Source organism: Dama dama, chromosome 19 (genome assembly GCF_033118175.1).
Source record: "Dama dama isolate Ldn47 chromosome 19, ASM3311817v1, whole genome shotgun sequence".
NCBI lineage: Eukaryota > Metazoa > Chordata > Mammalia > Artiodactyla > Cervidae > Dama > Dama dama.
In genome coordinates, this window is record NC_083699.1 from 89,697,677 (window position 1) to 89,841,280 (window position 143,604).

The following is a 143,604-nucleotide window of genomic DNA, read 5'->3' on the forward strand; positions in this document are numbered from 1 at the left end:
AATATGTCCTACGAGATCTGTTCTATGGATCACAATAAACTGTGGAAAATTCTGAAAGAGATGGGAATACCAGACCACTTGACCTGCCTCTTGAGAAACCTGTATGCAGGTCAGGAAGCAACAGTTAGAACTGGGCATGGAACAACAGACTGGTTCCAAATAGGAAAAGGAGTATGTCAAAGCCGTATATTGTCACCCTGCTTATTTAACTTATATGCAGAGTACATCATGAGAAATGCGGGGCTGGAAGAAGCACAAGCTGGAATCAAGATTGCCGGGAGAAATATCAATAACCTCAGATATGCAGATGACACCACCCTTATGACAGAAAGTGAAGAGGAACTAAACCTCTTGAAGAAAGTGAAAGAGGAGAGTGAAAAAGTTGGCTTAAAGCTCAACATTCAGAAAACTAAGATCATGGCATCTGGTCCCATCACTTCATGGGCAATAGATGGGGAAATGGTGGAAATAGTGTCAGACATTATTAATTTGGGCTCCAAAATCACTGCAGATGGTGATTGCAGCCATGAAATTAAAAGACGTTTACTCCTTAGAAGGAAAGTTATGACCAATCTAGATAGCATATTAAAAAGCAGAGACATTACTTTGCCTACAAAGGTCCATCTAGTCAAGGCTACAGTTTCTCCAGTGGTCGTGTATGGATGTGAGATTTGGACTGTGAAGAAAGCTGAGTGCCGAAGAATTGATGCTTTTGAACTGTGGTGTTGGAGAAGACTCTTGAGAGTCCCTTGGACTGCAAGGAGATCCAACCAGTGCATTCTAAAGGTGATCAGTCCTGGGTATTCATTGGAAGGACGGATGCTGTAGCTGAAACTCCAATACTTTGGCCACCTCATGCGAAGAGTTGACTCATTGGAAAAGACCCTGATGCTGGGAGGATTGGGGGCAGGAGGAGAAGGGGATGACAGAGGATGAGATGGTTGGATGGCATTACCGACTCGATGGACATGAGTTTGAGTAAACTCTGAGGGTTGGTGATGGACAGGGAGGCCTGGCGTGCTGTGATTCATGAGGTTGCAAAGAGTTGGACACGACTGAGTGACTGAACTGAACTGAACTGAACTGAACGAGATCTGTGGTTGGTTGAACCCCTGAATGTAGAACCTCAGACACAGAGGGCCAACCCTGAAATTATATAAAGATTTTAAACTGTGAGGAGATTGGCACCCCTAACCCCTGGATTTGTTCAAGGGTTAACTGTATAGATATTTGAAAAAAATAATCTAAGAAAATGATAAGTCTTAACAATCAGAAGAGTAGTTTTATGTGACAAGGAGGCAGAAAGATGGGCTAGGATAGTAGCACATGGGAAATGTAGGTGCCTTCGGTTGGGTACCACGTGCTTACATATTTAATATTATGAACACATGTGTAAATACATAAGGGCCATGCGTGGGTTAATGATGAAAGTGTGTCATGAACCAAGGACTATGATTAATCCAATTCTCAGCACTGATCTCAGAAAGAAAGAGAGAGAGGGAGGGAGAGGAAGGAAGGGGGTAATGGAGGTAGGTTTCTTCCTCCCAGCCTCTGTCTTTCCTTCTTTCTGCCCTGCCTTCAGTCATTTCTTCCATGAACATCTATCGGCTGTCTGCTGCATACCTGGCATCAGGCTGGGTGCCAGCAGCACTGAGGTGAAACAGACACAGTTGTGCCCTTAGCAGAGCTACTGTCTGCTGCGGGAGTCTGACAGTTCCCAAAGGGTTTGCAAAGAGCAGTGACAGAAGGAAGACAACAAGCTGCTGTGGGGCTCCAGGAAAGGGGCCCTAACCCACAGGGGGAGGGGTACTGGGGAGGACCGTGTTGCTCTGAGAAATTAGTGAGATGGAAATGGAAGAGAAATTAGTGAGATGGAAATGGAGATGGGAGGTGGGAGTGCAAAAGCTATAAAGAAGAAAAAGACAGCTCTGCCCTGGAAGTGCTCACATCTTGGGGGAGGAGAGGACGGCAAGAAAAGAGGCAGCAGCAACAGTGGAACGGGGACCCCGAGGTGGGGGGAACAGGTGGGAGGGCACACACAGGACAGTGGACCCTGAGCCCCAGGGTGTCGGGAAGGCTTCCTGGAGCAGCAGACAGGCAGAGAATCGGAGTTATCTAGGCAAAATCTGTGCCAGGGAGCAAGGTCAGTGTGTTCGAAGGCTGGTGTCAGGGATGAAGCGTGGCTCAGCGGGTCTTGGTGTGGCTTGGCCCAGAACAAAGGTGCGGGAAACTGAGGCTAGCACCAGATTCAGCTAAGTGGGAAAACCATCCTGTGGGCCATTCTCTGAAAGGGGTGGCAGGGGTGACTTTGAGAAGACAGCTTTGGCTGCAGAGCAGAAGTGAGGAAGCAGAGCTGTTAGGGAAGGAGACAGTGGTGCATAAGCTGCAGAGGGGCTTCCCAGATGGCGCTAGTGGTAAAGAACCTGCCTGCCAATGCAGGAGACTTAAAAGACCTGGGTTCGATCCCTGGGTTGGGAAGATCCCCTGAAGGAGGGCATGGCAACTCACTGCACTACTCTTGTCTGGAGAATCCTATGGACAGAGGAGCCTGACGGGCTACAGTCCATGGGGTCGCGAAGAGTCAGACAATACTGAAGTGACTTAACACACAGGTAGGCACAAGCACTAGAGGGGACCAATCTCAGACAGGCCGTCCCACGCCATAGGCTAGGCTCAAACGAGGTTTCCTCTGAGGGAGGGCGGAAGACATGCCACCTGCACCCCACATAGTCCTCCTCCCTGCCATACACCTCCTCGGAGCAAGTTTTTTCCTCAACTTCTACTAAATTACAGTTAATACTGAGAAGGAGATCATGTTTGCCGAAACCTAGATTCCAAGTCAGCTGGGAGAAAGAGGCAGGCAAATGGTGGGGTTCCCAGCTTTGTATTAAATGTATTTAATACATTTAGTTTCTTTTTTGGTTGCTCTGGCTCTTGGTTGCTGCATGAGGGCTTTCTCTAGTTGCAGCAAGTGGGGGCTACTCTTCAATGTGGTGCACAGGCTTCTTATTGAGGTGGCTTCTCTAGTTGCAGAGCTTGGGCTCCAGGTGCATGGGCTTCAGTAGTTGTGGCCCACAGGCTTAGTTGCTCTGCAGCATGCGGGATCTTCCCAGACCAGGGATCGAACCTGTGTTCCCTGCACTGGCAGGTGGATTCTTAAGTATTGGCAAAGTCCACAGCTTTGCATTATAAACAGCGATTCTGGACCCCTGACAGTAGCAGCCCCTCCATGGACTTTCTGCTCCAGGCCTGACTTTGCCTTAGCCCAAGAATTCCAAGAATGCTGCAGATCTTTGTCTACTGCTGAGAAGTAGAAGAAAAAGATTTATTGAGTACCTACTCTGTATGTAAATGCTACAACACATAACCATACTCAGGAAATCCTTCTGTCCCCATTTTATAGTGAAAAAGCTAAGACTCAAAGGGCCTGAATTAAAATTAAACCCAAAGGCTGCCTGGCCATACCCGTGAAATACGTGTTTTCTTTGGAGTGAGACTGGCTAGTTCTTCAAGGGTTTGTGTTTTGAATCGCCCTTGGGTAGTTAAGAACATCTTGCATGAGTTATCTATTGGTGCACAAAGATTACCCCTGAAAATGAACAGCTTAATACAATGAACATTTATTATTTTACAGTTTCTGTGGTCAGGAATCTGGGCACAGTGTAGTTGAGTTTCTCTGATTCAAAGTCTCCCATGAAATTGCAGTCAAGGTGTCAGACAGGGCTGCCTTCTCATATGAAGGCCCAGCTAGGACTGGAGGGTGGGATGAGCTTCTATGTTCACTCGTACGGTTGTTAGCAGCCTCTGTCCCCACCACATGGGCCTCTCCACAAGGCTGCTTCAGCACATAGCAGGTGACTTCTTCCAGAGAGCTAATTCAAAAGAAAGAGCGAGCGAGCTGAACATGCAAGAGACAGAGCGTGCATGCTCAAAGCCGAAGCCACCATCTTTTATAACCTAATCTTGGCTGGGCCATCCATTACTTCCACATTATTCTCTTGGTGAGAAGCAAGTCCATGAGGCCGGCCACACCTAAACAGAGTGGTTACACAGGGGTATGAAACCAAGGGGCAGAGATTGCTGGAGACATCTTAGAGGCTGCTTACCTCAATGTGAAGAGTTTTATTAAATAACAGGCAGGCTATTCTGACTTCTCCCAAAACGACAAGTCATTTTGCTTGGTATACAGGGGCTGGAGTATTTTAGGGGCACTTGGAGTGGTGTTGTGGCTACATCTTCGGGCCTAAGGCACATCTGGAGAGGTCAGCAGGTTGAACCTATCTGGAGCCCCCAGGGAAAAATTAGTTTCTCAAACTGCGACCATTGTTCATTCCCTATCTTGCTTGAGGCTATTGTGATATTTCCCAGCAAAGAGGGCAAGTGATAGGCATATCCCTCCCTCCCCCACCCTGTCAGCCAGACTAGGTTCAGGTGGAGAAACCACTGAAAATCTTCTTTCAATTCCCTTTGGCTTCTGTATCTTTTCCCCAAAAATTTTCTTTTCTCGCCCCTCATCTGTGTCCATAGCCTCCTTAGTAACTTGCAGAGTAGGTGCTCCAGGAGTTTCCTGATGGGGGATAGAAAGGACTGCTGTGGAGACACCCCCCACCCCCCACCCCCAAATACAGTAAATGTGAGTGCAGGTCAGAATGCCACTCAGATCAATTCAAAGTACATTTATTCAACATCTGTTCTGGGCTGGGTATAGAGAATTCAGACATGTATAAAAAGCATTCTTGCCCTTTGAAGGGGTTCGCAACTTTAGGAGGGAGACACATACAAACAGGCAATGACAGAACAGCAGGATAAGTGCGATAAATACTTGATCAATGCCCCCTTTGGCTGTCCCACTAATGGCTAACCTGGTTTGTGAAGCGTCGTCTTTTGCTTGGACTGTATCAGGAGTTCCAAGCTTGCTTTCCTCTATCCATTCACTCTGCTGAGAGATCTTTGGAGAATGTAAATCTGATAAAGCATTACTTTGATTAAGTAAAGTAGTAAAGTCGCTCAGTCCTGTCCGACTCTTTGCGACCCCATGGACTGTAGCCTACCAGGCTCCTCTGTCCATGGGATTTTCCAGGCAAGAGTACTGGAGTGGGTTGCCATTTCCTTCTCCAGAGGATCTTCCCGACCCAGGGATCCAACCCGGGTCTCCAGCACTGCAGACAGACGCTTTACTGTCTGAACCACTAAAGGCCTCAACTAATCTTGAGGAAAGATCAAACTCTAGTTGACTTCCAAGACCCTAGCCATTGTCCATCCCTCCAGCCACATCTTAACTTATCGTTTACACTCCCGTACAAACCATAGGCTCCGTGCTGTGATAGGTACCTAGACAGATGACCACCCTGTCCCTCTGTCTCCAGGGCTAATTCATGTAGCCACCGCTACTAGGAAGCATTTCCAGATTGCCCTTCCCAGTCTGAAAAAGGAGCCCCAGAGCTGCCATCTGTTTCCCTAGGCTGAGTTACCTCTTGCTTGTCTCTGTCCCAGATGAGCCGGCACTCTGCACCTAGGCCGTTTGGTATCCGGCATAGAGAGGGCTGAGGTCAGACCAGATGATTGGAGAGTGAACTCAGCTCACCTCTGGGAGCACAAAAGGCACCCAGACCAGTAACTGTCAGTTTTCCAGACAGAGCGCAGATGCAACAGGCACCCTCCTGGCCTCCGCTCTGGCCACGCCCTCTTCCTCTGCTCCAGGCGGGCAATGGGGCGGCCCACCTTCAGTCCTGGCAGCAGGCAGAGTTGAAACACCTCTTTGCGCCGCGAGTGGTCGGGGGAAGCCTCCGAGAAGCAGGCTTCTCCGAGAAGCAGAAGTATGAAACTGGACTTTAGAAGATGAGCTGGAATCTGATCTTAAAAAAATAAAGTGTAGACACGCTCCTGAGGAAGAGGTCATTAAACCATGCTCTTTCCCCGGCTGCTATTTCCCACACAAGTTGGGTAAAGACAGCAAAGCTGCCGAATGATTGTGTGTGTCTCCTCCGGCTCAGGGGCACCCACCCTGGCGCTCCCGGCGCGCTTGAATGAATGGGGGTGGCGGAGGGGCGCGCATGAATGAGTGCGTGAGTGAGGGAGTTCGCGGGCTAGCGGGCGGGTGAATGGCGACCGCGCCGACTCGGCACGCGGGCGCGGGCTCCACTTCCCTCTCCCGCCAGCTGGTGGCCTCGGAAAGGTGGCGGCGCCGGCAGCGGCCCGAGCTGGGACGGGCCGGGGCGCGGGATGGTGGGGGAAGGGGCGTTCCCGGCGGCCGCGCCTTCCGCGGCTATTGGATTAGTGGCCTTCAGGGATGAGCTCAGCCGGATCGGCTTTCAGCTGCAGCCTCTGGGCCGGCCGGGAAGGCAGGCAGCGGGCGGCGGCGGCGGCGGAGGGGGAGGCGGCGGCGGCGGCTGCAGCATCCAGAGCTGGCCGCGGCGGCCGGCGCGCCCGGCGCACAAAGACGCCCAGCGCCTTGGGGAGCGCGATGAGCGCACCGTAGCCCGGACCCGGGCCCCGGCTTCGAACACCAATGCGCGCGCCCAGGGCGAGGGGGCAGACGCCGGGCGCGCCAGGGGCTGGCGGCAGAGGCGCGGCCCGTGCGCCGTGAGCTCGGGACTCGCCGCCCTCCGGGTCCAGCGCGGGGCTTAGGGACCGCTGGAGCGCGGGCCTTGGCGCGCCCCCGGGATCCGCGCAGAAAGACGCGGCCCCACTCCCACCCGACCCCCTGCGCCCTCCCGCCGCGCTGGAGCGCCAACTTCCCCAAGAACGCTCCAACTCCGGGCCACCCTGCCGGGCAGAGGGGGCGCTGCTGCGGGGCTCGAGCCGTGAGGACGCGCCCCTGGCCCCTGGGAACAAGCCGGCATCTTCGGGGTCGCTCGGGCGCCCCTGAGCGGGTGGCAGCGGCCGCAGACGTCTCTCCTCGGAGTCCAGGACCTGCCAGCGCTGGCGATTCCTCCAGGGCAGGCGCTTGCCCTCTCTTTTATGGTGAGTATTCTCCATCTTCTGGTAAGGGGCGCGCGGGAGCCGAGGTCTGGCCGCGCGGACCTGGTGCGGGCCGGCACCGGCCACAGTCCGCGCTCCTGGCGTGGGTCCGGTCCAGATCCCCGGGAATTCCTCTCTGCGGGCTGTGGCAAGCCGAGCTGGTTGGTTTGCCTTTGGGCGTTTGGGGCCGGCCCCTGGTGGCATAGGTTCGAAGCCCGCTGCTTTTCTGCGTAATGGAGACAGCACAAAAAAACTACCCCCCCCCCGCCCCCGCCCCAGTCACCCTTCTTGGGTTTAGGTCCATGATCTGTCATTCACTGAATGAGTGACCTTGGGCAAGGCGCCAAACCTCTGTTTCCTCATCCGTAGGATGGGGATGATAATGGTACCCTTTTAATAGGGCTCTTAGTAGCATCTATGGGGTGGTCCTCGTAATGTACGTAGACCTGTTCCTGACACATAAGAACCACTCGATCAAACGTTAGCCAGCTTATTATTAGCTGTATGAACCCAAGCGTGTCGTCCAACTTTTCGGAGCTGCAGCCGTTCTTTCGTCGATGTATTGGGGACAGTAATTTCCAGGAGTCTGTTCGTCCGGGTTGGGGGGCGGGGGGAGTTCAGAGCGATGGAAGTTAAGCGCCTGGCACGCAGTGGGCACTGGTGAAATGGGGGCTGTTGTTACTGTTTACTCTTGACGCTGGTTAGTGAGGCTGGTCGCCCGGTCCGAGCACTGCTTGGGGCCAGCTCCTGGCCTTGCTTGGAGACAGACTTGGCGATGTTTTGGAAGGGAGGGGGTCGCGTGCAGTGTGAGTCACGAGCAGGGGAGGGGGGTGGGGTCTGGGAAGAAGGGAGGAGGCCAGAGCCTGGAGCGCGGCAAATGTGTCCGCCTTGGTAGCGCAAGACGCGCCACGGGCTTGGAGCCAGGAGGGGACGCCGAGCCCAGGACCTCTCCCTGAAGGGAGAAGAGTGGTTGGGGGGGGAGGTGGGGGAGTGGCCGCTCCCGCCTCCGGGATGGAGGAGCCTGGGCTGTTGCGGACTGGCAGAGAGAGGAGGGCACTTATGGGCCGCTAGCGCTAGGAGATGGAGAGCTCTCGGCTCTGGAGTAAGGCTTGAGTTCGAATTCCGCGTCCACCACCAGCCCGCAGTGTGACCTTGGACAAGTACTCTAATCTTTCCCAGCTCAGTTTCCTAGTCTGCCCCAGCCTCCTCCTGGGGGAGCTTTAGGGGTTGAAGGTAGGAGTTCTCTCCTCTCTAGGAATCAGAGCCACCATCCTCCATGCACCTTCGGTTCCCCTGCAATCGATGAGCATAAATCAGGAAGACGTGCCTGAGCTTGGGGGAAACGCTATTAAAAGGAGAATACGGGAGCTGCCCACCCCTCCCCCCTCCAGGCGGTCGTTGCACCTAAGGAAGAAGCGCCCGTGCAACACATCTCTCCGGCCTCTCCCTCTCTTTCCCCCTTGATGCCCCTCTCCTCCAACTCAATTCTGCAGTCTCTGTCACTGAGACTGATGGGGGATCCCTGTTCATCCTCCACAACTCCATTTTTCACGAAGTGCTGCTGATTAATGGAGTTTGTAGAAAGACACGGTGTTGGTAGCTTGACACAAAGATGTTTGCCACAAGACACCATCCTCCTGAGATACATAACCCTCTGATAGATTCCATTTTACAAACTTCCTTTAAAAGTACCAATAAAAGGAATTTAAGCCACCTTGGGCCAACAACAAACAAAATTCTGCTTGCTGACCATTCTACTCAAATATCTCTCCAGTCTGTATTTCTGTTTTGCTTAAAAGACTGGTAAACTCAGTTATATGAGAAGAAAATCTACAGGGACATCACCAGAAACAATGAAAAGATCTATAACAAACTGGGAGAATGGTCACTCCTGTCACAAAGGGCTCATCTCTTTAATGTGTAAAAATGTTCTCAAGTCAACAAGAAAAAGACCATTCACTGTTCACATGCACAAAGTAGAACTGAAATAACAAGCATATGACAAGTTGCTCTACTTCACTCAATAAGAAAAATTCAAGTTCAAACTACAAGACAATTTTCACATATCACATTAGCAAATAATCATTTATCAGAAACATCTTTTAAAAATATAAGATAGATCAAATCCCTCCTAGTCTTAGAATCTCCTCGAGGCTGCCCAGGAGTAAGATTAAAGTGCCTCCAAAGGCCTACAGGTCTGGTTCCTGCCCCCTTTCACCCCTTTCTCACTGTTTTCCTCTCTTATTAACTTCCACCCCCTGACCTTTTGGGCTTTGCTCCAACACTTCAAAGACTTTTTCCTTGGCTTTTATCAAACCTGGCTCCTCCTCACTTAGACAGGCCTGTCCTTGGGGAGCTTCACTTCTACTCCAGAAAGTAGCCAAGACCTGGGCCAGTACTGAATTCCCCTCCTCTTTGGGAAAAGACCTAGTTCCATTCACCCTACAGGGGCTACTTGATTCTCCCCAAGAGAATGATGCCTGACGTGGTTAGATAGCCAGGTTCTTCAAGGGTCCCTTCTTTGTTGGTACAGGAAAGAAGGGTCTCAGGCAACCTTGCAGCTAGAACAGGCCACTGGGTGCAGAAAATCAGGGGGTGTGGAGGTACCTGAAGCAAAGTTACCAGACGTCTCTGCCTCAGAGTCATTTAAAAAACTAAATACATAAGTGCATACACACAACTTATGTGAACATAACCATACATACTTGGCAAGAAAGATCAACAATAAGAAATAAAATAGCAACACATTTGATTTATTTTTTTAAATTACTTATTTATTTATTTTTGGCTGCCCTGTCTTTGTTGCTTTGCGCGGGCTTTCTCTAGCTGCAGTGAGTGGGGGCCACTCTTGGTATGGAACATGGGCTTCTCATTGCAATGGCTTCTCTTGTTGCAAAGCACAGGTTCTAGATGTGCCAGCTTCAGTAGTTGTGGTGCACAGGCTTAGTGGCTCCCTGGCATTTCTTCCCCAACCAGAGCTCGAACCTGCGTCCCCCACATTGGCAGGTGGATTCCTATCCACTGCACCACCAGGGAAGTCCTTTGTTTTTTTAATATTTGTTTATTTATTTGACACCGGTTCTTAGTTGCAGCATGTGGAATCTTAGTTCCCTGACCAGGGACTGAACCCCAGTACCCTGCATTAGGAGCTCAAAATCTTAACCATTGGACCACCAGGAAAGTCGCCAGCAACACATTTTAAATAAAATATTTTGAATAAAATATGGTCCGTAAATAAAGCTCACAGGGGGTATCTGTTCTGAAGCTGTAGGAAAAAGTCATCTCTGCGGAGTCCTTTGGGAGAGAGGATCGAAGACCCAAATCAGGTGTCGTGAACCTTCCTCAGAAGAACTTTCCTGGGTGGTGTGGACTGCGTGTGATTTTTTTGCTAAACATATTGAGTTAATCCCCACTTAAAATGTGTACTTTAATCATGAGAGAACAATGTTTGTTGTTAAAAAGGCAAACTGTACAAGAGGTGTGGAGTGGAAGTTTCTTCTTCAGTCCGATGCAGCCAGAGGTAGCAGGTGCTGGTAGGAGACAGAGGCTGGGTGGGCGAGCGCTGACCTCGCCAGGAAGAAACAGAGCCCACGGTAGAGAAGACAGCTGGGGACGCAGGATGAGGCCACAGGGCAATGGAGGAATGCCACAGAGGGTGCCCAGCCCCACTTGGAAGTATGAGGAGAATGAATACCAGTCAGGCCAGGGGAGGTCAGAAGGCTCCCAGGTGAAAGGATGGGCAGGATAGGGTTTATGAGAGGAGTCTACTGTGACTGCTCTGACGGGGGGCCGTGCTGGGAGACTGGCATGGGAGAAATAAGCAAGGACAGGTCTTGGGGATTCTTATGTACCCAGGAAAGGGGTACAGCTTCTCCCTGGTGAAGCCACCTGGAGAGCTGAACAAAAGGTGAGTGGGTGCCTCGGTCAGATTTACCCTGTGGCCGCATGAGTGGTGGCTTGGGGGACCACCGGGAGACCCATGTAGTAATCCAGGCAAGATCTGAACTGAGGGAGAGCCAAAGGCACGGAGGGAGCCCGAGGGACAGGGAGATCCCCGGCAGAAAAGAGGCCGTGCAGAGAGGAACCTGGTTTGCCAGAGAAGGAAGAGGCTGCTTTCAGTCCTGGGCGTGTAGATTCTGAGGTGCCTGCAGACCCTAAGCCACCATGTCGGCTATCTAGAATGGGTGGGCGTGTCCACGGGGGAAGAGACCCCCTGGCTTTACAGCGTCGTTTGAAGGAGCAGCTAGTCTGGGGTGATCTGGGGTGGCCAGAGGCTTCCGAGTAGGTGGGTCTGGTGCTGAGGAGAGAGAGCAGGGCTGGAGACCCAGTTTGAGAGAATCCGCAGAGGGCTGGGAATGCCAATCACGAGAGAAGAGGCACGCAGAGAGGGAGCAGCAGAACTGAAGAGGCAGCAGTGGGGGAGCCCCATTTATGAGGCAGGCCAGGTGCACCCTGGAGCAGAAAGGCTGGAGGAAACTGCCTGGAGCTCTGCACCTCCATGCGCTGGTGTGCGCAGAAGGAGGGCCCAGAGCCGCTCCCAAGTCCTCCACCTGGCTTTCAGGGATGTGAAAAGTCACTGATGGGGGAGCCTGGAGCTCTGCCTTCTCCAGAGACCAGTCTGTGGCTTTGTCCACAGAAACGTCTCGCCCGTCAGCCACATTTTGTGAGATGCCACATCACATGGCTTCCTGGGGCCATAGTGGCTCCCTGCTCCCTAGGGCTCCCTGTCTCTTCTCTCTCTCTCTGAGTCTCCCTGTCTCCCCACTTCCTTCCATCCCCTCTGCCTCTCTAGTCGCTTCCCCCCCACCCTCAGTATCTCAAAAATGCTCCCAGAAAAAAGAAAAAAAAAATTAAAACAAAAAAAAAATGCTCCCAGAGACACCTGAAGCTTAACAGAAGGACCTTCAGAAATTCCAGCAGGTACCTATTATGACCTCCTAGATCAAGCCTGAGGCATACAGTTTCCATTTTCATTCAGACACTGAGATTTCAGACAATCAAGCGAGCAAAGTTCGGTTAGGGAGATAAATGACAGGCTAGACTTGAAGGTCACTGTGTTTTCTTCCTTGAAGTTTTTCCTTGAGGGTCCGGTTATGCCTCACCCACCCCCAGCCGCTTTCTCCTAGGTAGGTCTGCTGCAGCCTCACAGAGGCCAGCTGTCCCACAGAGCCACCCACACATGCTTGGGGCTCAGGGGCAGACCCTGCCAGGAAGGCACCTGGATGTAGGGCCTCTGGCCTCGCTGCCCTAGAGGTGTGTCTCTTTCAAATGACCTTGCAGAGCAAGCTGGCTTGGTCCCTGCCTAGCAAACCTTCTTCATCCCATCCCCTGCACTCCTTGCTGATTGACAGCCCGAGCTTCCGCCTTGGGGGCTCCTGGCTCTGTCAGGCGTGGGAGGATTCCCATGGAAACCCCACAAGAAGGAGAGGCGCAGGGAAACCTCATTGATTCATGCTCCCGGAGGACAGGCGTGAGACGGTTCCACCTGGAGCTGGACAGATGGCTCTCTGTGAGCTCCTGGTAAGAAAGGGCCTGCCCCAGTGGAGTGTCGCATGAGCTCCACGCATGTCTACAGAGAGAAAAGCTAATGGACGCCAGTGAATAAAAGCTTGGGGCTTCTTTAGCTCATTCACTTTTGGCAGGTTCACTCTCAGTGAACATCTTTGCTTAATGTTTATACCAAGAAAATCTTAGGAACATCCCCATCGACCCAGGTCCAAGTAGGTACCATTGGCACCATTAGGCAGAGGTGAAAATTGAGGGCTGAAGATGTAAGTAATTGACTCGCCCAAGCTCACGGTGTTCTGCTCTCTCAGTCATGCCTCAGCGGAGGCTCTTTCCGAGGCAGCAGGTTGCTTTTACTTCTTTGTTCATGCTTTCGAGCCTACCACTTTCCCTCTGAGCCAGAGCCCTGCAGAGCCCTGAGGACTCTGGTGGGGGACCCAGCCCCTGCTCTTGAGTTGCCCCCCGTCTAGAGGGAGGGAGGCAGCTGAGGAAACATCAGTGATAAGTCTGTGATGGAGACAGGTGCAGGGGCTCTCGGGGCACAGGATGACGAGCTCCCCAGAGGCACTGAGACCCGAGTTGAATGAATTACCCAGGTGAGTATATATGGGAGGGGTGTGCAAGGGAGAGTGAACGGGTGAAGGCAGCAGATGTCAATCAGGACAGAAGCGTGTGGGCCCCTGTGGTGCCTGTGGGGAAATTCACACAGCTTAGTGGGGATGCTCTGAGGGGCTTCACAGAGGGAGATGGGCCAAGAAAATATTGTGAGGTTTTTGTGGGGAGAAGGGTTAGGAGGGGCTTCCCTGGTGGCTCAGTGGTAAAGAATCTGTCAATGCAGGAGAAAGCAAGTTTGATCCCTGGATCAGGAGGATCCCCTTGAGAAGGAAACTGCAACCCACTCCAGTATTCTTGCCTGGGAAACCCCATGGACAGAGGAGCCTGGCGGGCTACAGTCTATGAAAGAGTCGGACATGACTTAGCCGGACTAGACAACAACAAAAACAAGGGTTAGGAGTTTGTACTTTCTCCTGAAAGCCCTGGAGAGCCTGTGGGGGACTTTAAGCAGGGAATATGATTAGATCAGCTTTGCATTTCACAAGGGCTGTCGTATACGTTTGAGAGCAATAGTCAGTCTATTATAGGGATTCAAGTGGTATCAAACTGCACTGCTTTTTACAGTCCTTGTCATTATTCAGACTTGTCACTGAGTCTGACCCCTCTGAGCTCTCCTGGACAGGAAGTGATTGGGTCTTACACTTTCCTGAAGCCTCAGATCTCCAGAGAGGCATGGTTACTGCTGGTTAAATGAAGGAATGAAATCTACCCCCAACCCCTTCCCTAGCAAGTCCAAAGCCAGAGGCCACATTGAGGGGAGGGCGTTTCACCCAGTCATCATCAATTCTGCGGCAGTCCTGTCTCCTGGCAGACCCCATGCCTGACTAAGTCCAGCAGACAAGACTCTGAGAATGGGATTTGGGGTTCTGGGCCTCTGAAGACTTGAGTATCACATTTTGCAAACAGCCAAGGCTCCTTACAAAGTGCAACATCCACGCTTTGTTGTCTCCTCATTTCCCTCTCGGGCTGCAACACCCGCCAGGGTCCTGGGAAGGGCAACTGACAATTTGAGTTTTTGTTTTCTTGCTCAGCCATCACTGAGGCCCCGGGGAGGATCCTTCCGGATAATGTCATTAAGCATCCCCATTCAAGCATGGTCTAAGAAATTAAGTTTGGTTTGAGGAAATGTGATGGAGGCACTGTTCAGTATGCCCTCCGCTTGCTGGGTTGAGAGCTGATGTTACTCCTACCAGGAAGTTAGGCCCTGTTGTATCTCGTCTATGCCTAGGCCGGTGCCAGGTGTTGTGGTGAAGATGAGAGGGGAAATGTGACAAGCCCTCACTCCCTCGGGCTGGAGAGAGGGGGCAGGGGCTGAGCCTGACTAGGCCACTACTACATGCCCCTGGCTCTCAGCAGTAAAGAACCTGGCACATGGCAGCCATCCACCAAGTCTTTGTCTAATGAATAGATGAGGGCTGGAAGCAGGAAGGGAGCACAGCAGTATCTAACAAGGGGCAGACTGGATATGACCCAGGATCAGAGACTCAGAGATGGTGACTGTGTTAGTGGAGAACGAGGCCCCATGTTCCCATCTCCTGACTCCAGCCCTGGACCTTTTCCTGCTGAATCCTCTAGAGAGAACAGAAAGCGAGACTTTGCTGAAGGCCAGAATCTCCTCTTCACACGATACATGTACTCTGCCCTGTCTTCAAAGCACCGTGCTTGTATATGTGCTTGGAGGGTGGAGGAGGGTTGTGAAGAAGCCCAGGGGAAGCTTCCTGTCCCTGGAACAATGTCCCTTGAGGTAGAAAAAAAACCAGGATATTGGACCAGAAAGTCCTGGCTGACTTAGGAGGGACAGAGAGGTGGGATAGGCACCCAGAGGCCCAGAGGATCAGGGCAGGCTTTCTGGAGGAGGTGGGGCTCTCAGGCAGGATTGAGGGGGTGAGGAAGGAAGGTCTGGGGCCCCAACTGTGCATGGACAAAGACATGAAGATTGATATGTCACCCTGGTTTAGAGGTTGGGACTTTGCATTAATAACTTTCTGTCTCCCAGCTCTGGCCTTGGCCCTTTAGCTGGTCATGCTGATCCTGACCTCTGCCTCTGACAGCTTCCATGGGAATAAGCCCAAGTAACTCAGCCCCTCTTTTATTCATTTGTTAGTTCGGTCACAATTGTAGGAGACTGCAGGAGCTGGAACTTCTCAGGGGTGAGAACTGCAGAGGCAATGTCCCACTTGGGTGCTGGACAGGTATGGGCAGAGTGGATCTGGCTGGGAGCTGGGCACCCAAGAAAAAGTCAAACCTCCTATTGTGAGCATTTACACTGATCTCTGTCCCTTGTTGCTATGAACCACTTTGCCCTTTGCTTCTGTAGCTAAATCCTAGTGCATGCCCTTTTTCCTTTTTTTTTTTTTTTTTAAAGTTTTTATTTTTGTCTGTGCAGGGTCTTCAAGGGGAAACACCAGCTTTTTCAAGTTGCAGCACTCAAATTTAGTCGTGTCTGACTCTTTTGAGACCGCGTGGACTGTAGTCCACCAGGCTCCTCTGTCTATGTGACTCTCCAGGCAAGAATACTGGTGTGGATTATTATTTCCTTCTCCAGGGGCTTTTCCCAACCCAGGGATCAAACCCACATCTCCTGCATTGCAGGTGGATTCTTTACTTCTGAGCCACCAGGGAAGCCCTTGGGATGCATTCAGGTGGTTAAATGTCTAGGGCAGAGGACACGCACAATTTAAAAGAGCATGTAACATTCACCAGGTGCCTCCCAGGTGCCTGTGCCATTCCAGACAGATGTCTCCCCTGATCCTTGCAAAGACAGGCAAGGTTAGCACACAGAGTGCTTTTCAGATGCATCTCAGAGAGGTTAAGCCCTTACGCAGGGCCCAGTGGACAGGAAGGGACTGAACCCTGCCCTTTGTTATATTGTGCTGTCACTAGCTTTCCCTAGTGAATGACCATTAGTGGACATGAGCACTCTGCTTTGATCCTGTCTTCTGGGGAGCAGCAAAGGGGTTGCTGTGTGTCCACCTCACTATTGCCAGTGAGAGCAACTTTTGAGGTCCCCACCTGCCACTAATGGGGCAGAGGCTTCAAGGCCAGAAAGGAAAGCAGCCAGACCTCCATGACCTGAAAGTAGCTGCTTTCAAACCCAGTAAAGGTGTCTTTTCAGCATTCCAAAGTTGGCATAGTGTGCATAAGGATAAAGCCATTCTCCTTAGAAATGTCTTGTGTGGGCCACAGAGCTGCTTATAGTCCTGTACCACCAGAGGCTCTGTTCTTCCAATTTGTTGTGTTTTAGTTGCTAAATTGTGTCCAACTCTGCAACCCTGTGGACTATAGCCCACCAGGGACCTCACCCATGGGATTTCCCAGGCAAGAAGACTGGAGTGGGCTGCCATTTCCGTCTGCAAGGGATCTTTCCGACCCAGGGATTGAACCCATGTCTCCTGCATTGGCTGGCAGATTCTTTAACACTGAGCCACCAGGGAAACCCTGGTTTTTTATTAGATCTTTTTCTTTTTCTATTTTATTATGCTTAATTTGTATACTTTCACTCTTCTTCATACACTAATAAGAGTACACCAGCCATGATTTCCTCTGAGCTCTACTTTAACAGGATCCCTCAGATTCTAATATATGGAATGTTTTCTATATTTTATTTTCTAGATACTCTTCACTTTCTATATAGGTCTCCTTTTGATCCAAGTTGTTTAAAATAGAGTTTTTAAAAATGTCCAAAGATAGAATTTTGTCAGCCATAATTTTGTGATTAATTTCTAGCTTTTTTTTCTGTATTATTAGATTCTATATTATTTCTGCTTTTTGGGTGAGGTTTTATTTGTGGCCTAATATATGGGAACTCTTTTAGAAATACATATACATTAATTGGCTTCCCTGGTGGCTCAGAGATAAAGAATCCACCTGCAATGCAAGAGACTGCACGCAATGAAGGAAACATGGGATCAGTTCATGGGTTGGGAAGATCCCCTGGAGGAAGGCATGGCAACCCACTCCATCCAGTATTCTTGCCTGGAGAATCCCATGAACAGAGGAGCCTGGTGGGCTCCATGGGGTCAGAAGGGTCGCACACGACTTAACAACTAAACTTCTTCCATTAACTACTACTATACATAAATTAAGTCTGTCTTATTAAGTATGCAGTTTTGGTTTTTCTATGTTTTTACTTAATTTGGTCGGTTGATCTGTCATGAGCTAAAAGAGGTGAATTAAAATCATCTGCCTCTACTGGGTATCTGATCTTCCTTGTATTTTCTGTAGCTTTGAATTTTAGTGTTGTTATTTAATGTAGTTAGTCTTCAATTGTGGATTATATTCTTCATTGTTATAAAGTGTTCTTTGTCTCATTTACAATCATTTACCCTTAATTAACTTTAGTTGGAGAAGGAAATGGCAACCCACTCCAGTGTCCTTGCCTGGAGAATCACAGGGACAGACGAGCCTGGTGGGCTGCCGTCTATGGGGCCACACAGAGTCGGACACGACTGAAGCGACTCAGCAGCAGCAGCCTAATATTAAGGTTACAGTACCTGCTTAGTTTGAGGTTGCACTTATTTGGTATATATTTGCTTTTCCTGTTATTTTCAACATTGTTGAATTACTTTGCTTTGGGAGTATCTCTTAAACACGGCGTATGGTTGAAGGTTTTGTCTTGTTCCCCAACCTTAAAATCTTTTCTTTTTAGGAGTTTCCTATGGCCATTCATTGATATATATATATATATATAGGATTTTGGTCTTAGTTTTATGTCTTTGTGTTTTTGCTTCTATTGCTTTTTAAAGCAAAATCTTTCAGTGTATGGTCTGTTTTATTTTGTGCTGTGTTTTTTATGACGATTGGGAAGGTTTGTGTTTTATTTTGAGTTCTTCTGGAGGTTGCCTTTGAACTGTGTAAAATGTATTTAATCTTTTTTTTTCTGAAGGCTGTACTAGTTGTCTCCCCTATGAAATAAGTGATGGTAAAATTAGTTTACAAATTTGGTCACAGTTTTCGTCTGTTTTGTGACAGCTTTTTTCTGGTGAGCTTTCTTGGTTTGCCATCTTTTTTCCTGTTCTTTTCCTCATCTCTTTCTTTTCCAGTATCTTTGACTATGTCATGTGCTGCTTCTCTTTGGAAGAGGTGGACCTTCCTGATCAGCATTTTGCAGGTGGTGTGTGTAAAGGAAATGCCATGAGGTATTTGGGGAGAGCAGGGTTGCTTCTGGGTTCATGGTAACTTCGTTCATAGGCCTGTGGCAACGATTTGTTCTAGCTTCTACCCAGTCAGCAGGGATCTGTAGCCATGGGCTTCCCACAGTCCAGGCCCGTCTACTATTCTGCCTCACCAGCAGACTGCTTCCTGTGAAGATGGCGGATGGTAGTATTCTCTGTTAGTCCCATCCTCCTCTTTCCCTATAGTGTCAGAGGCAGATCCCATCACTGGACCACAGACCTTGTACCCATTGGTCTTGATTAGGAATCTTCGTTTTTCTTCTTCAGGGAGTGCCAGCTACTGGCTGACTCTGCCATCTTCCTCAGCGATCTGCAGCCACAGGTGTCTTCTGTAGGTGTTTACTCACACCTCGTTTGATCTTCACTGCTTTTGGCAGCTCTTGACCAGTTTTTTGGCAGCCTTTCCTTATAAGCTGTGGTTTGGATTACAAATGTGTTCTAGTTTTGCTGAAGATAGAGTCTGCCTTCCCGTTTCTCTTTCTCCTTTATTTTGGGTGATTTTGGATATGAAGAGGAGTAACTATTTTGCTATCTTAGAAATGTCTAGTTGCATATTTTTACGTATGCTGGTATCCCCTTAGATTAAACATTAGCCAGAGCTCTCTGGATAAGGTTGGCATGAGCTGAAGTTGGGGTCTGACAATAGAAAGAAAATAGGAGCTGAGAATAAAATCGGAAGGTTCAAAAAAGCAAGGCACACTATTGCAGCTAGTGCCGCATGGCACTTTGGCTGGGACTGTACCACTATTTGGGTGCGAGGGTGTGGCCAGGCAGAGCAGGGCGTGGAAAATGCCTCCTGGTCTGTCTCAGGGGAAAGTGTTCTGAACCTAGCAACTCTCAGACCAGGGAGGGGAAGACACATGCCTTTGCTCTAGATGGGCTGCAGGGCTCAGCTCTCCATCTCTCCCCACACCCAGGGTCCATCCAAACACCCCAAGAACCCTGGACTCTGGCTGGTCTCTTAGTGATGGTGGCCAAGTTCTCCTCCCTAAAAACCAGGGTCCTGTCTCAGAGGAGGCTGTCCAGGGTCAATGCTGTTAATGGGGTTTATACGCTCAAAGACAGAGCTTGCCCATCCAAGGGGGAGGAGTCCATGCAAGATGTCCAGAAGATAGAGCCAGAAAGGAAAATCTGCCGGCAGAGTCTCAGGTTTGGCTTCTGATATTGTCTCTTAGCTTCCCATACCACTTGGAGGGAATATTTTATCCCCATTTTATAGACTGGAGTCTTAGAGAGGCTAAGAGAACCTTCCTGTGGACACACAACTAAGAGATGGAGAGAGGGATTTACATATAGTTCTCTCTGGCTCCAGAGCCTGAACACCAACTCTCTCATCACCCTGCTTCCAATTCACCTTACCATGAGACCTCACCCTATCCTCAGATGCTTGCCTTATGTCCTTGTCCTTGTCCCTGGGTGACCTTGGTGGATCTTTGCTGAGTGTCTAGCTTCTCAAGACTGATTGCACTTTAGATGCTATTTAAGCTCCCCAGGGCAGCCAAGGATAGGAACCAGTGGACCACTCCCTAAACAACTCCAACGCCCCTGTCTTGAGCACCCTGTTCCCCCTACCTAGGTCCTAGGGCTTGTTTCTTGGGACCAAGTGCGCTGGGGTTCTCTATGATCTTCAGCAAATCACAACTTCTCTGGGCTCAGTTCTTATTTCTAAAATAAAATAGCCTGTGATTTCTCCAAGAGCAGAACACAAACTCTGAAGCCAGATGGCCTCAGTGTGGATCTTGGCTCAGCCCCTCTTAACTGTGGGACGTTGGTTAATTACTTATCTCCTCTATGACCTATGCGTTTCTCATCTATAAAATGGGAATAATAATGAATGTCTTATTGGGAGGGCTTAAGGATTAAATGAACTAATAAATGTGAATCATTTAGAGCAGTGTCTGGCACATGGTGAGTTCTAGATAAGTGTCATATATCATTCTATTCATTAGTTATTATTATGAATGCATGCCCAGGGCCCAGCCAAGGCATGGGCATAGATGGCTGTTGAGGCTGCTGTTATAACCCGTGTCCTTTGCTTCCTTCCAGGAGCTTGGTTCTCTGCCCCAGCCCCGTGGAGGCTGTGGGCGTGTCCAGTCCAGACCCCTGGTTTCCAGCCCCGTGGCCCATCCCTGGCTGCGGGGAGTGGAAGCTCCCAGGAGGTAGCGGTGGCCTGCAGCGGCCCCGTCCCGGCAGCGAGCCATGGGCCAGAAGCTCTCGGGGAGCCTCAAGTCGGTGGAGGTGCGGGAGCCGGCTTTGCGGCCGGCCAAGCGCGAGCTGCGGGGAGAGGAGCCGGGGCGGCCGGCGCGACTGGATCAGCTGCTGGACATGCCGGCGGTGGGGCTGGCGGTGCAGCTGAGGCACGCGTGGAACCCTGAGGACCGCTCGCTCAACGTCTTCGTCAAGGATGACGACCGGCTCACCTTCCACCGGCACCCGGTGGCGCAGAGCACGGATGGCATCCGCGGGAAAGTGGGCCACGCGCGTGGCCTGCACGCCTGGCAGATCCACTGGCCTGCGCGGCAGCGGGGCACGCACGCGGTGGTGGGCGTGGCCACGGCGCGGGCCCCCCTGCACTCGGTGGGCTATACCGCGCTGGTGGGCAGCGACGCCGAGTCCTGGGGCTGGGACCTGGGCCGCAGCCGCCTCTACCACGACGGCAAGAACCGGCCCGGCGTGGCCTACCCCGCGTTCCTGGGGCCTGAGGAGGCCTTTGCGCTGCCCGACTCACTGCTCGTGGTGCTGGACATGGACGAGGGCACACTCAGCTTCGTCGTGGACGGCCAGTACCTGGGCGTGGCCTTCCGTGGCCTCAAGGGCAAGAAGCTCTACCCGGTGGTGAGTGCCGTGTGGGGCCATTGCGAAGTCACCATGCGCTACATCAATGGCCTTGACCGTAAGTGCAGCCTGCTGTGGGGGATTGTGGGGTTGGGGGGCTGGCGGGGATGGGTCCAGAGGCTGCCTGTCCCTAATGGAGCTGGATAGGGAGGAGAGATGGGGGGGAGGGGAAGCAGGTGAGGCCCCATCTGCCGTCAGCACTTGGGATCATCCTGCGGCATGGACTGGTGGTGAGGATGTGGACCCCGAGGCCAGGCTCCTGGGTTTGGATCTTGACTTTTTTCTGCTCACTGGGTGATCTTGGGCTGTGCCTCAGTTTCTCTCTCTGCAGAAGTGACTCAATGATAGTAATCTAGCTCAGGGTTGTTATGAGAAATCAAATAAGATAATAATAATGTGAAGTGACCTTGATGCTGGGAAAGATTGAAGGCAGGAGAAGGGGGCAACAGAGCCTGAGATGGTTGGATGGCATCACTGATGACATCAATGAACATGAGTTTGAGCAAGCTCCCTGAGCGGATGAAGGACAGGAATCCTAGCACATTGTAGCCCATGGGATCACAAAGAATCGGACATGACTGAGCAGCGGAACAGCAAGAACAAACATGCAGTGCTTAGGGCAGTGCTGAGAACTGTCAGTGACAGTCACAAACCTTTCAGTCTCTGTAAAGTGAAAGTGAAGTTGCTCAGTCATGTCTGACTCTTTGCACCCCCATGGACTGTAGCCTGCCAGGCTGCTCTGTCCGTGGGATTTTCCAGGCAAGAGTCCTGGAGTGGGTTGCCACTTCCTTCTCCAGGGGATCTTTCCAACCTAGGGATTGAACCCGAGTCTCCTGCATTGCAGACAGATGCTTTACCGTCTGAGCCACTAGAGAAGCCAGTCTCTGTAAGGATTGTGCCAAATGATGTCTCCTGTGTACCTGGCTTCAAGTTCACAGCAGGAGAAGAGAGACAAGTAGAAGACAGAGTCTCTGCACTTGAATCTCTTGCACTCAAGTTACTGATAAATAATAAGTAATGATAGTAACTATCATTTATTGAATACCTGCTGTATGTAGGGGCTGAACACTCAAATCTAGGTCTTCCTGCTGAACTATCTCTTAGGCATCTCTCTGATTATTGCCTCATGAGAATGAGAGCCAAAAGTTGTGGAATCTTCTGACTTCTTTCCAGAGGACTCAGCAATCTAGATTTTGTGTGAACTATTCCCATTTTTCAAGTTGGCAGCTGCTAAACACACCATGTGGACAAACAGAACTCCCTTGCAGGTTGCAGATAAGCCCACAGGCTGTTGGGTTTGACTCCTGACACCTCTAAGGCTTTCTCTCATTTAATATACACAGTCATCCTGTGAAGCTAGCTGAAAACCCTGGTAACAAAAACGGTTGTCGATTTCAGGAGGGAGTCACTCAAGGAGGCAGGGTGGCCCCTGGACAGAGGTGCACGTGACTGTCTGCCCCCCTGTGGAATCCCGGCTGAGTAGAGCCTGGAGTCGGGCACTTGTGGGCTTGCACATACCTTGTCCACTTGACTTATGAAGCCACACCCCTGATGAAGCTCCTGAGGTGGGCATTTAAAGCCAGAATTCCAGCTTATTAACTTTAAACCAGAGATATAACTGCCCCCTTTCAGAGAAGAGGAAACTGAAGAGCAGAGCTTCCCAAGAACAAGAACCCAGGCCTACCCAGTTCGCTCAGCTCTGAAGCCCACTCTTTTCCCGTGCTCCCACTTGAGCTGAGGGACTGACAGTAACAGTCCAGAAAAGAGGTCAAGGACAAGATTATACTCAAGTGAAATTGACGTGGACTCGAGCTAAGGGGGGCTGACCGTTTTCAAGGGTGACAGGCCATCGGGAAGTGGCTGCTGTGCTCTGCTCTGTGGTTTAATTGGCGACACTTTTGCTCACATTTCATTTCTGTGGTTGTTGGACTCACTGACATTGAATGGCAAAGTGTTGTTCTGTTTTTTCTCTGATTGACTGGTTAGATAAAGAAAGGATGAACGTTTATCCTGAGATGGGCTAGCTTAGTCACCACAGTGCCTAGTGGAGAATGCTGGGTGACGTGGTAACCAGGCAAACCCCAGTGCTGAGAAAACCATCAGTAACAGCAAATTTTATTTTTGTTAACAAATACTCTTGTGAAATGGAACTGGGAAATCTACTTGCCAGAATTGCTCACTGGACTAGAAGGATGGCCTTGATGTACCAAGGCCCTGGGTTCTGACAGGCCTCATTTCCCACTGCATCCTCAGTGCTCAGTGGTTTTGGGTCTTTGGTGAGCCACTCTAATGCCTCAGGCCTCATTTTTTACTCATCTGTAAAAGGGAACAGTAGCAAGTCCCTTTCATAGCTTCCATGAAATCTCATGCAGTGGCACCAATAATATGATATCTGGGATGAAAGGATAGCATTGATACCCAGCAGAACTACCTGAGCCAACAATTGGGCCCCCAAGGTGGGCCTTCCCTTGGTTATTGATTCCACTTGGGTATTACCTGCTGCTTCATTTTTAGCTACAAGCTAAGGTGCGACTTCACTTTCACTTTTCACTTTCCTGCGTTGGAGAAGGAAATGGCAACCCACTCCAGTGTTCTTGCCTGGAAAATCCCAGGGATGGGGGAGCCTGGTGGGCTGCCGTCTATGGGGTTGCACAGAGTCGGACACGACTGAAGTGACTTGGCAGCTTGGCAATAAGGTGCTAACAGTGTTGCAGGTAGTGGGTCCCCCAGGCAGGATAGGATCAAGAGCAGTCAGGCCTTGATGTTCTGCTGAGGGCAGAGTCTGGATGGGAAAGGACATTCGTGTCCCAAGCATCTGGGGCTTGTGGATCCTTCAGGTGCCTAGAGATGCTTGGTGAGGCTGAAATTTGGAACGTTCCATCCTTCCCTTTGGCAGTGATTTTTTTCGGGTTGGCAGAGGCTAGAATGCCCATCCAGGAGGCAAGGGAAGGCTGGGATGTCATGTTATATGAGCCGTGGGCATTTCCCACTGGGTAACAGGACTGACTTGAGTACTGTGGTGTTGGCCTCTTCTCAGATAGGAGTGATGTTTTCTATCTTGGGCAGGGTGTGATTGCCAAAGGGGGAGCTCAGTTTTTCTGGGCTTTGAAAGACCCATGGTCAGTGGGACGAGACCTGACTATAGGGTAGACCAACAAAGGACAGGCCGAGGAGAGTCTGACAGGGACTGGTGGGGAGGGGACTGTGCAATGCGCATAGCTAGTAACCTGGGCTGAAGTCCAGTGGATTCCTGGACACTGAGAGGGGTTTGGCCCTAGGGAGTCCCTGGGCAGGTAGGGTGACCCAAGATGGATTTCTGAGTATGAGGAGAAGTCTGAGCAACACTGGTTGTGGACATGAAGGCAGGTCCCCAAATTCAGCCCTGACCAGGGGATTAGAGGACTGCAGTCACAGAGAGGTTATAGAGCAGAGAGGCAGACGGAGTTCCTCTCTGGGATGGATTGATTTCCCACAGGATCACAGTGGGGAGAAAAGATGGGCTTAGAGTCTGGCCCCAGCACTTACCAGGAGGCCGTGGACAAGGATTACCTCTTCCCTGTGGACCGCAGTGTTCTCCTTTGTGAAACAGCTGTGGTAAAGCTCGCCAGCACAGAGCAAGCCCACAGCGACTGCTGCTCACTGCTTTGATTAACTAGGTGAGCTGGGCCAGGTCCGGGGGTTCACCTAAGGATAAAAATCAAAGTGGCCTCAATAGAGCCTTCTCCTCCAATATGTAGGAAGGAAGTTAATGGACATCATTTTCTCTGTTTTTTAATTTTTACGACTATAAAAGCAAGACTTAGAAAGAGCTAACTGCTTGTGACTCTGAAGTATGTGTTTGTGGAGGCCAAGAGCTCCTGGAAGCACATTTTCCTATTACAAATGTGTTCTTCAGCTACACCCTGAAGCAAAACAGCTCAGCATCTGGGGTGGGGGGTTTATAGTAAAGAACTACAGGATGCCCAGGGACTCTGCCATCTGAATGAATTGAGAAGCACAGAACCAAGGCCGGGCAAACTGGCAAGCTGGCTCAAGGTACCTGTGTCTGGGGCCAAATAACAGCAGTGACACCATCACCCATAACCGACACTTCTCTGGTACCTAGTGTGGGCTGGGCTAGATTCTAAGTGCATTTTAATTCATTTAATCCTTGTAACAACTCTTTATAGCTCACAACCTGTATGATCATCTTCATTTTCCCATGAAGAAGTTGAAGCCCAGAGAGCTTGAGTAAGTTGCTCAAGGTCACATAGCTAATAACAGGATCAAACTGAGGCTGGCTGATCCAGTGGGTACCTTGTACAGATATTTACCAATAAAAGGGAAGGAACAGGAGAGGCTGCTCCATCGGGCTGGGTGGCTACTCAGCAAAGGATGGAACCCTTTCCTTTGGCAGTGAGTTTGGAGGAGGCCCCGAGAATCTGTCCCTCCCATTGGTTTCACCTCCAGCCCTCAAAGCTCTTGGCTTAGCACAGAGCTCTGCAGGATGCTCTGAAAAGTTTTGCATAAAGACAGCCCCAGCAGTGTCTGTGAATCAGGCGTGCTTTGGTCGCTCACAGGAGAATGTCACTGAAAGCATCCCAACCTCTGTGAGGGTCGTCCCTGGGGTGGGCCCGGCCTTTGGAATCTGTTCCAGGATGGTTTCCGGAATTGCTCCCTGGCCCCCGGCTCCTCCTTCCACATGCTGGCGGCCAGGAGGCCTGACAGAACGGCTTTGTCTCCTGTCTTGGAATTCTTGGGTGGTAAGTAGTATGTGAGGGCTTTCCAGATGGCTCAGTGGTAAAGAACCTGCCTGCCAGAGTGTGAGACATAAGAGATGTAGGTTCGATCCCTGGGTCGGGAAGATCCCCTGGAGGGAGAGCATGGCAACCCTCTCCAGTATTCTTGCTCGGAGATTCCCATGGACAGAGGAGCCTGGCGGGTTATAGTCCATGGGGTCCCAAAGAGTTGGACACAACTGAAGTGACTTAACATGCACACACAAGTAGTACATGAGTGACCCAGGAAGAGGAGCAGGGCCCTAGACACAGAAGCTTTGATTTGGGAGTTGTGTAATTCTGTGTTTGGAGGGGTACCACCTAGGTTCTATGCCCTGGGCCAAGTGTCTTACTCACTTTTTTTTTTTCAGTCCACACAGTGAACCTCGAGGCAATGTTATTGTTATTATCCCCACCTTATAAATGGGGAAACTGAACCTCGGAGAGTTGAAGAGTTGGCTCAGGGCCCCACAACTAGCTACTGGCAGGCTTTACTGAAACCCGGGGCACTCCTGCACCCTGCCTCCTGCAACCTGAGCCAGCGCTGCTTCCACTCTGCCTACCAGTTCCAAAGAACAGGTTTCGGAGCCCAGGACTGACTTTCTGGGGGATGGGGAATGGGAACCCCTAGCATCTCAGTCCTGATGAGCAGGGAGGGCATGTCCACCTTCCTTGAGCCAGGGACACTGTCGTTCCAGATGTCATTCCTAGATGGTTTAATTGATCTGCCAACAAGTATTTATTGGTGCAACAGCTCAGCAAAGAAGCCCTGGCGGCCAGCCAAGGCTTCTGGTATTGATGAAGGCCAGAGAGAGTTTTCTTCCAGGATGACTGCAAGGACACTGTCCCCTTGCCAGAGCTGTCTGCTCTGTACTCATAACCTTCCTGCCCGACTCCCATGTGTCTCCCGGTGGTGTGGTCCTCCTAGCCTCCCTGACATCTGGACTTTGCTTCTCCTCCCTCCTGACTCAGGTCCAGGCCTGGTCGCCCCTTTGACCAGTGCCCTATCACTCTGCCCTGACTCTATCTCACCCCAGCCCTCAGCCCATGGCTTTGTCCCCTGAGCCCCCAGTTCAATACTGAGTCCTCCTCTTGCCTCACTCCACTCACTACTTTCCCACATGTGTGTGCCTTCTTTCTCCAGGTGGGTGTGAATTCCCCAGGGCAAAAATGGTCACCCAGGAGGCATGTGTGGGGAAATGGGCAGACTGGGGACTTTATTTACTTATCTTTAAGATAATTTTATTTATTTTTGGTTGTGCTGGGTCTTCATTGCTGCGAGGACTTTTCTCCGGGTTCGGTGAGTGGGGGCTACTCTCTAGTTGCGGTGCTCTGGCTTCTCATTGTGGTGGCTTCTCTTGTTGTGGAGCACAGGCTCTCGGGCACACGGGCTTCAGTAGTTGTGGCACGTGGCCTCAGTAGTTGTGGCTCCTGGTCTCTAGAACACAGGCTCGATAGTTGTGGGGAGTGGGCTTAGTTGCTCTTTGGCATGTGGGATCTTCCCAGATCAGGGATCAAACCCGTGTCTCTTGCATTGGCAGGCAGATTCTTTACCACTGAACCATCAGGGAAGCCCCAGAGGGATTTAAAAATATGTGTGCATTTACTTTTGAAAGGTAAACGGTGCATGTGACAACAAATTTAAAAGTTACAAAAGACTGTCTGGTGAAATACCCCATCCCAAAGCTCCCCAGCCTCTTCCTGCTGGCAACCAGTATTGTCACTCTTTCCCATGTCCTTGCAGAAGTTTCACACCAGCAGGATCATACGGTGAATGTTGCTCTGCATCTCATTTCCCCTCTTAGTAGATCTTGGTGATTTTTTAAATATGATTAAAGTAGAGCTGCCTCATGCCTTATTAACAGCTGCATGGGTTTCTGTGTAATGGTTGTATCATAATTTGATTATCTAGACCCTTACTTTTGGACATCTAGGTAATTTCCAGTCTTTGAGGGTAAACTTTTGATCCTGATTTGAAGTTTATTTCTTACCCCTGCTGGCTAATTAGCATCCTTGAGCCTTAGTTTTTCCCCTCTGTGAGGTGGGAATAATTAGATATACCTTGCAAAGTTGCTGTGAATATTAAGGTTGATGCAGAAATGCAGCGTGTGCCAGCATGCGACTCACATTAGGTGTGGGGTGGAGGGGAGCCTTTGATATTGCAGTATTTCCTGTGTTACCCATTGAGCTGTGCCAGTGCTGAGCTCGTCTTTGGCACCTGATGAATGCTTATGAATGATTTGGTTTCTGATTTAAAATATAGCACAGTTGCTTTAATTTTGTGTTAAGATGGCTTCAAACTCATGGTTGGACTTTGATCATTTGATTCAGTCAGTTCAGTAAGTCTTTACATGGGCTGTCTGTCAGTACAGTGAGACCACTGGGCCCTTCCTTGCACAGAGCAGATCGGTGTGCTCTGCCGTGCTTCATCACTCAGTCATGTCCGACTCTTTGCAACCCCATGAACTATAGCCAGCCAGGCTCCTTTGTCCATGGGGATTCTCCAGCCAAGAGCAGGTCCATAAGAAGTGTGTTTTGCTGATTTTTTTTTTTTTTAACCTTTCATTATTTTATTATTATAGTTAGAAAATGGAAACTCAGAAAAACAACAGTAGTTTCTCTCCAGTCAGTGAATAGCAGAATAAAACTCTTAAAACATGTCTTTCTGGGCTTCCCTGGTTAGGGATCCATCTGCCAGTGCAGGGGACACAGGCTCCATCCCTGGTCCAGGAAGATCCCAGGACACCCAAGCTCGAGCACAACAACTACTAAGCCCGCACTCTGGAGCCCATGAGCCACAGCTACGAAGCCTGTGTGCTGCAACTGCTGAAGCCCGTGCACCTGAAAACGGTGCTCCTCAACAAGCGAAGTCACCAAAATGTGAAACCCACACATCACAACTAGAGAGTAACCCCTGCTCACTGCAGCTAGAGAAAAAGCCTGCAGGTAGCAATGAAGACCCAGTGCAGGCAAAAATAAGTAAAGAAATGAAACACGTCTTTCTTACCACAACATACTTTCTGTTTTATTTTACTTATTTATTTTTTTTAACTTTCTTGTTCTGCTGTTTTGCTGTTTTGTTATTGCTGCTGCTGCTCCTGCTAAAAGCTGCAGTTCTCTGAGGCCAGAAGTGCATCCTAGTCTCCTCAGCCACCCCTGTAGCAGAGTACATAGTAGGTGCTCAAGCAGCGTGTGTTACTGTACTGAGCTCCCACCACCTGCTTAGCTTTTCTCTTCTCCACTGCAGTGCAACTGGAGTCATAGTTGGTTGGAAGGGAGTGAGCAGGGCTCAGAGCTGCCGCCCCCTTGAAGCCTGACCCCGGAGCGACCCATTTCCACCCCTCATTGTGCGTCATGCACCGCACATCTGTCCCCGTACCCAAGCCAAGCAGAGGCTGCATGATGGCCCAGAAACTCAATTCAGGGTCTCAGCATTCAGAAACTGGCCCCTGCCCTTTGTTTTCCACAAAAAGGAACAGACTTTCAGCTGAACAAAAGGGTTTCGCTCAGACAATGTGGCCCTGCTTTGAGAGTTCTTTTCACACTTAACATAGTCATGAGTAGGTTCATGACTAGTAAGTCCTGCCTGCAGAAGGGAACTTTTTGTTGTTGTTGTTAATGTTTATTTCTTTATTTATCTGGCTGCATCGGGTTTTAATTGTGGCATGAGTGATCTTTCGCTGCAGCACACTCACTCTCTAGGTTTGGCATGCAGGCTCAGCTCCTCAACACGTGGGATCTTAGTTCCCCAACCAGGGATTGAACCGACGTCTTCTGCATTGCAGAATGGACTTTTAACCACTGGAACGCCTGGGAAATCCCAGAAGGGAGCTTTGAAGTGCAGGCCCATTTGGGACAAGTGTCACCGTGGGCCACCGTGGAGCTGCTGTCGTCTTTCTTGGTGGGGGATGCAAAGCCTGGGGTCGTGGGAAGAACTGCGGCTCAGAGATCTCCCAGCTTTGGATTCAGTCAGGACTTGGCTGCTACTTAGCTCTGACCCAAGTCACCACCCCTGAGCCATAGTGTCCTGACTGTAATAGTAGCAGAAATTTACTTTGCCACAAGGTGTCAGGTTCACAGGTCACATGCAGAAAGTGACTGGACTGGTGCCTGGCACATCGTAAGTACTAAAAAAGGTGGGTTTAAAAATTACCAGTTTCAACTACTACAGCTCCCATAGGTTGGTAAAATTCTTTAGTGTTATTAGATGTGGAAGTAATTATTGTTGTTAAATGTGGGTCCACGTTGTGAACACTGATGGATTCCACACAAGGGAGGTTTGAGGAAGTTTGTCTCTTTTCTCTTTGAGAGACATGATGGAAATGCCACCAGAGGTTCAGAGGCCACTGTGAGTTTGTCGCAAATGAGCTGGGAGTGCTCAGCCTTCCCTATGAGCAGTTTTAAAGGTTTCCAGCCAAAGTGTCTGCTTCACGCACTCTGTAGCTTCCAGTGGTGAATTGCCTGGTAAGCATGTTTTCAACACAGATGTCCAACCACGCAGTGGCCTCACCAGTTATGCCCACGTGTATATTCAGCAGAGATGAGCTGTGAGATCGTGGGCCTGAGGGGCAGCGTGTGCCTCCGAACAGATGATTGCTTGGCCTGGCTGTGGACTGGCTGCTACTGGTCCTTGAAGGAAAGGGAAAGGGATGGGGCGGCCAGTCTTCACCTCTTAGGGACTGGCAGGGGGTGAAAGCAGCCCCCCTCCCACCCCGGGCATTAGGGCTTGAATGTGCCATTGGACAGCCCGTGCAAGACCCACATTTTACAGATGGGAGCTGAATGGACCAGAGATCCGGGAGGAGTTACCCAAGGTCACCTGATAATTTTAGTGGCAGAACCAGAGCTAAAACCCAGACCTCCAATGCCCGCTTGGCAATGCACCTCACCAGAAACATGAGGGTGAGATTCAATGAGGTTTATGAATCTGTATTGAAAAACCCAACATGGATGAAGGAGGACACAGGAGTTTAGGAGAAGCAGGATGGATGGGGGTTAAGGGCCTTTGGAGCTTGGGTAGAGTTTAGAATAAGTGCTACCCAACCCCCACCCCCAGCCATAGCAAGACCCTCCTTGGCCTTTCAGTGCCTCCTACATGTCAGACACTCTACCCCTGCTCAGACCCAGAACCACTCCTGCTCAGATCACTGAACCAGGGGGTTCAGCGCCGTCAGGACCACACGTAAGTGACCTCTCCACTGACGACCTGGATGGCCTGGGCGTAGGTTTCCTGACTTCTCAGACCTGTACAGTGGGTGTGATGCCGGGACTTTCCCATAGACTTGCTGTCAGCGGAGCATCTCAGACCTTTGTGTGCACTCAAGTCAGCTGGAGATCTTGTTAAAAGCAGCTTCTGACATAGCAGGTCTGGGCAGGGCTCCAGGCTGTGCCTTTCTGACGAGCTCCTGGTGATGCTCATGACGAGGCATCGGGCAGTCTGTTTAGCAGAAGGATTTCCTGAAGCGGGTGTCAGCAGCTGCCGCTGTATTTGAACACCCTCAACTACAGCACAGCCAGCCTGTTTGTTCTCACCCCTGCCGATGGGCATCGGTGCGACTGGTGTGGGTGCCATTGGGAGGGGCAGTGAACTGGGGGTGTGGGCAAGGCCTCCACATGTAAGGCCCCCGCTCCCCTTCCTCCCCAGCCCCTCCCGCTGCCTAACCCCACTCTGATCCTGCAGCCCGGCTAATCCCCTTGGCCTATGTTGACCTCTTTTCTTTGTTGGAAATGGCCCACTTCCCTGGCCCCAGCAAGACCCAGGGTTGCCTAGTCTGGCTCTCTGCCTGCCGCCCTCCCTCCTGGCTGATGCAAGGACCAGTCCTGTGCACCACCCCCCACACCCCTGCTCCCAGCAGCCCAGCTGTGCCTGCTGCGTAAGCCCCTTCCCCATCCCACCCCACTTCCCTCATGTCCTTGTCTTCCCCAACCACTGCGGGACTCAATTTATGTGTCCTGAGACCCAAATTCTCACAGTTGCCAGGAAGATGTACCCAAGTGAATCCTCACTATCATCCATGAATTTCCCGTGAGGGCGACTTCTTTTGGGAAGGGATTACTGCAAATAGAAACAGCTCTGCGTTAAACAGCCCTCGAGTGAGCACTTACAAGAGACGAGATGCTGCTTAGCACAGCGGGTGCATCATCCGACTTAAACCTCCACAGGCCCCTGCCAACGCTAGTGAGCATCCCATGCACGTTATCCAGTTTCATCCATGGTTGAGAAGGTGTCGCTATCCCACTTCCCACGTGAGGAGATTGAGGCCAGGGGAGATGAAGAGCCTGCTCAGGGCAGGAGCTTGGGAGACAGCCAGCCTGCAGATTTGAACCCACACCTCTCACCTCCATGACGCACAGGGTCATGTGAGTCTTCCGTGGCTCTGTGGGTGGTCCCAGACCTTGGCACTTGGGTGCTCATCAGAAGGGTTTCCCCACGCTGGTGTCGTCAGCTCCCACGGCCCCAGCCTGTGAACACCCTTACACCAGCAGCCAGGCCATCCATCATCACCCCTGCCCGTGGGAGTGGGTGCAGCTGGGGTGGCAGTGGATGGAGTAAGCACGTTTGCAGGAGGGTATTTAAAACATGGGGAGAGCAGACAGCCTGCTGGGCTGTGCCTGTGGCTGGGGAGCCGGCTGACCCTCCCTGTCTCATCACTTGGTTAAGGCAAGGGGGCGGTTAGCATGAGTTACGGCTTAGCCCAGACACTAATAAGGCTGCTTGTCTGAGGCCTTCCATAATTCAAGTTAAGGCTGTGCCGTTTAATGGTCCTTCTTCATCAGATCTTCCAGGACTCGGTGCCTCCTTAATGATTTATTTGCTTGGGATGAAATTAAGCCGAGACAGCGTGAGCTTGGAAAATACCGCTGAGCCGGTTCTCCCCAGTTCTTCATCCTTCGCAGCAGCCACTTTCTATAAATAGAGCTGTGCGCCCTGTGTCTTGACCCGCCTGCCGGGAGCCCCATCCCCCTCCTCCCCCGACTGGGTACAGGCTGCCCCATCCTGGGCCCCCGGGACCACACCTGATGAGGCAGCCCACCCCAGCAGAGATGTGGTCCTCCCGGCGGTGGAGTCATTAGAATAGAAGCATGAACCCATCCGAGTCAATCCATTAGAAGCCACAGCCGCCTTCCAGATCTTGTCCTATTGGTTGATGTTTCTCTCTCAAAATGCACCCACAGGGTGTCCTGGGATTAGAGCAGTTTTGCCCTGGTGTTCAGTAAGGTGGACGATAGCTTTCTGTCTGTGTTCAGTCCCTGCTGGGAGGCCCACATGGGATCTTCTCTGAGGGTGGCTTCCACTGGGACAGGGGCCAGAGTCACAGCCTACGGCCACTCAGAGTTCACCTGGGGGCCAAGCCCTGAGAATGTGGGGGGTGGGGGGACATTTAGTTGAGGCTCCCTTGGACCTCCAGTCCTCAGGAGGGATCCAGGTTGCCTCGGGTAAGGAGGCAAGTGTGTGATGGTGCGAGTGGTGGGTGGACCCAGAAATGGGATGCTCTCCGGCAGCCCACCACTGCCTTCGCTGCACATTTGCCCCCAGACCCCTTCCCGTCCCACTGTGCCCCGCCTCTCCTGTGTCTTCTCTGTTCCCTCATAATTTGGGCATCCCTTGGGGTTAGCTCACCATGGCCCTGACACCACCTCCTGGTCTCTGACCACTTCCGGCTCACTATTAGCCAACACGCTATCTTCCCAGGTCTTGGTTTAAAGTCCTGAGAGTCTCCGATGGGCTCAGCGCTTCTCAGGTGCAGATAGAGGTTCCCCCCAGCCCTCTGATTGGTACTTCTGGCCCAGGTCCAACCTGCTGGTTCCCTTGGTTGTGGGGAGTCCTGGAGCTGGTCACTTAGCACACTTGCCTGACCTCAGTGTCCCTCAGGGAGAGTGTGAAAACATGGATTTTGGCTGTCTCTCCTCTGCTGAATCCATGGGCCCTGGAAGGATTATGTGTGTGTGTGTTACAAGCTTCCCAGTTGCAGTCGATCTTGCCATCAACCCAGCACTGGCTGGAAGTCAGCTGCTCAGGATTCCTGCCTGAAGGAGGCTTCTTGGATGAGTGGGGTGCAGTCAAGTAGTGAGGGGGTATGGATGGCTAAGCAGTAATGCCCCAGGTGTACAGGTACTGGTTGTTGGGAGGTGTTTGGAAAAGAGGGAGTGGGGACTGGGAGCCAGAAAACCTAGCTTAGCTGCTCCAGCTTGACAACCAGCTGTGTGACCTTGGGCAAGTCACCTCCCCTCTCTGAGCCTCTGTTTCTCCATCACAAAAAGGAAGGGTTAGACAAGATGATCTGGAAGGGTCTCCATTATCCTTTGCTAGCTAATATCCAGAGAGTGCACATTTGATTTTTTTTGGATGACAGACTTTACACACCCTCTGGTCCAATACAGAAGCCACCAGCCAGGTGTGGCTATTTACATTTAAGTTTAAATTAATTAGAAACAAATTAAAAATCCAGTTTTTCAGTTGCACTTGCCACACTCAATGACTTCAAAGCCACAGGTGGCTGGTGACTACCACGTCAGACAAGGTAGATTAGACCATTTCCATCATCATGCCAAACTCTAGTGGGCAGTGCTTCTTGAGTGCCACTGGGAGGACTGGGGAGCCCCATGGAGAGGGCATAGGCCACTGTTTCCTTCCAGGGCTGCGAGGAGATTCAGTTCTCCCGTGAGCTATATTCCAGGACCCAACTCAAGGATGGGGGTCAGGAAGGACCCCAGACAACTAGGCAGCAGCAGCAGGAGGACCAGGAAGCCATAAAGAATGTTGTAAGTCCTGGGTGGGGAAAGCCAGGAGGGGGCCACTGACAGGAGGTATGCCAGGAATGCAAGGAGGAGGGCCAGGGGACTGCAGGGGTCAGGAGCTCTCTTGGGGGGAGGGACAGCTGCAACAGAGAGGCAAGAACCCAGGACCCCCAGGCACGGGTTGGGGGCGCAGCAGAGCCCCTTACTAGATCTGTGTCTTTGGAGCATCCCTGAGCCAGCTGAGCCGCCTCCTCCTAGTGGGTGAAAGGGGAGGAATGAGAAAGAGGGTTGTTAATGGAGATGAAATAAAACAAACTCTGGAGAGCCCTTTGTAAATGGTGGCCTGGATCAAGGTAGAGACTGCTTCACAAGATGCTGTTGATGTTTCGCTTTGACTTGTAATCGTAGCTGTCTCAGTGGTGGTTTTAAGGTGTCTGTCTGAGGTGTCTGTCCTGTCTCTCCGTTCAGGCAGCAGGCTCTTTGGAGAAAGGGTGGTGTTTTTCCCTCGTCCCTGCAGGCAGGCGGCTTCTGTCGGCGCCATCCCACTGCAGTTGGGCAGAGCAGCATCGGTGGCTGCCGCGCAGGGGCCGCGGCTCTTGCTTCTTCCTCCTGACCTGGTGATCTTTTACTGGCCTGTAGTCATGCCCTGGGAGTCCTCCAACAGTTTTCCTTGTCCCTAACACACGTGTGTGTCTGCCTGGATCTGGTTGTTGTTTTCTCAACCCATGGGCTCCTCTCAGCTCTGACCCCAGCCCTGCAGTATATAAACAAACTAAGGGCAGAGGTCAGAGGCCAGAGGCCAGAGGCCACAGCAGGGGTGTACTTGGGGTGCTCTTGGCAGGAAGTAGCCTGGTGTCTAGTTTCATGATGAAATGGACTTTCATCTGCATTCCTTGCTGGGAGGTGACATGTCTGGCTGACTGTGGATAATGGATTGCCTACTGCACCCCAGCCCTGGATGGATTCATGGCTCAGGTCTGGCTCTGGCGTTTCATGAAGTCCCCACCAGCACACACAGAACATAGAGAGGGGAGTTGAACCCCCCGAGCCACTTGTCCTGACACACATTGGTGGGCTTCCTGACGGAAGTGTTCGTGAAGATAAGTCAAAGTAAACATTTGCTGAACACCTCCTTGCCCCAGAAATGCTTTAGATATGTATATGCAATCCCATTAACTCCTTTTTGGTAGGTCATGTTAACACCCCCATTTCATGGATAGGGAAACTCAGAACTGGAATGGGCCCTAATCTGTCTGATTCTCAGGTTCAAATGTCCTGAAGGTCCCCTTCTCACCCCTGGTGTCTCCCATCTGATCCCAGTGAGGTTTTTCAATGCCTGAAACGCTCCTTGCGCTCTTTGCTTAGCCTCAGTGTGAAGATCTGAACTTCTCTGGGTGAAGGCTCAGGGCCGGGCTTTGCAGAGCTCTGTGATCTGGACCAGACACAGAGTCTTTCTGAGCCCAGCTGCCCTCACTAGACAGTGGGGGCACCTTACATATCCAAGGAGCTGGAGGGGTGGCATGCCAGGCACACAGCTGCCCCCAGGTTGTTTGGAGGGGTCCCGGGGAACTGTGCTCTGTGGTGTCTGAGGAGACAGTCCCCATGCTACCCATCCTCACCACCCCCAGTAGAACCCTGGGCAGTATCTCTCTTGACCCAGGACATGTCCAGCAGAGGACATGGGAGAAGCATCAGCCCCTCTGGGGCCCATGTTCTCAGCCTTCTGAGAGTACAGATGGCTCTGCCCTGGGGAGTGGGGGCTCTTTGCCGCACCCCTTTCTCAGGGCAGACTCCAGGAGATGTACCTACTATGTGCCCTCTCTCACCAGGGCTGGCTTCTTACCACTCTGTTACAAGAGTTGGCCCCTGGTCCTCAGGGCAGCATCCGCATCTCACCAGGCAGATTTGACCTCCACACTTTCGCCTATGGCTCCTTGCCTGGATGCCATCTTCTCCATCTGCCTAGTGCGATCCTTTCTCCAGGCTCAGAGAGATGCCCGATTGTTTGTAAAGTGCTCCTGGTGACCTCAGTTGGTACCGACAACTCTGCTCTGCATGACCGGAGTGCACTTGGGTGGATGAGGGCCTGCAGGGCTTTCTAGCTCAAAAGTTGAAGGCACGACCACATTGTTAAAGGCCAACGCTCCAGGGTCTTCCTCTGGGGCTCCCCCTCATTAGACTCTGGTCCCTGCTTACCTCTCCACCTCTGGAACATTCTGGGGACCCCGCAGAACAGAGGGAAAAGCTCTGAAGTCGGGTAGAAAGCCGGAGTTTGAATCCTAGCTCTGCCATTCCTGGCTGGGGCCTCTCTGTCCTTCCCGTTGGTGTCATCGTCTGGAAAGTGCGGCTGATGATGGCCATGGAGGGTGGCAGAGAGAGGGCAGGGGACCTGCCGGCTTGGCAAGCCCAGCTCAGCGCTATGGGTGGGGCTGCCCGGGGGTTCATTCCTTTGCTGTCCCAGATAACCGCAGCCCCACGTACAGCCCGGACAGTGAGCTCACAGTAAAGACTTCTTTGCTTTTCCAGTGCTTTCTTCTTTTAAAAAAGATTTACTTATTTATGTAATTTTCGCCTGTGATGAGTCTTCCTTGCTGCACACAGGCCTTCTCTAGTTGTGGCGAGCAGGGGCTACTTTCTAGTTGCGGTGCTCGGGCTTGTCATTGTGGTGGCTTCTCTGGTTGCAGAACATGGGCTCTAGGCACGCAGGCTTCAGTAGTAGTGGACCATGGCTTAGTTGCCCCATGGCACGTGGGATCTTCCAGGACCAGGGATCAAACCAGTGTCCCTTGTGTTGCAAGGCCGATTCTTAACCACAGGACCACCAGGCAAGCCCTCCAGTACTTTTTTTGCGATGTTTCTCTATTAAAAGCAACCCGAGACCCTCGAGGCTGAGAGCAGAGGCCCAGTGTTGGCTCAGCCTCTGAGGGGCCCCTCCTGGCCCTTTCCTCCTCCTCTCCCACTCCCATGCCTTGGCCTCCCTGTGCCCTCCCTCCATGCCGCCCGGGTGGCTGCACCGGCCTATAAATCAAACCTGTCCCTAGAGACCTCTGACCCAAACCAGATGGCTGTACAGTGCCGGCACAGAGGAGGCTCAGCTTCCAACAATGCCTGACCCCTCCCCTGCCGGACCTGGGGCCTCGGAGATTCTTCAGGCAGCTGCTCTGTCAATCACTACCAACTGGGGATCCAGGCCTGGCAGCAGCTGGGGGCTGTGACCTCTCAGAGACACTTAGAGTCTATCTTGGAGACATTCCATTAAGCCATATAAAGAGCTCTTGACAGTTTGTGGTGTCTACTTTCTGTGCTACAGGTAGTGGCCTGGTCCAGTAGCCTGAGCTAGTATACTCTATGCTATGGTCTGACTCCTCCTCCAGGAAGTCTTCCCTGGCTACTGCCGCTGCTGGAGCTTCTATAGCATAGAATGTCTGACCCTCCAGGCACTCATTCATACAGTGAATACTCTTTGTCTATAAGCATTCACTGTGCTTCCTCTGCCTGGGCTCTGGGGAAGCTTGAACATTGCCTTGCAACCAGGAGCTCCCTGAGACAGCTAAAGCTGATTATGGGACAGGGTGAGCAAGGGACCCAGAGCACCATTAGAATTGAGAAGGTGGATGCACTATAACCTTGGAATCCAGGACAACTTCTCAGGGAGGAATGCTTGAGCTGTCTTGAAGGATGAGTTGGTGTTCGCCAGGTGGAGGAATGGGCAAGTGTGTTTCAGAGAAACGCTCGCCACAGGTACCAGCTCAGGGTATGAAGCAGCTTGATAGATCCAGTGGCCTGCAAATTGGAGAGCAGGCAGAAAGTATACCTGGAGGATGATGGGGGCTTAGAGCTATATCAATATGAATTAGGTTGGATTGTGTACAACCCTAAATTCCAAATGTAATCGGCTTAAACATAAGTAGGGGTTCATTTCTCTCTCACTTAAGACAAGTCTGGAAATAGGGAATCCAAGGATATTGTGGGACTCCATAAGGTAATCAGTGCCTCAGGCTCCACCTGCTTGCTGCTGTACCTTCCCAAGCTTGTGATTTCTTGTCTCAAAGGTACCTCATGGTTCAGAACAACTGCCAGACCTCCAACCTTGGCACCTGCATTCCAGGAAGTATGATGGAAAAAGAGCTGGAGGGCACACTGTCTCTCTTTAAAAAGTTGTCTCAGAAATGCCCTACTATGCTTCTGCTTATAGCTCAGTGTTTAAAACATTATCACATTCCGCTCTTAGCTGCAAGGAAGCTGAGAAATGTAGTTGTGATCAATAGGTGCTGACTAGAACATTGCTCTGCAAAGGCTCTGGAGGCTCTACCTTGGCTTTGTGGGAAGAACACTGCTCAGTTAATGATGTCTCCCTTCCTCGTGGGCATGGAGCCAACAGCATGCTTCCCAGTGTTTGTCTTGCTGGTCTGCTGCCAGAAGGTCCTCTCCCCAGGGATTCCCAAGGTGTTTGGTGCAGTTCTTGCAAACAGAGCCAGGCACATGGCCAGCCACTTTCCAAAGCCCCAGAGCTGAACAGAATTCTAGGTGAAGGGTTTCTTGGTACTTTACAGTCTGATCTTGTATCTGATCTATAGCATCCTCCAGACGTCCATTGCCCTTCAGCAAGCCTAGAGTCTGCAGGATGGGCTGTGCCATGAGAACATGGACTAGGAGGGTGAGAAAGGAATACAGGGTCACTGAGGTCACTGCAGCCTCATCCCCCAGTGAGAGCTTTTCCAGAAGGTAATAATACAGAAAGAATTTGAGGAAAGTTCTGAGCCATTTTATTTTCACAGCTGGAAATGCATTGTCTCCTGGTTTAATTTTACACTCGCTGAGTGTCAGAGCCCTGGTTTCCTTAGCTGTGAACTGGAGTTAATACTCCCTGTCTTGAGGGGTTGTTGGAAGGATCATAGGAAATACAAGACGGCAGAGGAGGGAAGAGACCCAGAGGGCAGAGCAGGCTCTGGCCTCAAACTGCCTGGGTTCCAATTCTGGCTCTGATGCTGGTTCCTGCTTGACCTTGTGTGTGTTACTTAACCTCTCAGTTCCTTTGTCCCTGTATCGGTGAAATGGGGATGATGATGATAATAGTGCCTGCCTTGAAGGGCTGTTGTAAGGCTCATACATATCATAATATGCAATAAAGGGCTTACACATCTGGCATATCGTCTGTGCATATAGGAGATAACAGGTCTGAAGGGCATAGTGTTTGGGGTCAGGCAGGCCTGGGTTTCCTCATGGCTTAGCTGGTAAAGAATCTGCCTGCAATGCAGGAGACCCGGGTTCAGTCCCTGGGTTGAGAAGATCCCCTGGAGGTGGAAATGACAACCCACTCCAGTATTCTTGCCTGGAGAATCCCATCGGCTATAGTCCATGAAGTCGCAAAGAGTCAGACACGACTGAGTGATTGAGTGACTAAGTGCCACCACCAGGCCTGGGTTAGGCTTCTGGGTATCGGACTCCTTTGGGCTCTGTTTCCTCATTTATAAAGCAAATATAACAGGACCTGCCTTGCAGGGTGACGGTTAGTGATGGGATCGCTGTAAAGTGACACGCAGGACGCGGTCAGTATGTCAGCACTATGGTGACGGTTATAATAGTGATACCATATCCCAGGCTCCGTTGCAGCTCCTCTTCTGCCTAAGAACACTAGACAGCTAGGTTGCTCGGGACATTATTCCTGGAGAAAGGGAGACCTAGGGACTCGCCCAGGGTCACACAGCTGTGAAAATGAAGCTGAGATTTGACCTCCTGGGTTCGCTGACCCCCAGCCCGAGTGGTCCTGCATGGGGACGTTGGTCCTGAAGAGGAGGAGGCCCTGGGTTTAAGGGGGGAAGTGCTGGGGGTGGGGGCTGCCCAGAGCTTCAGGGACAGCTGTGCCAGAGGTTCCAAGCGACACAGAGGACCAGGGCTTCTGAGCCCTTGTAGTCAGATTCGCAACCAGGACCCTGACCCTGACCCTCGCCCACAAGCTCTCTGGGCCCGTCTTGGAGGAGGCTGTCCTTGTGGGGCTCCCATGGCAGGAGTGTGACTGTGGAAGGGCGACAGTGTGGGGCTTGCTCCCTCGAGCTTTAGGTCTGCAGGGAGGCAGTGGGAAGCGTGGGAGGGGCCGAAGGAGCATGGTGAAAGCCAGGTTTCTGGAGGAGTCCCTGTTAGGTAGCAGAGGGTGGGGTGGGAGGATCGTGGGCAGACAAGACTAGAGCAGACGGTGGAGGAAGGCAGGCCACGTAGGGAGGTGGGCCCAGAAGGAGGGACCCAGCAGGAGTGGGAAGTCCAGGGTGTGCTGGTGGGGCCCCCAGTTTTGGGGTCCCAACAGTGTCAGGCACTGTGCCAGCTGCTTCACATCGATGATCTTGGTTGATCCTCAAATTGTCCTGGGAAGCAGGTGTGACATACCCATTTTCCAGGTGGCAAAGCAGAGGCTCCAGAGATGCAGGGGCTTGCCTGAGGTGACCTAGCCTGGAGCAGCAGAGCTGGACCGGGGTCCAGAGCCGAGTACTAAGCTGGCCCCGAGTACTAAGCTGGCCCCGCCAGGCTGAGGGGGCAGGTGGCATGTGGGTCGGGTACGGGGAGGGATGGTGAGCGTCTCCAGCTGCCTCCTTGAGGAATCCCCTTCCTTGTCTGTGGCGGGGGTGGCGGTGGTGGGACTTTTCTGTGCTTCCAACCTTCAAGGATAGACTTTTCTTTAGGAAGCAAAAGTTTGGTCGTGCTCAGTGAGCAGGAAAATGGAAGTGACCCTGGGGCAGAGATTTAAGGCCCTGTTGGCTGCCTGGGCAGCACCTTGTTTAATAGCTGGACGGCAGCAGTGGTGGCAGTGATGAATCTGCTCTGCACTTCGGGGTGGGGACCCTCCCTCCCCTCTGAGCTCCATCTGGACCCCAAGCTCCTTCCCACAGCTGGCTTGGAAGTGGACTGGTGGTTGCCCCTCCCCCTCTCCTGACAGCAGAGCTATTAGCACCAGCTTTAAGGGGAGGTATCACCTGTGTTCCGTGGGGACACACAAAGAGTGCACACAGCTATAGGAACTGTGTGAATCCTGAAAAATAAAGCTGTAGGAACTTCGTGAGCACTAAAAAGTAACACTGGGAGGCGGTGCTCCAGGCTGGTCATCTCAGTGGCTGGAGAAGAGATGAATTCCCTGCATCTTTGTGCTTCCTGTCCTTTCCAAATCCACACTCACGAAAGGATAGAATTATGAAAAGTCTAGGCCCTCTCCAGCCATCCATATTTCGTGTTTGATTCTTGGGGAGCCCACCTCATTCCCTCCTCCCTACACTGGTGGACTGTCCCAGGCCCAGAGCTTCCTGCAGGGAGCATCAATCTGCTCTCCCCTAGCCGCAGGTGGCCACTCAGGTGGATGTGGGTTCAACCTTGAGGGCTCGCCTCAACCACTGGGGTCACGGGGATCAGTGGGTGCGTGTCCCCAGTCTCCAGTGGAACCGTTCTATACAGGCACGTTCTACACAGCTGCTCAGAGGCTCTTAGCAGGAACCCCCAGCTGTGTCCACTTATTAACACACCCTCTCTAGTCTTGCCTCCCTTTCCTGTTTCACTCTCCCGTCTCCAGAATTTTTATTTGCTGAGATCGCCTCCCCACCCTCAAACTACCTGCACCCAAAGCTTTGTCTCTGGTAAGACAGGCCTACTCTGACCACTTTTCTACAGAGCATCTCAGACATGTTCTAGGCATATGCAAGGGCATCTGTGTCCGGATCTAAATACTGGTTTCCAGTTTCATATCTTGTTCCTTTATGCTTGTCTTATTTCATCTACTCAATAAATTTACTAAAACCAAAAGGAAAAAAAAAAAAAATCACAAATGGGACCATTCTGCAATGTGCTTCCTTTGTAACTGCATGAGACACTTCTGGGGGTTTCAGGTGTCGCTCAGTGCAGCTAGGAGCCCTTGCTGGTGACCTCAGGCCTGCTTATGGGGCACCCACATCCCTTAAGAACGGGACCAGCTAGAAGTTCCTTCAAGGAAGGGGAGTGTGTGACAGATCCTTGTCCTCGTCCAGGGGTCAGTTTCACTGTGTAAACACTGGCTGAGCCTTCTCCACCTCCCCCAGCAAGCCAGACCTGGGTGGGGGCCTTGCAGCTGCAAAGATGGGCCAACACTGTCCAGCCCACATGTCCAGTAGGAGTGGAACTGTCTAGTAAGAGCCCCAGGTTCCCACAGACAGGGACAGAGGGCACACAGGAGACAAAGGTATCCAACCGGGGAGGGCCCTGCAGAGGAAAGGACTTCTGCCAACTGAGGCAGAGCCCGAAGGAGCAGGGCGGGCTGTGAGCACTGCTGGGGCAGAGGTGTGGAGGAGCGAGAGCTCATGGGGGAGGGGCGGGGAGGGCAGGACAGTGAGCCGGGGGTTTCTGACAACTGAGCCGATCATCTTCCTCGACTGCAATGAATTCTTCTGTTGCAGACTTCCACAAGCAGGCCTACATCTGCCAGCAGCCTTGGGGTCAGGAGCCAGATGAGATGATGGACACACTTGGACCGAAGCCCTTACCTTATCCTTAGGAAATTTGTCAAAAGCCAGTTATCTATGAAAAACCAATTTTCAGGGATTTCACAGAAATCTTTTCAGAATTTGTGGGTGTTGACAGCTGTGCCACTAATCAGCTGGATGACCTTGGGAAAGTCACTTTAGAGTCTGCTTGGAACTGCTCTTTTTGTTTCTTTAAAGCAGCTACTGAGACGTAGGTACATCCATCATGTGGGAGGTATGGGAACATGCATGAACACCAGTCTTGGGTGATGCTGACCACCCACCACTTTTTTTCTGCTCCTGCTGCCCTTCCAGGCTGCTTATAAATTAAGAAGAATACTAAGCAGAATGCTTCTCTGTCTGTCTTTCTTTCCCACCACCTCCCAGATTGGGAATATACAAAGGGTCAGTCCAGAATTTAGACCCCAATTCTACTACCATATTACCCCAGCCAAGTAATTTTTTAAAAACTCATTCATTCTGCACATATTAATTGAGTACCTTATATATGCCAAGTACTATTCCATGCACTGGGGGTACAGAACTTCAGGGACAAAACAGACAAAAATTCTTATCCTTATGAAGCTCATATTTTAGTAGGTGGAGATAGAAGAATCAGCCAAGAAGTGGGACTTCCCTGGTGGTCCAGTGGTTAAGAATCTGCCTTGCAATGCAGGGGACACAGGTTTGATTCCTGGTCAAGGAACAAGGATTCCACATGACACGGGGCAACTAAGCTTGTGTACTGCAACACTGCAATGAAAGATCATGCCTGATGTAACAAAGAATCTCTGTGCCCCAACTAGGACTGGGCGCATCCAAATAAATAACATTTTTAAAAAAGAGAATCAGCTAATAAATGAACTGTTTGTGGTGATGAGTGTTATGGAGAAAAATAAAGCAGAGATGGGGCTGGAATGTGTTGGAGGAAGCTGCAGTTGTCAATTTTAAAGAAGGTGGTTGAGGAAGGCCTTGTTGAGAAAGAGACATTTGCGTGAAGAACTTGAAAGAGGAGCAGGAATGAGCCATGTGGATGTGTCTGGGAAGGGCTATCCAGGGAGAAGCAACAGCAGGTGCAAAGGCCCTGAGTCACACGGTCACCTGGAGGGAGGAGCAGCGTGAGGTCAGAGAGGAACCAGGCAGGGGTAGGCAGACCAAGGGTGACCTTTGGCTCTCTCTCTGAGGTGAGGAGTCACTGCAGACTTTTGAGGAGAGGAGTGACCTGATTTGTCTTAGGTTTTAACAGGGGCACTTTAATTGTATTCTTGGGAATCAGTTGTAGGGGTGCAAGATAGAGGCAGGGAGGCCAGCTAGGAGGCTGTTTCAATACAAATGAGAGATGCTGGTGGCTTGGATCAGGATGGGAGCAGTAGAGGAAATGAGAGGTAGCTGTTGCTGGATGTATTCTGAAAGCGGGGCCAGCAGGATTTGCTCTAGGGGGTGAGAGGAGGAGTCAGGATGGCCCCCAGGCTTGGGGCCCCAGCACCTAGAAGGATGAAGACAGGTCTATTTGAGTTGGGCGAAATTGCAGGTTGGGGGTGGCAGTCAGGGGCTCGATTTGGGACCTGTGAGGGTTGAGATGCCCACAGGGCGTCCAAGAGGAGGTGCTGCATAGGCCGATGGTGTTTATAACCACGACACAGTGTGAAATCCCCTGGTGGGTGCGTGTCACTACTGAAGAGAAGAGGTTCCAGGACAAGCCCTAGGGTCCTGTGATGCTCAGAAACCAAGCCTCTGTCTTTCCTTCTGTAAAACGGGAAAACCACAACTACTGATACCTCCTCGAGGCTGTTGTGGAGATTATGTGAGATGGCACATGTAAAACCTCTCATCCTCTGTTGCCGCCTTCTCCTCCTGCCTTCAGTCTTCCCCAGCATCAGGGTCTTTTCCAATGAGGCAGCTCTTCCCATCAGACGGCCAAAGTATCGGAGCTTCAGCTTCAGCATCAGTCCTTCCAACGAATGTGAAGTGAGTGAAAATCGCTCAGTTGTAGGAGATCAAACCAGTCAATCCTAGAGGAAATCAACCCTTCCAATGAATATTCAGGGTTGATTTCCTTTAGGATTGACTGGTTTGATCTCCTCACTGTCCAAGGGACTCTCAAGAGTCTCCTCCAGCACCACAATTTGAAAGCAGCAATTCTTTGGTGCTCAGCCTTCTTTATGGTGAGATGGTTGGATGGCATCATCGACTTAATGGACCTGAGTCTGAGCAAACTCCAGGAGATAGTGAAGGACAGGGAAGCCTGGCGTGCTGCAGTCCATGGAGGCTCAAAGAATTGGACATGGCTTAGTGACTGAACTGGAGAAGGCAATGGCACCCCACTCCAGTACTCTTGCCTGGAAAATCCCAGGGACAGAGGAGCCTGGTAGGCTGCGGTCCATGGGGTCGCTAAGAGTCGGACACGACTGAGCGACTTCACTTTCACTTTTCACTTTCATGCCTTGGAGAAGGAAATGGCAGCCCACTCCAGTGTCCTTGGCTGGAGAATCCCAGGGACGGGGGAGCCTGGTGGGCTGCCGTCTATGGGGTCGCACAGAGTCGGACACGACTGAAGTGACTTAGCAGCAGCAGCAGCGACTAAACAACAACAAAGCCTCTAATAGTAAATAGCATAGAGTGGGAGGACCATAAGTAAGAGTTGTTATTAATAATAGAAATTATTGTCTCAACAAACATAATTCATTTTATTTACAAGTGCATTCCAACTTTAAAATCCACTTTTTAAAAATTATTTTTGACCCTCCGAAGTGTCCTGAGCAATAAGACAGAATGTATTTATCCCCATCTGGCAAGTGAGAAGCCTGGGGTTCAGCGAGTTTTAAGAGAGGTGCCCGGCTCTCTATACCGCATGTTAGTGACAGAGCCAGGCCTCGAGTGCAGACCCCAGACTCCGGCGGCTCTGATCTTTTTGCCACAGCCTGTTAATGCTGGCAAACAGCTTAATTAAGCAGAGCAGGTGCTGCTTGCCTGCAAGAACGTGGATGCCAGCTCTGCTCAGGACAAGCCCCAATGGCCATGCCCACTGCGGGTGGTGCCAGGGGCCCAGGTTCCGGCTGAAAGGCCGGGGACACAGGCTGAAACCTACAGTGATAGTGACATGGCAGGGCAACTTCCTTTTGTGGGAAGACTTCCTTTTTAAAAGCAGATGTAGGGGTAGAGCTCCTTCAAATCCCAGCTCCTTCAGCAAACCTGGTTTTCACTGGAGCCAGCCCACCCCACTGCTGCTGCTTGTCTTAGGGGTCAATGTATTGTCCAGCCCAGCTGTGAACAAGCTTTGGAAGAAGCCATGAACCCAGAGTTAGCAATTTGGGCATGAGAAGCCTGGGTTGGCTTTGAGTCGAGCTGTTATTCAGTCTCTAAGTCTTATCTGACTCTGTGACACCGTGGACTACAGCATGCAATGGTCCCCGTCCTTCACTATCTCCTGGAGTTTGCTCTAATTCGTGTTCATTGAATTGGTGATGCTATCTAACCATCTCATCCTCTTCCACCCCCTTCTCCTTTTGCCTCCAATCTTTCCCAGCATCAGGGTCTTTTCCAATGAGCCGGCTGTTAGCATCAGGTGGCCATAGTATAGGAGCTTCAGCTTCAGCTGAGTGGGGTTCAAATCTCAGCTTCCTTTGTCCCCAGCTTGGGAGGCCTTGTGTAGTTATTTCACCTCTTTGAGCTTCAGTTTCCTTTTCTGCATGGTGGGGAGGAAGGCTTGATTCTTAGGTTCATGGACTGGATATAAAGTATGTGGCACAAAATAGGACTTGATATATAGTAGGCGATATCATATTAGCAAACCAAAGGAAGACTTCCAGGGTGAAATCAACCTGCGTTCCACCAAGCCCTGCTCTGTCATTAACCATATCTTCCGTTCTCGACTGTCACAAGGGGTTGATTAGGGCATTCTGCATGGAAGGCCTTCATCACTGATACAGTTAGCACCTCTATGCCCCTGTGCACCAGGAGTGAGCCTGGAGACAGGGACGCAGCTAGACTCTGCTGAAGCAGCTTGGGCAGATCCTGGCTTTGCCCATGGGTCAGTCCTCTGGAGGAGTGGTTGGCACAGGGGCTCAGTCCCCTGCTGTGGGGGTCTGAAGCATCTCCAAGGGCCTCCCAAGTAGACTGACTGCTTGGAGTGAGCGTCCAGCCCTCAGCTCCCCAGGAAAGGAAGAGCAGAGAGGAAAATAGGCGGGGTGAGCAGCCTGGTGCTGACCCACAGCAGGGAGAGAGAGGAGGCAGTGTCCCCTCCCATGAGCCAGTGTATGCTCGAGATTTTATCAGCTCCTTCACCCCGCTCCGCTGTAGGGAGGGGCTGCTCTCCCGACTTTAAGGGGATCAGAGAAGTAAAGCAAGTTGTTCAAGGTCACACAGCTATTTCCAGGACAGTCTGATGCTCAGGCTTTGCTCTTTGTCCTCTGCCTCCCTCTCTCAGCCCTGCTCAGAGGGGGCTGCGGACCCCACTGTAGCTCTGAATAGAGGGAAGGTAGGGCTGAGCCTGACCTGCCTGGCGATGAAAGGTGTTGGATCCCTACTCAGAAGGGGAAGAGGAGGCCAGGCAGCTCCACCGATGTGGGAACATTTGCAGAGGTCACGCAGGGCGATGAAGCTGTTCTTTTTCATAATAGAGTCTGTAGGGAGAAATCAAGGCTTTTTGGAACTTAAACCTAAAAATGCCAGCTGGCCATAATGACAACAACAACAATAATAAAATATGTAGTAATGCCGTATACTGTGGTAAGCACTTTCCCTATTGTAAATCATACCAGCAATCTGCCAAGCAGACATTACTCCCTACTTTACAGATGAGGTAATTGGGTTCAGAGAGGTCACTTAACCTGCCCAAGGTCACCCAGCTAATAAGTGACAGAGCCGGGATCCAAACCAGAGTCTCTGTCATTCCCAAAGCATGCTTATTCTGCTGGATGAACAGAGGTGTAATTTAATCATCACAAGGTTCCACCTTAGGTAACAAAGAGGAGGCCCAGAGAGGTTAAGCGGGGCTCGAGGCCACAGCGAATTAGTCACAGCTGGGGAAGCTTCCAGATCTCCAGAGCCACCTTGCCACCCCGCAGTGCTGGAAAAGGGCCATGTGCCAGCTGCCAGGCCCCCCTGCAGACTCCGCTCCCCATCCCTCCCCCGACACTCATCGATCACACACACGTACACAATTTTACCGGCAGCTCAGCCTCTTCCAGAGGCTCAGACCGGAAGCCAAGCTGGGTGTGAAGAGCCATGTGCCCACTCCCTCAGTCACCCAGAGCCTGAGCCACCCCTTCCGAACCCCAGCCCCCTCCCCTAATCCCACGTGACCCTCCTGTGTGACCTTGAGCGGGCTCTGGGCCATGTTCTTCCTAGGCTATATTCTGGGAAGTGGAGGGCGGCAGCACCCTCTCTCTGGGACATCAGGGGGCTTTGGTGTGGTGGTGTCTATAAAGAAGGCACCCAGGTGCCTGGCATGCTGTGGCTGTTGAACAAATGCCCCCCTAGCCTGGCCGGGTTCCCTTTAGTTACTGATAGCTGGCCATGCTCACCTTGTGTCTGGAACAATCTTTGCGGCAGCCTGGCTGCCCACGGCGAGCTGGGGTCCAGTGTCGCCTTCTGCTGTGGACACAGTCGTGCCCATCTTCCTCTTCCTCCTGTGGCCCCTCCGGTGGCAGCCTCTGTTCTCCTTCTGGCTGGCCCCAGATGACCGGGCACTGTCCACCGCTCCCTCCATTGCAGAGCTGGAGTCGGGGAGCTCGGTGAATCACAGAGTTTGTGCTCCGGCCCCAGGCAGGTCTGTGGTGCCCCTGCAGGAGGCGCCTGTGCCAGCTCTTACCAGGCCGGCAGGGCAGGACGGGGCAGCTCCTTGTCCTCACATTCGCCTCAGAGGCTGTGGGGCAGCAAAGCTGCTCCTCCCACACACTCTGTGCCCTGAGCTCAGGAAGGGTGGGCAGAACACGGCAGGCTTCACGGAGGAGGCAGGCTTTGAGTTGGCCTGAGGAGAGCATGACTTGGATCTTGTGCTTGCTCCTGGACTTTGTTTCAGTTCAGTTCACCCCAAAAGTCGTATAAAAAAACCAAGTAGAAACTCCTCTTATCTTGCAGGGTGAGACTAGGGGAGGCCCTGTGAATTCCTCGACCCTCTGTCCTCCATTTCCTTGCCCTGTCCTCCATTCCTGCGCTGGCCCTGAAGGCTCCCTTTGGCCATGGTAGCCAGCTGGAGCTCCAATACTTTGGCCACCTGATGCAAAGAACTGACCCATTATAAAAGACCCTGTTGCTGGAAAGATTGAAGGCGGAGGAGAAGGGGACGACAGAGGACAAGATGGTTGGATGGCATCACCGACTCAATGGACATGAGTTTGAGCAAGCTCTGGGAGTTGGTGATGGACAGAAAAGCCTGGTGTGCTACAGTTCATGGGGTTGCAAAGAGTCGGACATGACTGGGTGACTGAGCAAACAAATGGCCTGCTGTCCACCCCCGGCCAGGGAGCAGCACGGTCATTTCTGGAAGTGGGGAGTGAGCACCCCAGCCCCTCATCCTCAGGTGGCATCTCCCGACGCAGCTTCTGGCCCCGGGGGTCCCGCTGCTGGCGCTCAGCAGTGGCTGGAGTGAGAACACACCTTCCTGGCGTCACCTCTACCCTCCTGTCCCTGACTGTCTTGTCCCCACTCTACATCATTTCCCTGCGGCTGCGAGGGGGCTTTAGCAGTGGCCTCGGGGGCCGGCAGGGAAGCATTTTAGGAGAAAGCATGTCAGATAAAGTTTTGACTGTCTATCTGCTCTGACTAGCCTGTTCCCACTTGAAGAATGCACACCTCTTCCCTGGGGCCTCCCTGGAGGTGGCAATGGGGACAGCAGACCCGGCCCGCCGGGGCGCTGCACCGGGCGATGCAGGGTGCCAGGCCATCGCCCCAGGAGAGGCCTGCTCCGCGGCCCGGGCTGCGGAGGGCATGTTCAGGAAGGGATTTCCGGGCCACTCTGAGGCGGAAAATTTGAGACTGTAAGCTCCTCAACAGCTGTGTCCTCTGTATTGTTTGGGCGGCTGCCTGGAGCGCCATGGCTACGGGATGAATACAAATGCATAATGGAAGAGGCTGTCCTGGGGCTCAGAACAGACTTATTCATTCCTCGCTCCCCCACCTGCTCCCTTCCGGCTCCCCTGAGACTTTGCTGGGACTTGATGTTGTCAAAACTCATATAAATCCTAATGTCATCTGGCTCTATTGGCTCCAGAGCCTCAGACATCAGGAGGAAGAAGGGAATTCTCACTTTTCTCTGCGAGGGGAGTCGCTGGGCATGGCCCTTGCCTACCCAAACTTCCTGGGAAGCAGCTGGGACCTGGAATGTGGGGATAGCTTGGGACCCTTGGTGCCCTGGCCCCCTGGAAGATTTCAGTGCTTTCTGCTTAGGAGGCTGGGCTGGAGGGTAACACAGCTCTGGCACTGTGGGCAGAGGGACTCCCAAGATAAAGAAGAACTAGGAGGCAGATGTGGCATTGTTAAGATCCTGGGTTCAAACTGGTGGGCATCCAGGAGACTCCTAGAAGCATGTCTGGGCTGAGTCTGTGCCTGGATTCAGGAAGCGTAGTGGGGTTAGAAATAACACCCAGGACAGAAGAACTGGAGGTATCTTCCGCCTCAGCCGGAAGCTTCTCATATGCTTTCCTCTGGAAGAGGAAACCCTGGACTGTGATGACCATGCAGGGCCAGCGGTAGAAGCAGCTTAATAGGTTAGTAAGACAGCAAGTGAGTTTAGTGACTAGAAGAGGTAGATGGTACGCTGCAGTCAGGGCTTCTCTCACACAGGTTACGGTGGGACCTCACCTCCTTCCTTTCGATGCAGTCTCTGTGGGGCTAGGTCACTTCAGTTGTATCTGTGACCCCGTGGACTGTAGCCCGCCAGGCTCCTCCATCCATGGGATTCTCCAGGCAAGAGTACTGGAGTGGGTTGCCATGCCCTTCTCCAGGGGATCTTCCTGACCCAGGGATTGAACCAGTGTCTCCTGCATTGCAGGTGGATTCTTTACCACCGAACCACCGGGAAAAAGCAGGCAGCTCTCATTGTCCAGTCTCAGGGGGCTTGTGACTCTCTTTTGCAGACTATTATGTCACAGAATAACATGTCCTGCCAGCCGGATGTACTTCCAAGGCCTAAAAGCAGGCCTTTATAGGAATCCTTGACAGGGTCCACCTTACTGCACTATGCCAAATTTCCTAGAATATGGAGGGCGTTTGGGTTTTCTGTTTCCATGCTCGTATTATCTGTCTCTTCCAGCTTGTGCTTGCTTACATGCATGGTAAAGTCCGTAACAAACATGTTAAAATGTACAACATCCTACAGAAAATACAATGAATGTGTGACTGTCAGTTGAGTTGCTCTTGACTTCTCAACACTGTACTTTTTATTTTGGTAAATATTTGATTAAGCATGTGTTAATTTTAATTTTACGACTTTCTTCCAGTAGCGTTTGAACCAATAAATTCACCCCAGGTCTCAAACATTTTTTAAACCCTTTGAAAATTCTGTGGTTTGGGGCCTTGTGCCTGAAGTGTCCCGGTGATTGAAGCAGGTCTCCCCTCGCTCCTGGTCAGCTGCGTCAGCCTCATGGATGACCTTCCTTAACCAGGCGTCCTCGGTACATGGCTTCCAGATTCATCATCCTGGAATACCATTTCTTTCTTTTTTTTAATGATTTCTTTTTTTCTTTTGGCTGTGCTGGATCTTCATTGCTGCTGGGGCTTTTCTCTAGTTGCAGGGAGTGGGGTCCATAGAGCACAGGCTCAGTAGTTGTGGCATACGAGCTTAGTTGCTCTTCGGCATATGGGATCTTCCCAGATCAGGGATCGAACCCGTGTCTCCTGCTTTGGCAGGAAGATTCTTCACCACTGAGCCCACCAGGGAAGCCCAGGAATACCATTTCTTTGTTGTTCCATTCTTTATTGAAAGTCTGCATAGTTAACCAAAACCAGGCCAGACCACAAGCTCCCAGTCCCTGTGTGACCCAGTGGCCCTCTGCCCTAATGTAGGGCATCCTTGAAGTCAGGCCAGGGCCTTTGTTAGCCCCCAGACCCACCATGCTGATTCCTCCATTTCCACCACTGTCACTGTTCTTACCCAGCCTGCTGCTGCTGCTGCTGCTAAGTCACTTCAGTCGTGTCTGACTCTGTGCGACCCCATAGACGGCAGCCCACCAAGCTCCGCCGTCCCTGGGATACTCCAGGCGAGAACACTGGAGTGTGTTGCCATTTCCTTCTCCAATGCATGAAAGTGAAAAGTGAAAGTGAAGTCGCTCAGTCGTGTCCGACTCTGCAGCCTACCAGGCTCCTCCGTCCATGAGATTTTCCAGGCAAGAGTACTGGAGTGGGTTGCCACTGCCTTCTCCACTTCCCCACCCTGAGAAGGAAGGGGAAAACTTCAGTGATCCATCCTGGGGCCATGACAGGCTTTTTAAACAAGACTGTGTTTCCAAGGCTTCCCACATTTCTTTCAGAAGACTCCTATTTCCCAAAGTATCTACCCTTTCTCAGGAGGTCTCCTAAGGACTCTTTGCTTGGACTCTCTGCTTGTCTCCCATGAAGGACAGAGATTGGCCTCCCTCGGTTCAGCAAGGAAGGATGGGTCAGGGATGTGCAAGCAGCTCTATTGTGGAGGGAAGACCAGATGGGGAGCTGGGGTGTGGCTTTTGCAGCAGGACGCAGGGCCCCAGGGACTCTGATTGGGTGGCAAAGTGGTATTAATAATATTCAAAAGTTAAAATAATTTTAAAGTAAAAAATAAGAATAAATTATTGATAGTAATAGTGACCTTTCAGTGAGTATCCAGTACGTTTGAGACCCTTTACTGAGCACTTTGCATACATTGCCTTTTTAAGTTTTCACAATATTCACATGAAACAAAAACAGGCTCAGAGTAAATGCCACCAGCACCCAAGGCCACACAGGCTGGGAGGACAGCCCAAGTCTGTCTGGCTCTCAAACCCATGCCCTTCCTTCCCCACCAGACCTCTTTCTTACAAGAAGCAGCTTTTTTGCCAAATCTTGGAGAAATGCAGCATTCCATTGATCCACTGGTCTAGGCCTTCACCAGGACCACATGGCTTTAATTACTGTAATGCTATGATCAAAAATGTTTTAATAGCCAGTAGTACAGCTCCTGCCTCATTACTCTTTCCTTTAGTGTTTTTCTGTTTCTTCTTTTCTGTTTACTTTTCCAGACAAACCTTAGTTAATCATTTTGGTAAGGTCCCTGAAAATCCTATAGGTATTTTAATTTAGATCATGCTGCATTCATAGATTATTTTAGGGGATAAGTGGCATGTTTTGAGTTACTTAGTACGCCACTGCAAGCATAAAATATGTCTTTCCACTTTTTCAAGCTTTCTGCTATGTCCTTTCACATGATTTCAATGTTTACTCTTACAGGTCTTACACGTACCTCATTGTGTTCAGCCCTAGGTATTTCATCATTTTTGTTGTTATTATGGAAGAAATCCTGTCTTCCATTATATTTCCTAGCTTGGTATGTGTCTAGCGGGAAGCTGTTGATTTTTGATTACCAGTGATTTTCTGCCTCACTGAATTTTTATTTCTCTAGTAGTTTCTCTTTTGCTTCTCTTGGGTATTCTGGGTCTACAAGCATATTGTCTACAGATAATGACAATTTTTCTTTCTTTCTCTTATCTAGTTATCTGGCCAGTACTTTTAGAACACTGCTACGTATGGGTAGTGTTGGTGGGATAATATAATTGTTAATGACTAAATAATTTGTCACCATTGGTTATATCATAGTATAATTAACCATCTTCACTTTTGTACATTTAGGTTGTTTCCAATTTTCTCTTTTACAAATAATGCTTTTGCTTATACTTGCCGTCTTTTTATTTATATCAGCATGGTGGATCATTAGGAGTAAAAATAACGGCTCAAGAAATAAAAACTGCTTTTCAGATTGCTGATACTGACTGCCAGCTGATTTTCCAGAAAAGGATTCTCTAATGAGTTAAACTAATATATATATTTTAAAGCTTTGAACTTTTGATTAGTACCTTGCAGAGTCTCAGGGACTGTATCCTTAGAGGAGATTTATCTTGTGAGCTTGGTTGTTAGTCCCGTTGCATAGGTATTTTATTGTGAACCCAGGTTTAGTTAAGAACAAGAGATTGGAACATTAGAATGGGCTGGTGCTGAGGCTGTTGGCCTCTTGGGGCCCCCGATCTGAACCCACTACAGCCTATGTTTACCTTCTGCAAATCCCCTCTGTTAGGGTCTGTCGTAAACCATGTGGTCATCAGATATGTGCCCCAGCATTGTCTTGGCTGGTCCTGCCCTGGCCTGGGGAGCCGTGGGTATACGGCAGTGCTGGCTGTCAGCGCCACAGCGGCCGTGTGGCCCCCTGCTCGGGCTCCCAGGGCTCTGCCCGCCCACTCCGAGCTGCCTTTTGCACAAAGTCACTTTCATTGCTCTCCAGTGGTGTCTTTAGGACCCTTGCCAACCCAACTGTGCTGCAGTCAGATGCTGGACTGTGTCCTATTCACTATCACTCTGGTCTTCCCTGCCATCATCCTGGTCTTCCCTTGCGTAAAGTAAAACAGTGTTATGGGTTGGCCTGTGTCCCCCTAAAATTCTTGTGTTAAAGTCCTAACCTCTCATACCTCAGAAGGTGACCTCTGAGGTCTGACTTGGAAGTAAGATGCAATGAAAAATGAAATGAGATGAGGTCATGAGAGTGAGCCCTAATCTAACATGACTGGTGTCCTTATAAAAAGCAGAACAGAGACACAGCTGCTAGGAGAAGGCCGCGGGAACACAAAGGCAGAGACCAGTGCAGTGCGTTACAAGCCAAGGACCACCAGAGGTCGGCAGCGAACCCCCAGAGGCTAGGGGAGAGGCCTGGGACAGACTCTGTCTCTCTCGACCTCAGAAGGAACCCACCCTGCCGACACCTGGGTCTTGGGCTTCCAGCCTCTGGAACTGTGAGACAATACATTCCTGTTGCTTGAGCCACCCAGTCTGTGGCACTTTGTAACGGCAGCCTTAGCTAACTAATATGGGGGGTGAAGCTTGTCTGCTCAACACAGGTCTCCATGTGCTCAGGAATGGGGCATCAAGAGGGCCTGAACAGGCAGAGAGGGACAAGAGTGGGGCAGAGCCTGTAGAGGGGGCATCCTGGCTCCCAGGACTTAGCTGCCCTGGGTGTGAGCCTGGAGCCTAAAGAGAGAAGGTGAGGGTGCCCTTGGTACCCACGGAGGGAACCACGCAGTATTTCTCTGGGGAAGCTTGTTCATGCTTGCTGCAGGAACCATCAAGGAGGCCCTGTGAAGGGGTCAGAGGCCCCTCTTTCCAGGGCACAAGTCAACTAGCTGTTCCTTGGTGGTGGAGGTACATGGCCACCATGCAGAGATGTAACTTCAAGGAAGCAGAGGACGGGCTTCATGAGACTGCAGTTCTGCAAGTACAAAAGGACAGCTGGAAGGCGGACGGGGCTGCCCTTGTCCATGCCCCCCAGACTCTCCAAGGCCGGCAGTTGGGGAGGTCTCCATGGAAAAAGATGGGGGACCTGGGAAGTCATCTGCCAACCCCCGCAGACTGACACGTGTGCCCTAGTGGCCTGGTCTGAGTGGTCCAAGGGTGGCCCTTTCCTTTCTCTCTGGCCGCTGCAGCCCTTCAGGCTGGGAGACTAGGGAAGATCTGTCTAAAGACTGGGAAGCCAGCCTGGCAGGGCCGGAAGCTGGGAGCTCTGTTTCCATGGCACTACTTCATCTTCAGCTCGGGGGACGCCTGCCCGGAGGCCCCTGCCCAGCACCCCGCTCTGCAACCAGGGCAGAGACTTGGGAGTCCAGCTGCCTGGGGTCGAGCCCACCTCTGCCACAGCGAGTTCTGTAACCTTGGCCCAGTTACTCAGCCTCTCTAAACCTCCATCTTCTCACCTGCAAAATGGACATAGCTCCCACTTTTCAAAGTTCTCTCGAGGATTCATTAATATAAAACATATAAGCTGCCCAGCACCGTGCTGGTGCCCTGATGTGGTCACTGCCAGGCAGCTCTTGTTGAGGTGCTCAGTCGTGTCCAACTCTTTGCAACCCCATGGACTGTAGCCTGCCAGGCTCCTCTGTCCATGGAATTCTCCAGGCCAGAATACTGGAGTGGGTTGCTATTTCCTTCAGCAGGGGATCTTCCTGACCCAGGGATCAAGGGAAGATCCACATTAGCGGCGGATTCTTTACCACTGAGCCACCAGGGAAGCCCCAGCTCTTATTACTACCTGCATAAGACTCTTCAGATGACAGATACCAAAGTCCTTTCCACCTTATGGAAATTTCCCCCTCCCTTAAGCTGAATAGCAAGCAGCACACTAAATACAAGATGCATGGTGATGCATGGCCATCTCAAGTTCATCACTGTAGGTTACTTGCTATTCATTTCCACTCACCAGTCCTTGCTCACAAGGGACTTTTCAGGATTCTCCCAAAGTATTTTACAGGGATGCTTGTGCGTTCATTGAGCTTTGTTGCAGGCAGTACTCTCACTCAAGGGCCTTTTCCTCTGTGAATACTTCTTTTGCCACACATTTAGTGCTTTTTCAGTTGTGCAGCGGCAGGCCTCAGAGAATATAAAATCTCTGAAATTCTGATAGTTTATTTAGTGGTTCATTGATGTATTTACTCCTTCATCGAAGAGCAGGGCTTCCCTGGTGGCTCAGATGGTGAAGAATCTGCCTGCAACACAGAAGACCCACAGAAGATTGAACCAGAAGACCCAGGTTCATTCCTTGGGTTGGGAAGATCCTCTGGAGAAGGGAATGGCAACCCACTCCAGTATCCTTGCCTGAAGAATTCCATGGACAGGTGAGCTACTGTCCATGGGGTCACAAGGAGTCGGATACGACTGAGTGACTTTCACTTTCACCTTTCATCAAAGAGCAGGAATGACTTAGGCAAGAAAGTTGTATCCAGGCAGAAGAGCAAGAAATTAGAGTTTTGTTTATTGGTCGTTTTTTTTGGCCATGCTGTGCAGCATGTGGGATCTTAGTTCCCCAACTAGAGATCAAACCTATGCCCCCTGCATTGGCTTCATGGAGTCTTAACCTTACTGGATCACCGGGGAAGTCTTATAATTAGAGTTTTGAGAATGACTGGGGCCTGGGGACAGCTCAGCATGGCTCGAGTTGGAATGAAGGGTGTGACTGATTAACAGCAAGTATTTACTCATCATGAACCATGTACCAGGCACAGTGCTAGGTGCTAAAGATAAGGCCATGAACAGGCAGCTCCAGGGCCCACCCCATGGAACTTAGAACTCAGCAGGGAGACATGTTACAGCCAAGTACAGAGATTATTCTGTGATTCCTTTTGTGTCAGGTGGCACACCAGGGAAGCAGAGGGTGCTGAGCATGTGAGGGGCCTGGTCTGTCTTAGATGTCAGAGAAGGCCAACCGAGAGACCCTGTAGCTCAGAGTTGAAATTAACTAACTAGCAAAGTGTCTGCTATGTGGTGAGAGTAAGACAGGGTGTTCCAGGTGGAAGGAGCAGCATGTGCAAAGCTCCTGAGGCAGGAAGGAGCCTGGGACAGTTTAGGAATGGAGATCCAGGTGGCACGCATGGAGTATGACAGGAAACAGAGCTGGTAGTGGGGGCAGGCAGGGTCTCACAAAGGTTAAAGGAAGCAAGCAGGAAGTAAAGCTTGGTGCACCTAAGAATTTTGAGTAACAATAATTTGGGGGTATGGGCAAAATTGCAGGTTTACCAATAGTGCCCAAGGCCAGGTGGCCAAGTGTTTCCTTTGAGATGCCTCATGGTTAAAATGACTGGAGGAAAGCAACATCACACACTGCTCAGCGGAGCTCATCAACCTCAGGGCAGCCAGGCCACCCTACCTGTGGGACAGAGGCCACACCTCTGCCTCCACCTCCCAGCTGGGCTCCAGGGGCCTCATAGGCCCTTCCTTCCCCTGTTCCCAGATCCTGACAGTGCTATATAGTCACTGCACCCAGCTTGCCCTTGGTGCAGCTCCCCTCTATTCCCAGGCCTTAAAAAGAGGATTTACTGCAGCCCAGACCAACTATAGTAACTTGCAAGAAACCAAATGTTTCCTTAGTGGCCACGCCTGTTCTGTATGCCACATAAAGTTGCTGGACATCTCTCTTTTCCCACGAACCAGAGATCAGATGCAACAATTGTTTGCAACAAGGCTTTAGAGATCCTTACCTGTCCCAAAAGTGCGTCCTCTGAAGGCAGCAGTCACTAGAGACCTGGAGCCACGGGCACTGGGAGCCCATGTTGGGACCGAGCCTGCTCCACTTACAGGCCCAGCCACCCCTTCAGGATACAGTTGATTCTGAAGTAAGAGCTGGTGGTTGAGCTCTGGGATGAGCCACATCCAGGTCACACATCCCAGAACAAGTCAGCTGAGTCCTGTTTCTGAGCTGCCCTGGGTCAGGCTCTGCATGGGCACAGGGGACCCTACTCATCACCCCCAAGGAGGCATCAGCACAGGAGCCGTGCGCTTATGTGGCACTCTCAGCTCTACATAACACCACCCCTGAGAATGGACAGAAAGACTTGCTTAGGACCTTGAAAGAAACTCTTCTCAGATACTATTTGCTGTTCATCCACACACTGCTTTCATTTACACAGACTCTGTTAGCTGCCTCCCACTCCCTTTGCAGAACAGAAACAGTACATGGGAGTGTGGCGGGTATGTGAGGTCAGAGGCAAGCACCCTAAGGGCACCCCCTGCAGCATGGACCCCCTGCCCACATGGAGGGACACTTGTTCACAGCAAGTGAGAACTTCTGAAACATAGCCATTTGGGGCCAGTCAGCAAGAGGGGTGGGACAACCCCCACCATGGGAACAGAACAGAGCCAGGTCATGGTACCAAAAGTGGCATTTTCTTTTCTAATTCTGAATCCTCAAAAATGGATTCCATTACATTTAGGGATAAATCCTTTAAGAGGAGGGCATAATACCATTTGGCAGTATCTACATATATCAAATAATTGTGGTTCACCTTAAACTTATGCGGTGGGTGCATGCGTGCTAAGTCGCTTCAGTCGTGTCCGACTCTTTGCAACCCTATGGGCCATAGCCCACCAGGCTCCTCTGTCCATGGAGACTCTCCAGGGCCGAATACTGGAGTGGGTTGCCGTGCCCTTCTCCAGGGGATCTTCCCAACCCAGGGATCAAACCTGCATCTCCTACACTGCAGGCGGATTATTTACTGCTGAGCCACCAGGGAAGCCCAAACTTATACAGTGCCATCTATTAATTATATTTCAATAAAACTGGAAAAAAATTTTTTAATGAAGGCGTAATAATGTATTTTAGAAAAATTCCCACCCAAAGAGATCAGACTAAAGGTAAACTGGTACTTAAATGGATAATTTATCAGAAAAATTTACTGATGTTGAAAAAGCTCTTTCCCTAAGTTTCAAATAAATGAAGTGTCAGTGGAATGAACCATCCCAGCATTAAATAATAAGAGGCACCCCAAAAAGGTGTGATTCATTATCTAATGAGGGGCACAAGCAGGGAGTGCTATCAGCTCCTGAAAGGGACTGGTCTCTGTGGGCATAGAGTGACAGAGGGGTTGGGTAAGAAGAGGACGTTGTGCGGGGCTGGGAAGGGGCGTGCATGGGCGGACGGGACAGGGAGAAGCAGTCCAGGCAGGGCGGGTAGGGGAGCAAAGGCAGGGAGGCTGGGAAGCACGAAGGAAGTCAGTGGGCGGATTCCCTAAGGGAAGCCTCCTGGGGACAGACCACGACCAGACACACTGCAGACATCTCCTGGGCAGGGCCGCTGACCAGTCCACAGAAGCTTCTTTGAGGGCCTCCCTGCCCCCGAGGATCCCCCCTGCAGGGCCGACAGCTGGCGTTGTTTTTGGCAGCTCAGAGTCTGGAAGTGTGTGGGAGGAGATGGCCAGGCCTCGTGGCCTGCACACAGGTGGCTGGTGTCAAGCGAGCAGGGCTTGTCTGCGGACCTTGCTGCCCAGAGCTGGGCAGGGCCACCCATCACAAGCAAGCCTTTGTGGCCCCGGCTTACAAAACCAGCCAAATATTTTCCCTGTTGCTTTATGAGGTGCTAGCTCTGCCCATTCAACCCGGGAAAAATAAAGCGTCACATAATTTGCTCCGTTAGAGTTGAGAAGTTTGAAGTTAAGAGAATTCTGTGCCCCTGGAAAGGCTGGTCAGCCCGAGGGGGAGGGGCGGTCCCAGGACCCCAGCTCTGGAGGGGTCGAGAGCACCAGCCAAGCCAGCTCCAGGTTCTGCAGACAGACAGAATGAGGCCCAGAGCTTGGAAAGTCAGTCCTCGAGCCTGTGTTAGAACAGGAGACCCTGTTCCCCAAGAATCTTTTTTTTTTTAAATTGGATTATAATTGCTTTGGGCATCTTAGGTGGCCCTAGTGGGAAAGATGCCCGCCCCCACCCCCCGGCCCCCCTGGCCAATGCAGGAGATGTAAGGGTTTGAGCCCTGTGTCGGGGAGATCCCCTGGAGTAGGAAATAGTAACCAGTAACTCCAGTATTCTTGCCTTGCCCGGAGAATCCCATGGACAGAGGAGCCTGTCGGGCTACAGTCCATAGGGTTGCAAAGAGTCGACCCGACTGAAGTTGACTTAGCAGGCACACACGCAATTGCTTTACAATATTGTGCTCGTTTCTGCTGCACAGTGAAATGACTCAGCTGTCTGTGTACATATATCCCCTTCCCCTTGGACCTCCCTTCCACCCCACCCCACAGCGCACGGAACTGAGCTCCCTGCACTATGCAGCAGCCTCCCCCAACTCTCTGTTTCACACATGGTAGTGTATATACGTCAGTGCTCATCCCCCAGTTCATCCCAGCCTCCCCACCCCTCACCCTGGGAATCTTCTGTACCACCACACTTTGGGGACTGTTAGCTTGCTGCTCACAGGTGAGGTCAGGGAGCTCCCCGAGAAAGTGATGGGAATTGTCCTGCAGACCCTCCTCACAAGGCAGAGAGGATTCTAGAAGGGTTTCAGAACCGAGGTGCATTAGGCGGGGAGAGGGGGGAATGACGTGCACTGAGGTTGAAAAGCATCAGCCTTGGGCAGCGAGCAGGCGGGCAGCTGCGGACACCCTGGCATTCCCGCAGGGCTTCCGGCGAGTTCTCACACCCCCTACAGTTTCACTGGTAGCCGTGCCTCGCTTCCGCCTCTAACACGAAGTGTCCTTTATCGAGCGCTTGCCGTCTCATGCCGGGCACTTGAGTAGGTGCTGCCTTCATTCCTTCTGCTGAGACCTACTGAACACTGACTGCACCCTGGCGATGCGGCAAGGAAATTCCTCACCGCAGCTCTGTCCGGAGTAGGAGTGAACCCAGGTTACAGAGGGGCTGTGGAGCTCAAAGAGGAATGACTTGCAGAGACACGCCCCGGAGACCTACACTGACACACGGCCGAGCCGGGTTTCACACAGGCCAGCCTGACTTCAAAGCCTGGCTTCACTCCCTGCTCAGCAGGGTTAGAAGGAGGCAAGCAGTTAATGAAGAGTAGACAATGTATGTAACCCGCCTATAATCTTTGGGCTTATCCCGGAGGTTCTGTTCAAGTTAATCATAATTTTATATGCTGATTATCGTTTGAGACGATGCTTTTAATGTCAAAGCAAATCCACGAGGCCCGCTTCCTGCCACACAGACTGTGGTGACTCCATATCGCCCCCTGGTGGCAGAGCCTTCTCATAGCGGGAAGAAAGATTCTGAAGAGCAAAGACTTAACCAGACCACAGCTGCTGAGAGTGGGCGGGACTCCCTGTTGGAAGTGAGAACCCCCGCGGGCTGTATGTAGTCCATCTCTGGACCCGCCCCGCTGGCGCTGAGCCGCCTCAGTTCTCCGGACAGCAGATCCTTGGTTGTGCAGCTCCTGCGTGGACTGGTATTCCTGGAGAGCCCCTCTAACAGACGTTCTCTGACTCCTCTCTCTTTTTAAAAACGATAGCTGTATATATATTTATTTGGCTGCGCTAGGTCTTAGTTTTGGCATGTGGGATCTAGTTCCCCGATCAGGCATCAAAGTCAGGCCCCCTGCATTGGTAGCCCAGAGTCTCAGCCACTGGACCACCAGGGAAGTCCCTGTTGTCTCTCTTATGTTGCATTAAACTTGAAGGAAAAAAAAAAAAAAAAACGCTCAGGCAGTTTTTGAGGCACCAGAGGGGAAGCCAGTTCGGGCAAGCAGGACTTTGTGAAGCCCTCAGGCCACTCTGTAAAGGTGTTACCTTTTCCTACAAGTGGGCAGCTTGGCCCACTGAGGGCTCTCACTCTGGGATCCTCTCAGACTCCAGGCCTCGATGAACGCTGGGGGACATGCGCCTTCTTCAGTTACGGTTTGCTCAGGGTATATGCCAGTCAGTCTTAAGGGAGACCAACCCTGAATATCCACTGGAAGGACTGATGCTGAAGCTGAAGCTCCAGTGTTTTGGTCATCTGATGTGCACAGACAACTCAGTGAAAACCTCCCTGATGCTGGGAAAGACCAAGGGCAGGAGAAGAGGGTGTCAGAGGATGAGATGGCTGGACAGCATCACCGATGCAATGGACATGAACTTGGGCAAACTCCAGGAGATGGTGAGGGACAGGGAGGCCTGGTGTGCTGCAGTCCATGGGGTCGCAAAGAGTCAGACCGGCCAACTGAACAACAACAGGGTATCTGCCCAGTAGTGGGACTGTTGGGTCCTATGGTGGTTTTATTCCTAGTTTTTTAGGGAATCTCCATACTGTCTTCCACGGTGGCTGTATCAATTTGCATTCCCACCAACAGTGCAAGAGGATTCCCTTTACTTCACACCCTCTCCAGCATTTACGGTTTGTAGATTTTTTTGATGATGGCTATTCTGACCTGTGTGAGGCGATACCTTGGTGCATTTTGGTTTTGCATTTCTCTAATAATGAACAATGTTGAGTATCTTTTCATGTGTTTATTAGCCATCTGTGTATCTTGTTTGGAGAGATGTCTGTTTAGATCTTCTGCCCACTTTTTAATTGGGTTGTTTGTTTTTCTGGTGTTGAGCTGCATGAGCGGCTTATATATTTTGAAGATCAATCCTTTGGCAGTTGTTTGGTTTGCTATTATTTAGTAATGTGCGTTTATCACTGTGACTACTCCTGGGTGAATCTGGCTTCAACTTCACCTGTATCCAGGGTTCAGACACTGTCACCAGGATCTAGATCGGGTTTCTCTTTCTCAGCCTGATCTTGAGTGGCCTCAGCCTGCAGCAGCTTGAAACAGGATCTCAGTTTCCCAATCAGAGATTGAAGTCAGGCTGCAGCAGCGAGGTAAATCCTCGCTGGTAAATCCCAGCCACTCGAGCACCAGGGACAGTGGCCAGTGACAAGCCCCTGGCCCAGCGGCTTCGGAGGAATGAGTTTCCACAAAGAGATGGAGAGTAGTAAAACAAGTACAGTGTTTATTAGGAGGAAAAGGAAAGAGTACTTGTGAATAGACACACATGGGCGGACTCAGAGAGTCATGCGCTGGTGATAGTTTAAATCACTTATATGGGGCATTTCTTCTGGATTTCCTTTGGCCAGTCATCCTACTTTGGTTATGAGTCCATATTTGGTTTAACTTAGGGTCCTCACCTGTGTGTGTGCATCTCTTAGCCAAGATGAATTCTAGTTAAGAGGCCTATGGGGAGTTTGACATCACTTACTATGTTGACTTCAAAGGGCTTCCCAGGTGGTGCTAGTGGTAAAGAACTACTAATGCAGGAAACATAATAGACGCAGGTTCGATCCCTGGATCAGGGAAGATCCCCTGCAGATGGAAATGGCAACCCACTCCAGTATTCTTGCCTGGGAAATCCTCTGGACATAGGAGCCTGGCAGACCACAGTCGACGGGGTCACAAAGACTGGAATATGACTGTAGCAACTTAGCACGTGCACTCACCTTTCTGCACATGTGTAGCTGGGAAGGTCTCCTTCACCTCGAGAATGAGAAATGTGTGGTCTCTTTATCTTATAGGGCTTCCCAGGTGGCACTAGTGGTAAAGAATCTGCCTGCCAGTGCAAAAGATGCCAGACACAGGTTTGATCCATGGGTAGGAAAGATTCCTGCAGAAGGAAATGGCAAGTCACTCTAGTATTCCTGCCTGAAAATTCCCTGGACAGCTCCAGTCCCTGGGGTTGCAAAGAGTCTGACACAGCTGAGCACTTAGCACCTTTATCTTTTATCTGGACAGGACTCAGCTCCTCCTTGTTCCTGTTATTATCTTTATCTTGGAGTATCTATCCTCAGGGGACAAACTCCAGCTGCTCAGCCTGGGGCCCAGCTATGTCTCATCTCAAGCCCTTCTCCCTTCAAACCTTAGAGGTGTCTTTAGGTCTTCATACTCTCAACCTACATGAAAAGACACAGTCTAAGTAAAGACAGTGATTCCACATAAATGCCACAGAGCATCCTCCCTCAGCCCCTCCTATACACATTCTGGATGGAGGCCCCATGGTTGGAGTCTTCTTTCTAGGGTCCCAAAACAACCACAGGAGCCCCCTGGGGGCACCCCTTCCCTCCTGATCCAGCAGGAGCCAGCACGCTTATGCTCTGTAATGCATTCTGATTGGCCCCATTTGAGTCACATGACCCTCCCTCAACCAATTACATGGCCACTGGATTGGAATGTGCTGTCTCAGTTCAGTTCAGTTCAGTTGCTCAGTCGTGTCCAACTCTTTGCAACCCCGTGAATCACAGCACGCCAGGCCTCCCTGTCCATCACCAACTCCCAGAGTTTAACCAAACTCATGTCCATCAAGTCGGTTATGCCATCCAGCCATCTCATCCTCTGTCATCCCCTTCTCCTCCTGCCCCCAATCCCTCCAAGCATCTGGGTCTTTTCCAATGAGTCAACTCTTTGCATCAGGTGGCCAAAGTATTGGAGTTTCAGCTACAGCATCCGTCCTTCCAATGAACACCCAGGACTGATCTCCTTTAGGATGGACTGGTTGGATCTCCTTGCAGTCCAAGGGACTCTCAAGAGTCTTCTCCAACACCACAGTTCAAAAGCATCAATTCTTTGGCACTCAGCTTTCTTCACAGTCCAACTCTCACATCCATACATGACCACTGGAAAAACCATAGCTTGACTAGACGGACCTTTGTTGGCAAAGTAATGTCTCTGCTTTTTAATATGCTGTCGAGGTTGGTCATAACTTTCCTTCCAAGAAGTAAGCGTCTTTTAATTTCATGGCTGCAATCACCATCTGCAGTGATTTTGGAGCCCCCAAAAATAAAGGCTGACACTGTTTCCACTGTTTCCCCATCTATTTGCCATGAAGTGATGGGACCAGATGCCATGACCTTAGTTTTCTGAATGTTGAGATTTAAGCCAACATTTTCACTCTCCTCTTTCACTTTCATCAAGAGGCTTTTTAGTTCCTCTTCACTTTCTGCCATAAGGGTGGTGTCATCTGCATATCTGAGGTTATTGATATTTCTCCCGGCAGTCTCGATTCCAGCTTGTGCTTCTTCCAGCCCAGCATTTCTCATGATGTACTCTGCATATAAGTTAAATAAGCAGGGTGACAATATACAGCCTTGACATACTCCTTTTCCTATTTGGAACCAGTCTGCTGATCATGTCCAGTTCTAACTGTTGCTTCCTGACCTGCATATAGGTTTCTCAAGAGGCAGGTCAGGTGGTCTGGTATTCCCATCTCTTTTTGAATTTTCCACAGTTTATTGTGATCCACACAGTCAAAGGCTTTGGCATAGTCAATAAAGCAAAAATAGATGTTTTTCTGGAACTCTCTTGCTTTTTCGATGATCCAGCAGATGCTGGCAATTTGATCTCTGGTTCCTCTGCCTTTTCGAAAACCAGCTTGAACATCTGGAAGTTCCCGGTTCATGTATTGCTGAAGCCTGGCTTGGAGAATTTTGACCATTACTTTACCAGTGTGTGAGATGAGTGCAATTGTGCAGTAGTTTGAGCATTCTTTGGCATTGCCTTTCTTTGGGATTGGAATGAAAACGGACCTTTTCCAGTCCTGTGGCCACTGCTGAGTTTTCCAAATCTGCTGGCATATTGAGTGCAGCACTTTCACAGCATCATCTTTCAGGATTTGAAATAGCTCAACTGGAATTCCATCACCTCCACTAGCTTTGTTCATAGTGATGCTTTCTAAGGCCCACTTGACTTCACATTCCAGGATGTCTGGCTCTAGGTGAGTGATCACACCATCGTGATTATCTGGGTCGTGAAGATCTTTTTGGTATAGTTCTTCTTGCCACCTCTTCTTAATATCTTCTGCTTCTGTTAGGCCCATACCATTTCTGTCCTTTATCGAGCCCATCTTTGCATGAAATGTTCCCTTGGTATCTCTAATATTCTTGAAGAGATCTCTAGTCTTTCTTATTCTGTTGTTTTCCTTTATTTCTTTGCATTGATTGCTGAGGAAGGCTTTCTTATCTCTCCTTGCTATTCTTTGGAACTCTGCATTCAAATGGGAATATCTTTCCTTTTCTCCTTTGCTTTTCACTTCTCTTCTTTTCACAGCTATTTGTAAGGCCTCCTAAGACAGCCATTTTGCTTTTTTGCATTTCTTTTCCATGGGGATGGTCTTGATCCCTGTCTCCTGTACAATGTCACGAACCTCCGTCCATAGTTCATCAGGCACTCTATGAGGTCTAGTCCATTAAACCTATTTCTCACTTCCACTGTATAGTCATAAGGGATTTGATTTAGGTCATACCTGAATGGTCTAATGGTTTTCCCCACCTTCTTCAATTAAAGTCTGAATTTTACAGTAAGGAGTTCATGATCTGAGCCACAGTCAGCTCCCGGTCTTGTTTTTGCTGTCTGTATAGAGCTTCTCCATCTTTGGCTGCAAAGAATATAATCAATCTGATTTTGGTGTTGACCATCTGGTGATGTCCATGTGTAGAATCTTCTCTTGTGTTGTTGGAAGAGGGTGTTTGCTATGACCAGTGCGTTCTATTGGCAAAACTCTATTAGCCTTTGCCCTGCTTCATTCTGTACTCCAAGGACAAATTTCCGTTACTCCAGGTGTTTCTTGACTTCCTAGTTTTGCATTCCAGCCCCCTATAATGAAAAGGACATCCTTTTTGGGTGTTCTAAAAGGTCTTGTAGGTCTTCATAGAACCGTTCAACTTCAGCTTCTTCAGCTTTACTGGTTGTGGCATAGACTTGGATTACCGTGATATTTAATGGTTTGCCTTGGAAACGAACAGAGATCATTCTGTTGTTTTTGAAATTGCATCCAAGTACTGCATTTCAGACTCTTTTGTTGACCATGATGGCTACTACGTTTCTTCTAAGGGATTCCTGCCCACAGTAGTAGATATAATGGTCATCTGAGTTAAATTCACCCATTCCAGTCCATTTTAGTTTGCTGATTCCTAGAATGTCGACATTCACTGTTGGCCATCTCCTGTTTTGACCACTTCCAATTTGCCTTGATTCATCACCTAACATTCCAGGTTCCTATGCAATATTGCTCTTTACAGCATCAGACCTTGCTTCTATCACCAGTCCCATCCACAACTGGGTATTTTTGCTTTGGCTCCATCCCTTCATTCTTTCTGGAATTATTTCTCCACTGATCTCCAGTAGCATATTGGGCACCTACTGACCTGGGGAGTTCCTCTTTCAGTATCCTATCATTTTGCCTTTTCATACTGTTCATGGGGTTCTCAAGGCAAGAATACTGAAGTGGTTTGCCATTCCCTTCTCCAGTAGACCACATTCTGTCAGACCTCTCCACCATGACCCAACCGTCTTGGGTGGCCCCACAGGGCATGGCTTAGTTTCACTGAATTAGACAAGACTGTGGTCCTGTGATCAGATTGGCTAGTTTTCTGTGATTATGGTTTCAGTGTGTCTGCCCTCTGATGCCCTCTCGCAACACCTACTATCTTACTTAGGTTTCTCTTACCTTGGACGTGGGGTATCTCTTCACGGCTGCTCCAGCAAAGCGCAGGCACTGCTTCTTACATTAGACGAGGGGTATCTCCTCACAGCCCCTCCTGACCTTGAACGTGGAGTAGCTCCTCTTGGCCCTCCTGCGCCCACGCAGCCACTGCTCCTTGGAGGGTGTCAAGAAAGGAGCCCTGACTGTCTCAGCCCCTGTCAAAGGCTCCACCCAAGGAGCTGGGAGGGGGCAAAGTCTCAGGAACAAACAGACTCCACAAGGGAATCCAAAGATGTTTTACTAAAGGAGGAAGTAAAGAATGCTGGAGGCAAAACCATCAGAAATCCATTAGTAACTAACATAAAGGTTAGTAGAATGAAAGTTTACAGATGATTGATCTTTCAGTAAATCAGGGTGATTATCAGGGCTGTCTTTCTGATAGCATCACTTCTTTCCACCTGGGAAATTTCATTTGGTAACAACTGTATCCTGTTCTCTCATGCTTCCATCCACAGAGGACAGTCACGCTGAAGACAGATTTCAGTGGTGACTTAGAGACCTGGAAGAAGAGAGGTGTTTCCTTAGAGTTTCAGGATTTACACATGAGCCTTGCAAGTGAATATCTTGGACTTCCCTGTAGCTCAAACGGTAGCTCAATGCAGGAGACCAGGGTTCAATCCCTGGGTCAGGAAGATCCTCTGGAGAAGGGAATGGCAATGCACTCCAGTATTCTTGCCTGGAGAATCCCATGGACAGAGATGCCTGGAGGTCTACAGTCCATGGGGTCACAAAGAATCGGACACAACTGAGTGACTAACGCACACACTTGCATGTGAATATCTTGCTGTAACTATTGGAGCTTCCATACACATCCTCCTCTGCTCTCGGAGGTTCACTGGGAGACTTGTTTATCTAGACTGGGCTTCTTTCACTGTTCTGCCCTGCTTGGGCTGATATTTAAAATTCCAGATAGAAAATATAAAATAAAATTCCAGATAGAGTTCCAAATAGACAAGGCTTTAGGGACCTGGTCCAAGTCACCTCCGCTGGTACAGATGGGGACCAGAGAGGACCAGGGGGACCCCGGGCTAAGTCCTTCATGGGACTGTGGATGGGACCAGTGAGGGTCAGGGCCTTGCTGAATTTCTCCAGGCGGGTTAAATTGCAGAGCCAAGACACTCCCTGGGAGCGCTTTCTCCGGGGTGCCTCATTAGCATGGGATTCCTGAGCGTGTAGGCAGGAAGGCAACTGAAGTGAAGGCCTGGATGACACCTTTGTGGTGAACAGTCCACAAAATCAGTTTTCCCTAATCACGCAGAATAGTGGCAGGCCCCTCACAGAGGGGTTGCTGGTACCTCTACTGCAAGTACTTCTTCCTACAGCTTCCCAGATGGCGCTAATGGTAAAGAATCCATCTGTCAACACAGGAGACATAAGAGATGCAGGTTCAGTCCCTGGGTTGGGAAGGTACCCTGGAGTAGGACATGGCGACCCACTCCAGTGTTCTTGCCTGGAGAATCCCATGGGCAGAGGATCCTGGAGGACTACAGTCCACGGGGTCACAAAGCGTGGGACACGACTTAGTGACTAAGCACACATACTAAATCTATTCATTAGGCTTAATTAAAACAATAGTGGTAAGTCCCCTGCCCACCCGTTTCCAGCCACCCTCCCCAGAAGCAGCCAGTGCTTGTCAGATTTCTCACATTTTCTTCTGAGATGTTTTTCCAAACGACACAAACAGCAGCATTCCCCCACTGCTGCCGTGCACCCTGCTTTCTTCACTGCCTGGATCTTAGAGGTGACTCAGCACACAATGGGCTTCTTCCTTCTTGACGCTGGTGGGGGTTCGATGCCCCGCCCGTGCATTAGAGTTTAGAGACCTTTCTCGCCCCCTCATGTTACAGTGGAGAAAGCCAGAGGCCCAGAGGGTGGGGAGCTCCCCCAACCCCCACGTCTCCCAGCTGTCTAGCGACTGAGCCAGGACTGAAACTCAAATCTTCTGCCCTCCCATCTACCAAGGACCAGCCAGGCCCACCTCTCTGCCTCCCCGGTCCTCATTTGTCAGCCCAGCGATTAGAAAGGGGTGGGGGTGAGGCTGCCGTTTGGGGCGGTCTTATAGACCATTGGTGGACACAGCGCCACCTCTTATGGCGTGGCTCCAGATTTCCTAGGAACCTTCAGCCATGTGCTCTCCCCTCCGCCTGTCCCTTCGCCTCCTCCTTCCCACCTTTGCGGCAGCAGCCCCGCGTCCAGCCTCTGCCTCAACCCTAGCTCAGCAACTGGTCACTATGACAACGCGGGCCTTCCTTCCAAAAGTGGCATTCCAGGTATTTTATTTTGAGCCCCAATTAAGCAGGGCAGGCTGCCGGCTGGGAGCGAAGCAGGGAAGTGTGTTTTATGGTCTGTGAGAGAGCCCAGGTGCTATTTATAGCTCCTTAATCGGTGTTGCTAAATGGGGTCCTGAGGCAACTGCGCGTTCTCATCACGGAGAATATCCTCCCCACAGCCTCGCTCCCTCCATCTGGTGGTCCTTCTCGGAGGCACTGATGCCTCCTCTGTGCTCAGCAGCTGTCAGCAGGCTGCCTAGCCTTCCTGACCCCTTCTTGACACAGGCGGGCCTTTTACAGCCTTTGGGGATATTGGGTCCACAGCTGTCATTTCCATCAGGATCCTGGAGTCCTTGTGCAGCTGTTCGTCTCAGGGCTGGGATTCTGTCCCCACCCCCACCCCCCACATCGCCCCATCCTCTCCATCAATGCCCGGGTGGATCAGGGACACCTGTGACTCAAAACGTCAGCTGCTACTGCTAAGTCGCTTCAGTCGTGTCTGACTCTGTGCGACCCCATAGACGGCAGCCCACCAGGCTCCCCCGTCCCTGGGATTCTCCAGGCAAGAACACTGGAGTGGGTTGCCATTTCCTTCTCCAATGCATGAAAGTGAAAAGTGAAAGTGAAGTCGCTCAGTGGTGTCCCACTCTTAGCGACCCCATGGACTGCAGCCCACTAGGCTCCTCCATCCATGGGATTCTCCAGGCAGGAGTACTGGAGTGGGGTGCCATTGCTGTCCCACAGAACATCAGAAACATCCACAAAAGCCTTTCCATGCATACCTCCTGGGTTAACAGTCATTTCAGTTATTTAAAAGGAGCAAGGTAGCTCTTACTGCCTCCACCCATTCCCTCCCTCCCCCTCACCATTCTTTACCCCAGGGGAATTCATGCCCAGCATGGGAAAAGGAGTTAACTAATGTCATTGCCAGGCACCACTAGGAGCTTTACTTGTGGCCACCTAATTCAGTCTTCACACCAGTTGTTTATAGAGAAGGAGCCTCTATCAGTCAGGATGGGCCAGGTCTTGCTGCAGTAATAGACAAGCTCCAAGTCACTAATGTCAAACAACCAAGATATATTTGTCTTTGCCCTTGTGCATGCTCATCCCTGGTCCCCTGGAAGCTCTATTCTGCAAAGTCTGTGTCCTCACTTCAGGTCTAGGGCAGAAGGAACAGCCCCTAATGGTCACCAACCAGCTGCTAAAGCTTCCAGCTGGAAGTGACACGCACTTCCACTTGTTAGCCAAAGTAAGACGCATGGCTGCACCTAACTTCAGTGAGTGGGGAAGGGCATGGTGACCCTGTACGCGGAGGATGAGAGCTGGAAAATTCGAGAACAGTCCTCTAACAACCTCTGGAGAAGTCGAGGGGTCAGGGTGAAGTGATTTACCAGATCCCACAGCTCCTAAGTGGCAGGGCAGGGAGTTGAGCACTCAGCTCTTTCTCCCAGAAGTCTGTGCTATTTCTCCACGTTTAGATGTAGGCTCTCAGGTCAGACCTCAGGCTTGAATCCTGTCTCCCGTACTCACCAGCTGCGTCACCCTTGCTCGGCAAGACCCTCCACCACTTAGAGCCTCATTTCTCTGTCAGATGAAGATGCTAGCACAGGGTGATGTTCTGAGAAACAAAACTTCATTTCTAAGTTTAGGGCAAACTCCTTTGACGGCCAGATCAACCGGCACTGATGGGAGGCTATTTTTAGTCATTTCTTATTTCACTCAGTGTGAATATTCATAGGTTTTGCTGTAGAAATATCAATGTGTGTGATTGCAAGCACTGCCCCAGTCCCCTGGGATGTTAGGCAACAAGTGGCATGTGCCACCTAATTACTAAACTCTGAAACTCTCTGAATTCTCAAACCATCTGTCCCAGGGTTTTGGATAAGGGACCACAGATCTGTCACACCTCCCTCAAGGGGTTGTCATGAGGATGAAGGGAGATGATGTGTCAGAAATTCGGAGCACAGGCCCAGCACACAGTAAGTGCACAGTCACTGGTGGTTATACTGGGTCACTAGGTTGCACTGATGAGGCAGGAAAGAGCTGAAGCCAAAGCAGGAGAATAGTGGGGTGCTTCTGTTAGCACAAGATTGAAATCAGTCCCTCACCCTGTTCCTGAGCATTCTGTCCTAGTCAGTAGAGGTTCTTTAGGACCTCATAGATCCTTAAGTGTGCTTGTGGAAGGGTTCATGCTAACAGCAAATAGGATGCTTGTGCAGGTCCCTGGAAAAAACAACATGCTTCGTAAATCTAAGGTATTATTCTCACACATTAAATTAAAAGCAAAGGGTGTGCTTTTGCCAGCCATGGGACGAGAGTCTGAGGTTTTGTCTCATCACTCACTTCTTAGTATCTCACTCAGAATCGTGGAATTTGCAAGAGGGTCCCCAAATCCTATTCCTCCAAAGTTCCCAAGGCCCCACTTTAAGGTTGGAAACTGGGACCTCACCCTCCAAGCAGCTTCCTTTCTATCTGCTAAATAGACTGGGATTCTATGTAAAATTTCATTTGGCAAAAGGATTCTCATGCTTTGGCAAAGAGACCTTCCCTTCTCCTTCACAGAGGCTGAAAACTGTCATTGTGTGTGCCCTTTAGACTTGGGTTAAAACTGCCTGGCTTGGAATCTCTACTCATTAGTTGTGTGACCTTGGCCTGTTATAATCCCCCTGTGTTACACTTGCCTCATCAATAAAGGAAGACGTTAATGATTGTGGGAATTAAATAAGTTAATTTATGAAAGTTCTTAAAATAGTGCCTGGTACAGTACACACACTAGAAATGCTGTTATTATCATTATTATTATATATGTTATCATGTTATTAACATCGCAATGAGTTTGTGGCAGAGTCACACCTGAATAAGGCTTCAAGAGTCTTATCCAACTTATTTCAAGTTTTTGAAAATAAGAAGTGGTGAGGATATGGAGAAATTGCTGATGGGAATGTACAGCAATGCAACTGCCATAGCAAACAGTCTAGCAGTTCCTAAAGAAATTAAACATGGGATCAACATGACCCAGCAAATCCACTTCTAGGTGTATGTGTGCATGTGTGTGTGTGTGTGCTAAGTCGCTTCAGTCGTGTCCAACTCTTTGTGACCCCATGGACTGTAGCCTGCCAGTCTCCTCTTTCCATGGGGATTCTCCAGGCAAGAATCCTATAGTGGGTTGCCATGCCCTCCTCCAGGGGATCTTCCTGACCCAGGTATTGAACTCGTGTCTCTTATGTCTCCTGCATTAGCAGGCGGGTTCTTTACCACTAGCGCCACCTGGGAAGCTCTAGGCGTATAGCTGAAAGAAATGCAAACAGATTCTTAAAGAGATACTTTTACACTGATATTCACAGAAACACTGATCACAATAGCCAAAAGACGAATACACTCCAAAATGTCCATCAGTGGATGAATGAATATGGATATATCATGCAATGGAATATTATCAATACTTAGCCATTAAAAGGAGTGAAATTCTGATACATGCTGCAACATAGATGAACCTCAAATACATTATGCTGACTGAAGAAAGCCAGATACAAAAGTCACATATTGTATGATCCCGTTTAATAGAATAGATCAGTTCATAGAAAAGGAACACAGATTAGTGGTACCCAGGGACTGGGGGAAGGAGAACTGTGGAGGAAATGCCTAATGGATACAGGGTTTCCTTTGAGGGTAATGAGAAGGGTTTGGAACGTTAAAGAGGTGGTGGTTGCATAACATTGTGAATGTGCTAAATGCCACTGAGTCACTTTAAAATGGTTCCTTTTATGTTATGGAAGTGTTAGTCACTCCGTCTTGTCTGACTCTCTCTGCAACCCCATGGACTGGAGTCCTCCAGGCTCCTCTGTCCATGGGATTTTCCAGGCAAGAATATTGGAGTGGGTTGCCAATTCGTACTCCAATGTTATGCAAACTACTCCTTAATTAAAAAATAAAATTCAGTGCAAGGAAGTTGTCCCCTGGCTTCAATCAACAGGCTAGCTGTGTCCATGCAGGAAGTATCCCTGGGGTGAACTTAATCACTCTGAGCATGGTACGGGGGAAGCACCTTTCACTTCCCAAGACCCCCAGGAAGCTGTGCACTTCTCAGATTGAGGGCGTCTGACTCATTTCCAACTCTCCAGCACCTGGTCTGGCACACAGCAGTTCCTCAAGAAATGCAGGATTCCTGAGGATCATCAACAAAAACAGAATGCACATCAGTCTGCCCTCCCTTCACCCTCTGTCAAGTTTTGCGTTGGCAGCTCAGCCTTGGTGCTTGTTTTCCTCACTGAAAAATAACCCAGGACATGGTACCGTGTCTATACTCACTGTGTCGGCCCAGTGAGATGATGCCTTTAAGCTTCATGTAGCCGGACCAGGCTAGGCTCAGCCTAGAGGCAGGGCTCAGCAGAGGGCAGCTGCTACTTGCCTTAGGCTATTATTATTGTTATTTAAATCAGGGAAGAAGTCTTTTAGTTCCCCACCTTTACTGAGATACAATTAACATATAACCTTGTGTAAGTTTAAGAGTCAAATGTGTTGATCTGATACACTTAAGTATCACAAAATGGTTGCCACTGTAGTGTCAGCAGACATGTCCATCACCTCATATAATTTGTGGTTGTTGTTCAGTCCCTAAGCCATGTCCAACTCTTTGCGACCTCATGGACTGCAGCACTCCAGGCCTCCCTGTCCTTCACCATCCCCTGGAGTTTGCTCAGATTCATGTCCATTGAGTCAATGATGCTCTCTAACCATCTCATCCTCTGCTTCCCTCTTCTCCTTTTGCTACAGTCTTTCCCAGCATCAAGATTCTTTCCAGTGAGTTGGTGCTTCACATCAGGTGGCCAAATATTGGAGCTTCAGCTTCAATATCAGTCCTTCCGATGACTACTCAGGGTTGATTTCCTTGAGGATTGACTGGTTTGATCTCCTTGCTGACCAAGGGACTCTCAAAGAGTCTTCTCCAGCACCACAATTCTTTGGCGCTCAGTCTTCTTTATGGTCCAACTCTCTGTCTAGGTTTGCCATCGCTTTCCTTCCAAGAAGCAAGCAAGTGTCTTAATTTCATGGCTGTAATCACCATCTGCAGTGATTTTGGAGCCCAAGAATATCTGTCACTGCTTTTACTTTTTCCCCTTCTATTTGCCATGAAGTTTTTGCTATCACCTCATATAAATGCCATTTCTTATTTGTACATTTGAGATCTATCCCCAAGCACCTTGCAATATTATTAATAATTTTATTAATACTGTATTAATAATGCAATATTGTTAAGTTGTTATTATTCTCCAAGGTCAAGGGGATCTGGTTTTGCCACACCTTGAACTAAAGGATTTTTCTGCATTTTTCTGTGCTCACAATCAAAAAAGTTGATTTTGCCTGTCATTTTTCTCTACGAATATGTTTTTGTTCATTACCCTCTACCATCTGCCACTCCTTGTCTGGAGTAAAATAAGAAATAAGAAGTTGTCTGATTTTACAGGAAAATGGGTATTATAGGCAGCTTATACCAAATGCAGAAGTGTTCTGGGCATTGAGGGGTGTCTCATGAGGAACACAGACTCTGAAGCCCACGGCTCTGTCTCTACACAGAAGGCAGGAGCCCTGTCTGTATTTGAGCCTCCTTGGCTCTAATGTGGGTTCTAACGTGGGCTCTAATGTGGGCTCTAATGTGGGCACTAATGTGGGCTCTAATGTGGGCTCACTAATGTGGGCACTAACGTGGGCTCTAATGTGGGCACTAGTGTGGGCTCCAGCGTGGGCTCTAGCGTGGGCTCTAACGTGGGCTCTAGTGTGGGCTCTAACGTGGGCTCTAGTGTGGGCTCTAACGTGGGCTCTAGTGTGGGCTCTAACGTGGGCTCCAGTGTGGGCTCTAGTGTGGGCTCTAGTGTGGGCTCTAACGTGGGCTCTAACGTGGGCTCTAGTGTGGGCTCTAGTGTGGGCTCTAACGTGGGCTCCAGTGTGGGCTCTAGTGTGGGCTCTAGTGTGGGCTCTAACGTGGGCTCTAGTGTGGGCTCTAACGTGGGCTCTAGTGTGGGCTCTAGTGTGGGCTCCAGTGTGGGCTCCAGTGTGGGCTCTAACGTGGGCTCTAGTGTGGGCTCCAGTGTGGGCTCTAACGTGGGCTCTAGTGTGGGCTCTAACGTGGGCTCCAGTGTGGGCTCCAGTGTGGGCTTTAGTGTGGGCTCTAGTGTGGGCTCTAATGTGGGCTCACTAATGTGGGCTCTAACGTGGGCTCTAATGTGGGCACTAATGTGGGCTCACTAATGTGGGCTCCAATGTGGGCATGTGCAGAGGTGCTGAGGACTAACCAGGCTGCAAGGGCAGTGCTCGCCCAGCACCTGTAGCGTGAAATCCATATGTGCTGTAGTGGTGGTGGTACCAGTACCATCCTCCAGTGGGGGTCTCTGCAGTACCCCCGATTCCTGTCGTTTTCACTCTTGCCCACACCAGCCTGGTACCCACGTGGAGAACTGGAGGGGAAGGGGGGGAGTGGGTGTGTCTGGTGACTGGGTGAGTGAGATCTGCCCAGTCTGGACTCTCAAAGTCCACGCTGAGACCACAGAGAAAAAACAGGTTTTTGTGAAGCTCGGGTTTGCTCATTTGTTTTTACATATAGCTGTGGATATTATGGCCATGGATGGACAGTGAGCAAATTCCTGGGTTCACTGGAGTTTGTGCCTCTGTGGTTGGTTCAGACCTTCTGGCAGGTCATGGGGGATGAGCTGCCCCTGAGTGGCAGGTTCTAACTTCCCATCACCGTGGCAGATAAGCTTCACTCTGCAGTAGAGGTGATACTGCCAGTCTAGGGCTATGTCTGGGCCTAGAAATATTTTGTGTGGCCATACTAAATTACAGTAACTCAGAAATGTCACATAAAAATTTGGAATTCTTGGCTTTTTTTGGAAAGGGCAGGGAATCTGGTAACAGGGGCCCACATTCCTGCTTGGAGCTGAGGTCTGAGCTGAGCAGTGGCCCCTTGTGTGTTTCCGGTGTCTGTGGGTGCCACCACCCTCCCCCTGCCCACCGCTTCCGCTTGCTGCACGCTGCTCACTTAGGGTACCTGCCTGGCCGTGAGACATTGGAGTTTGCAGCCTCTGGTTTAAAACACAGATATACTTGTGATACCGGAAGTGGTTTTCATTTATGCACTGGTGGTCATTAGCTTTTTAAAAAGTTGTTTAAAAACAAGAAGTCATTTGCCTTGAAACTAGAAGTAGAAATAGAATGGTCGTTTCTAAATTTACTGGCTATTATCCCTTATCAGGGCTCTTTACATACTGAAAATATTCATTTGCAGATCTCATCATTTACCACTTCTTAGTAGACACAATCTTCTTCGTCCAGAGCTATCCAATAAACACAGGATTCCTCTTGAGTCTAACTGGATCTTTTGACTAAAGGAGCGGGGAGCCAGGGTGAGAAACCTCGGTATACTCCATCCAAGAATTCAGTGTACTCATCAGTTTCGCTTAGCTTAAGAAAAACAAGCTTCCCCCACCCTCCTCTGGGCCTGTTTCTGAGCTCACACTGGGAAAGGTCAAATAAACACAATAAATCCATTAGAAGGCCTTCATATTAAACCCCTGGGGCTGATGCTGTTTAGCAAGAGGCTGAAGTGATGCCGTTTCCCAAGTGGAAGGAAGTTGGCCTGACCTTGGCGATTTGCTAGAAAATAGGAGTCAACTGTGCCAGTTGGCCTGAGTCGTTGGGAGGAGCATAGCCCCAGGGCTGCGTGGGAAGGGGTAGGTGGTTCTGTGGTTGGACCTGGCTGGGGGAGGCCCCCTCATGTGGTCTGCACCTGTTTCCTTCTCCTCTCCAAGGTCTGCAGGCCAAATCCCAGACAGAACCAGGTGGATTGGGCAACCCATTAGTAACTGACCCCATAGGTAGAGTCCCTCACCTGGACCACCTCACAGCTTACCTGCCAGCCAGGGCTGGACTTTGTTGGGCCAGGGGCCCATCACTGGTCCATTTAGGGACCTCTAGTGCACAAACAAGCTAGCACCACCGCATGGAGCTGGGCTAGGGTCTGGGGCTGGGGGAAGGGTGGGGGGAGCACTGCCACCGAGCAATGGAATCAGTAGGGCTGCATTTTCAGTGCAGACTGTCACACCACCTCCCAGGAGGGTGTGACTACAGAACGTGCCCCAAACCACACTGCCTGAATTCCAGTCCCATTTTCACCACTTAACTGCGGCTTTCAGCCAGTTACTCTGTGCCTTGGTTTCCTCAGTCTATAAATGGGCTCTCATGATAGTAGCTGCCTCACTGGGTCATAGCAAGGACTACGTACAGTAAGATATAAAGTCCTTGGGACATCTCATGACATAGGAAGTGCTAGGTAGGTTCCTGCTATGACTGTTCGTAACTATGATTATTTCCAGAAGTCCAACCAAAGAGCCTAGCAAGAACACCAAGATGGGTTTGAAATCCTACCAATATTCATGCTTCTGATGAAAAGACTGGAAGGCACGTCCCCCAAAGTAGAAGAAGCTGATGGACAGGGCTGGATCAGGGTCCCCTGCGGCTGGGTCCAGACCTCTGCTCCTGATGCACTGGCTGCGCTGGCCTGCTCAGACCTCTGGTCGGAATTGTCTGTGGCTGTCGACATGCAGGCATCCCACATGGGGTGTCGGGGCCTCAGCTCACCACACCAGCTGCCTCTTTTTTTTTTTCACTTTGTCCTGAAGGACTAACTGCTCTGAAAACAAATATATGGCCCACATATGCCAGTTCCTCTGCTGGGTACCTCTGCCACCCTCTCATCCTCTCTCTGCTCCCCTGTGAGGCAGGGATTGTCACTCTTCTACAGAGGAAGCATCTGCCACGTGAGACCAGAATTAACTCCACTTCTTCTCACCCCAGACCTGTGCTTCTCCTTTCTAGCAAAGTGATGTCTTCTCCCGAGCTAGTCTACATTCTTAGCAGGCAAGAGTGTAATTACCCATCAACTAGAATTTGACTGTAATTCATCTTCTAGCCAAGCTCTCATTTGAGCCAGACTGAGGCCAACTCGTGATTTTCCTCATTAACTTTTGCCCTTTTTCCTTTTTTTGTTTTTAACAACTTCTGATGGGCTTCTCGGGTGGTGCTAGTGGTAAAGGACCCACCTGCCAATGCAGGAGACCAAGAGATGTGGGTTTGATCTCTGGGTTGGGAAGATCACCTGGAGGAGGGCATGGCAACCCAGTCCAGTATTCTTGCCTGCAGGATCCCATGGATGGAAGAGCCTGGCGGGCAACGGTCAATAGGGTTGCAAAGAGTTGGACACAACTGAAGCAATTTAGCATGCACACACAAACTTCTGATACACAGCATTGTTTGTTTATTATTAAACATAACCTTTGATTGCAATACACTGTCATCATTGGTCCCATGCATAGATAGCCCTCTTTCATTCTACTTTGGTGCTTCCTGTATTTCTTTCTCTCTAATTTAATGCCAACATGAATCCATCAGCCAACCTAGGACTAGAACGTTGACAACCAGGCACCTCTGTGCCTCTGTGGCTCAGCCTTGCCAACCCCCACACCCTGCCTCAAAGCCACCGCTCCTGAATTTTGTATTTGCCCTTCCTTGTAGATTTTTTAGACACATATAGTATGTGTCTAGAATATGCCTTGTTTAATTTAGTTCTCAGACTTTCTAGTTTGCTCCTTCAGTTCCCATACCACACTGTTTTCATTACCATGTGAGTAGTGAAAGTGTTATTCACTCAGTTGTGTCCAATTCTGCGACCCTATGGGCTGTAGCCCGGCTCCTCTATGCATGGAATTCTCCAGGCAAGAATCCTGGAGTGGGTAGCCATTTCTTTCTCCGGGGATCTTCCTGACCCAGGGATTGAACCGGGGCCTCCTGCATTGCAGGCAGATTCTTTACCATCTAAACCATCAGGGAAGCCCATTCATTTCCATAACTTTAAGTAAACTTGCTTTCTGGTTGGCAACTCCTGCTCTCCACATGCTCATTCTTCTTCTTTCAAAAGAGACACTTCAGGAGGAATGGGGGTCCCATCCCTGAGGGCCCCAACCTTGCCCTGCATGGGATGAGTACCCTGCTCCCCGCTTTAGTCTCCCCATGTTGGACATGCTTCTTTCAGTAGGGGCAGCCAGTTTGTTCCCATGGCTGCAGCAGCAGAGAAAACTTCTTAAGGGTGTTGGGATGACCCGTGGTGTAGGGTGCACGCCAGCCACGCCTCCGCCCGCTCCCCCAGGGCTCCTCTCCCCACATGACATGGGGCTGTCCTAGCCCAGGGGCAGGGTGTCCAGCCATCGTGCAGCTCCCTGGGGCAGGCTCCAAGCTGAAAACAGTCAGACTTTATGGGAAAGTTTTCAGCTGAGTCAGAAGCATCCTTCCAGTAGACCAAGGATCCTTTGCAGAGTGTTGCTAATTTTGTCTGCCTGCAGGAACCTTTCTGGAGGCTTCTTGAGCTGGGTGGTAGGAAAAGGCTACTTTTAAATTTGTTACCTGCACCAGAAGAGCTGGGCCATAGTTTACCTTGTAGAGATGAAGGCTCTTTGCAGCTGCCTCCCTTGCCCCAGGCACCGGCCCGCCTACGCCCACGGGCCCAACACCCATGATGTCCAAAGCAGAGCCATGGGGGGCACAAGGACAAGAGCCAGTCCCTGCCTGTGGGATCTCACAGTCCTCAGGGGCGAGGGCGACGTCACCACGACGTCAGGTGATGCCCAGGATATCACATGGGGTGGGTCCATCCCCAAATGCTCCCAGTCACCCAGATGGGCACTTGACTAAGACCCCTAGGGTATAGCCATTTCCAGTGAGAAATGGACACTGACTTTTTAAAATTTAACAGACTAGATTTTCTCCAACAATTGATTGTTGTTCCCTCAAAGTATCTGCTGGGAAAACTGTGAACTTCCCCCCATGTTACACAAGAGAGATTCTTTGAACACATCTTAGAGGTAATGTTGCCTTCAGAGGCAATGGATATCCTTCTTACCCATCAGTGGAGCTAACTCTTACTCAGCTAAGAGAGCTAAACTTCTCTTAATTGCCACCTCCTCCAGGAAGCCATCCTGCACACTCCCAGGCTGGCTTACGTGACCCCTCTTAGTGGCTCCCACAGCTCCCCCTACAATTCCTTCTCTTAAGCATAGACCCTACTGGACTTATTTCAGTCTCCCTGTCCTGTCTGTCATCCCATGAACCTCTGTCTGGCTCCGTACTCAGGACCTGCAAAGCACGTCTATACGTAGAAGTCTGATGAATACATGAATGAGTGATGAGCATCAGTTGGACAAGACTTTATCCTCAGAGTCCACAAACATGACATTAGAACTCGGGTATCCCTCCAAACCCTTCTTGAGAAGGCTTTCATTAAAACAGTGATTTTTTTGGTGCCTTGGCTTCTCCATATGCAGGATGGACCAGTGAAGTTATCTTCCGTGGTTCAAGTTTGCTGCTGAAGCAGACTGGCCTTGGCCTTGTACTAGGGTGGAGGCTGAACTCGGAATCCTCTCCAGCACAGCTTCCCACACCCCAGCCAGGTTCTCAGAAGTTGGGCAGGAAATGGGAGCATCTTCCTTCTCCCCACTCTCTCCAAACCCCAGCACACAGAGGCTTCTCCAGGCTGCCTCTGCTTGGAGGTTGAGAAGCCTCAACAGGGGCCAAGGCCATGAAGCCCCCAGAGGGGAGTCCCCAGCACTCGCCTGGAGCCATTCATTAATCCTCACAGCTGGGGGAGTGCAGCAGCTAACACCTCCTGGCTTTGGCAAGGCCAGGCATGGCTGCAGAGTAAGCAGAACAGCATCTCCAGCCCTATTGAGATCTTGGCCAGTAGCGCAGAGAGTATCAGTGGAGGAAAAATCCAAAAACAGAGGATTCAGGTCAGCAGATCCCTTATTCTTTTGACAGTTCTGTGGCTAAAATGAGCCTCACCTGGTACAGCCTCTGAGCTGCCAGCCTTGCCTTCCAAATAATAGCAGGTTGTAACCAGCTAGCCTCAGGCTTCCCTGGTAGCTCAGCTAGTAAAGAATCCATCTGTAATGCAGGAGACCCCCATTCTATTCTTGGGTTGGGAAGATCCCTTGGAGGAGGGATAGGCTACCCACTCCAGTATTCTTGGGCTTTCCTGATGGCTCAGATGGTAAAGAATCTGCCTGCAATGCAGGAGACTTGGGTTCGATCCCTGGATTAGGAAGATCCCCTGGAGGAGGGCATGACAACCCACTCCAGTATTCTTGCCTGGAGAATCCCCATGGACAGAGCAGTCTGGTGGGCTGCATGCATTGGCCCTAAAGAGTTGGAGGTGACTACACACGCACCAGCCAGCCTCAACATCATCTCCCCCAGTAAGCCTACCTGGCCTGTGCCAACAGCTTGGGAGCCACGACCCTGGGTGTCCAAGGCTTCCCTAACATGAATCTCACAGGCCTCCTTGGCCTTGCCATTCACTTTTTCTTGTGCATTGAAGCCTAATTTGATTGGGTTCAGTCAGAGTCACTGCCAAGATGAAATGTGACTTCTGTTCACCAAGTGTCAGCTGGTGTAAAGGACCTGCAGCCTTCTTGCCAATCCACTTGCCCCCCTGGTAGAAGCCGAGGCCCCAAGGAGGATGGGAAGGCTGCTCTGCCAGATGGTGGCCGAGGCCAGCCAGAGCCCAGGGCTGCCAGCTGCTCGGTCATTTCCCAGTCAGCTGTGAGGTGGAACGGGCCACACATGACCTGAATATTAGAGTCTTCTTGTCCCCAGCTTGTCGTCCAGCCCCCAGCTGTACATCCACTCCCCGGCCACCCCATCCCGCCTGCCTGCCCCCATACTCTTCATCCCCGGGAATAATGAATTGTTCAGCTGGGTGAGGAGGGAGGTGAGGATAAGCAGTGCTGATGGGCTGAGCAACAGAGAGGGCGAAGTAATGGTCACGGGGGGAGGGGAGAGGCGGTGGCTGATTGGCGATCACTGGATTCCTGAAGGGGCACTGAGGGGCGATCCTGAGGTCTGTGGTGTGGCCCAGGATGTGGGTTGGAGGAGCGTGGCCCCAAGGATGAGGCAGTCCAGAACCAGGAGGCTGAGTGATTGAGAGGGCTGTGCCTGTGGACAAATCCATCTTCATGGGGTGGCAGGTATCAGTGGAGAGGGGACCAGGGAGGCCAGGCCAGAGCCCCGACAAATGAGGGGCTAGAGGTCAGCAGATGACAGCATGGTAGATTAGGAGAGGATGGAGCCAAGTGGTGTGAGCCACAGAGGAGCTGAGACTTCTCACAGCACATGGAGGCTGTAGAGCTTTGTGTGTGGCTGACGAAGCAAGGGGTCCTGCCCACCTCCTGCCCTGAGTCACCAACAGCCCCAGGGAAGGTTGAAGGGTCAGGGGTGTCCTGGGAGAGGATGCTGGGTTCAGCTGGGGTGAGGTGCCATATCTGTGTGTAGCAGCACTTCCAGAGGGCACAATGGAAGGTATGAGGCTGGGGGAGCCAAGGTCTGGGGTCAGAGGTCAGGAGGCACGGAGCACTTTAGAGTAGAGACACGATAGCCACTGGATGGAGGCTCTTCCAAGCATCACAGTCTAACGGGTCTTCTTATCACTTATTCTACCTTCCTTTACTTCTGTGATCCATTTACTCTTCCCATTTCCTGGAAGCTTGTGCCATCGTGTTTCTTGAATTCCTTTTTCATTTTGCTGGAGTATCTCCTGAAGTAACTTTCAGGCTGGGGCTGCAGAGACTCTTAGAGCCACTGAACACATCTGAAAATGCAGCTGCTATTCACTCCATGGCAGTGTAGCTCCCATCTGCTTGGAAGCACAGTGGAGTCTTTAGGTGAGAATATTTTGCTGCTGAGTCCTGGGTCAGGGAGCTGGTGGGTGGGCCAGCCCCTCGGGCACTTCCACCTGATAGAAGTGTCTGTGCCCATGATGCTTGCTGGCATTGAGTTCATCTGAAGATGCTACGTTTTTCCTGGCTCTAGTCACAACCAGTGAAGTCACAACCAGTGAAGCTTGGTAAGGGAAAACTCCAGATTCTATGAGCTTTATAGATGTAAGCTGAGGTCTCTGTTGGCCGTGAGAGGGCCAGTTGGTAGAGGTTGCAGTATTTTAGAAGTGAGCAGGCAATGACACATTCATCCATTTGTATAGTTAGCTAAGTGGATTGACACCTGATAGATGCAGTCCTAGAGGGTGGGGGAACTGCCTCATTAGGGAGGAGGTGACACTTGATTTGAGTCCTGAAAGAGGACCTACAGATGTCTGGCAGGCAGTATAGGGAAGGGTGTTCTAGCTGAAGGAACAGCATGAAGGAGGCCTAGAGGCATGCAGGCAATGCTGTGAGTCCTTAGACACCAAAACCATAGTCTGTGAAAAGCGATTGGTACAGTGTCTGACATTTGTGTGTAGGTGTGCTTGCCCACATGTATGTCTTCTCTCTTTCCCTGAAAACAAAGTGTCTACTCAAGTTCGGATGTCAGAGCTGTCACTGAAAGCTTCCCCCATCTGCTGACCATCGTCTAAACTGTTTCAAAAGAATTTCATATCTTGACCTTAAAAATGTTCATCTTTTTTTTTTTCAAAATACGAATGCAGGAATGGGGGTACAGTGATAATTGGTATCTTGGCATCTCCCCACCATCAGCAGAGAAGGCTTCTAGGGGCCCAGATAAGGAGCTTAAGGCACCAAGTGCCTAGATCTCCACTTCCTTCACATAGACCATCAAAACCAGATGAACTAATGCACCTGTTTTATTGACAAGAAAACAGAGCTCCTGGGATTTTTGTGGGTCATGCAGGGGGTAAGTGGTGGAGAATTATTGAAAATTCAGCTCACTGGAGAACTTTGGAAATGATTGCCTTGTGATATTTTTAGCACAGAACCAGACATCCAGCCCTGGCTCCAGTAAGTCTTCATCAAGAGTAGAGCATTGTTGTCAATTAGGATGACGTACTGGGGCATTTTTAGGACCATAATAAGTAAATTATTTACTATTTTTAAAGGGTCCTCTTGGGCTGATGACATAAGACATACTGTAGAGAAAACGCCTTTGGAACAAGAGGCATGTTATGCCATACCATCGTCACAAGGCATAGATAGAGGTGTTGCTACCCCAGTTTTACAGATGAGAAAAATGTGACTCTGGGAGGATGAGCCAGCTCTCTGGACCACTGGGGGTGAGAGCAGGAGCTGGGATTCCAAGTCAGCCCTTTCTACCTACTTTGTCTGTTGAGGCCAAAATGTGGGAGGGTGGGAAGGTACCTTGCGTTGTGTCCACACCCACCCACCAAGGAGACAAGGCATTCCTAACTCAGCCATTGATTAATTTTTTTACTATAAACTTGTTTTTGAAGTATAACATATAGGATGAAAGTATACTAGTTTCAGGTGATTAAGCCTGATGATTTTTACAAACTAAACATACTAGTATTGCCAGAAGTCAAAATCAAGGAGCAGAACAATATCCAGTCCTCCCTAGTCACTGCTGCTCACCACGCCTGATTTCATGCCCAATGTCACCACTGCCTGATTTCATCATCCTGCTATTGAGCTCTATACAGATAAGGTTTCACCATACGTACTTCACTTCGAGTTATTGAGTGGTTCATCTTTTTTTTTTTTTAATGTAATTGTGGTTCCTTTGGGCTTCCCAGGTGGTGCTAGTGGTAAAGAACCCACCTGCCAATGCAGGAGACATAAGAGACCTGGGTTCGATCTCTGGGTTGGGACGATCCCCTGGAGGTGGGAATGGCAACCCACTCCAGTATTCTTGCCTGGAGAATCCCATGGACACAGGAGTCTGGCGGGCTACAGTTCAAAGGGTCACAAAGAGTCAGACACAACTGAAAGAGATTTAGCACGCACACACGTGGTCCTTCATTCTCATGGCTGATTAGCATTCTACTATAAGAAGAGACTGGGGGCTTCCCAGGTAGCTCAGCTGGTAAAGAATCCACTTGCAATGCAGAAGACCTGGGTTTGATCCCTGGGTTGGCAAGATCCCCTGGAGAAGGGCATGGCAACCCACTCCAGTATCCTTGCCTGGAGAATCCCATGGACAGAGGAGCCTGGAAGGCTACAGTCCCTGGGGTCGCAAAAAATCGAACACAACTGACCAAGTAAGCACACACAGCATGAGAAGAGACTGCTAAGCACCCATGAGAATGAAGGGACTTGGCGACTAAACACCCCACACACCACACCGTAAGAAGACACACAGCTGGTGTGTGCACTCCACCACGGGTGGAGAGTAGAATTCTTGAAGCATCCAAGCACATGCATTTTGGTGAGCCTGTATATACCAGGGGAGGCTGTGGGCCATAGATTCAGTCTCAGTAGACACTCCCAGTTTTCCAGAATGGTTGTGCCAGTTTACATACCCTCCTGAAGCCATATGAGAGCCCCAGTTGCTCCACATCCTCACCAGCATTTACCACTACCATATTTTCACTTCAGCCATCGTTGTTGGCATATAACAGAGTCACATCATGGTGTTAATTTCAACTTCTCTGATGCTTCTTGAAATTGAGTGCTTTTTCATGTATTTATTGGTTATTTAGAAATTCAGTTTTGCAAACAATGATTCCTTTTTAAATTCATTTTTGTTTTTGTCAGAAAATATTTCTGAGAGTGGCTCCCACGCTGAAAGATGCTATATTTCTCTTCCCACCTGGGTGATCATTTCTAAGCCTTGACATCTGGCAGTTCTGAGAATGGCTCCAAAGCCAGAGGGAGCAAGAGAGAGGAGTTGGGGGATGGCCCAGGCCATGCTGGACATCCTCAGAGCTCTGGAAGCTCCACAGCCATAGCAGGGACTTTCTCAGTGTGCTCTGGGGTTGCTGCGAAGTCATCAGTTAAAGTTCCCCCAGAAATTAGAGATGGTTTATATTTCACATTGAGGGCTAAAGGCATTCTCTGGACTCCAGCCCCTCTTGCTTCCCTCGCTTCCTTTGGAGTTTGGGCTCTGGATTGATTTCAGTGACTATGGAGGAATGGGGAAAAACAGAGCTCTTTCCCTCTCTTCAGCTCCTAAGTGGGTAGGGAACACACAGAACTGAGTTTGCTGACCAGGCTTAGCATTCTGGACACTGAAGACTTAGTATGTGCCTGGAGCTTTAAAAGCTCTTACAAAAGCTCTTAAATCCTGGCAGTGACTGTCAAACCTTAACAGCTCCAAATTTTCCTGTTGCAAAATACAAACCCATCTCCCATCACTCAAAGAAAGAATTGCTGTCCTCCCAGCAGTTCTTAGTCACTCAGTCATTTCCAACTCTTTGTGACCCCATGGACTGTAGCCCACCAGGTTCCTCTGCCCATGGGGATTCTTCAGGCAAGAATATTAGAGTGGGTTGCTGTGCCCTCCTCCAAGGGATCTTCCCAATCCAGGGATTGAGCCCTGATCTCCCACATTGCAGGCGGATTCTTTACCATCTGAGCCACCGGGGAAGCCCGGCCTCCCAGCAGACCCCCATCTCATTAACAGCCGTGCCCAAGCTCATCCTCACAAAGGGTGACCTGGATGGGGAAGAGATAGTCAGAGGTGCCAAATGCCTGACACCTACTATGTGCTGGTTACTGTGCCAAGTGCATTATACTTTCTAACTCATTTAACCCTCATCACAAGCCTCCTGCCCTGTTCTCAGGGGGTTTACATGAGTATGGGGAGCTAAGTCAGAAACCTTGCCAGTTGAGAGCAATTTATTTCCATAGCTTGAAACAGCTATAGAAGACACACCCCAAGGTAGCAAGTTAATTCATTCATTTAATAGACAGTTTCTGGGCCATCCCCCTGTGACAGGCCCAGGCTGGGGGTTGGGGGCCCTAAGACAGATGCGTCAGGCTGATGTCTTTTAAATTCACCATCTCCTTGTAATTTAACAATGAATGAGGAGATAAAAGGGACAGGACAACTAAATGCAACGAATGATTCTTAGCTGGGCTGTTTTGCTAGAAAGGACATTTTGAAACTGTGGGTGATCCTTGAATGGGGCCTGGGGATTATTAATCCACGGCAATAGTGCCACATAATCTGGTTTAGTGGCTGCACTGTAGTACATACGGGAGAATGACCCCATTGCCCATTTGTTAGGAAACGCACACTAAAGTAATTAGGGGTGACTGGGCATCAGGTTGGCAACTCACTCTCAAATGGGTCAAGAAAACAGTTCTTTGTACCATACTCACAAACTTTCTGTAACTTCATTGTTTTCAGAATAAATGTTTTTAATTTTAAAATTTTAAAAATAATTGTATGTATTTATTTATGGCCATGCTGAATTCCTGTTGCTCTGAGGGCTTTTCTCTAGTTGTGTCTGGCAGGGGCTACTCTCTAGTTGCAGTGTGGCGGCTTCTCCTGTTGTGGAACATGGACTCTGAGTACTTGGGCTTTGTAGTTGCAACATGCGGGCTGGGTGGTTTCAGCTCCTGGGCGCTGGGGCACAGGCTCGGTAGTTGTGGTGCACGAGCTTAGTTGCTCCATGGCAATGTGGGATCTTCCTGGATTAGGGATTGAACCCATGTCTCCTGCATTGGCAAGTGGATTCTTTACCACTGAGCCACCAAGGAAGCCCTAAAAAAATTTTTAAGGTAAAAAAAAAGAAAATGAAATAGAAAGTCCTTGCCATGTTCTCTGGGTGAGGGATGAGAGCACTTCCAGTCAAGGTGGCGCCCAGGCCTGTTCCACCAATACACCAAGAGTAGGGGCTAGTTTCCCTAGCTCCCGCCAGGCACTGTGCCGAGGGGGAGGCGCTGTGATTTTGTCATTTCCTTTAATCTTCTCTGGGAACCTGGGGATTGTTGCTCCATTTTACAAGTGAAGAAACAAGCCTTCCCAGTTCCGTTCTCAAAGGCACAGACTTAGAGTTGGCAGAGTTGGAGCTTGAAATCAGGGACTTCGAATTCCTGGACATCCCCCAGAGGGCATATGCCAGAAGAGGGGGGTGTCTGATGGCCTTGAAGAACGTGAGAAGGGAAAAATGGCTGGCATGGTCCACGTTGAAATGGGCCGGTGTGAGAGCAGAAAAGGCGTCTTGGTGGCAGGGCAGCCCCTTTCAGTTCAGTTCAGTCGCTCAGATGTGTCGACTCTTTGCAACCCCATGAATCGCAGCACGCCAGGCCTCCCTGTCCATCACCAACTCCTGGAGTTTACTCAAACTCATGTCCATTGAGTTGGTGATACCATCCAACCATTTCATCCTCTGTCATCCCCTTCTCCGCTGCCTTCAATCTTTTCCAGCATCAGGGTCAGTTCTTCACATCACGTGGCCAGAGTATTGGAGTTTCAGCTTCAACATCAGTCCTTCCAATGAATATTCAGGACTGATTTCCTTTAGGATGGACTAGTTGGATCTTTTGCAGTCCAAGGGACTCTCAAGAGTCTTCTCCAACACCACAGTTCAAAATCATCAATTCTTCAGTGCTCAGTTTTCTTGATAGTCCAACTCTCACATCCATACATGACTACTGGAAAAACCATAGCTTTGACTAGATGGACCTTTGTTGGCAAAGTAATGTCTCTGCTTTTTAATATGCTGTCTAGGTTGGTCATAACTTTCCTTCCAAGGAGCATGAAAATAAAAGATTTTCATGCCTGCAGTCACCATCAACAGTGATTTTGGAGCCCAAAAAAATAAAGTCTGACACTGTTTCCCCATCTAATTGCCATGAAGTGGTAGGACCAGATGCCATGATCTTAGTTTTCTAAATGTTGAGCTTTAAGCCAACTTTTTCACTCTCCTCTTTCACTTTCATCAAGAGGCTCTTTAGTTCTTCACTTTCTGCCATAAGAGTGGTGTCATCTGCATATCTGAGGTTATTTATATTTCTCCCTGCAATCTTGATTCCAGCTTGTGCTTCATCCAGCCCAGCATTTCTCATGATGTACTCTGCTTATAAGTTAAATAAGCAGGGTGACAATATACAGCCTTGACGTACTCCTTTCCCTATTTCAAACCAGCCTGTTGTTCCATGTCCAGTTCTAACTGTTGCTTCCTGACCTGCATACAGATTTCTCAGGAGGCAGGTCAGGTGGTCTCGTATTCCCATCTCTTGAAGAATTTTCCACAGTTTGTTGTGATCCACACAGTCAAAGGCTTTGGCATAGTTGATAAAGCAGAAGTAGATGTTTTTCTGGAACTCTCTTGCTTTTTCAATAATCCAGCAGATGTTGGCAATTTGATCTCTGGTTCCTCTGCCTTTTCTAAATCCAGCTTGAACATCTGTAAGTTCATAGTTCATGTACTGTTGAAGCCTGCCTTGGAAAATTTTGAGCATTACTTCACTAGCATGTGAGATGAGTGCAACTGTGTGGTGTTTGAGCATTCTTTGGCATTGCCTTTCTTTGGGATTGGAATGAAAACTGACCTTTTCCAGTCCTGTGGCCACTGCTGAGTTTTCCAAATTTGCTGGCATATTGAGTGCAGCACTTTCACAGCATCATGCTTTAGGATTTGAAATAGCTCAACTGGAATTCCATCACCTCCACTAGCTTTGTTGATAGTGATGCTTCCTAAGGCCCCAAGGCAGCCTGTTTAGGTGGGTGCAGACCTCATGGTGGGAGAGATGGGCATCAGTGACCTGAAAAGTGGTCAGAGCCAGAGTAATAATCTTCGGACTGTGTGAGCCTGGGAGGCAGGAGGCCCTCTCCTTCTTCATACTTTAAAGTGATCTTCCATTACTGTGTGGTGTTTAAAGGAAGCAGCGTGAAGCTCCACATACAGGCTTTTGGGCTGTGCTTGTCCAGACAAGCCTCTTTCCCTCTGAGCCTGTCTCCTTTTTTCTGAAGTAGATGGCGTCAACTCTAAATGAAATAAACCTAACATAGCAAAGGGACAGAACAGATGCTCAATAAATGTGGCTAAGAGATAAGAGTTTTCAGTTTCTGGCTGCCTGGGTCCAACTCAAAGCTTTGCCATTTACCAGCTGCGTGTCTTTGGACAAGTAACTTACCTGCTCTGTATTTCTATTTCTTCCTCCTTAAAATGGGAATAATAATAGCTCCTACCCAATTCCCACATGAGTGGGTACAGTCATGTCTGACTCTTTATGACCCCATGGACTGTAGGCTCCTCCATCTGTGGAATTCTCCAGGCAAGAATACTGGAGTGGATTGTCATTCCCTTCTCCAGGGTATCTTCGCAACCCAGAGATCGAACCCAGGTCTCCTGCATTGCAGGCAGATTCTTTACCATCTGAGCCACCAGGGAAGTCTAAAGAGCAAATGAGTTGGGACAAATAAAAAGCTTAGCTCAGCACCTGGCCTACATAACACACCTTCAGTAAACAGTAGCTACAACTGTATTTCATCTCTCATGTTACCTGGTAAGTAAGTAGCAATTTCTCATTAAATAAGGACTTAAGGGTTTTTCTCCCTAATGTCCAGTGGTGCAGGCAGCAAGCACTGGTTCTATAGGAACTAAAAGGAGATCATGGGAAGGTCAAGAGGTCAAAGATGGGACAATTCAGGTGGAGAGGCAGGGAAAGGGGTTCGCAGAGGCCTAATTTTGGGGACAGTACAAAGCTTGGATGAGAACCAGGTGGGGAAAGTGGGAGGATTGCTGGGTGCAGGGGTGTTGCTAGGGGAGAGAAAAGGACATCTCGAGGGGGGTGTCAGGTGTTGGCCTAAGCATGTTGACCATGTGACCACAAAACTCTGGGTGAGTGATCTGCTTTCTAGGCCTGGGAAACAAGGGATGTCTGGGCCTCCCTGGTCAGCCTAAAGAGTTTGTATGAGGATCGAAAGAGGATACAGAGATGAGAGCATTTAAAACCACCAACACTACACCCAGATATGCCACCAGGCAGCCTTGCCCCACATGAAGGATGCCTGGGTATGCTCTTGTGTGTGGCTCCCAATGCAGCAGTCAAGTCTGGCTTTGATTTTAAGGGTTCTTCTCATTAACTCTGCAGCTCCAATAAATGAAAATTCCTATAAAATGTACTCTCAACACTCCCCCATTCTTTCCATTCCCTTGTGATATTATTCCTATCACAGCTCTTGTGTTAGTGCTTACCACTTACAGTTTTATTGTATCTTAGCATATTATAGAATGCTTTTTAAACATCACATGTTCTATTGACCAAAAAAAAGTGCTAAGATGCAGCTGCAGGCCTCTAGCATGTTCCTGTGGGCTTGGGAAAACTAGGGCTGCACAGGCCACATGAGGCAGCAAATGACAGCATCCTCTTCATTCCTGATCCAGCTAAGTAGCACCATTCCCCTCTCTCCAGACCTGCCAGCTTGTCCTATCTTATACCTCTATGTTTTTACCTGTTCTCTCCGCCTAGAACACGTCCCAACTCACATCACATAAAACATCACATAAATTCGCCCTTCAAAACCCCATTTCAGGTATCCTCCCTTTAAAGCTTTTCAAGCAATGGCCTGGCTTCTGTCTTTGTGCATGTAATAATTACTGCATATGTTAACTCTACTACAGTTATTCATGTATTTAAACCTCCAGACGTCAAGCCTTCCTCCACTTTCAGGGCTGTCTTTGGCCTTACCTTAGAGCTCTCTGTACTGGACTCTCAGTATCCCCAGAGTCCGATCAGAGGACCTGAAAGAGAATAAGAGCTTCATAAGTGTGTCTGCAATAAACCTAGTTAAAGCTTGGTCCTATGTCCAGAGGTTCCGTGGCTTATGACTTTTAGTTCATGAATTTTTTCCAGAAATAGACATTAGAAGAAAATTCAGTCTTCCACTGACTATCAAAAGAGATTATGAGGAGAAGTTTGAGGTTTTATTTTATTTTATTTTTTTAATTTTTTTTCCATTTATTTTTATTTGTTGGAGGCTAATTACTTTACAATATTGTAATGGTTTTTTGCCATACATTGACATGAATCAGCCATGGATTTACATGTGTTCCCCATCCCGATCCCCCCTCCCGCCTCCCTCTCCATCCCATCCCTCTGGGTCTTCCCAGTGCACCAGTCCTGAGCACCCATCTCATGTATCCAACCTGGGCTGGTGATCTGTTTCACCCTTGATAGTATACGAAGTTTGAGGTTTTAAAGACATTCCAAATAGCCCCTGCCCCACCTGTTTCTAAGAGGATACACCCTAGGTCAGCCGTCTCACTTTTATCATGACCTGCAATGAGGAGTATTTTTTGCATTGAGACACAGTGAACACCTACATCGGAAAGAGAGCTTTCATGGAACAGTATTCACCCCTTACTATGGGCATGCCTCTGTGTTTTTTTCTTTTCTTTCCCTTTCTTTTCTTTATCGCTGGTCACCACCCAATGAATTGATTCCATGAGTCTTTAGTCTGTTGCACCCACAATTTGAAAAACACTGCTCTAAGCCTTCAGTTTCTCCTAATATGACCAGAGAAAGCTTCTCAGAGGAGCTCAGGGCCCTCTGAAGGGCAGCCCGGGGGCAGGCAGCCGGGACTGTGCATGGGGTGGATGGGAGAGATGTGAGGACAGGCTCTCACAAGACTCTAACCCTCCTCCCTCTCCTTGCAGCCGAGCCCCTGCCGCTGATGGACCTGTGCCGGAGATGCATCCGCCTGGCCCTGGGCCGCCAGCGCCTACAGGACATCAGCTCCCTGCCCCTGCCCCAGTCTCTCAAGAACTATCTGCAGTACCAGTGAGCGGGGGCAGCGGGGGCACCCAGAGCCTGGGCCTGTCCCTTCTCGGTCACACAATACGTCAGGAAGGAGTCTCCCTCCCCACCCCGGTTTGCCGGAACATTCAGTTCTTTGAAAGGCCGGGACGTCTTCCCCAGTTTGGAAACACAATGTCTGTTGCCAAAAGGATTTGCTGCCTTGGAAGCCACCCTCCCAAGTCAGAAACCTCTTTGGAAGCCAGGAAGAGCCTGGAGCCTGCGCCGGGTTGGAGATCCTGCCCCGCTGAGCAGGACACAGCGGCCACCGATATTGATCCACAAGCCTGTTTCCTTATTCAAGAGAATGAATAAAACATTTGGGCAGGAGACTCTGTGTTGTGGCCCCGCTGCAGACAGGGCCAGGGGGAAATTGGCCCGCTCTGGGGAGAACTTTGCCTCTGAATAATGAATGGTGAAAGCAGCTTGACGCGTGCCCTTTGTGCCCCCCGCACCCCTCCCAGAGCAGCAGGATTGTCAGGACACTTTAGGACTCTCTGCCCCTTTGAAAGACTTGTGACCCAGGGATGCCCAGCTGTGGAATTGGCGAGTGGACAAAACGGTGTTGAGACTCGTCCCAGCTTACCTCTCTGAATGTTGTTTACCTCCCCTCTCATGAGCTCCCCATCCTGACCCCCCAGTCTTTGGATTCTCCGGGCACCTCTCTTCAGGGAAGCTGAGTCTGACAAATTCACCCCAGGGAATGAGTGTCTCCTTTATTATTGTTGTTATTTTAAGTAGTGATGCATTTTAAAAGAGGAGTGTGGTGAGGGCAGTACTTAGTCCACAGGTGCTAATGGGGGGCTTGGGGGCCTTGTGACACCCGAGGGGGTGATGTCCTTGGCTGGGGAGCCTTCCGGGGGGCTGAGGGTCTCCAGGCAACTGTCCATTCAGGATGCAGCCTGGCTGCCACAAAGCTTTATTTGAGCGAATTATTTTTTCACTTGAGGAGACTCATGCGAGTTTGCTTCTGTTTCACGCGTGTGTGTGTGTGTCTGTGTGTGTGTGTGCGCGCGCATGCATGTGTGACGTGCTGTGTATTTATCAGCTTGGGGCCACGGGGCAGCCTTGTAAGTGGAAGGGTGGACATGGGGCACCTTCTCCACCGGCCTGGCCTGTCCTCCCTGGGGACCCATGCTGCTGCCGCCACCGCCGCCACCACACGGCATCTCTTGTGTTTCCAACACTCCCTGCCCAGACCGATTTTTAACTGGAAATTGTCACAACAGTGGGACACCAGAGCCCCAGACGGCACTGCCTCCTGCCACCTTAATGTGAATTGACTGATGAATGAAGAGCGTTTCTAATAAAGTCTGTTGTTCAGTCCTTCAGCTGTTTATTCGCTGCTCTTTGGGGAGGGGCTTGGAGGGCGTCTTCTGTCAGCCTAGCTGCCAAACCCTGAGAAGGCAGGCCTGTGCTTCCCTCTCCAGGCACGTCCCATCTCTTCTGTCTGGTTGTCCCCATGTGAGTCCAGACTCCAGGCATTTTACAAAGGCCCGCCCCAGCCAAGAGAACAGGCCTGGGACTGGGGGCCATATAAGGCTAACTACCATGGTGGAAAAACGGGCCAAATTATGGATGCCAGCACTGTGATATCCATGGGATGGCTCTTCAGGGGGCACAGGGTGGAGCAGGATAAACCCAAAGGGCCAACAGTTCCAAAGTGACCCAAAAGTGCGGTTGGATGCAACTTTGGCAGGACATGCCATCAACAAGGAGCAGTACAGATTGCCAAAGGGTGAGTGTGTGGGTCAGCCAGGCTCAGAGTTGGAAGTCAGGAGCCAGTTCAGGCTGGGGTCTAGGCCAGGACTGGTGCAGTATCCATTCAGCAGTACAGGCCGTCAACACGCACTCTGCCAGCCTCTGAGGACCATGAGTTCAAGCAGATCTATCCATCCCCAGTGGAGTCATTCATGAAGGAAGAGGGAGCTCTTGAAGGGATTGGGGCAGATAGAGCCTGAAGGGAGGGCTTCCTGGAAGAGGCACTCCACACCTGTTTCTTTAGGGAAGACACCCCTGGTGAGGACAGACCAAAAGAACCAGGCATGCTGCACCCACCCCCAGGGGCCGTGTCCTCCACCACTCTGACCCCAGGTCAGGACTCAGTCTCAGGCAGGTCTGGGCTGTAGAAGGCCGGCGCCGCCTCAGGCTTTGGGGTCAGGAGGCCTGGGTTTGAATCCAGATTTATATATGCCGTGACCTTGGATAAGTCACCCTCTTCTCTACACAGTTTATGGGCTGGACCAGGTTACCGGAGGGTAAGGACCCCTTTCTCAACGCATAAGTTCCCAGTTTCAGCACCAGCTTTCCAGTTCGACTGTATCCTGCTCATGTAATTCCTTTCCCTCAGCAGCGCCCTCCCAGTCCTCACTTCACGTGCTCCAGGATCACCCTCCCCAAAGAGGTCTGAGCCATTCTCTTCCAGGAAGCCCTCCTAAACCCACCCACCAAAGTCTACCTGCTCTGAGAGTCAGTTCCTTGTCTCCTGGGCTGATGATGCCTCTCCTGGCACCTAGGACCCCTGCCCAAGCACGTGAACTGGAGCCCCTCTATGCCCTGTGACCTCATTTGCTCAGTGGCCCATGAGCCTTGGAATGGTAGGACCTGGGCCTGCTCCTTCCCACACAGCGCTGGGACCAAACACATGGACTCAGCAACTCAGCTGGGACCAAACGCATGGTCGGGGGTAGAGGGGTCCCATCTACAGTTAGGGTGCCCACAGAACCTGCAAGGAGAATCTGGGGAGGGGAGGCAGGCGGGTGGCAGGGAGGAATTCCTGGATCCTTTGGAACCTCACACCTCTGAGTCCCTGGCCATTCTACAGGCATTGTTGGGCATTTGCATGCGCCCAGCACTGCCTGGGGACAGGAGGGAGGTGTGGGCTCTCTGATGGAGCTCACATTTTAAGGAAAGGTGATGACACAGAAGCAAAACAATTGTGAGATGACATCAGAGGGAAAAGATGAGCTGGGCCAAGGGCACCAGAGTGGGGAGCAGAGGGATCCCACTGCCGAGGGCAACCAAGGAAGGCCTCTGGAGAGATGCTGAGTTCTGGAAAAACACAAGGGAGCCAAACAAGTGATAGGGAGTGGGTGGTGGTGCCCCGCTCAATGAGGGGAACTTCTGGCTGCCCCATCCTGCTCCAAGCGGGAGGTTCTGCACCGCTGTGAGCTGAGCTGAGGTCGGGAGCCCCTGTTCTGTTCTCTGCCCCAGGTTCCTCAGTTCGCCAGTGTATGTGCGACACACGTCCAGGCTTCCTGTGTGTTGGTACCTCCTACACACACACATGGACTTCTCTGGTGGCTTAGTAGTAAAGAGCGTGCCTGCCAAGCAGGAGATGTACATTCGATCCCTGGGTCAGGAAGATCTCCTGGAGAAGGAAATGGCAACCCACTCCATTATTCTTGCCTGGGAAATCCATGAACAGAGGAGCCTGGCGGGCAAAGTCCACAGGATCACAAGAGTTGGACATGACTTAGTGACTGACCAACCAACCAACACACACACACACACACACACACACACACACACACATACTCTCTGACAGCCTTTCCTTGGTGGACACCCTGGGCACCTCCTTACCACCCAGGGCCAGTGTCCATCATCACCCACCCCTGGCCCTCTCATCCCTGGCACGTTCTCTGAGGTTCCTGACAGACGCACTTACTCAAACAGTCCAGCTAATCACTTTTTAATTGTCTGTAAAATAGCATATGGTGGGCCGGGTTCCCCACAGAGCCGAGCCCTGCTGAGTGCCCTCCCATCAGTCCCATCATTCTCTCCTTACCCCAATGTCACATTCCCACTTTCTGGAGCCACCCCTCCTTCCCTTACTTTCTTCCATCATTCATGGCAGCAGTTGGCTACTTTAGCCGGGGGCTTTCTTTCACCAAGAAACAAAGGTTTCATCACCTCACGATGTCACAGCCAAAATGGTAGCAGGTGGCAGGCCACAGAGTGACATGGTGATTGATCTGTGCCAGGACAGTTTTACCCGCTCCCCAGGACCTCGAGCCAATGTAAGTCACACCTGTGCCTTGGCAAACGGGCAAAAGAGCCTGCGCATTACTCCCCAGGTCCGCAGTGAGGAGACAAGATCTCCACCTTTAATCTAAAACACAGAAAATTGGTCTGCTGTTCCTTCTGGTTCTGGGGGCCTGAGTCCCATCCCGGTCTACAGATGGGTATTGTTATCCTACTTAGAGTGTGTGTGTGATTTAATGAAATTGAGCCCAACTCAGAAAAAAAAAATCAAGTAATTGAACAGAAAATCCAGATTTCTGACCTCTTAAAAATTAGGGAGGTGTGGTAAGACCAAGCCCACATTCCTTGCTGGTGATGCTGGCAGAGGCTGAGTAGTGACCGCCCCTTGAGAAGGGGCCCCCGTTCTGTGATCCACCCCTCCCAAGACACAGGGGACCTCTCACTGCCAACCTGCCTCCTGGGCGTTAACTGTCTGAGTCGGGGTCAAGGCATCTGCATTCGCCTCTCTGGACTATCACCAGGACATACATCAGTGGGTAAACACATACACGCACAAACACATGCACAATCAAGCCAAGGGAGGCTTCACAAAGCGCGTCTGCTGTTTCTGGACTTGACTTTGAAATATCTCACATGCTTAGCCGCTGATGTCCAAAGAGCTCACAGGCATCAAGGATCTCTGCCCAGACGCCAGAGATGCCCTGAGCGTCTCTGGTTAGACAGTGAATTCCTTGAGAACCAATTCCTTGGGTCCTCCTGTTAATGAGCTGTATTATATGATTATACAAGCCTGGTTGCATGTTAGAATCCCTTGAGGAACACTGTAAAAAGTCCCAGGACCCAGGTCCTTCCCCAGACCAATTAAATCAGGACCTCTGGGGGCGGCGTCCTAGCCTTGGTAGTTTTTAAAGCTCTCCAGGTGAGTCCAGTGTGAAGGCAGGGTTGAGCCCACCTGGATGAGGTGCTTGAGTCCATCATCTCAGTGAAGACGTGGTGATGTTAGTGAGCATGTACAGTCCTCCCTCGGTATCCATGAGGGATTTGTTCCAGGATTCCCCAGAGATACCAAACTCCTCGGATGCTCAAGTTCCTTACGGTATAAGACGGCGCAGTGAGGTCAGCACTCCTATTTGTGGTTCCACATGAGCAGATTCAACCAACTGCAGATGCATCTGGTTGGTTGACCCGCAGGCTGCAGAACTCCTGAATACAAAGGGCCAACTGTGTGTTCTAGAAGAGAAAAAACTGACCCAGCCTACCCAGCATTCTCCTAGAGGGGAATATTTTGAATGGCGCTTGTCACCAATGTGATTAAGTCCAAAGCCAGGGAGACCTTCTCCTTTTTCCTTCCTTTTTAGTGATGTTGACCCAGTTGTTTTCCAGAGCCAGGAAGGAAGGACCAGCCGGCTCTGCCGTGATGCTGCACGGTTCGTGACGGGTTGATTCCAGCCCTACTTACCACCACCCCCACCCTGTTCTTTGGGGCCCAAGGTATGTGGAGAATTTCTCAGAGAGTGTTGTCATGACCCATCAGAATAACTGAAGAATAGCTAGTGTGGGACAGACTGAAGATGGTTTGGGTTTGAATGGAAGAATTTGAGATAGTGAGACCTGGCTGCAAGAACAGCGTATTTCCTGCTTTCTTACACAAGATGACATGTTTGGCCAATAACAGTGTGCTCCCTCCACTTTCTTGATGGATTTGGGAGTGAATAAGCCAGTGACAAGCCAATTCAGTATGGTGACATTATCTTCACTTGTTTTTTCTACCCAGTAAATAGGGCTCTTTTGTATGAGGAACCCTGGAGTTGCTGAGTGCCTGCCATGTGCCAGGCCCTGCTGGTGGTGCTGAGGAAACTACAGTGAAGAAAATGAATAAAAATCTCCACCTTTATGCAATTTATCATCTAGTAGGAAAGGAACACAAACAAGTAAGCTGGTGATGGTGCCAAACAGGGAATAGACATAGGGAGCAGGTGCAGAAGTTGCTATAGCCGTGTGTTTGCAGATGTCTATGGAGAAGGAAATGGCAACCCACTCCATTAGTTTTGCCTGGAGAATTCTATGGACAGAGGAGCCTGGTGGCTAAAGTCCATGGGGTCACAAAGAGTTGGACATAACTGAGTGACTAACAGTTTGCAGATGTCTAACAACCAGCTCTCTGGGGAAAAATTTAAAAGCCTGATTTGAAGTGTTTGCTGTTTTCCATAGTATAAATACTCCCACCACAGCCAATTTCAAGCTCCAGTGTGATGTCCCTAAATGCAGAGTTGGGAAAAGATGGTCAGTGGCCAACCATTAAATATTTTTTTCCGCCATATAGATACCTCAATGTCAGTTACCCACAGGGCAAAGATGCATACTTGAACGTGCATACTCAGTCATGTGCAACTCTGTGACCCTGTGGACTCTAGCCCACCAGGCTCCTCTGTCCATGGAATTCTCCAGGCAAGAATACTGGAGTGGGTTGTCATTTCCTTCTCCAGGGGATCTTTCCAACCCAGGGATCAAATCCATATCTCCTGCGTTGGCAGGCAGATTCTTTACCACGAGCACCTCTTGGGAAGCAGGGCAAGGTTGATAGTAATATAATTAAAAGTGATAACTTAAGAGTTTTTATTACCTTTGTTTTTAATATAATTTTTTGAATTTCAAGTTTATATGATTGAATTTTTAATAATGTTGTAATTAATAACCAGCTTTCAAAATTCATGAAATTTTAACCATCAGCTGTTACAGGCTAGTAAGAGCTAGCTCCAGGATGCCACCGGTCTGCTAGGATTGGAATTACCCCAGAGCTATTCTGTGGTGCTGGAGAAGACTCTCGAGAGTCTCGTGGACAGCAAGGAGATCAGTCAGTCCTAAAGGAAATAAACCTTGAAAATTCATGGAAGGACTGATGCTGAAGCTGAAACTCCTGATGCCAACAGCTGACTCATTAAAAGACCCTGATTCTGGGAAAGATTGAAGGCAGGAGGAGAAGGGGACGACAGAGGATGAGATGGTTGGATGGCATCACCGACTTGATGGACATGAGTTTGAGCAAACTCACGGAGATGGTGAAGGACAGGGGAGTGGTCCATGCGGTCACAATGAGTTGGACATGAATTAGCAGCTGAACAACAGTGCTATTCTGATCCACCAGGTGTGACACATCCTGACTGTCCTAAGATTAAAGCCGTCTCTATGCTGAAATGCCCCTTGCAGAATGACAAGGAGAAGCTGCTTTAGAGTAGACAAGACTGAGGAAGCCACGAGTGGATGAAGCCTTCCCAGCACTGACCCAGAGTCTGACCCAGGCACAACCAGAAGTTAATGTATCTGGCCACTCCTGAACAACCACCACCATGCATATAACATTTCCAGAAACTACACAAAATAGAAACACAAGATCTTAAACAAAAATGCAAAGCAAATCCAAGATAAAAGGTTTATCTTGACCAAAGTTGGTTTGTTTCATGAGTTGATTTAAAAATCAAAAAATGATGCAATTCATCATATTGACCAAGTGAAAGAGAAAAACCATTATCATCTCAGATGTAAATGTAAAACATTTGCTAAAATGTCACCCTTGTTTATGATTTTAAAAGACTCTGAAAACTAGAAAGAGGGAAACATTCTTAATCTAGTAAAAGAAATCTACAAAACACCTACAGCTAATATCATGTTTAATGATAAATTATTGAATGCTTTCCTCTTAGCCAACAAACTAAGGAAAGATTGCCCACTATTTCTATGCAACATTATATTAGAAATCTAAGCAGTTCCATAAGACATGTATATGAAATTACAAAGTATTGAAAATTGGAAGAGAAGAAATACAACCAACATTTGCAGATGACATCATTGTATACATAAAAACAAATCTATAGAAAACTAGAATTAGTAAGAGAATTTAGAAAGGTCACTGGATTCAAGAACAATGTTTTTAAAATTATATATCTACATATTAGCAACAGCTAGAAAATTAAATGTTAGCAATGTCATTTATAGTAACAAAAAATAAGAAAATCTAATGAAATAGGTGTAGGACCTCTACACTGGAAACTACAAACAGTGTCAAGAGACATTGAAGAAGAGCCAAATAAATGGAGCAACATACCATGTTCATTAAAAGATTCAATGTTACTAAGATGTCAGTTCATCCCAAAATGACCTATAGAATCAATGCAGTGACAATAATAATTTTCTGAGTTGTGTTGTGGAAATTGACAAGTTGATTCAAAATTTACTTGGAAATGCAAAGGACATAAGATTGCTGTAAACAATCAAAAAAAAAAAAAAGGAAAAGAATCTCCATGCTGTTCTCCACAGTGGCTGTATCAACTTACATTCCCACCAACAGTGCAAGAAGTTGCCCTTTTCTCCATATCCTCTCCAACATTTATTGTTTGTAGATTTTTAAAATGATAGCCATTCTGACCAGTGTGAGGTGACACCTCATTGTACTTTTGATTTGCATTTCTCAAGTAATAATACTTTGGCCACCGGATGCAAAGAACTGACTCCTTGGAAAAGACCCTGATGCTGGGAAAGATTGAGGGCAGGAGGAGAAGGGGATGACAGAGGATGAGGTGGTTGGATGGCATCACCAACTCCTCGATGGACATGAGTTTGTGGAGGCTCCGGGAGCTGGTGATGGACAGGGCAGCCTGGTGTGCTATAGTCCGTGGTGTCGCAAAGAGTTGGACACAACAGAGTGACAGAATGGAACTGAACTGAGCATCTTTTCCTGTGTTTGTTGGCAATCTGTATATCTTCTTAAAATAGATAGCAAGTGGGAATTTGCAGTGTGACACAAGGAGTTCAACTCAGTGCTCTGTGACAACCTAGAGGGCTGGGATGGGGAGGGAGACGGGTTTCAGGGGGAAGGGGATGTAGGTATACCTGTGGCTTATTCGTATTGATGTGTGGCAGAAACCAACACAATACTTTAAAGCAATTATCCTCCAATTAAAAAAAATCAGAAAAAGGAAGAGTAGGAGGATTTATTTTATCAGATATTGAACCTCACTGTAAATATATAAAAATTAGGATCATTTGATTTGTATAAGGATAAACAAATAGACTAATGAATAGAAATGAATAGACTTTGCTAACATGGTCAATGGATTGTGTTACTAAAATTCAGTGGGGGCAAAAATGGTCTTTCCAACAAGTGTTGCTGGGTCAATTGCATGTCCTTGTGGAAAAACACACACCTTCCCTCTATCTCATGTCATAGACAAAAAATTCAGTTGAAAGTGATTAGAGACCTAAACATGAAATGTAAAGCAACAACAACAAAAATTCTAGAAGAAAACATAAGATAAAATCTTCATGTCCTTGGGGTAAGCAAGACTTCTTTAGCAGAGTACACAATGCAGTAATCATAAAGAAAAAGTCACACATATAGACCATCATTAAAATTAATAACTTCTTCATCAAAAGACATTAGAAATTAAAAATGCAAGGACATAGCCTGAGAGAAAATGATTACCATATATATAACTGACCAAGAGAGCATTACTATTCCTTACAGCCCAAACTGGAAACAACCCAAGTGTCCATCAACAGGAAAAGAGATGATCTGTGGAAGCAATATTCATACAATGGAAAAATACATTATGGTTTTTTTGAAGAGGAATGGACCACTACTATATGTAGCATGAATGAATCTCATAACAATGTCAACTAAAAGACAAAAGAATACACAATTCCACCTAGGTGAGTTCAAGAACAGGCAAAAGTGAGCTCTGATTGTAGAAGTCATAAGACTGTTACTTCGGAGGGGGCTTTGTTATTGATCTTGGGGATACACATGAGGGAGCTGGCTGGGGTCCTGGAAAGGTTCCACATTTGTATCCAGGTGATGGTGACATGAATACATATAGTTGTAGAAATTCATCAAGCTATATGGTTAGGATTCCTGTACTTCTTTTATGTATAGCATACCTAAATTCAACAACAAAAAAAGGGGAAGAAGCAGTATCAATAATATTTCTGTTTTCAAAGTTATTTCTTTCCCACTAAAAATACTTTGGATTCAATGCAATATTTCCCTTGGCAGCAACCAGTAGAGCTATTGCATCTGAGAAGGTGGATGGTTCCACAGTAGGGGAAAAGAAAAAGAGAAGAAAGAAAATCGGGTGGAGAGGTTTTTGAAGGTTTTGAAGAACAAAGAACCCCACTGTGAAAACATCTCCAGGGATGAAGATGAAGACATCTCTGATGTCTTGGAGGCACTCATGGGAACACAGCATCTGCTGGATTACTTCCCATATCAAGTAGCCTCCTGTAAAGCAAGTGTGGATGCCTGTAAGAGTCCGATTGCCCACAGGGGACAAGTTCTAGAATTTCAGATTTCCATCTAAAAATGCACATTCCTTTCCTGGATAACAGTCATGTTACACAACAGCTCCTGGGATTTTCACAGAGAGTCTAATAGAATATCACTGCCCACTAGCTACAGAAAAAGCAAGTGGTTTTTTTTTTTTTTTTTTTTTTGTAAACAGAGAAGATAAGCCTTTTTTTTTCTTTTCTTAAGAAAAATCTCTTGGCAAGTTGATCAATGTGTGGGGCAGTCCTACATTCCTTCCCAGCCCCGCCGCCCCCCCGCCCCCAAGATTTTCTGATGAAGTTGCCAGGACTGGTTCTGAATTACTAGAAATTTGAAACAGAGACTGAAAATAACACGATTCATGAATGAAACAATATTTCACAAACAAATATTTCCAGAAAAAATAGCCTGATGTCAGGGCTGGCGGCACAGGGGGATCTATAGATGAAATGAGATAGGCGATGAGTTGAAAATTTTTGAACCTGGGTAATGGGAACATGAGAGTTTATTATACTGCTCATTCTACTCACTGTTTAAAATTGTCCATAATAATAATATTATTATTTATATGGATTCTCTGCAAGCGGGTTGATATGGAAGGTTGGACATTTGTATCTGAGCACGTGAGTTGATAATTAGTGAGATCCTGATTATTGAAATCAACTTGCCATTTCTAACCAATCTTTAAAAATGAAAATAAAATTCCCTCATTTGATCTCCAGATCACTAATAATTTCCCATCATCAGTGTTATCTTCACTAACTGCACTCTAAACTTGGAGTTTAATAGTTTGAGGTTTTCATTTTTTGATCACTAATGAGCACATTTTTATGTGCTTTTTAAAAAAATCTAGTTTCTTTCATTTAAGATAATTGTTTTATGAAGTGTCCATATTTTTATGCGCTGCAGTAGTTCATTCCTTTTTACTGCTGAATAGTGTACACAACAATTTGTTTATCCATTGGCCATTGATGGACATTTGAGTTGCTTCTAGATTGGGGTTATTACAAATAAAGCTGCTCTGAATATTCATGTGTGGGCATGTGCTTCCTTTTCTTTTGGGTAAGTATCAAAGAGTAAAATGCTGGATCATATGGCAGGTGTATGTTTAACTTTTAAAGAAATTGCCACATTATTTGTTGTGTCATTTTACCTTCCCAGTATGTGAGAGTTCTACTTCCTTCCCATCCTTGATAGGATTAGCTTTTTTTTTTAAATACATTTAGGTGTGAGGTGGTATTTCACTGAGTTTTTCATTTCCAGATACTTAGTGGCTGATGCTGTTAAATATCTTTTCATATGTTTGTTTACCAACCATAAGTCTTCTTTTTGGAAATGTCTGTTAAATCTTTTGCTCATTTTTAATTGGCTTCGTTTGGTTTTTATTATTAAATTTTGAGAGTTCTTTACATACTCTAGATCTGATATCCTTTATCATACGTATGTTTTATTTTCTCCCAGTGTGTAGCCTGTCTTTTCATTCTCTTATTAGGGTCCTTTAAGAGCAGACATCTTTAACTTCAATGAAATCCAGATCATTCATTTGTTCTGTTATGTACTGTGATTTGGGTGGGTTTTCTTGGCTACCCTGGGTCTTTGCTGACGTGCATGGGGCTCTTCCTTGCTCTGCATGGGCTTTCTCTAGTTGTGGCAAGCGGGGGTATTCTCTGTTCACAATGTGTGGGCTCTGGGGCTTGTGCGGGCTAAGTAGCTGTGGCTTGCAGGCTCTAGAGCATGGGCTCTGTAGTTGTGGCATACCGGCTTAGTTGCTCCATGGTTCGTGGGATCTTAGTTCCCTGCCCAGAGATTGAACTTGTGTCCCCGACACCAACAGGTGGACCCGCAACCACTGGGTCATCAGGGAAGTCCCTTTTTAGTGTCTTATTAAAGAAATTTTTGCTTTACCCCAGCTCACAAGATTTTCTCCTTTGTTTTCTTCAAGAAGTTTTGTAGTTTTAGGTTTTGTGTTTAGATTTTGGTTCACCTTGAGTTAATTTTTGTGTATTCTGTAAGATGTTGATCAAAGTTTTCCTGTATAGCGCTTGGTGCTTAGTTGCTCAGGCATGTCTGACCCTTTGCGACCTGTTGGACTGTAGCCTGCCAGGCTCTTCTGTCCATGGGGTTTTTCAGGCAAAAATACTGGAGTGGGTTACCATTTCCTGCTCCAGGGGATCTTCCTGACCCAGGGATTGAATCCACATCTCCTGTGTCTCCTGCATTGCAGGAGAATTCTTTACCCACTGAGCCACTGGGGATACCTAAAGGTCCCAGCACCATTTGTTAAAAAGGCTACTCTTCACCTAATTGCCTTTGCATGTTCGTAAAAATTTAGTTGTCTCTATATGTGTGAACTTTTTCTGGACTCTGTTCTACTGATCTACCTATTTTGATGCCAATACTACACTGTCTTGACTACTGCAGCTTTATAATGTCATGAAACCAGTTAGTCCTAGTCCTCCAACTTTGTCCTTTATGAAATTTATTTTGACTATCTTAGGTCTTCTGTATTTACACACAAGTTTTAGAATCAGCTTGTCAATTTCTCCCAAAAAGAAAATTTGCTTGGATTTCAATAGGGATTGCATTGAATCTATAGGTCATTGTGGGAAGAATGGCTTTCTTAACAACATTGAGCTTTCCAATTCATGAAAAACATATATGTCTCTTTTCAAGTTTTCTTTAATTTCTCTCAAAAGTGATTAGTGGTTTTAGCAGATAAGTCTTGCACAGATTCTGTTAGATTCACCTCTTTTGCTGTTGTTCATTTGCTTAGTCGTGTCCAACTTAGAGATTCACCTCTAAGTATTTAATATGTATTTAATATTTGTTGATGCTGTTAATACATTTTTTAGAAGAGTGGATATATTCATAACAGGTTCACTTTGCTGTAACCTGAAACTAATACACACTGTAAATCAACTATATTGCAATAAACATTTTTTTAAATATTTCCTACTTGGGTCATTGGTTGTTAGTATATAGCAATACAACTGGTTTGTGTTTGTTTGTGTTCTTGTATCCTGCAACACCGCTGCACTCACTTATTAGTTCCAGTGTCTTTTTTGTAAATTTCATCAGATTTTCTACATGCAGCCAGATATGTGGACAATGCAAATAAGGACAGCGCTACTTCATTATCAGTCTGAATGCCTTTATTTCTTTTCCTTGCCTATTTCATTGGCTAACCCACCAGCACAATGTTGAATAGAGATAGTGAGAGCAGACATTCTGGTTTTGTTCCTGATTTTATGTATTCAGTCTTCCTCTTTAGCTAAGATGTTATCTCTAGGCTTTTCATAAAAGTCCTTTAACAATTTGAAGAAGTTTCCATTAGAAGAAACTGCTATTTGCTGTGAGTTTTTATCTGGAGTGGATGTTGGATTTTATCAAGTGTTTTTCTCCATATTTGAGATGATTATATAGGTTTTTTTTTTAGTTCATTAATTTCATTGATCAGTTGACACACATTAAACTGACCTTGCTCCTGGGATAAACTCACAAGTGATGTATAACCCCTTTTACACATTATTGGATTTGATTTGCTAACATTTTATTTTAAATTTTTGCATCAATTTAGTGACATATAGTCGGTAGCTTTCTTTCCTTGTAATGTCTTTTGTTTGTTTTTGGTGTCAGGGTAATACTGACTTCTTAGAATAAGTTAGAAAGGATTCTCTCATTTTCTAGAAAAATCTGTGTAAAGTTGATATAATTTCTTACTTAAATGTTACATAGAATTCATCAGTGAAGTCATGTATCCCAGGATTTTTCTACTTGGCTAAAAACTTTATACTGCCTAAAAGAAATACTTTTTTTTTTTAATAGTAGCTCTTGTCCCATCTGTTCTGTGCTCCTTTTATTCATTTTCTGTCTTCTCTTGAATGACCCAAGTATTGTTTAGGGCTTCCCACATGGCTCAGTGGGTCAAGAATCCGCTACAATGCAGGAGACACAGGAGATGTGAGTTTGATCCTTGGGTCAAGAAGATCCCCTAGAACAGTGCATGGCAACCCACTCCATTATTCTTACATGGAGAATCCCATGGGTGGAGGAGCCTGGCGGGCTACAGCCCATGGGATCACAAAGAGTTGGACATGATGGAAGCAACTGAGCACACATGAGTATTATTTATGCTTCATTTTATCTCCTTTGTTGACTTATAAACTATAGCTCTTTGTTTTGTTAATGGTTGCTGCTTTACCTTCTCATGTTGTACCTTCAAGTGATGTTTTACCACTATTCATATTGTATAAGGACCTTACAGCCTATGCTTTCATATCACCCATCATAGCCTTTTGTTTTTGCTGTCATATATTTCACTTGTATGTATAACGCCTACAAGCCACTGTGGGTTGTTGCTGTTGTTATTGTTATTTAAACAGTCAATAATCCTTTCAATGAAATTTAAAGAAGTAGAAAAAACTCTTATATACTTACCCTTTTAGTTACCACTTCCAGTTTTCTTCATAAAGGTACATATCTGCATGTCTGAATTAGGATTGCAGATTTTCATACTGACCATCAGTAGCAATACCTCTTCTATCTTCCTTCTTTCCATTGTTTATTACTTTGGAAACTTTGACCTCTTGAGGCTTCTTTCATCTGTGATGTGCCACAGATGAAACAATCTCTCTCTGATTGTTATAAGATCATCATCTTCCAACTATGCTTTGGAATGTTCCAGAAAGACAGCCCATTCTCCCCTCTGTATGAAGAAAACTGTCCCACGAGCCTGCTGGTGAAATAAATAAGTGAAGTTTAATAATTTGGTGCAAATAAATTGAAATCCAAACAGAAGTTCAAGGGAATCATGAATGCCAAGGAAACTTCTCTTTCTTGAAGATAGACCGTTCTGTGATTTCCACAGGTCAGAGAGAAGTCAGAAGCCTAAAGAGACTTGCAGGGATATTTGCAACCTAGTTCCTGACAAAATGGAAAGATGAATACAGGATCCTTCCCCTTCATTGCTTCGCTCATAGTAGACACTCAATAAATACTCACTCACTTCTTTAATTAGACAGAGGAACAAAAAATTATTATTGGCCCTCATACACTTGAGTTTATGTGTTCTTCCTTCCAGATTTCCGTTCTTTAAACCTTATTAGGGGACTTTCCTGGTGGTCCAGTTGTTAAGAATCCACCTGCCAATACAGGAGACAGGTTTGATCTCTGGTCCAGGAAGATCCCACATGCCTCAGAGCAACTAAGCCTGCAGGCCACAACCACTGAACTTGCGTGCTCTAGAGCCCATGCTCCACAACAAGAGAAGCCACTGAAATGAGAAGCCCACAAACCGCAAAAAGAAAGTAGCCCCTGCTTGCCGCAAGTAAAGAAAGCCGGCAAGATGCAACAAAGACAAGAGCAGCCAAAAATAAAAATAAATAATTTTTTTAAATAATAAATTTTTAAAAATCTCATTGGTTGTTAAGAGATTGTAGACTTTGATCGTAAATGAGAGATGTAATGGACAGCAAACAATTTTCTGTCTGTTTAGCTTCCCAGGTGGTGCTAGTGGTAGAGAACCCACTTGCAATGCAGGAGACAGAGGAGATGAGGGTCAGCAAGCCCTGGAGGAGGGCATGGCAGCCCACTCCCGTGTTCGTGCCTGGAGAATCCCATGGACCGAGGAGCCTGGCGGGCTACAGTCCATGGGGTCACAAAGAGTCGGACATAACTGAAGTGACTTAGCACACACGCAACCCTTTGGAACTGAGTTTGGGGACCCCCTAGGAGAAGGGTTAGGCAGGTTGGGCTAAGGGATTTTCCTTTCCCAGCTTCTTTTGCAGCCAGAGACCATCCTAAACCCCACTCTGTTGGTCAGACACCCCGGGCCATCCTGTAGTTCTGAAGTTCAGGATGTGAAGAAACAGGTCCTCAGGGGATCAACTCAGCAAGGGTGGCAGTAGTGGGTGGGGAGGTGGGGGAGCTCAGGCAGCAGCACGTAGGGCCCCACAGTTCTGCTTCTCACAGGGATCCAGGCATTATTCCTGCCCTGAAGCTGCCTTGACTTGTTTTCTGACTCACCTGGAAATCCTGTGAGTTATATAAATATATGTTTATTTATTTGACTATGTCGGATCTTAGTTACAGCACGCAGGATTAACTTTAGTTGCAGGATGCAAACTCTTAGTTGCAGCATGTGGGATCTATTTCCTTGACCAGGAATTAAACCCAGACCCCTGTCTCGGGAGCTCAGAGTCTCAGCCACTGGACTACCTGCTAAGTCCCTTCTGTGAGCTATTTAATGTTCTCTAAACTTTGCTACATGGACAGCAGCACAGGTATCACCTGAGAAATTATCAAAAATGCAGACTCTCAGGCCCCACCGCAGACCTAACAAGATTCCCATTGGCCTGAATTTGCATTAAAGTTATGAAACTAACAAATCTCTCAACTCCTCCATTAAAGGTTTCCATGATTTGTGATTAAGAATCCGCTGATGGGGGTGCTCATTATTAGTGCCCTCCCCGCCCCGTGTCTTCATCCATATATTGAGAAGATTGCTCTAGATGATTCCTAAGGCTCTTTCCATCATGACCTTCTGGATTCTTTGAATTTTAAAAGCCTCTTCCTAAGGGGCTCACTCACTTTCAGCCCTGCCAATCCCTTTTCTACCTAAATCTCAATCTTGTTGCTTGCCAATAAGTACAGCTATTTATCTTGATATGTGTACAGTGCAAGCAGGCATCCTTGCACCAGGCACCACAGTTGTGGTTCAGTCTTGTTTTTCCTGTTTGCTCTCAAAGTGCTTCACTTGGATCTAAGGCGACAAGTTCTTAGAATTGACACAAAAAGCATGATCCATAAAAGGAAAAAATGATAACTTGGATTTACATAAAATTTAAAATCTTTGGAAGACTCTGTAGGGAAGATAAAAAGACAAGCTACAGGATGAGAGAAATATTTGCAAACTACATATTCAACAAGACTAGTAGTATTTATAATAGATTATATAAAGAACCCTCAAAGCTCAACAGTTAAAAGAAAAAAATATATAATTCAGTTAGAGAATGGGCAAAAGACATGAACAAACATTTCATTCATATACAAATGGCAAATAAGCACACGAAAAGGTGTTCAACATCACTAGCCACTAGGGAAGTACAAATGAAAATCAAAATAAAATATCACTGCACACCTATCAGAATGGGTAAAATAAAAATTAGGGGCAACATCATTGGTGAGGGTGTGGAGAAAAGGGAACCCTTGTGCACTGTTGCTTGCATGCTAAGTCGCTTCAGTAGAGTCCAACTCTTTGCAACACTATGGACTGTAGCCCGCCAGGCTCCTCTGTCCATGGGATTCTCCAGGCCAGAATACTGGAGTGGATTGCCATTTCCTTCTCCAGGGAATCTTCCCAACCCAGAGATCAAACCTGTGTCTCTTAAATCTCCTGCGTTGGCAAGCAGGTTCTTTACCACTAGCAGCACCACATGCAGTTAGTAGAATGTAAATTGCTATAGCCATCGTGGAATACAGTGTGAAGGTTCCTCAAAAAATTAAAATCTGGAAATAATCCAGATGTCCTTCAACAAATGAGTGGTTAAACAATCCGTGTCACATCCACACCACAGAATACTACTCAGCCATAAAAAGGGATGAACTATTGATCCATGTGACAACCTGGATGAATCTCCAGAGAATGTTGCTGAGTGAAAAAACCTATTCCAAATGTTACACACTGTTTGATTTCACTTGTATAGCACTCTTGAGAGGACAAAATTATAGAAATAGAGAACAGATGAATGGTTTCTAGGATTAAAGAGACAGGTGGTGGAAGGGAATTAGTATAGCTAAAAGTCACAGCAGCACAGGTCCTGGGAATGGTATTTGGTATCTTCTCTATAGCAATGTCAGTCTCCTGTTTGTGACCTTGTATTATCATTCTACAAAATATTACCATTGGGGGGAACTGGGTAAAGGGTACTCAGGACCCCTCTGTATTATTTCTTACAACTGCATGTGAATCTATAATTATCTCAAAATAAAGTGTTTCTTCAAAGTGTCCAATTTAAAGAGTAATATATGATCATAATACTTACAGGGAACCACAGAGACCCGACCTTTGTTTATATCTCCAACCCCTGGCCTGAACCTTCCAACTTGCCCTTCCCGCTACACAGAAATGCTTGTGCTCCCTGCCCTCCCCAGCTGACTCTACTGCTTCACACTTCACCCCTGCAGCTGAGGCCCTACTTGCTTCTGGAAGTTTCCTCCATACCCCCCATGCTTCTGGTGGAATCATGGATGCATTTCAGACCCCAATTTCTTAAAGACACCTCCTCCATCACCCAAGGCTTAGAATTATTATCTTAGGGCTGGCCTGAGGCATGTGTGTGTAAATAAATGTGGGGGTTCCTTTGATAGTTTAACATCTGTTTCATGTGTTTTAGGTGGATGCACTCTGGATGTTTGGGGTTTTTTTTTTTTTAAGAATTTTTAAAAGATATTTTATTTGGTTATCTCTTTATTGGACTGTGCCAGCCAGGTCTTAGTTGTGGCATGCAGGGTGTTCTAGTTGCAGTATGTGGGATCTAGTTCCCTGACCAGGGATGGAACCCAGGTGTCCTGCACTGGGAGCGTGGAGTCTTGGTCACTGGACCAGCAGGGAAGTCCCCACTCTGGGTGTTTTTAATTTTCCTTCCAGTTTGCCATGTGCCTCCATCTAAGTGAGATCACAGTGCATTCTGTCAACTGTGGACATCTGAGTTACTGGTACCATGTTTTCAACATATTCACTGAGATCTTCATGGTAGATATAGATAGATAGCTCAGTGGCTTGCCACCCCACACACACACTGGCCTGCCCTTCCCAATGGCTTTGCCAGCTCTGGTGTTTGGGGGAAGGTCAGGAGACAACTTCCATCAGGCACAGTTGCCCCAAACTTTGAAATCCCCAAGTGCCACACCTGCTTGTGTCAGATGTGACTTCCTCCTGGCCTTTCTTGAACCTGTCTCCACTTGTGCTCTCTCTCAAAGCAACAGGCTGCCTTTGGGGAACAGGATGTCCTACTCAGTTTTAAAGTTCTCATGAGCGTCTAGACTTTGTCATAAGATCCAAGTCCAGGGACTTCCCTGGTAGTCCAGTGGTTAAGAACCCACCATCCAATATGGGGAATGAAGGTTCGATCCCTGGTCAGGGAACTAAGATCCCACATGCTGAAGAGGCAACTAAGCCCACGCATCACAGCAAAAGAGCCCATATGCCCAATGAAGACCCAATGCAGCCAAAAATAAATATTAAAAAATCCAAGTCCTGTTCTTCATCTTCTCCATGACTTGACATACTTTGTTAGTCTTTAAGATGAAGAGGCAGTTTTGGGGAGTCTTTGTCATTTAAAAACCACTCTCTGCTCTGTGTTCCAGCCTCTTGATGCTATTCACTCGCTGCAAAAAAGACTTTCCATTGTGTCCCTGCTGGACACACAGGATTTTAGTACAAGGGCTCACCCTTCAGGCTTCCCCTCCTTATTGATTTCAAAACTTTATTCACTCCAACCACTGAAATTTACATCTGTTCCACAACACTCAAGGGCAACAAAGCCTCCATGACAGCCCTTGATATCATGGATCTGAAGATTCAACTGAGAATAGCAAACATTCAGGAAAAAATACATTCCAGAAAGTTTCTAAAGCAATACTTGGACTTGCCACATGCTAGCAACTATTTACATTCTATTTATAAGTATTTTCATAGCTTTTATATTGAACTTGAAACTATTTACATAGCATTTATGTTGTATTAGATAGTATAAGTAATCTAGAGATGAGTTAAGTACACGGAAGAATGTGCAGTAGGTTATATGCAAATATTACACCGTTTTATCAATATATAAAGGACTTGAGCATCCCCAGATATTGGTATCTGTAGAGGGCCCTGGAAAAAATCACCTCTGCCACCCACTGCCTCAACTCGGACACTGAGAGACAACTGTACTTTCTTTTCTTTTAACTTAAGTTTAATCTGGCTTTCAGCCCCCACTTAGTAGGACAGTGAGATGCCCAACATAACTCATGTTTGGGGATACCCTCCCTTTTCCAGGGTCATGCAAGAAGCCAAGGGGATTTACACAGTCCTAAAAACTTGAGGAAACATCTCTGGTCTTCAGGTCATCACAGCCACCACTGAGATTCTCATGGTCTACGTTATCCGTTTAAAATGGGTGAGGTCAGCTCCTCCTGCCTGGCTTGGGCACAGCATTTGCTCACTGCTGCTCCCCAGAGTCACATATACTAAGGCCCCCTCCCTGACATCTGTGTGCCTTCCCTCGGGGCTGCTGACCTGAAAGTGAGGTGTCATCCTCACCTGGGCATGCACTCACCACCACTGGCTTCCCCCCATCTCCTGAAGTCACCCACACCCAGACTCCAGCCTCTCCTCATGGACAGCCAAGCTTAACCTCCTCCACGTGGCTCTGTCCATCTGGTTCTGGGTCACTGGAGGTGTTCTGCTCCTCACCCTAGTACTCACCTTTCTGGGGAGGCCAAGAGCATCTTCTTACAAAGCCCCTGAGACTCTGCTCAAGGGCTTCTCAAGGTGCAGGCGAGTGTGGGGTGCAGGAGAGTGTGGGGTGCAGGGTACAGGCCAGAACTGCCCAGATGCTAAGGCCCTGGGAGCAACTTCAACTAATGACAAATATCCCTTGATGGATAAAAGCCCACCAGCCCCTGGCGAAACAGTGCTGTATCTCCCACCATCTCCCAGGTGTCTGGGGTGGGAGCAAGTGATTTCCCTCCAGCTCCTGCTTCACTCCCCAACCTGTGACTCGGGATTGCCTTCCAGACTGTCCCAAATCCTTATTCTTGGGACCTGCTTCTGGGGGCCCCAACTGAAGACTCCTGGAAGTTTCTGTTCTGGGGTCTGAAACCCCAAAATATTGACATCTCCAGAGGTAAGAAGCCCTGGCCCTGTCTGCCCTTATCTGTTCAGAGAAGCAAGATAAGGGAGAAAAATGACCTTCTCCTTCAGAGGGTCTCCTGCTGCAGAAAGGATACGAGAAATGAACAACCAATCCATTTTCCTGCCGTAGAACACTCACTCACTGAACGTCCAGCCTGACTCCCCGCCACCATGGGGGGATAAAGAAGAAAAGTGAGACAATGTGGATAAGTCAGACCTCAGAAGAGCATTAACATGTGTGGGACGGGAATGGATACTCAGGGAGCACTTCATGTGCTATGTGTCATATACTCACCACCCCTGGTATTTATTGTGACTCACAGGAATGCCATGATGTGCTCAAGCTGAAGGACCCCCTGTCCCACCTTGGGAGGATCAGGCATTGGCCAGCAGAGCCTACTGTGCCGATACAGGGTCTCTGGGCTGCTAGGAGGGGAGATTGACCACAGTGGGACTTAATTTGACAGGACCAAAGCTGGCTTCTCTGCCTTGGCTGAGTTTGTTTGTTTTTTTAATATTCATTTATTTATTTTTATTTGGCTGCACTGGATCTTAGTTGCTGCAGGCCAGATCTTTGATCTTCCTTGTGGCATGCGGAATCTTTAGTTGCAGCTTGTGGGATCTAGTTCCCTGATTGGGGATCAAACTTGGGCCCCCTGCACTGGAAGCGCAGAGTCTTAGCCACTAGACCACCACTGAAGTCCATTGGCTGAGCTTTATAAAACCATATACTCTAGCCCCACTTAGCCTTTCTAAGGAAGGTGTGGTTCAGAGAAGATAAAAATGACCACTCACAGGACAAGTCAATAACAGTGCAGGGAACACCTGATTCCCTGCCCACCTGAGTGACCTGGGAGTTATAGGGGTCACACACAGCAGAATTGGTAGATACCATTCTGTAATCTCTGGTGGCTCAGAAGATAAAGAATCCGCCTGCAGTGTGGGAGACCTGGGTTCCATCCCTGAGTTGGGAAGGTCCCCTGGAGGATGAAATGGCAACCCACTCCAGTATTCTTGCCTGGAGAATTCCATGGACAGAGGAGCCTGGTGGGCTACAGTCCATGGCGGGTCGCAAAGAGTCAGACATGACTGAATGACTTTCACTTTCATTCTGTAATCAGGTCAGCAAGGGTCAAAGTCACTAAGTTTGGGGACTCAGAGTCTTCTCAGTACCACTATTGGTGGCTGTCCCTTATCCTGGACTCCCCGCCTGTTTCTTGTATAAGAGAGCCTGGCAGGGTTGGCAGTCTCTGCTGAGACAAAGTGTAGGCTGTGTTTGGTTGAGCAACTTCTCAAACACACAGTCTGTGTGGAGTGTGCCTTCCCTGGCTTTCCCCTTCTAAGGACCAAGAGCTTGCAAATACTGCAATGTGAACCATGCATTAAAATTTTATACACTAATATATATTTTACTGAACTTTTTAATAACCCAGGGAGAAATGGTTTTAAATAATTCAATATGGTGTTGGCCCCCAGCTGAACTATGCTACAAGTAACCATGTATAAAATATGACACTCATATTGCATACCTTAATAGAATAAATGTTTATCTTGATAATAAGCCATTTGAATTTGAGTAATGTGGGAGTTACGGTTGCCATGGCAGGGGCTTGTTAAGGTTTTACATGAGACCTCAATGGCAACGGCAACATAAATGCATGCGTTCACCTTTTGCTGTTTATAAATGAACCGAGTGGACAGTGAATGGCTTATTCATCAATAAAAGTTTTAAATACCGTTTATGAAGCAATTGAATGACTGAAGAAGTGTGTCGCCAGTGATGTATGTTCTTTCTCGGAGCCAGCTTCAGGATTTTACAGAAAGTGCAGTGTGAGGATGGAGGGTCCCCTCCCCACCCAACAGGAAGGCCATTGTCAGAAGAAGGTGACTCAGCACATAGTAGGTGCTCAGGAAATTCTCATCAGATGACTCTTTAAACAACTGCCTTAAGAAGAGGAATTTAAGAATCTGAGTGGTTTCCAAACCTGGCGACGTATCAGAAACACCTGGACTTTGCATTAGAAATACAGATTTCTAAGCCCCACCCAGACACCGAGTCAGACTCTCCAGATCTGCAGCCCAGAAATCCCATCCCAAGACCACAGTAAATTTGCCTTTCATTACATTTCTGTAAGATTTTTAGGCAGAAGATCTTAGAGTTGGAAGAAACCCTGGAGATGACCTAATCCAACCCTTAAAATCACAGAGCAAGTTTGTGGGAATGCTGGGACCCAAATCCAGTCTTCTGGCTCCTATGCCAAAGTTCTGAAATTCTTTCCAGTCAGACTGGGCCTCCTAACTGGGGCATGTGTCCACGGGTTGAATTAGTTAGAGCTCTATGGGTTACAAGTGAAAGAAACCTAATGCAAGCCAGTTTAACCCCCAGATTATACAGCTTCAGGTATAGCTAGATCCAGGGACTTACACGGCCCATTGGGACTTTTCCTCTTTCTGTTTGAATTCTGCTGTGCTTTGGATTGATTCATTCCCAAGTTTTTCTCTACTAGGCCCCAAGGTTTCCAGGCTGTCTCCCAGCAGTTTGGCCATTCTAGTAGGAATAGGCCTTCTCATCCTAAGACAGGAGATAGATGAGTCTCATGTTGAACAATTTCAGAATTATTACGGACAGAAACTCCATAATAGCAGAAACACCATAAAAGCAGGATGATGGAGACTGGGTCCTGCTCAGATGAGATAAAAGACCACATATTCCTCATTCTCAAAGTCAAGGAGACTTCCTCATTACACATGCACAGAAAGGCTTCTTAGGGGTCAAAAAGGGAGTGGGCATCACCTCACAGTAAGTCAACTACCCCTAAGCCTCTTTGCTAGAATTCATCTTGGCTAGGAAATACACACACACACACACACACACACACACACACACACACACACACGTGGTGGGAGGATCTTGAGATAAACCAAACACAGACTCAGAACCAGGCAAATCAAAATGACTGGCCAAAGGGGATCTGGAAGAAATGCCCCATTAAAGTGATTCAAGCTACCATGAGGGTGCGATTCTCTCTCTGAGTCTGCCAGTGTCTAATCCCACGTACTGTATTTTTTCCTCCTAATAAACACATTACTTGTTTCTCTACTTTCTGTCTTTGTCAGAATTCTCTTCTGCAAACCCAAGAAGCCAGGGCCTTGTCCCTGACCACTGGTCTAGTGGCTAGGCTTCAGTGTTCTCACTGCAACAACCCAACCTCAGTCTCTGGCCAGGTAGTAACATCACGCTTTAAGCCGCTGCAGGCCGAGGCCACTAGACATCCACCCCAGTAGTGGAAGCAGAAGTCCTAAGACTGATGCAGATTGGCTCAGCATGGGTCATGTGTTCACTCCTGAGTAACCACTGGGCTCAGAGGAAGGACATTTGATTTAGGAGGTCTCGCCCCCAGGACAGAGGGCAGAGTCTGACTATGGACAGAGAATGGGGGAGGATGGTTCTCTCGGAGAGAAACTGAGTCATCAGAAAGGGAGGGAGACAGAAAAATAGCAGAATGGCTGTCTCCACACGGGAGACTGCGCTGGCAGGATGTGGAGTCATAGGGAAACTCAGGCCTCTCTCTGCAGCTTCTGTTTTACTCACGGAAAGAAGTTTAACACACAATGTTACGTTACAACAAGCCCAGAAGTAGAGTGCAAAATTCTCATGAATTTTTAAGGCGTAACAGGTAATTTCAAAGAGCCCTGGAGCTGGTAGCAGGTGGTACAGGCTCACCCCAGACTCCCAGGAGCCCCAAGCAGGGCTCAGTGGATCCGCTCACTGGTGGAGTCTGGGTGGGGCGGGGGAGGCGGAACTACAGGGTTTGGTCCTGATATGTGACTTTGAATTATTCATTATTTGTTCTCATGATAAATCTAGTATCTCTGATTGCTGTGGCCAAAACTTCCAACACTATGTTGAATAGTAGTGGTGAGAGCGGGCACCCTTGTCTTGTTCCTGATTTCAGGGGGAATGCTTTCAATTTTTCACCATTGAGGGTGATGCTTGCTGTGGGTTTGTCATATATAGTTTTATTATGTTGAGGTATGTTCCTTCTATTCCTGCTTTCTGGAGAGTTTTAATCATAAATGAGTGTTGAATTTTGTCAAAGGCTTTCTCTGCATCTATTGAGATAATCATATGGTTTTTATCTTTCAATTTGTTAATGTGGTGTATTACATTGATTGATTTGCAGATATTAAAGAATCCTTGCATTCCTGGGATAAAGCCCACTTGGTCATGGTGTACGACTTTGCAAAACAGAAAAAGAGACACAGAAATACAGAACAGACTTTTGAACTCTGTGGGAGAAGGTGAGGGTGGGATGTTTCGGAAGAACAGCATGTATATTATCTATGGTGAAACAGATCACCAGCCCAGGTGGGATGCATGAGACAAGTGCTCAGACGTGGTGCACTGGGAAGACTCAGGGGAATCGGGTGGAGAGGGAGGTGGGAGGGGGGATCGGGATGGGGAATACGTGTAAATCTATGGCTGATTCATATCAATGTATGACAAAACCCACTGAAATGTTGTGAAGTAATTAGCCTCCAACTAATAAAAAAAAAAAATCTAGTATCTCCCCATCCTGGTTATAACCACTCCATGGCAGTGCCTGTTCCTTCTCTCCCCTTGGCTGTGAGGAACAGATCTCCCTTTGGTTAAAAGAATTTCACAGGGACTTCCCTGGTTGTCCAGTGGTCAAGAATCTGCCTCCCAATGCAGGGGACACAAGTTCAACCCCTGGTTAGGGAACTAAAATCCTACATGCGTGGGGCAACGAAGACCCAACACAGCCAAATAAATAAATAATTAAAAAAGCAAAATTCAGAAACCACTCCCACCTCTAGCTTCAGATACTTTGCCTAGACTGAGTCCCACAAGGGCAGAAATGGGGTGCCCCAAGCCTGAGCTGAGGAGAACTAGAGGTTGAAGGTGTAGCCCTGGCCCCACCAGGCAGGATGTGCAGTGCAGCTGTGCAATGAGGCTCCTGGCTTCCCTTGCTCTTATTTTGGCATCTGAGCTGGAGAATATGGGTGTGAGGTCATCTACTCAAGCCACAAAGTGCCAGACCCTGTTCTTGGACACTGAGCTATTAACAATGAATACAACAGTACCTTTGTTCTCAAGCTGACCCCTTCTAAACTCCCACTAGTCTGAGAGCTGTTTTGTTTTGTTTTGTTTTGTTTTGCCAGAAAGCTGTGCAGGTTCTTAAGTGTCAGGCTCTCCATGTACAGTTGTGCAGGTTGAGCACTGCACCAAGGCCCCAACTGAAAGGCAGTGGGACTGAAGCCCAGTCAATACTCCTCTTGCTTATTTATGAATCCTGACCCAAGCAGTGTTTGCCTGGAGGAAAAGGCACAAAACCACCCCATGGGCTAGTGGCAGCCCTCAGGGGACCATGTTCCCAAGACCTGAGTCAGAGCTGAGGAGGAAGTTGGACAGCAGAACCATGGGGAGCCTTGAGATGCTAGCCCAAAGAACAGGATCTCCAAACCCAGCAGCAGGGAGAGGAGAGAGCAATTTTGTGTCAGCTAAAAAGGCAGAAGCCTTAGTCAGAAGCCAGAAAGAGCCTGGAAACCAAGACACATGAAGTCAAAGGAGGTGGGTGGGAGGGCAGGGCATGCGGCAATCTACCCAGGAGGGGCAGGGAAACTGCCCGCTGGCTCTCTGCCTGATCCTGGGCCCTCTCCTGCACTGCTCAGTCCTCCAAGGGCTGCCTTGCCAGCCCCTCCTGCCCTCTGGCTGCTGGGCAGTGCTCTGTGCAAACTCCAGCCCTGGCCACATGCCCTTCCCTTCATCTCCACCAGCCCCACTGTTTCAGAATTCAATCCAGGGGGCACCTGGCCGAGGGCAGCGTTTTTAGCTCAGAGCAGATAGGACATCTCTCCCCTGGTCCCCATAGTCCCCCGTGCTTCCTATAGCAACAGACAGGCAGTGTTGTTGTAAATTGTAAACAGACTGATCTGTCAGTCCCCTCCCCACCACCCAGCAGGGAAGAGAGGCCCAGTTTCTTTGAGAAGAGTCTGAATGGCAAGATTTCTCAGCAAAGCTGTCTGTCAATAAATTTTAGATTTCAGAAACTGCCATGGAATGCAGAATTGTCACAGTCCCCACCTCAAACATTTTAATCACACAAAAACCTCCATTTACTGCTTTGGAGTTTTTAGCACATGCACCATCAAGAAGCACAGAGGAACTTGTAAGGAAAGATGCCAGCCATCCTCTCGGGCTCCTAATGGGGTCACTCTGAATTCTTCCAGCTGCTCTGCCGGTGGTTCACTCTGTATCTTAAGACAGTATGACTTTAACATGCTTTCTAGAATGACCAATTTCAGGTATGGTCTATTAATCAGCTTCCTGATTAATCTGAGTTCAGATACTCATATGCATTCCTTGCTTGGATGACTATAAAAGTATAAATACTACCTTTATATTTCTACTTCTAAACCCATCATCCTTCTCCACTGGCTTTTGACTTTCCCTTGGTGAGATGAAAAATATTATTAATTTCCCTCTCTATTCCTTCCTCCCAGCCCTGCTAAGCTTTACTTTATTTTTTCAAGATTGATGTTCTGTTCCACAACTATAAATAACATTTCTGCTCTTTGTTTACAGGCCAAGTTTAAAAATTGAAAATGGAGGAGCAGTTTTTGCATGACTATGATTAGGCCAATATTGATGGTGGTTCAGCCAGTCACTGTAACAACATACTATGAGCACATTGTCTTTCCTGTAAGCCTTTTGTTTGTCCTGGAATTTCTGCTTGCCTTTCTTTTCTTTGTACTATTGTCTATTTCATAGCCTCACTTTTATTTAAAAACTTTCATTTATAACAGATACTCTAATGAGCAGAGAATTATGCTGAAAAGATTTAATCACTAACCAACCCAATTTAATTCAATATATGGGGATAATTCATAGCAGATAGTGACCAGAATGGACAAAGTGCTTGCCCCCAAAGCCAGGGGCAGATGGTAGAAGCCCCTCTGTTGTGCCAGGTATTAACTCCTGGAGTCTGGTTCTGCATCATGGTAAGGTCCAGCTGCCAGGAAGAGGCTAGGCCGGGAAAGAGAGTGGCTCACATTAGCTGCTATTCAACAACCAATTCAGAAGTCCTTAAACTGGCATATCCTGGCTAAACATCAGGCCTTCCAACAAGTCATTTTCCCCTAAGTCCTCCAGCCATCAGCTCCATCTGCACTGGCTACCTTCTGGGCTTGCTGCCCAGCAGACATTCTGACATCCCATGCCCAGCTGTGCTACAGGGAATCCCCTGGGACCCAAATCCCACGTCTCCTTTCTTGGTTGACCCCCATGTTTTGCTAAATATAAAGCCCAGTGTTGTCATACGATATTCAGTTCGGGGGATGATATTAAACATATTTAACCACCAACTAATTCAGAAATTTTGGTTACTCAGTATCTTGTTACAAAGTCACACAAAGATTTTGCTGCTTGAAAATCTCGCTTACATAAATTGACATCAGTGACACCACAGTTGAAGAATTACTGTATTTTCAATAGCTTGAAAGCCAGCAAACAAGAGAGGGGTTCTCAGGACTTCCCTGGGAAGTCCAGGGGTTAAGTCACCCCACTTCCACTGCAGGGGGCGCAGGTTTGATCCCTGATCAGGGAACTAACCAGGGATCTGCATGCTGTGTGGCACAGCCAAAAAAAAAAGAGAGAGAGAGAAAGGGTTCTCAGCAGTCTATCCATAGGTGAAGACTCTCATCCTTCTCTCAGGATGCCTCACCTACTAGGAGTGAAGCAGGACTATCCGTCAGCAATACCATTTTCAATCTGGATATCAAATACCAGGAGATGATTAACTATGTTCTTGCTATTGAACTAAAAACTAAAGTGCAAACAGAAGTTCTAAAGTGGTCTTTCTGCATTCCAGTGGATTGTCTTAGACCATCCCTGAGTGCCCAGCTCCTATTTTAGGTGCCAATGCTTTATTAACAAGCATTTACTGAATGTCTTACATGGTCCAATTTCCCATCCTCCAGGAACTCTCTATTTAGAAGAGAATATAGGCCAGCGAACAAACCATTATAACATAGTGATCAGTGAGGCGACAAAGGGAACACAAATGACTGTGGGAGCACTACAGAGGAACTTCACCCAAAAAACAAAAGCATAAACAGTTGTTTAGATGGATGTACAGATAAGTGGTTGGATGGGTAGATGGATGAATGGATGAACTGATAGACAGGTGGGTTGATAGTAGGCAAATAGGTGGATGGATGGAGGAGTGAGGAGATGAATGGGTTAATTGGTAGGTGGGTCTATGAATGCACGTATGGGTGAGGTGACATCACAGAGTTGAGTGGGGGTGAAAATGCAGTCCTGCTTCTTCTAGAGTGTGAATACCTGAAAGCCGAGGCAGCACCTTCAACCTAGTCATCTCTGTATTCCAGGGCCTAGCACAGGCCTGATACATGATAAGTATTCAAGAAATGTTTGGCAAGTACGTGACTCCATGAGAATTAACAAACACCAGCCAGTTCAAAGAGTTCAGCTAAATCTCATCCCCTTTTTGGCCTCAGTTTCTTGTGTAAATCAGATATGAAGAGACCTGCCACAGGAATTTCTATTGTTATTGGTGCTAGAGAAGGGAGAATGGGCTTGGGGGCCTGTTTTAGATTCACCATGTGACAGACCTCAGGCCACCAGCATCTTTTACATCACCCACTTTAATCCCCCACATCTTTGCCCTCTCTGAAGCATTTCACACATATTATCTTATTCGACACTGAGACAAGTGTTATTATAATTATGCCTCTTGAACAGATGAGGTGACTGAGGCTTCAAGAGGGTAAGAAACTTTGAAGTTGGATCCATTGGTGTTGAAATCCTGGCTCTACTATGTAAACTTGGGCAAGTCACTTCACCTCTTGGAACCCCTCAACAATGTAAAGATGAAATGGGATAAAGCATTTAAAGTGTTCAGTCTACAGGAGATAATTAAAAGTAGTTTTCTTTGTTGGCCAAGCCAGGAAGGTGCAGAAATGAGATTCTGCTCTTTTTATCAACCATGCTGATAACTTGAAGTCAACAAGAAAGATTAAAGTTCTGCTTAGACTTTGGTGCCAACAAAGGTCCATCTAGTCAAGGCCATGGTTTTTCCAGTGGTCATGTATGGATGAGAGTTGGACTATGAAGAAAGCTGAGCGCCGAAAAACTGATGCTTATGAACTGTGGTGTTGGAGAAGACTCTTGAGAGTCCCTTGGACTGCAAGGAGATCCAACCAGTCCATCCTAAAGGAGATCAGTCCTGGGTGTTCATTGGAAGGACTGATGCTGAAGCTGAAGCTCCAATACTTTGGCCACCTCATGCGAATAGTTGACTCATTGGAAAAGACCCTGATGCTGGGAGCGATTGGGGGCAGGAGGAGAAGGGGACGACAGAGGATGAGATGGCTGGATGGCATTACCGACTTGATGGACATGAGTTTGGGTAAACTCCGGGAGATGTTGATGAACAGGGAGGCCTGGCGTGCTGCGATTCATGGGGTCGCAAAGAGTCGGACACGACTGAGCGACTGAACTGAACTGATGGTGCTTCAATTAAACGTGAGGAAGATTTCAGTAACACATTTCGAAACTTGTAATGTTTAGAATAACTGAAATAATCAATGAGCTTCTGTGCCTACCCCAGCCCTAGGGTAATGTGTTCATCAGTCATTTGAAAACAAGTTTCTCTAGTCTAGTGGCTAAGCCACCTCTTAGGCGACCCTTTTGCGCTATTTCTTTCCGCCGCTTGCCCCCTGGTGGTGAAGGTAGGCACAACAGGTTCAGTGTGTCACCAGCGTTCCATTTAAGCCTGCCCCGCTCGCGGCTGCTGCCAGATGCCGCCTAGCGGCTATTGTTAACACTGCAGCTCAGGAAAGAAGTCTGTGCTTGGGAAACGATCCAATGTCCCTTACCTGAACCTCACTTCCGGATTTGGTCCCTCACTGGCTGTGGGACCTTGGGCATATGGTTTAACTTTCCCGAACGTTTCCACATCAACAGAATGGATACTACACCTACCTCAGGGAGTTTGCCTGATGAATAAGATAACGGAGGCACAACCCCTAACAAAAGGTAGATGTGCCATAAAATTTAGCTCTTCTTCTAATAAAATGAAAAAGTTAAATAGCATGATTGAATTATCTCAAACTCGCTTACTGATTTCATGGCAGGATAATGGGTCACAGGGCAAGGCAGTTTTGAGAACAGGGGAAGGAGGGGAAAGGAAATTGTTAGGAAAAACCAGGGCTTCAAGCACTGCTGGGAAATGTAGGTGCAGAGTTGGGAAGACATTCAAGACCCAGCCAGTGACCTTGAGACATGACCTCTACTTGTGTTCTTAGAATACAGGCATGTGAAAATCACAGGACACAGCAGAATCCAAGACATGAATGGCAGCGTGTTCTAAGAAGGAATATGGGCCAGGCCAATCATGGAGGGCTCCCTGGAGATGGGGATATTTAAGATGGGATGGGATTTGGAGAATAAAGAAGGGCTCTAGGGGTATTCCAAATCAGGGAGGGGAGGAGGGATGAAACAGAGCAAAGCGTCCAGCATCTTCATGAAGGAGACCAGCAAGAGAGAAGGCAGGAGCAGGAGGTCAGATCAGACCACCTTGGGGCCAGGAGCTTCACCTGAGCCCTCTGGATGGGGAGAAGCCAGTGCAAATGTTCAAACAGGAGCTGACATTCGCCGACACTGTGCCCAGCTGCTTAACTTGGCATCTCTGTATGGGATGGATGGAAAGAAGAAAGACTAGATTTGGTCAAATGCACAAAGAATTCAGTGTTACAATCCCTGAACCTGGTGTTAGGGAGGGAAAACAAAGGGACACAGCTGTCTCCTGGCACTTTCACTTTACAGCAGGCTCTCCTGGGCCTACTGCTGAGTGTAATTCTTTCATACTTGGCCAGACCCCTGTGCAAGGCTGCAGCTGCCTCATCAGGGGCAGGCAAGCAGCAATCCCTCCTTGCAGCACTGCGGCAGCAGCTTCTATCACCTTGAGGCAGTGGGACCTGATGCAGGGCCAGCCCTAGCCCAGCTGAGCATCAGGGTCATCTGGGAGACCTGGGGCCCTCGTGGAAACAGACTGCCAGCTCCAGCTCCAAGCAACTGAAGCAGAATCTCTGGGGTTTGTCCCTAGACTCAGAATTCTGTCTCTTTTTTTGGCCCAGTCATGTGGCATGTGGGATTTTAGTTCCCAACCAGGGGTTGAACCCATGCCCCTTGCATTGAAAGCAAGACTCTTAACCACTAGACTGCCAGGAAAGTCCCTGGACTTAGAATTCTCTTTAAGTATCCTGAAATACAAAGTTGGTGCTATTTTTTAAAACTTATTTTTGGCTATGCTGGGTCTTTGTTGCTGCATGGGCTACTCTCTAGTTGCAGTGTGAGGGCTTCTCATCATGGTGGTTTCTCTTGTTGATCACGGGTTCTAGGGCCCAAGGTCTTCAGCAGTTGTGATTCCCAGGCTCTAGAGCATAGGCTCAGTAGTTGTGGCACTCAGACTTACTCACTCTGTGGTATGTGAGATCTTCCCAGATCAGGGATTGAACCTATGTCTTCTGCATTGGCAAGCAGATTCTTTACCGCTGAGCCATGACAGAAGCCTGTAGACTCAGAATTCTTAATAGCTCTGCAGGTGATGGACATCCTTATCCAGGCTCAGGATACCTGGTAAGCAGGGAATGAGCAGCGATTTGGAGTCAGACAGACTCAGGTCAGTCCCAGGCGCATTCCTTTCAAGCTGCACTGCCCTGGTTGCTCTGGGCAAGTCATTTCACCACTCCAAGTGCCAGTGTCCCACCCACAAAATTGGCATGAAAAACTCTCCCAGAGGATGATGGAGGCTGTCAGCAGGGAGTCAGGCACACAGCAGGTAGTTAGTAGATGGAAGATTAAACCTGAGCATGCCCAGGGGCCCTAACTGTCCTTCCTTACTCTCCATACATACAGCCTATGAATTGATAATTCAGTCTCCCCAAGAAGCAGTGGCTGGAAATGACTTTGGGGGGAAAGAGGGAAGTCCCGAGGAAAGGCCTGCTGCAGCAGATCTCAAAAGCAAATGTTGAGATCTGGCCTGGCTTTTCTATTGGGTGTGACACCATCCCATCTGGCTGGACCTGGAGGAAATGGTGGGGCAGCCAGGGCTTGTCCTTTGTCCTCACGTCCCTTCAGGGGCTCCTCTTCCCTTTGCTCAAGCAGGCTCCCAGGCTCCCTCACCAATGCAAGCATGTGCATTATTCTTTTTTGGTTTTGTTTAAATGTGGTTCAATTATCACTGCTGACACACCTCATTAGCATGAAATTCTTCACCATACATACTAATCGCAGTAAAGTTACCCCCTCCCTTCCATGGGGGTGGGAAGAACGAGAACTACTCTGGACGATAATTTTCACTGAAATCTAACCAAACTTTGTTAAAGGGACTGTGACAAGATTATAAATGGTATGAAAAATGACATTTTAACATTTAGCCATCAACTTAAGGAAATGATTTGCTTATATAAATTTTTGTAATTTTTGTTTCATTTTTGGCTGTACTGAGTCTTCATTGCTGTGCATGGACTTTCTTCAGTTGTGGAGACTGGGAGCTACTCACCCTTGCTTCTCCTTGCAGTGGCTCCTCTTGTGGAGCAGAGGCTACAGGCACACGGTCTTCAGTGGTTGTGGTGCATGGGCTTAGTTGCTCTGTGGTGTGTGGGATCTTCCCAGACCAGGGCTCAAACCCAAGTACCCTTCACTGGCAGGCAGATTCTTAACCACGGGACCACCAGGCAAGTCCCAATTTTTGTAATTTGTAATAATTCTACCATCACAGCTCCCAGTCACCTTCACCTCTCCGTCTCTCCTTTCACTTCAGGCTTAGCTCCCAGGATCACTGCCTGTATTCAGCAGTTTCCCAGCTACCCAGGACCCCAAGAGCTATGGGTGGTTGTGGAGTGACAGTTTACAGTGGCCTGAACCAGGGGCTAGAGGCAGTGTGCATCCTGAGATACAGTGAGGATCTGATCACTGGCTAGGTGTAAGAAGACAGGAGGGAATTGAACACGATCAACCCTAAATATTCATTAGAAGGACTGATGCTGAAGCTGAAGCTCTAATACTTTTGGCTACCTGATGCAAAGAGCTGACTCATTAGAAAAGACCCTGATGCTGGGAAAGATTGAAGGCAGGAGGAGAAGGGGATGACAGAGGATGATATGGTTGAATGGCATCACTGACTCAATGGACATGAGTTTGAGCAAGCTCCAGGGGATACTGAAGGACAGTGAAGGCTGGTGTGCTGCAGTCCATGGGGTTGCAAAGAGTCAGACATGACAGAGCAGCTCAACAACTACCACTTCTGGTATGGACAAGGGGAAGGCCAGGAAGGGAATGGGGTGGGAGGGGGCGTTAAGACACATGGGAGAAGGACCAGGTTTGGGATGGGAGAAGATCATTAACTTCTCAGTGGGCAAGAGGAGGAGAGATATATCAGGATTCTTGTTGACTCCCAAGCTCAACAGATTCAGTAGGGACTTAAACACACGGTGCAGTGTTCTGTTCTGTATGTATGTCTTCTCCTCCCATAAGAGAAGTCCAAATGAGCATGCAGGGCAGGTGTTGAGGCGCTGCCAAGTTTTCCAGGATCCAGACCGCTCCCATCATTTGCGATCTACCACTCGGAACCTATCCCTGAAGTCAGGTCATGATCCAAGTTGGTAGTGGAGTAAAACATGACATCTCCCTCCAGTCAGTGAAAAGGAGGAAGGGGAAACGATAGACGGGAGGTGACCCCAAGTGAAGTCTTCCCCACCCCCAGTTCTGCAGCGTGACGAGTTCACCTCAACTGGACCAAGTCATGGGGCCACAACCACAGGTAGGGGAGGCTGGGAAATACCATCTTTTTTTTGTGAACAATAACGTAACCCGGTAATTATCAGTGATCCGTTACTAGGCAAAAAGAGGAGAGTAAATGCAACCCGCGGTCCCTGTTATAATCATCTTCCCCAAGATGCCAGAACTTTCCAAGGAGAGACGTGGCTTCAGAAATGATGGTTATGACATCAGCGTTGCTCAACGAGAGCACCCAGAGTGGGAAGATGCCTGGAGAGTCCAGTAGAACTACTCTTTCAGGGGCGGGCCGGGAGGAGCTGCGATGCAGGAGGAATGAGGTCATGAAGCCCTAGGACCCGGGTCTGGAGCGCAGGGCGAGTTTCCGGCCTGGACTCAGCGGAGAGGGGAGTGGCTGCGGGGTGGCCGCTAGATGTCGCTGCAGAGAGGTCGCCCGCGGTGTGAACGCAGCGGGTTTCGGTGGAGCGGAGACCGCGGCGGGGGCCAGCTGGAAAGGCCGGGGATCTGGTGCCTGGACCATGAGCAGAGACGACTTTTCCAGATCTTGGCTGAGGACAAGAGGAGAAAGATAGGGCAGCAGGTGGAAATGGATCACGAGATTTAAAGCGGGTTTGTGTCTGTTTTTGTTTTTCTTTCCCTCTCCCAAAGACTGAAAGAGAACTGAGTCTTTAAATCCAGATCCAAAGAAGTCAGTGGAGATATAGCAGTTGAGACCCAGAGAAAGAGGAGAAAAGTAGAGGAGTGAGGAGACGGAAGAGGTGAGAATTGCAGACACGGGCGGTTTGATTCTAGGAAAAGGAGGCATCTCTTCCACTGAGGGAGACGGACTGCCGAAGGGGCTGGGCGTGGCGGAGGGGGCATGCGAGGCAAGGTGTCCCAGGTTAAAGAGTGGTTTCTAAAATCAAAACGGGAACCTCAAGAGGCGGTCCAGTGGTTGGGATTCCGCGCTTCCAATGCCGAGGACGCGGGTTCCATCCCTGATAAGGGAACTAAAATCTCACATGCCGCACTACAATAAAAATCATATACATAAGTAAAATCAAAACTGGCTGTAGCTCCTTCCCCACCACTACCGTCCCCCCTCATCCCAGAGGGTCAGAGGCGGGAGGAGTTTCCCTTCTTCCCCTCCTCCTGGCAGAGGCTGGGGCACCGCCGGGACTCACAGGAGGTGCCCCGTTGCATAGCCGGAATATGTGGTCTTTGGCCACGATGTAAAAGGAAGACTGGATGTGGGTGTAGAGTCTGGGGAGGGCTACGCTGCTCTGAAAACGAGGTGGGGAGGGGTGCTGCCACTGCTGGGCTGTGAACAAAAGCAAAGCAGAAGGGAAGGGGAGGACTTCCCTGGCGGTCCAGTGGTTAAGACCCTGCACTTCCAATGCAGGGGGCGCAGGTTCCATCCCTGGTTGGGAAACTAAAGATCCTGCATGCCCCGCAGTGCAGCCAAAACAAACAAATCCACAAAAACAGAGGGCAGAGAAGAATGGTGCCCTGGAGAGGTGCTCTAATTGGCAAAAGTGGCTCAGGGAATTTTATGAACAGGAAATTCTAATGTTCCACTTTGGGTCAGACACTACTGAAGTGACAGCACTGCACAATAGTTGATTTACAATGTTAGGTTAGTTTCAGGAGTACAGCAAAGTGATTCAGTTATGAAGTGTTAGTCATTCAGTTGTGTCTGACTCTGTGACCCCACAGACTGTAGCCCGCCATGCTCCTCCATCCATGGAATTCTCCAGGCAAGAATACTGGAGTGGGTCGCCATGCCCTTCTCCAGGAAATCTTCCCAACCCAAGGATCGAACCCACATCTCCTGCATTGCAGGCAGATTCTTTACCATCTGAACCACCAGGGAAGGCCCTGATTCAGTTGTACAGGTACCTATATTCATTCTGTTGACAGACATAACTAATGGATCATTGCACTCTTCTCTGGTGAACCTTGAAGTTCTCAACCTTGAAGCAGTCTCAACCATTTTCCTGGGAGGTCACCAACAATGGATTAGATCAGAGGTCAAAAAGTATGGTCTGCAGGCAAATCTGATGCTCTGCCTGTTTCTCTAAGTAAAGTATTATTGGTGCACAAACACACCTGCTCATTTACTTACTGTCTGTGACTGTTCTCCTGCGACAAGGGCAGACGTGCATAATTGTGACAGAGCTGGTATAGCGCAGAAAAATTTTTACTCAAATATTTACTCTCTACCTCTGAAGAAAAATGTAGCTTGGTCAGAGTCTGTATGAGAGATTAAATACAATTGATCTCCTTGGATTCAAGGAATACTCTGCTCAAGACCAACTGAATTTTTAAATATTTTTCCAATTTTTGTTTTCTTTTTCAACATTGGAAAAGTATGCCTGCGTGCTAAGTCACTTCAGTTGTGCCTGACTCTTTGCAGCCCTATGGACTACAGGCCACCAGGCTCCTCTGTCCATGGAATTCTCCATGCAAGAATACTGGAGTGGGTTGCCATGCCCTAATCCAGGGGATCTTCCCCATCCAGGGATCGAACCCACCTCTCTATGTCTCCTGAATTGGCAGGTGGGTTCTTTACCAGCTGAGTCACCTGGGAAGCCTGAAAAAGTGTGACAAAGTAAATTGTCAAAAGTGCACTGTTTTTCAATGTATAACCAATAAATTTTCACATATGAATATATTCACGTAGCCACCACTCAAGTCATGACAAGTATTGAGTTGACCAAAAAGTTCTGTTGGGTTTTCTCAACAGAGGTTTTGAAAATCCTGAATGAACTTTTTAGCTAACTCAATACATGTCCAGCTCCCAAAAGTTTCCTTTGCACCCCTTCACAGTCAGTATTCCCCATCTGGAAGTCACCTCGACTCTGACACACCTCTATGACTTGTTATTTTGCCTCTTCTTGGACTTGATGTGGATGGAATGATACAGTATGAGCCTTTTGTGTCTCTTTTCATTCATTGTATGTCCATAAGATTCATCTGTGTTGCTGCATGTATCACTACTTGATTCTTCTTTCTTGCTATGTAATATCTTATTGTATGGATATCCACAGTGTTTTATCCATTGTTCTGTTGATGGACATTTGGGGTTTTGGCTATAATGGAAAAGGTTACAATGAACATTCTTTTGTGCGATGTATGCATTCATTTCTCTTTATTATAGACCTAGAAATGAAATTTCTGGATCATGGAGTGTTTTTCTTTAGCAAATACTCCCCAAATTGAATCAGTTTATTAAAGAAAGTGAAAGTGTTAGTCACTCAGTCATGTTCGACTCTTTGTGACCCCCATGGGCTGTAGTCCACCAGGTCCCTCCATCCATGGAATTCTCAATTTATACTTATGTGCAAAACTGCACTTGAACAGCATGGAAACCTTAGTTGCTGGAGAGATGGCTCCTAAGGAAGAACACTCAGGTGTTATTGAATAAATAAGGGAAATGGTGGAACCAGTAGTCCTGAGATCACAGCAAGAAGGTGGTCATGCTCCCTGGTGCAAATGTGGATCAACTGGATGTCATTAATGCAGTACAAAATAGACCATGCCTTCTTAGGCCACCGGAACCTGAGGAGTCCAGGTTCTAACTGGTCTGGGATTCTCGGGCCACTCAGGATTGGCTCACATAACCATACTCACAGGAGACTGATGTACCCCCCTTCCCCTGGAAGGGAGTATATTCACAGAGTGGGCTTCTGATCTGGAGTCAGGAAGGTTCTGAAGGAGTCAGTGGGCTTAGAAGGTAACATTGTAGTCATTCAGCTGCTTAGGAAGCATGAGCTCTTAACCAGAGAAATCTAAAATAACCTCCCACCCCATGGCTAAGTCTCCTCTCTATGGCAGGTCTGTCCAGGACCCTCTCTCCAGGTCTCCCTTCCTTGGATAATAGCATAGTTTTCTGCCTGAGGGCCTGATTTTCTCTGCCACTTAGAATCGCTCTGCTGCTCCTTCTTGAGCTGGGTTAATGTCCCTGAATTAGCTATAGTCTCTCTGTGCTACTCTGGAGAGCCCACAAGACATCCCCTGTGGATTTCATTCATCAGATCTTAGGGTTTAGGGACTTGATTTTGTACTTGCCATGAGCTTGATTTAGGATGCACTGAATTTCTGTCCCTTTTGGGACATGGGAGTCCAGCAGGAAAATAGACACACAAGTCAAGGGCTTAAGAAATCTAGTCGGACCAGGATTCAGATTTGGTAAAAGAAGAAGCAGCTGAGATCACTCAGGGTACAGAATTTAACCTTGGGGAACACATCAGAATTTTAGGGCAGAACCAGAAGAGGAATAGAACCTAAAAAGAACCATACACTTTTAAAAAATAAGAACATACTCATCAATCTTGCCGATATGTCATAATTATTCAATGCACTTGAATATTTGCTCAGAAGGCTTTGTGTGTTATTAGTATTGGTACCTAGAAGAGCTTCTCTGTGAATTAGGCATCAGAAGGACTTTGGATCTGATGATCAGTCTGAGACCTCTGATGGTCCACTCTGACTACAACCATCTCCCAGAGTGATTTAAGGAAATCTCTTGGATTCTGGTCCCCAAGACTGGAGAGCAAAGTCTACTTGGACATCCCCCAGCAAGGCTGAGATGTGTAATTGCATAAATGAGAGCTCCAGAGCAGTGAGGACTTGCTGCTTGAGGGAAAGTACCCTGCTTTGTGTGAAGAGCAAAGATTTACTATGTGAAGACACATGCCATGTCTGCCTAATCTCCATGTTTCCATTACAACATCTGACTCTGGTGCTCCTTAAATACTTGTTGGATGGATGGATGAACAGACGAATGGATGGGTGGATAAGTGGATGGATGTTGGAGTGGATGGATGGATTGGGTGGACTAAGGGACGGATGAGGGGATAGATGGAGGGCAGGGTGAGGTTTTAGTCACCTGTTTTCCAATATGGTTAGGTTTCGTGCCTTACTCCTCTCCCGTGGTCCAAACAAGCAGGACCCACCAAGAAAACATAGAGGCCCTTTACTTAATATGTTTAACTTCAGGGATGATACAGACTTTGTTTTCAAATCTGAGGTTTATGTTTACTCAACAAAAACAATGCATGTGTGGAACTCAAACCTTACAAAAAATAAGGTTGAGGGATTAATAATAAATGCAAATATAAAAACTTTCTAATACATTTATTAATATATAACCTCTAAAAGAACAATAGAGTATCAATTAAAAAAAAACACCCAACATCTTAATAGCATTTGAAACATTTTAGGTTAGAAATAACCTAATATATAATTAATTCACAAGAAATGCTTTCAGAATCTAGTTCTCTGACATTTCAAAAAGATTCTTGTACATCTGCTTGCCTTACTGAAATTATTGTGCATGAAAAGCACTGTTTTTCATCCACATCATTCCCCATGCAAATAACCACATCTTTCTGACATTATGAGCAGGGTCCCCAAGTCATGTCTGGAATGACACACCATTTGTCCTGGCTCCATTCTAATGGGGCTCCTGAGTGTGGGGAGGGGACTCAGGAGTCCAGCCACATGGATAAGCCTTTTGAACTAGAGGGATGCAACTGGGGAAGAACTCCTGTACCTGTCACACCTATTCCACAGGGCTTCTGGGAGAATCCCTGAAGAAAAACAGATGAGAGACTCTTAGTCACTTTCCAGGCCCTATGTAGCTTCTGTGCAGTTCATGTTATGGGTATTAGAAGAGGATCATTCTTCCAGACTGACTCTTACTCTCAGGTCAGATGATGTCACTCACCTGCTCAAAGGGCTCAGGCCTGTCCACTCATATGGCCAATGTAAAAAAGCCCTCCCCACAGTCTGCAGGGCGATCTGTGATCTGACCCCACTAACTGTCTGAGCTCAGCTCTTATAATACTTCCTGTACTAACTGGGCTACAACCTGCCAAACTTGATCCCACCCCAGGACCTCTGGACTTGCGATTCCCTCTGCCTGGAATGCTCCTCCTTCTAATACGCTCACTTCTTCAATTCTCGGTTCAAAGCTCCATCCTCACAGACAACCTCTCTTCAGCCCTATCTAAAATACCATCCACCTCCTTCTCTATTCTCTTGCCTTAATGTCTTTTTCTTCACGGCAGTAATTTATTAATATTCTTATTTCTGTCTCCTCCACCAGAAAGGAATGTCCATGAAGGCAGCAAACTGTCTGTCTTGTGTCCATGGCACTAAGAACATGCATAGGTGCTTGTAATAGTTCTCAATTGCTGTGCAACAACTCATCACAAAGCAAGTGGCTTAAAACAACACACATTTATTATCTCAGTGTTTGTGTGGGTCAAGAATCCAGGTGTGGTTTAGCTGAGTCTTCCTCTCCCGGATTTCTCATGAAGCTGCAGTCAAGGAGTTGGCCAGGGCTGGAGTCTCATCTGAAGATATGACTGGGGAAGAAGCTACTTCCAAGCTCACATGGTTGTTGGTAGGATTCAGTTCCTTGTGGATTGTTGGAATGAGACCCTCACTTCATTTCTAGCTGTTAGTGAAGTGTGCCCTCAGTTGTCAGAGGGTCTCTCCATAGTATAGTTCACTACATGGCATCTTGCTTCATCAAAATCATCAGTTAACAAGACAGAAGTTATGTTTTATGTAAAATAATCACAAAGGTGTCACTTCCTTTGCCATTTTCTACTGGTTAGAAGCAAGTCACAGATCATACCCTTATTCATACAAGGGTGTGACTATCAGGAGGTGGGGATCACCAGGGAATATTTTAGAGTCTATCTGCCACATTACTTGCTTCAGTTCAGTGCGGTCGCTCAGTTGTGTCCAACTCTTGGCGACCCCATGGACTGCAGCATGCCAGGCTTCCCTGTCCATCACCAACTCCTGAAGCTTGCTCAAACTCATGTCCATTGAGTCGGTGATGCCATCCAACCATCTCATCCTCTGTCATCCCCTTCTCCTCCTATCTTCAATCTTTTCCAGCATCAGGGTCTTTCCCAATGAGTCAGCTGTTTGCATCAGGTGGCCAAAGTATTGGCATTTCAGGAATATTCAGGACTGATTACCTTTAGGATTTGCTGGTTTGATTTCCTTGCTATCCAAGGGACTCGCAAGAGTCTTCTCCAACACCACAGTTCAGAAGCAATCCATTCTTTGGCACTCACCTTCCTTATGATCCAGCTCTCATGTTGCTTCCTTAGTAAGTACCAAACATCACCAAATCCAGTGCTGAAAGGCTTGTACTGGGCAGGTGAGCTGTGACATTGAAGCTTCTTGCAATCCCTCTTTTGTACAATATGGAACTTCTATGGAATTGAGTGGTTTGTTTTCTTTCCCCTCAGCCTCCTTCTAATGCTTTGTGATTATCCTGGTCTGTTAGCTTGTGTGGACTGCCCCAGGTTTTGAGGACTCACTCAAAAGAAGTGACCCACACACACCCAGGCCCTTCAAGAACCTATAACCCGAAGATCACTATTCACAGAACTTGTTCTTTATCTGCCAGGATCTCTGGAATTAATGACTTGTATCTTATTTATTCCATGCTGGAAGTGGTGTTCTTCTTGAATGGGCACTTTGCATTTATGGGGTCTTGCAGCTAGCTAAGTTAATAATGCATCTAATGAAAAAGAAAGAAAGAAAGAAGCATGGTTCAGTTGGATAGATCTTATTAATATGATTCAATTTTAAAAGGGCCATTACTTCAGAGTCTTCATGTCTGGGATGCCATTAAAGAAATTTTTTTTCTCAGAGTCACCATGACAACAGAGTGATCCACCTGCACCCCACCCCCCATCCCACACACACACGTACTCCCCTGAATCAATTACAGATTTGTCCATGTAAGGTACTGGAACACATCCAGCTTATTGGGAATTCTTTTTTGCCTCCTTTGGCAAAAGCTCCAACTTGTCCAAAGTGAGCAGGAGTCTCAAATCCATCAATATTTACTGATGAAGTCATCGCCATTCATTAACAGGGACTTGATCAGCAGACATTTATTGATTGCCAGGCATGTGCAAGGCACTCTGGGGAATTCAGAGCCATCACTATCTGAGAAGCTCACAGGCCCACTGCAGTGACAAGCCACAACCACATGAAGCAGCAGGAGCTGAGTGGGGTCCACCTCTGGGTGGTGCAGACCCTGCTCAGGCACTTGGGATCTGCACAAATGACCTTGCTGGAGAATCATGATGTCACAGTGTGCATGCTGAACACATCTGCCCTGCAAGAAGGGGGCGGGCGTCTTGATCTGGGAGGGAGGGCTGCCCTGACGCAAAGCATGAGACAGGGTCGCAGAAACCTGCCCTGGGCCTTGATTTTATACTAACTCAAGCACTAAGTTGCTGGGTCATCCAAGCATGTCATTTAATCTCTCTAGCTATTGCTTTTATCCCTTACATGAAATGGGATTATGTTTTTTCCTGCTGAGCCCACAGGGATCACTTGCTATCTGCTGCTTGTTTGGCCAGATGTCCCCCCAGACAGGCCTAGCAGGCTGCTCAGGCAGCCACGATTCACTGCTGTCTTCGAGGCCCCCGTGTTACTGAGTCCAAGCCTGCTCTGCTGGCCGTGTGTGTGTTAGTCATTCAGTCTTCCTGCTCTTTGCAACCCCATGGACTATAGCTTGCCAGGTTCCTCAGTCCATGGAATTCTCCAGGCAAGAATACTGGAGTGAGTTGTCATTCCCTTCTCCAGCAGGCCTTCCCGACCCAGGGATCAAACGGGTCTCCTGCATTGCAGGCAGATTTTTTACTCTCTGAGCCACCAGGGAAGCCACATGAGAGGCCAAAAAGTTGGGTGACAAGGTGTTGAGGTACAGAATAACAACTTTATTCAGAAAGCCAGCAGACCAAGAAGATGGCAGACTAGTGTCTCAAAATAACCATCTTACTGGGGGTCTGGCCAGTTTTATAGAACACAGATGGGGAAGAGGTGAGGGATTAAAGTAAAAAGCCAATTAATCTTGCAAATATTTCCTGGAATGGCCATTCTCAGGACAAGGATGTGTTAATTTCCTTTTTCTTGCAGCCATTCACAAGTGGACAGGGTCAGGGTGTTTCCCTGAACAAAGGCACTTTGGTTTAACCCTCAAGCAGAGGGACAGAGTTCCCCACAGCAGGCTGTTATATATAGCGTGATGAGTTTCTTAAGTCAGGTCCAACTCTTCGCAACCCCATGGACTATAGCCTGCCAGGCTCCTCTGCCCATGGGATTTTTTAGGCAAGAATACTGGAGTGGGTTGCCATGCTCTACTCCAGGGGATCTTCCCAACCCAGAGATTGAACCCACATTTCTTAAATCTCCTGCATTGACAGGCAGGTTCTTTACCACTAGCACCATCTGGGAAGCCCATTATATATAGAGAGTATTCTTTTAGTGAACAAAGCAAACACACAAACAAAAAACCCCAATATGTAGTCAGACTTTATTCTTCCCAGTAACCCCAACACAGTGCAGGCATGTCCTAGGTACTCAGTGGGGAGTGGAGGCTTTTTGCAAGCTCTCCATTCTCTACCTACTCCTCCATACTGCCCTTATGCTAGCCTATCACTCTTTCAAAGGGACTTGGGTCCATCCTATCTTTGGTTCTCCAAGACAGCAGGAAGAACCCCAGTGTTCCCAGGCCTGCTTTCCACCCCACCCCAGACTATGGCTCAACGACCATTTTGTAACCCACAGAGGATCCAAGGGAGTAGGATAGGGTGTTGGAGCCAGGCATGATGGATAGAGAGAAGGGCGCAGAGGAGGGAGGGGTGAGGGATATTTAGCACTTTGCTCCCATAAGATGTGTGAGAATATACTGGGTGCTCTGGGCATTGAGGGAGCAGCTAGATCTAAATGCTTTAGTTTCTTGGGTGGAAGGACTCTTTTGAGCCCCTTCCCTCAAGGGGAAGTGAACAGGTTTCTCATTAAACCTCAAGCAGAAGAAACAACAGGAAAATGACATCAAAGCAAATCATCATCTAATTACTTAAAACCATTGAAAAGAGAAAATTATAACAGCAAGCAGGGGGGAAAAGACACATTATGTAAAGAGGAAGAAAGAGAAAAATAACAGCCGATTCCTTGTCAGAACAATGGAAATCAGTGTTTGTGCATGCGTGCTCACTCAGTCATGTCTGACTATTCTGTAGCTCCAAGGACTATTGCCCACCAGGCTTATCTGTCCATGGGATTTTCCAGGCAAGAATATTGGAGTGGGTTGCCATTTCCTCCTCCAGGGCATCTTTCCAACCCAGGGATTGAACCCGTGTCTCCTGTGTCTCCTATATTGGCAGGTGGATTCTTTACCACTGAGCCACCTGGGAAGCCAGAAATCAGTGATGCAACATCTTTAAAGAACTGAAAGACATAGGCTATCAACCTAGGATTCTATACCCAGTGAAAATATCTTTCAGAAACAAAGGTGAAACCAAGATATTTTTCAGACATACAAAAGCTGGAAGAGTTTATCACCACAAGATATATAGGGTGAGAAATGTTAAAGAGAATCCTTTAGGCAAAAAGAAATGATACTAGATGGAAATATGAGTCCACACAAAGAAATGGAGAGCACCAGAAATGGTAAATATGTAACAATAAAATGACTCTTTCTTATTTTAAAAATCATCTTAAAAGAGAAGTTGATGGTTTAAAGCAAAAGTGATAACAATGTATCATGGAGTTTGTAACATTTGTAAATACAGGGACTTCTCTGGTAGGCCAGTGGCTAAGATTCTATGTGCTCCCAATCCAGGGGACCCAGGTTTGATCTGTGGTAAGGGAACTAGATCCTACATGCCACAACTAGGAGTTCATATATCACAATCAAAAGATCCCGCATGCTGAAACTAAGACTCAGCACAGCCAAATAAATAAATAAAGCTTTAAAAACAAATAAAATGAGTTTTTAAAATGTAGATGTAAAGTGTATAAAAACATTTCAGTGGGTAGGAGGACTAATCAAAGTATATTTTAATACGTTTCTTATACTATTAATCAAGTGGTAAAATAAAATTAGCATGACTGTGATAAGCTAAAAAATGTATACTAGAACCCTAATACAACCACTGACAATAAAAAAAAAAAGAGACATAACAAATAAGCAAAGGAGTTAAAAAGAAAACATAAAAAATACTCAATTAACAAAAAAGAAATAAAAAATGTGTAGAATGGGACAAATAGAAAATAGAAAAATGATACTATTAAACCCAATATTAATCTCATTAAATAAAAATAGTTGAAACACCTCAAATAAAAAGCAGAGATTGTCAGGTTGAATAAAAAAGCAACATACAACTTTTCTATACTCACCAAAAACCACTTTAAATATAAAGACAAATAGATTAAAGGAGAAGGGATGGAAAAGATTGTACCACATTATCCTAAAGAAAACTGGACTGGCTATGTTAATATCAGATGAAGATTTCACATCAAAGATATTAAAAGAGATAAAGAGATAAAGGGGCAATTTATCAAGTGTACATAAAATCCCAATCATCTCTGTACCTAATAAAAACTTAAAAACACATGAAGCAAAAATTAGTAGGTCTGAAAGGAGAAATAAATTAATTATAATAATTATAGTAGATGTCAACCACTCATTCAATAATTGACAGAAAAGTAGAAAAAAATTTAGTAAGGATCTGAAAGAGTCGAAAAACACTATTGACTTAATTTGCATCTATATGAGACGCCACCCAATAATAGCAGAATGTCTTTTCCATTACTGTGATTAATTTGGGGCAGATTGATTACCCTTCTGTCCCTCGTTTCTCTGAGCATAGAATTCTACATTGGCAATGGTGTCTTTCAGAATTCCAAGGCTATTTCCTAGCTTCCATCTTTTCTATTTTCAGTCCTGACTGAAGTTTAGGGTGTTAGCTGGGCCCCACATCTCTCATGGGCACTAATTTCCCATTTTTTTCTTCCAAGGAGTCACAAGATTGCAGAAAGTTCCACCAGATCCCCACTCTCCTCCTGTCTCCTTTCTGCTTGACTTCTAATTGTAAAACAAAGGGGATGAGCTCCAGGTCCATTCATCCATTCATCCAACTTAAATACATATGTTCCTGGCACTGTTGTAGATGAAATAGACAGCTGAAATCCTTGTTGTCCTTTTGTGATTTCCAAATAAGATTTGTGTGAGTTCATCCAGTGCTTATTTGTTTCTTTTTTGCCTAGAAACATCTTTTGGTTGGGCTCAGAGTTTAGAGGACAAAATGAATATTTAGACTTATGATTCAGTAAATTACTTCAGTTCTCTGTGATTTTTTTTGGCTCAAGGTCAGGTTTGAAGCCATCTCTTACTTTTTATTTAACGTGGTTATTTTGTGTTCTGTTCTTCCAGATTTGCCTTTCTAATTAGATTTCACCCAGCTAGATGGTAAAATGAGTTTGCCCTCCCTGATTGCTCTTCGGAGGGGCAGGGACTTGTATAATAAGCCTGTTGGCTTGGGGAGATGAGGTCGCAGCTGGTATCGGGTACAATGAATCATGCATATACATAAACAATGGAGCACGAACCACCCTGGAGCGGGGAGGCCCTGACAACAGTTTTGAAAATTATATATGTGTTAGGGAGAATGCAGGAGATTTGAAAGGACCTAAGAAATGACTTTTAACCTTTTGCAAGATATTTATCTCCCTGAGGTCCTGGGGTGGCCAGTGGTGGAATGGAAGCATGTATGGGTTAGTCATCCCACTTTAAATCTTGGTTGGATGTTTACCTTATTATTTGACATACACTTATCATGGGTCATTTAAATTTTCATCTTTGTGTGTACTTCATCTTTTCCCAAGTTTTTACAATGAGTGGGTACTTTTATACCAGGGAAACTTTGAAAAAATATCAGTAATCTAGATATTGTGGTGGGCACAAAAGAAATGTTTTGCATTGATGTGTAATTCTGTCTTAAGGCAGGTTGTGGGCTGCACAGACCTTTGGAACTTAGAACCTGATGACAATCGACTACCTCACCCGGGTGCCTAGAGGCCTCCTTGGTATCGTTCTTACCTCATACCCTGTCCTAGACTTCTTGTTTTCCCCTAGTCAATCCTTTCAGGCTAGGGGCAGTAGCCCACTGTTTCTCTAAGTCTACAGAGCAGGACAAAGGAGGTTGTACAAATATTTGCTCAGCTTTTTTATGCTCAACGGATTGAAACTGAATTGAAGATGGACACCTGCTCCCAGCTGCTCCAGGCGGGGGCTGCTTGCACAGAATGACAGTAAGTACTGCCTGGCAGAATATTCATGACTTGGCTGAGTCGGAGACTATTTTTATAAGATGGGAGGGTTCAACTTTCAATGAATTTTGAGTTTCCCTGGGGGCCAAAATGTGTATGTGGGAAGGACAAAGTCTGGGAATAGAAGTGGAAACCAAGGTTACGAGCAAATGGTCACTTGTGCTGTTTCCTTTCTCCTCTGTTTTACAGTCATTGATTGGCATGGTTTGTCCCCATCACATGAATGATGATGATGAAGGATTATTCTTTTTCAGGGACCAATGTGCCAGGTGCTGTGCTGTGGGCTTGTGCTACTCAGAACTCTTTCAGTTGCACTTTATGGAAAAACCAATTCTACCTTGCTTGGGGGAGAAGCAGAGATTCATTGGACATGTACTTGAAAAATCCAGGTCCTGGTTTTAGGCATGACAGGAAGCTGCCTCTCGACTGTTTTCCTCTGGGTGGTCAGCATTGGCACAGCCACCCCGGGTGCTGGCCAGGAGGTCACCAGCTGCTTCAGGCCACATCTTACCTCCTCACCAACCACAGAGGAAAGAGACTGAATGGCAGTAATGGTTTTGAGATGCTTCCTCACATATATTTCCCCTGTAGGAAATTTTTTTTTCTCTTTGTAGCTCCTTCCTCCTTTAAATTTCAGCCAATGAGTGTTACTACGCCAGGGGCCAGGATGGGTGGGTACTACTCAGAACCCAAAGTCCACAGGGAGGAGGGAGAGGACACCTCCTCCAAGAAAAAAGGGGGATTGAAGCCATCAGAGAATCGGGGAAGCGAGGAAAGAGACAGAGGGAGAATCTAGGGAGAATATGATGCCTGGTTCCCGGAGAGTCCTGAGACCACCTCTGTACCAAGTCTTGACTTAGGGAGGGCGTATGGTAAAAAGACAGGAAGCTGTAAGCAGAGGGTCTTGTTTCCCTCTTCCTTTTTGGAACTCTGCCCCTGTTTGGAACCCTTTTCTGTTTGGAAAATGCCCTGGGCCAACGCAGGTGGCTTGCAGCCAGGTGAACTGTAGTGAGGTGTGTTTTGTGGGGAAATGGTTAGCAGCGGTGCCCCTGGGTCCCCTTCAGTCCTGTTGTGACAGAGAAGGGATGCAGGAGCAGGCACTTGTTGGGGCTGAGCAGGTAGCAGGGAGAGACAGAACCACCATGGGGTCACAGTGGCTGGGAGGACAGGATGGACAGGTGACCCAACCAGAGTCAGGCCCAAGGCTCGCGGGAATGGTGGGCAAGGAGAAGCACTTTTTCTGCTGGCCTTGCAGCTGTGAGGTTGTGAGCCTGGATCTGCTGGGGTCTTGCAGAGAGCCTGAGACTACAGCTCACATGGAAGGAAGCAAAGCTGGGAGGTGGAGCATCCCTGAAGGCTTTAGTTTCCGGAGCTAAATCCAGGCCTGAAGCAGATGTGCCCTGAGCTTTTAATTTACGTAAGTCAATCAGTTCTTTCTTGTTTAAGTAAGTGTGAATTGGGCTGTCTGTCATGTAGAGCAGCAGTCCTTAGCAGCCTTTTTAAAAATTAATTCAATGCATTTGGCTGTCCCAGGTCTTAGTTGCTGCATCCAGGATCTTTGATCCTTGGTTGTAGCATGTGGGATCTAGTTCCCTGACCAGGGAATAAAACCCGGGCCCCCTGCATTGGGAGGTC

The 143,604-nt window shown here is 48.3% G+C and overlaps 1 protein-coding gene and 1 long non-coding RNA gene across 2 annotated transcripts; one reads left to right on the forward strand and one right to left on the reverse strand.

The window, feature by feature from the left end:
* Positions 1-3,648: 3,648 nt before the first annotated feature.
* Positions 3,649-5,837, reverse strand: LOC133074039 (uncharacterized). The gene is made up of 3 exons (XR_009697076.1): positions 5,472-5,837; positions 4,863-4,948; positions 3,649-3,872 (listed from the first exon to the last, which is right to left on the reverse strand). It is a non-coding gene; the product is annotated as an uncharacterized LOC133074039 (long non-coding RNA).
* Positions 5,838-6,596: 759 nt separating this feature from the next.
* SPSB4 (splA/ryanodine receptor domain and SOCS box containing 4) lies at positions 6,597-95,099 on the forward strand. The gene is made up of 3 exons (XM_061167710.1): positions 6,597-6,963; positions 20,301-21,147; positions 93,645-95,099. Exons 2-3 carry the CDS (start codon positions 20,454-20,456, stop codon positions 93,770-93,772), a joined length of 822 nt encoding a protein of 273 aa, XP_061023693.1. The 5' UTR covers positions 6,597-6,963; positions 20,301-20,453; the 3' UTR covers positions 93,773-95,099.
* The last annotated feature ends 48,505 nt before the right edge of the window (positions 95,100-143,604 follow it).

Coding starts and splice junctions, on each gene's coding strand:
- SPSB4 (XM_061167710.1), top strand. CDS start 20,454: ATGGGCCAGAAGCTCTCGGGGAGCCTCAAGTCGGTGGAGGTGCGGGAG. Junction 21,148..93,644: donor CTACATCAATGGCCTTGACC/GTAAGTGCAGCC, acceptor CTCTCCTTGCAG/CCGAGCCCCTGCCGCTGATG.